The sequence below is a fragment of the Thermobia domestica genome, chromosome 10, assembly GCF_964235325.1.
Source record: "Thermobia domestica chromosome 10, izTheDome1.hap1.1, whole genome shotgun sequence".
In the NCBI taxonomy this organism is placed as follows: domain Eukaryota; kingdom Metazoa; phylum Arthropoda; class Insecta; order Zygentoma; family Lepismatidae; genus Thermobia; species Thermobia domestica.
The window spans coordinates 196,329,257-196,441,064 of NC_137463.1; the positions used below are offsets into that span (position 1 = coordinate 196,329,257).

Here is a 111,808-nt window from a genome sequence, read left to right on the forward strand (position 1 = left end):
GTAAAGCAATCCAGGTGACGTACGGATTATCTCTGCTCTAAAGATTTTAGTTTACAAAGTCCTGGGATGAGTTTGTCAGTTCTAAATACCTGAATTCTTGATTTTAATTTTGCTATGTCGAGCTACAAGAACTAATGAGACTACTACATCACTAATAAGGCTAATGCGTACTACTACATCAGAACAAATGAATGAATTGCCTAAAACATTAACGTTCTTTGACCATGCTATGACCTAGAACCTAAAAAGAAAACCTTCCTAAGCAATTAAACCAGACTGAACGACTTGGTGAAACATTTGAGTCTATTATTGCTAAGTTGCTTGAATAAAGGCCAACGGGGTAGAATCTACTAGGAGCAGGTATTAACAATTTTCTTGTTAATATGTTATGGAAAATTTCCTATTTGTACAGATATAGATGCTTCAATGGAAGCACCAGGGTTTCAATACATTCCTAAAGAATGAAGGCTGTTCACTGAGTCTTCAAACCCAGTGGCGGCTAATGTTAGTGTTGCAGCGTTGCGCAACGACCAAAATATTTCAAGAAAAAAATATTATTATCAATAGTAGTAAATAACAGAAAAAAATACTTTTTAATACTTGCGTATATACATTTTAAATAACATATTTTTTACTTCTGTAACTGTCCGTTCCGTTAATCCGTTTTTAAAAGCGAAACATAATCCGTCACAGAGTCTCTAATTTATATTGTGTTGCAGCGAGCATACAACGACCAGATTCCTTCAGCGCGGGAATTGGGGCAAATGTTAAGTCTCCTTTCCCCTATCTCAGAAGTTAAAGGGACCGGTCGTTGCAGTGCTTCTGCAACACAGCACAGTTTCCAGTGAACGAGAAGGTTTCTCACGCTAAATAAGATTTCTGAATTTTCTTTCAGTAGCAATTAACAAATTGAATTTGTTTTTATGCATTCATATTTTTAAATTACGGGATCAAACCGAAGCAAATTAATATAATGATAATTAAAAAAAGTGATTGCAGAATTACAAAATAAGAAAGAAAATATCTAGTAGAGGAGAAAACAAATGAAAGTAGACCTGCATTTACAAGTTAATTCTTACAAGGGACATCACCCAATTGTCCGGCTCCGATTTCAATGAAATTTTTATTGCTGATAGAGGACATGCATTCATTACTTGTGATGACAGAAATTTTTGCCATCGTGCATGTTTTCTATTTTTTACTAATTTTTAAAGGTTGTGATGTGGTTAATAGAGATTACTGCAGAAGTCCCTTACTACCCTTTGTAAACGGAGTATTAATGAAAGAACAACCATGTAGATACGTATAGGGCCTAGGGGGAAGTCGTATGGTACGTATGACCTTGATGGCAGCCATCTTGAAATCCGCCATTTTGAATTAAGGTCAAGTTTCTTAAATGGGAATAGGGTAATATGATACATAATTTCGGGCTAGAATTTAATCAGAAAGACAATGGTGAAGTTAGTTTTAAGATGCGCTCATTTGGTGAAAAGTTACAGGCATATTAATTGTTTATACTTACTATGTGCGTAAGTCCCTTATCTCCGCTTCTAACCCGCGTATTAATGATGATAAGTGGATAAAGGTTTCGGTAATACATATTATGCCTAGAGGGAAGTGGTACGATAAGGGTATCATTGACGGCAGCCATATTGAAATCCGCCATTTTGAATTAAGGTGAAGTTTTGAAAACTGAAAACCATAGCATGTGGCACCAATTTTAATAGTAAATTTTCCCCAAAAGCCAATGGTATGCTTATTTTTGTTCTATAGTTAACCAGTATGAATTTATGACTCTTCTAATGTGCACGAAACGTCCATATTCGATCTTTCAAACTGGCAACACTCCTAATTTTCACCGCATGTTTTAAGATTCCAACTGGCACTTTGCAATTGTTTCCATGGCTCATGTTTTCTAAATTTATTACATTTTTTTAAGAGTTGCGATTTGTCAGCTCATGAATAGTGTTGGGATAAGCATCCAGCAATCTTTCTGAATTTTGAAGACTTGCCATGTAATTATTAATTTCATAGGCAATGTAATTATTTATTTCCTATACCTGCAATTCAAAAACTCGTTTACTGACATAAATCATCGCAGAACGAAAGAACTCCAACTTTGCATTCAGGTAATACCGGAGACGTAGCTTATAATGGATAGTAGATGAGACGAGAAATAAGTTGAAAATTCACTTCAAAAAAGGAAACGAAATATGATTGTTGTGTAAATCAATGGTCTTTTGTTTTGTTTTATATTTATTTGTTTATTGTATATTTATTTATTGATTTATTTTCCATGGCAATATTTTAGCTAGTCAGACAAAAAAAGTCATTCGTTTTCTAGTGATTGTTGTCGATGTTGTTTATGTTTGTAAGATTTATAATCAGTATTGATCGGGAACTCGATTAAGTTACACCTTTTTATAAACAAGTTACCAGTTTTCATATTTTGTTCATGGTACAAATAGTGTGTTGGGAACAGTAATATTATGCCTGTTTGATATTTTCTATCATTGCTGCTGTTCCTTTAAAGTTGTAAGGTTGAATTTGTTAAAAAAAAAAAAAATACTGTTTGTCGTTTGCGCAACATGTACGCTATATTTCATGATAATTGTGAGTTCGTGTTACACAAATTTCTTATAATTTCAATTGTATTTCTTTACATCACATAGGTCCATAGGTTCCTCATGTACTCTGGGATAAAATAAATAACTACACTGCCTAGGAAATTAATAATTACATGGCAAGTCTTCAAAATTCAGAAAGATTGCTGGATGCTTATCCCAACACTATTCATGAACTGACAAATCGCAACTCTTAAAAAAAATGTAATAAATTTAGAAAACATGAGCCATGGAAACAATTGCAAAGTGCCAGTTGGAATCTTAAAACATGCGGTGAAAATTAGGAGTGTTGCCAATTTGGAAGATCGAATAATGGACGTTTCGTGCACATTAGAAGAGTCATAAATTCATACTGGTTAACTATAGAACAAAAATAAGCATACCATTGGCTTTTGGGGAAAATTTACTATTAAAATTGGTGCCACATGCTATGGTTTTCAGTTTTCAAAACTTCACCTTAATTCAAAATGGCGGATTTCAATATGGCTGCCGTCAATGATACCCTTATCGTACCACTTCCCTCTAGGCATAATATGTATTACCGAAACCTTTATCCACTTATCATCATTAATACGCGGGTTAGAAGCGGAGATAAGGGACTTACGCACATAGTAAATATAAACAATTAATATGCCTGTAACTTTTCACCAAATGAGCGCATCTTAAAACTAACTTCACCATTGTCTTTCTGATTAAATTCTAGCCCAAAATTATGTATCATATTACCCTATTCCCATTTAAGAAACTTGACCTTAATTCAAAATGGCGGATTTCAAGATGGCTGCCATCAAGGTCATACGTACCATACGACTTCCCCCTAGGCCCTATACGTATCTACATGGTTGTTCTTTCATTAATACTCCGTTTACAAAGGGTAGTGAGGGACTTCTGCAGTAATCTCTATTAACCACATCACAACCTTTAAAAAATTTTTAAAAATAGAAAACATGCACGATGGCAAAAATTTCTGTCATCACAAGTAATGAATACATGTCCCCTATCAGCAACAGAAATTTCATTAAAATCGGAGCCGGACAATTGGGTGATGTCCCTTGTTAGCTTATATTGATAATGAAGGCTTCTTTTACAGTAATTTGTGAATCAAATATTAATAAGTCAGTATGTAGAATCGCTTTCCCCCCCCCCCCTCTGTGGATAGTATTTTAGTATAAACATATTTCTTTTATAAAATAAGTATATTTTATACTCTTGATAATTTCCACATAAAACTGTATGATGGGGAACGCTACATTCAATTTGGGACTAGTTAGCAATGCTCAGAGGCGTAGCCACGATAGGGGTCCACCGGGTTCGGACCTCCCAAAAATTTCGAAACTTGACTAACATTTGTAGACTTTCTTAACAAAATATACTTGTTTAACAGAGAAACGATTGATGTAGGCTAAATATTTTATTTTACGCCTCATCATGTACTCTTCTTTTCTTATAAAAATAATAGTTTCTATCATTTTTACTAAAAATGTAGATGACAGTAAATAAAAATTACTTATCGTCTTTTCGGGTGCAGTATAAGACAGGTTCCATATTATGTAGACGTATTGGACCTCCCTCAAATACTTTGGACCCCTCCCAGTTAACATTTCTGGGTGTAGAACTGACAGTGCTGTTTGTTTTGATGTTCTTTGATTTTTGCCTTCTGTTACATGCTGATCCTTCATCTGGTGGGTTTCGTGGTTTCCTTTCCAGAACATATCACATTGGTAAACATTGTTTCGCCTTATGTGGAAGTATATTGTGTTCATCGTGCATTGCGTAACAACCAAGACGGATGATTTGGAATGTAGTTTTTTTTCTTTTACGCACATGTGTGTGTGTTGATGTATGAATATGTGACATTTGGAATTCATATACCAGTACCTATTTTATATCAGCTGTTTTGGTTTTTAATTATAAGGTTTAATTTTATTGTGTGTGCTTTAATTCTGTAAATAACCTACAAATTCTGAATGAATTCTATACCATGACTTCTGTAAATAACTTACAAAAAACATTGACCACCTTTCAACTGAGGAAAAATTTGCAATTAAGGCTTAGACAAAACAAGCAAAAGGCAATTCAGGAGAGTGTTCGAAAAAAAAATCCAGTTTAAATTTACAGGATATCTTATGGCAGTGGTGTTGTTTGCACCAGATACATTTCCTCAATTTATTTTAAATTTTCCTGGATAAACTGTGAATAAAGTGTGTTCAATGTACATTTTTTTAAAAAAATAACACTAATCTGGATCACTGTCAAGGATTGAGTTTGCTAGAATGAATCGTACAATAACCTAAAAAATATATATTTAGTGAATCTTCAAAGCTTCTGAAATTAATATTAACTGTACCTATGGCGTCAGCAAAAGACGAAAAGTTTTTTCCACATGAGAAAGAATTGACACTTTCAAAGAATTGAAAGTCCCAAGAAAGGTTATCACCATTGGTTATGCTTTCCATCGAAAAAGACCTGACAATAAGAATACCAGAGTTCAACCAGCATGTATGAGACAGATTTGCTCCAATCAAAGAGAGGAGAATGAACTTACTAATTAATTAAGGTGATTAATCGGATAAAATGTTCTGCATTTTTTATTTTTAAAAACATAATTTTATTTAATTTAACATGACACATAGCATTTGGATCTAAAGTTATGCTGATTAGTCAATGAGTCAACTTTATATCTTCTGTCTCTTATCGTTCGTACTGCAACACCCGAAACCACAATCCACCGACCGCCACTGTTCAAACCTAAGTTTTAAAGCCGTATTGTTACACAACAAAAAAAAAAAAAAAGTGAAATGAAACCTTTCAGTTTTACGTCCCGCTGTTATGCCGGTTAGGCTAAAGGAGACGGTAATTATGAGAAATGAATGAAATGAAGAAAGTGGGAGGAAACGAGAGAACCCCGAGAAAACCCACGAGCACGGTGTTTGTTCACCACAAATTCCACACGGCGCGAGCTGGGATCGAACCAGGGATCCCAAGCACTGGAGGTGAACGCTGTACCACTGAGACACCGCGTCTCCAGGGGAATAGAATTTGATAAACATACATCCTCTAAAAGATACATAGGAGCATTTGAAATTTGAGAAGAACTTAAATTAATACAGTGCAGGAGGAAATATTTTAACTTCCGTTTCCTCTCACTTTCTTCATTCCACAATTCCATTCATTTCTCATCATTACGGTCTTCTTTAGCCTTACCGGCATAAAAGTGGGACGTAACACTTGAAGATTTTATTTCATTTTAATTCCAATCTTCATCATTCATTTTTGTACAATTTTGTTCATTACCTTCCCACAGGCGTAGCGAGCATTACAAGATTGGGGGGATGAAACTTGAAATTGCCAAGTCTTGATAAAAAAAAAAAATACCAAGTCCTGATAAAAAGTTCCAAGTGTTTCGAAAATCTGTCTTACTTTCACCAACCCTGTGGAGAACTATTGCAGCAACCTTATTTTCATACTCATGAGAAGTCACTGAGAATTATGTATCGTGCTTTTTTTTTTTTTTTTTTTTTCGAAAATTAACCGATACATTCAACAAATAGGTAAGTGTGAAAATAGTAAAGCAATGCAACTGAGGATAATTGCGCAATAAAAGCCTCGATTTTTTAAAGTGTTTCTTCACACATTCTCCATTAAAGAGAATGCACCATCTGACCTGCTTTGTTTTGGCTTTTTATTTTTTCATGTTGCATTTTAAATACTTGACTTACATTTGGCAGTCCGACTATTTCGCCACCTTTTAGTAGGACGGGAGAGAATGGGGGACGTCCTGACGTCCTCATTATAATCCCCAATTAATCAATCAATCTGAACCCATGACGATATTGTGGGGAGGATCCCGAATTGAATTGTGAATGAAAAATATGAAAGTTCTTTTGTGTATATATTCACAGGGAATATTTCTGCACTCTCTGACATTCTTATAACGTACCCCTCCTTTGAATCGCCACCAATAAACAAAACTTGCCGCTAGTCTAGTGGCTCGAATGCGAACCTTTAGCGCTTGAGGTCTCGGGTTCGATTCCCGGTGGGAGAGCATTGAACGATCAAAGTGGCTCGAATTCCACTATAATCAGTAGGCCCACATCTCCTGTAGCCTACCCGGCATAATCGAGGGACGTTAAACTAAAACCCAAAAAAAATCTTATTGCTCCACCCTTTAGTTAACAGCCTCGCAAAGGTCAGTGCTGTTAACAACGGAATAATATTGTACACAAATACCTCTTTAGCTCATCTACTTCATATTTTAAGGACGTTTAGTAAAACGCTAGAGCTTGTTGGGTAGGGTGAAGAGCAAGGCTCCTGCAGAGACGGGGAGAAAGCCTAAAAGAATATCTTTATAGAATAATTTTCTACCAAAATGAATAATGTCTGTGGTTAGAGAAAAGTCAAATGCTGTATAATACATATAATATATTATAATACATGTATGAGATTTGATTCTACATTAAATTCATTATTTATTATTGAATTGAAATAGTGGAATTTATGATGAAAAGCAGGGTGCGAAGTCCTTGGGGAAGGGGAATTCCCCCACTAAGGGGAATTTTTGACAAGTTAGTTGAATAGTTAGCAGTTGGATTCACTTGGATCTTTTTCATTTCACTTCAATTGATACACTGTTCTATTGGGGAAGAGGTTTGAATATTTCGCTAATAATATTTCCACAAACTTATTCTTCTCGTTCGAAAAATGAGCATTTCAACTAGTTCGTGTCTGACCTTTAAAGATTGCTAGATCCCATATTTTTGAACGGATTGTGTTTTCTATTTTTTGATTTTTAGAATATTTTTACGGGTCTTTCGAACCCGTATTTAGAACTTAGAAGCACAATTTTAGGAAACAAAAAATCAAGTTTAATCATTCTATGGGTCACAATAGTTCAGCGAGCGATAAATTTCTGTACGTAGATTTGTGACTGTAATGTGGTACGTGGAAATTGCTTTATGCATGGCTTGTAGATTAATAGAGACCTTTAACAGTTCACAAACCAACCATCTTTCCTCAAACTGATAGTTCTAAGACTGATAAGTTGGTTCAATAGGAGTGTAACATCCCTTTCACCACCGAGACTATATGAGATATGGTTCTACAACTTAACTTGGGACCCTACACTAAATGAACTCCCAACAGAAATCAATCTCTTGATAGGATTTATTCCATAAATGTGACATTCTTTTCATTCTCGCGTGAGTATTCCCAAATAGAACATGACCTTCCAGAATACATAGTGTCTTTTCACTCGGTATGAACTCTAGTTTATTAATCATATTCTCATTAAATAGTTTCTATGATTTCTTTTTTCAACATACTGAAACATCTAATAATAAAAACAAAATATACTAATATTGTTTCATTCATCTTGTCTTTATGTTTTCACACACACCAGTATTTCATTAATAACCTTGTTTTTTTTTTTTTTTTTTAAAAAAAACGTGTGTTCAGTTCACAGTTAAGACAGAGGTACAACAGACTCTTGAAAGTGTCTCAGGTTAAGTTTGCTTCGCTCTTCTGCCCGGTGGTGACTTACCAACTTGCCACTTTCATTTCAATTACTTGTATATTTAGTTTCGAATGTAAGCTTATTTTTATATTTTATTAATGGAAAGAAATCTAGAACATCCTTATTTTTGTTCTACCTACGTAAAATCATACTTGCAGATCTATATTATTACCTAAAACAAGAATAAGAAAAAATCTAATAGAATGAAACCATATATAAAACGCTAATACTACAAGTAATGTCTGTTCCTTCGACGAAAAGAAAAAATTTACAAGTAATGGCTGTTCCTTTTACGAAAAGTAAAAACGTAAATACTACAAATCATGGCTGTTCCTTCGACGAAAAGAAAAAAAAAAGTTCCCTTGATGAAGATTCGAACATGGATCAGTTGATTGGTAGGTTAGTACGTTACTTACTACACCAGAAACTCGCGTGCTTGTTTTCTAACTATACACTTTGAACATTCAGCTTGTGATTTTTCTTCTGTCGTCTTACCATATAACAGTTTATCTGCTTTCCCTGCTTGTCACACTATTCGTGTTATTTCTTGCGTAAATTGCATTTGCATACGTAATATGTTTTGTTGTTTTACCAAGATCCACAGCTTTAAAAGTTTTTAAGGTCAATTACATTAAGCGAACTAATTTTCTCATATGTTCCATCGCTTCAAGGGGCAAAAGATGCTCTCCCGCGAAAAACATGCATAAGCTTATGTGACTGAGAATACAATACAAGGCTGGTGCAGCAACTAAGTGACGACTACCCAGATTGCAGATACTATTTTGTGATTGGGTTCGGGAGATCGTCACATGTAAATCTGAATTTATAGATGGCATGGATAATTGTTTATTGTGGAGAACAGTAAAGGATGTTTTATACCTTAATAAAAATACGTAACATTGACACCTTTGAGATGAGATTCAACAAGTATGTGCAGAAATTCCAATGTACACTTTGGTGTGAAGTACGGAAGTAGTCGTGTGACTTATACTCAGAAATGTATCGATGCTGAAGATCGCCATTTACATTTGAAACATTCAGTGAGGCTGGAAAATACATTTATTTTTAAAATTAGACTGTAGCCTTAGTTTCTTCAGAAATTTAACCTTGTAGGCTGGAAAATACATTTTTTTTATGGTAGTTAAAATTTTATATACATTTTTGACACTCCCAGTATATCATACGAAGTAAAGTGTTTTTAACATACTGTTTCATGATATCTCATAGTGCATTTAACCTTATATATGTACAATGATTGACGGACGGCCATGACCGTTTTATCGGACTTCCGATACTTATGCATAACATAGTTTGGAAGTCTAGAATGCTGTGATGATGTTACGCCTTTTTGTTAAATGTGAAACGACTGATTGTAGATTAAATCATAATCCAGTAACAATAATGCAGAGGAAAACAGAATTTTCAACCTGGTGTCGGATATAAAACGTGTTGTCTAGGATAATTTCAGATAGGCTATATTGTGAATCTAAAACTAAAGTAATTTCATTAATTATTAAAAAAATATTTTCCGTTCTACACTTTCCGGATTGTCGTAAGCCCTTTACTTTAATATATTTAAAATTAAGCACTATTTTAATATATTTAAAATTAAATGCTCAACTATAACTAAATATATCGGTTATAATTTAACGACGGAAATATTTTCTAGTTCAGTAACCTTGTATATTATCTTGACTTATCTGTTTGTAACACTGTTGTTGCATGTGGGTACGTATATCGTTTCGTGTATATTTCTTCTAGTAACGTATACTGGTTCGACGGCATGCATATTTGCGGATCCCAAACGTTTCAGCATATCCTCTGATCTGATTGGTCGATACAGATGTGATATCACAAGACATGATCTATAGCACAAAGTAAACATGAATTGTTGTCGGCTCTGGTAGCCGAGTGGCCTAACGTAACATGCTAGTAACGAAATTACTTTTGGCGAGGGTTCGAATCCTGCCTACGGACAGTTTTTTCTTACTACTTTTAAAAATGTTTATAACACTTCTTTCGTTAAAATAAGATTAAAAATAATATTCAAAAAGTGATTTAACGATCATTGTTTTAAAATTTTCATTAAACTTCTTTCATTAAAATAAGTTTGCCCTTGTACTATAAAGATCCACAGCAAATGTAGTAGTAGTAGTAGTACGTTTGCCCTTGTACTATATAGATCCACAGCTAATGTAGTAGTAGTTGTAGTAGTAGTAGGAACGGGTTAGAAGCCCCGCAGGGGCTGTTTGGATTATGTTCTCGACATCAAATTGGCAAGAATGCTGAAACGTTTGGGATCGGCAAAAATGCCGACGGCATGGGCTACCGCTGAACTTATTATTATTATTATTATTATTATTATTATTATTATTATTATTATTATTATTATTATTATTATTATTATTATTATTATTATTATTATTACTATTATTATTAAATATTCATAACAATTGATAAAAAGTGGTTGCTGCGTATTGTTTGAACTTTTGCTTTGAGACCATCAATGTGTCTCCACAGTAAATGAAATTCCATCCCATACATTTGCGCAGTTATCTTCTCGTGGATTGCATTCGTAAAATGTTAATTTTTACCAATGTCACTTCCCTGAAGAGTTGCCTCTGGTACCGATATTGGTTGTCATTCCGTACGATTCTTCGTAAAAATTCTGAGTATAGCAACGTAACCCAAAAATACAGATAGTCATTATAATTGTTATGTCGTACCGCTACCTAAATCGCAAATTTTATGTTGTGTTAACGCAAACGGTTACGGAATGTGTCCGGTTATCCCACACAATATTTTTCGCCCATCAATTTGCATCATAAAATATGTATACGATTTTGCTATTTGGTTTTAAATCCATTATTGTATTGATTGTAGAATTACAAACAATCGTTCTATAAATAATTTACTTTGCAACAGAAATGCAAATAGATAATTTTCTTCGTAGCATTTAATTTTCCCGCTAGATATTGCTCTCAATGCTCACCAGAGTAATAGAAGTTTACACATTTTCCAATCTACAATACTGTCTGTGGGTCTCATTTCGTAACGGTTGGCGTGCAAAATTGGCGGATTCAACTCAATGCAAATAACGCAAGAAGTAATTATAACTACAATAATAAGAATAGCAAAGCAAGACACAAAGTTTGCATTGCGTTGACACAAAGCGTTACGAAATGATGCCCCGAAATTCTCAGATAGCCCAAAATTGGCTGCTATGTTATTGTTTTTAACTTCGATTTACTCGCTCCGCCTACGGAAAGCGATCCATAGAGAAGAAATCTGCTTGCTTGCCATCCCATGTAGCTCGCTAGCACACTGTTACGGAGAAACGAAGAGGCCGCGGTGGCTCAGTGGTAGAGCGTTCACCTCTGATGCTTGGGGTCCCGGGTTTGATCCCAGCCCCCGTCAAGTGAATTTTGTGGTGGGTTTCCTCGGGGTACTCCCGTTTCCTCCCTCTTTCTTCATTTCACCAACTCATTCATGTCTCATCTTCACCGTCTCCTTTAGCCTAACCGGGATATACGTGGGACGTAAAACTGAAAGATTTCATTTCATTTTCAGAGAAACGAAACTTTGCATGAAGCAACTAGAGAAAGGACATCTGACCGTGTATTGACGAACATCACAGGATGAACAGTGTTGCAAGTCGAAGAGAAACCTGTGTTTTTGTAAATCGAATGACCTAAATTGGATATCATCATTAGAAGCAACAATGAAAATAAAGACAAAAGGGATGTAAACGCAGATGAGTGTTGCAAATGTTTCGAAAAATACCGTGAAACATGTTAGATGCAAATGCCGTAGCGCACACAGGGAGTGAGTTACTAATGTATTGTACACCTTAAATATTGACAAGAACTATTTACGCTGATTCCAAGTCTAGAAGGGACCGTTGAACAGTGTTGCCATTGTTGCCATCAACAGAAGAGAAAAGCTGAGTTCGGAAAAGGTACAATAACTCGGAAAATATCACTAGTGCAGTATGGTTTAAATCCTATAATGCAAGGCGGTAGAGCATGAGAAGCTGTACCGTGGTTATGTGAGATCGATAAGTCACGAGCTGACGGAGGTATCCGGTATCTTGTTAATGCTTAGAACTGAGGTTTCCAAAAGATGGCAGCGCTGCGTACCCCCAACGGCGATTGCATGTAACAAATATTTCACGTTATTTCTCGAAAAAAAATTGCAACACTGATCTGTGTTTACCATCTCCTTTGTTTTTATTTTCATTGTTGCTTCCAATAATGAAATCCAATTGCGGTCATTCGATTTACAAAAAACATAACTTTCTCTTGGGTTGGCAACACTGTTCATCCTGTGATGTGCGTCAATACACAGGCAGGTATCCTCCTTTCTCTAGTTGCTTCTTGCAAAGTTTTGTTTCTCTGTCTCTTTTGGTTTCACCGTTATCAGTTTTGGACATTCTAAATTATATTATAATGTGGAAAAGCCATTCCGTGACTTTGTCTTCAAGTCGGCACGGGTTAACGTTCTCGAAGGGAGCTACTATTTCACTAATGCGTATTTACGGTCACATAGAATACATTTAACGGGTGTGCGTATGGCAACACGAAATAGTTTTGTTGAAACATTTTTTGCGATGAATTTTAAGTGAAAAACAAAACCAATGTTCCTCCAGTGAGTAACCAAGGAGAATTGCATATTTACTATCTGGTTCCAGTAAATAATTGACACTATCTGGCAACGTCACGCTGTTCTTGCAGCTTTTAGCAGCGGACAACACGGGCTCGGAGAACATCTAACGATGCACTATGCCTCGTACCATAGCTTTTCATTCAAACATACGAGCTCTGGTAATTCCATTTAGAAACGAATTGTCCTAAAATTGATGGAACATAGTCAAAAACGCACGAAACATTAACATTGATGACAATCGAAAATCAATGTAAAACAAATAACTCCTCCACTTATCGCAAAGACCAAAAGAGGAAGATGGCTGAAATTCAGCTCGAATATAAAACAGACTATCCAGATTCTGTATTCAGAAAACAAATCGTTCTAAAATAGATGGTACATAGTCAGAAACGCACGAAACATTAACCTTAATATCAATCGAAAATGAATATAAAACAAATAATTTCTCCAATTGTTTCAGAAACAAACGAGGAAAATGGGTGAAATTCAGCACAAATATAGAACAGACAATGCAGATTCTACATTCAAAACAGAAATTGTCCTAAAATGGACGGAACATAGTAAAAAAAAAAAAAAAAAAAAAAAAAAACACTAACATTAATGTCAAGGAAAATCAATGAACAAAAGTGAAATCGTTCACATTTCTCAAAAACTATAATCAGGGTAATTGAAAGCTTATTGCTAAGACATAATGAAGAGCTTGAAAACGATGTATAGCATGTAAAGTAAACATCGGTGAAACATTGTCAAAAACCAAGTTGTTTGAGTAAAATAAATAATAATGATAAAGTATATGCATTCTTCGAATTACCCAAGGCACCCCATGCTTGATATAGCTCGCATCTGAACTTGGAATATCCAGACTCGATTTAGGAAGCAATTTGACTTTTGACCTGATCCAGTGACATAGTCTGGTCCTTATGGCAAACCGGATAGGTCCTTGCTAGGTATGTCATACCATAAGGTTCTCACTATAAAAAATTTGTAGACTTGGCAACGCTGATATTCAACGGAACCAACTGCAGGGTGACGAGACAGCGACGTGAAGCGCGATTCAATTACTCCTTTGAAAACACTTTTTTTTTTTTTTTTTTTTTTTTTTACATCGCACTTTAGATTGGACGGACATTCAAGTGAAGTGCAATTCACTACGCGACATGTACTGCCGCATTCCTTTTATCCCATTCCCTTGCTATTCATTCACACAATAAGGGTGTCCTGGTGTAGATATTTAAAAAAAGGAAAGAAAGGAATTGTGATTCGTCTGAAAGTTTTTAAGAGAAAAGAAATTTTAATACTTAACTAGACTGCGTCCGAGAAAACAAATTGCTTATTGAAGAAGTGTTTCACTTGCATTGGTTAAGTACACACAACTGCTGATAATTGAAGTGAATTGAACATGAGCAAGTGGAGCTCATTCCTCAATCGAAAAAATGCGTCTTGGTTTCGCATTCTCCTCTTCTAAATGGTTCTACTGACCTCAAAGACTTGCTTGCACATCTCCATCAGGAGGATTAACGGTAGCACGTACTTAAGAGGAACAATAACCGAAAGCCCATTTCTTCCATAGAAGACAGTAGAGCGAAACACCTGAACTTATGGAACTAATCGTACATGTATGTTTGTTAATGTTATGTATAATTTATAGAAGTATCACATACAGCTCCTTTCGTATAGCAGAAACGGAGAAATTGATTAGAAACAAAGTTCAAAAATCCTTCGCTTCAACTTTGTTATTTAAGAAGGTACCTAGTGGGTTGGTATATATTTCTCCATATTTAGATGTTTTTGGTAAGACATCTATTCATTTAAAGGTAGCTTGAATATTGATTTGAACAATTCAACCACCTTTGCAATTTACATTAAAATTGCATCTGAATCCTGACCCTAGAAATTATCTGATATTTAAAAATCACATACTAAAAAATCACATCACTTACATCACATATAAAGCTTTATAGGTTTGTATACTAGCAGTTTATTTACTCTTTTAATCACTCTTACAACAAATAATTTGTATCATTAATTGGTTACATGTCTTTAACCATTAATTGGTTAAATGTCTTTAACTCATTAAAGCAGTAATGGAAAATGCGATCTATTGTTTATTTTTTACATGAGCAATTTAATTAAGGTATATACAGAAGATCAATACTTTTCTAAGCGTAATATAGGTACATAATATATGAGTGAGTATATACATATCTAATATCTTTATTCTAGTAATAGATATTAGTTCTACATATTTATGGTGTGAAGTAGTAGTATGTTGTTCTTCCAGTACGATATCCTATAAATCTCCCTCTACCTTTGCTTTCAGCCCTTTTACCAGCAGGTACACTATATGCAGTATATATGATCTCTCCTGGAGCTCTATGGCTATGGTGGTCATGTGGAGGTATAGGTGGCGGTGCTGGCAATGGCGGTCCGTCACCTCCAAATCCATGTCCTTCAGAATGATGATGGTGTGGTCTATGGTGATGAGGGTGATGGTGAGGAGGAGGCTCATGTGGATGATTATGTTTATGGTGATGATGGTGAGGAGGAGGACGATTATTAAGATGAGGTCCAGAAGGGGGTGGAATATGTTCATCATGAGGCGAAGGAATATCTCCATCACCGTGAGGAATATGTTTGTGACGAGACGGAGGAAAATGAGCACGTCGAGGTGGAGAAATATACTCTTCGTCATCAAACGGTGCTGGTCGTGGTTGACGTGGTGATAATGGATGATGCCCATCATGACGATGGGGATGGCGATGAGGAGGGAGATGAGAAATTTCATCGTCATGATGGTGGTGATGATGTTTCGGATGATGTGAGTGCGGATGGTGTTTGTGACTATGGTGCTTACCTCCTCCATGATGACAATTGTGACCATGTTTTCCACCATGACCATGAGATCCTTTGAAACCTTTTCCATGGCCACCACCACCAGTTGGATGAACATGTGCAGGCCCTGTAGGTCCTGTTGGTAACGGACCATCATCATTAAAATGTTTCCTCTCCCCATGAGGCGAATCTATGGGGATAAGGCGATGTGGACCAAGAAAATCATCAGGATCGTCATGGTCATGATCATGAGCATGACCAAATCCAGTCGTTTGTGGACGGAAACCGCGGCGTAATCCATTCCTACCACCAGTATGTTTCCTACTGGCATTAGGACCAAATAAACTAGGAGGTCCATCCAAAAGCCCTAATGGTCCTTCATTGAAACCGGGACCACTGACAGGAGGACCACTGCCAATAAAATTATCTAACGGATCATCTGTGGCAAAATTTTTCGGGCCAAAGAAAAATTTATCCTTAGGCGGTCTTTGTGTAAATGCTGGAAGTTTGGGTTCGATTCCGTCAATTGCATCAAAATCTGGGTCAAAATTTGGACTGTTCCAGGGCCAATCAGTAGTTATGTTGCTAGTAACATTGACTCCGAAAGAAGTAAAAATTTGACCAAAAGAAGGGTTTTCTTCATCCTCACGTTTTTCTAATTTAGACCTCCCATTAGTCGGAACACTACTATTTTCAGTGTTAGTTGTTGTTGTTGTGTGGCTTGTTGTTGGAATTTTTTCAGTTGTCGTCGTCGTCGTCGTCGTCGTAGTAGTAGTAGTAGTAGTAGATGTTGTTGTGCTAGGTGTTGTTGTTGTTGTTATACTAGTTGTTGCAATATTTGTTGTTAATGTCGTATCAATTGCAAGCGGAGGATTACTGCCAGCAGTCTCGATGAAGTTTCTCTTCAGAGGGTCATCCGCAAAGACATTGGATACACTGCTGAAATCTCTGCCCTGATGGTTCTGAAAGTGAATCCTAGATGACAAGGTCTTGTGGTTTTCATCGTCATCATGCGTTGCTGAGGAATCTGATGACGGAAAAGATGGATGGTGACGATTTTCCGCATGATGAAAGAAGAAACCACTTCGTCCTGAAAAGAATAATGAGCAACAGTTGAAAACATTATAATATGCATTACATCATTTAAGGCGTAACGTTAGATTAAAAAGAAATCACCTGTTATAGAGTTACGTAAATTCAGAGAAAGTAATACTTACTAACTGTAAGATTAACTTGCTTCCAGAAGCACATAAAAATATGTGATCCAAATAGAAATTTCGTATGGTAAGAACAGTGATGAACTATTGTACCGTATTTTAAACAGTACTATTGCGGATTTCTAATCTGGTGCAATTTGAAATTACCGATTTGATATTACAATGATTTTCTGTGTTGGGAAAGAAATCATTCATAAGGCAAGGTCTACTTCTATGCGAAGTTTGATTGCTTGGATGAGGTCTGTAGATTACGTACGATAAATAATGTCCTTGTGATTGGTTTATTTTTCTTTTACGAAAACAAAGGAAAGACGAGAACAAGAAGACTGTAATTAAAGACATCACTACACCATTTGACTGCATGAAAGATAAAGTTTAGGGTGGTTAAGAAGTTTCAAACCAATTTTATGATAGAATAAATTTCTATAATTTGTATGATTGGTTATATGATAGAGAGAACGATCAAAATTTAGTTCGTACAGTACAAAGCGATTTTTAAACAAATGAAAATGAAATCTTTAAGTTTTAATTCTTACAGATGTGCCAGTTAGGTTAAAGGAGACGGACAAAGCGATTTGTATATGATATGCTATGATATATCATTTGTCTCACTCAGGGGCGGATCCAGGACCGACTTCTGGGGGGGGCGGTGGGTTGTCATACTGCTACTTTTAAGGACTCCAAACTTTGGGATGGATTTTATTTATATATATATAATAAGAAAGTTTCCTCTTCTGGGGGGAACGATCGCCCCGATCGCCCCCCCCTGGATCCGCCCCTGGTCTCACTGGTAGTGAATGCGTAAAGCTACTAGTGTTGTTTATGACCTTATGAATATACTTGATTATGTAATGAGACAATGCTTATTATGAAAATGAAATTACCAAGACGAGTGAATAAAATAATAATATTAGGTAGCAGTATCAACAATAATAAATGAGCGTCCTATTAGTTTCAAAGTCAAGTCAATTGAATCTTTCAATTCCAAAACGATTCTTGTCATGTATATCAAATTACAGAAAACAGTAAAAAATGTATGATCTGCATGTGTTGTAGAACTGGGAATACTTTAGTGTGTTAATGTGAAAAACTTGAACATCCTCAAATATTTTCAGTTCTCCAAAACGCTAGAAAATAGATCCTACCGTTTTTCTCGGTTTTCTGGGATTTGATGTAAATGGACAAGAGCCGTTTTGGAACTAGATTACACAATTGTAACCGCTTTTCATTTAGGGGTCATCCACATATATTATGTAACGCTATTTTTGACCAATTTTCACCCCATCCCTCCCCTTGTCACACTTCGTAACGTAAGGCTGAACCCCTCCCCTTTGTTACGTAATACTTTTTTTTTTGCCAACTTTGCTTATTTTGGGGGTTATTAGAATAAAAAAAAATCTCTCTTTAATGGTATAACATTTTAATCACAAAATTCTTGTATTCTTAATAATATTTGTAGTGTTTCTTCGTCAACAAATCAAAGTATTAGAAAATAATAGTACCGGATTAATATTTTAACCCCATAAAGTTGTTTAATTAACCAATCTTAATTCTTCGAAATTGTAATATGTCGTTTTCACAAGGGGATCACACTCATAGGTCACCGATGACTGGTAAGGAGCAAATAGTGCCGGAAGATGCAAGTAAAACAGGATCTAAAGAACTGACATCCACCTTTGATTTTTTCGGGATCAAGGATGCTTCGTGTATTTAAAGTTCGCCAGTGTCGACGATGCAAAGAAGTTTTCTTCCTCGTCGACTACGGATTCTAAAGGCTATACACGTGAAGGAGCAGGGACATCTCGTTTCTAAACAGGCTTTCGAGCGTCTTTGGACTTTGGGCTTTAGTTTATCCTTTTTCAAATTCTTCTTGTCCTAAATCAATTCCAGAATGCGAATAAACTCTATTTCTTCAGAAATATTCAAATCCAAAACTCAAAAAAAATCAGTACGAGATGAATATCAGACGAATTAGGTTTTTAATGTCTTATTTTGCTGTCCAAATCGTGAATCATTCCGTCGCGATAGCCACAAAACGGAATTTTATTGTATTGTAATATATGCAGGATTCATCACCAGTCATGCTGGTGCCTAGTAGTGTCTTCGAATTCCTTAAGCATGATTCAGTTAATATAGGCTGTGTGTTCACAATTTTCCGAAACAATAGAAATATTTATTTATTTATCTATAAAAAAAAGAAAAGAACTGAATAAAATTATTTGTTTAAAAGATTGCATATATCTATAAACCTGAGAATAAAAATAAAAACTACTTCAAAGAAATGCGTTGCGTATCGAAGACGTAAACCCCCTCCTCCCCCTTGTTACACTTCGTAACGCAAAGTCGAACCCCCTCCCCCCTTTGCAACGTTACGTAATATGTGGACGAGCCGTTATTTCTATTGCATCCAGGATTTGTTACTTCTAACTAAACTTGCAGTTTTCGCTATGTAAGTGTGTTCGCTGTGAATGTGTACAACCAGCTATAATATGATGCGTTTTACATTAACTATCAATACTTCACCCGTCTTAGAGTAAAAATTACGCTGCAACTTTTTAAAGTTCTACAAATATTCTTGTAATTAATTTAAATGAATAAGAAAAAATATCCTTGGTGACAAACTAATAAAATTCTACTCTATGGTTTGGAATTTTACAATTTTATTTTACTTTCGTTTTGATGATCACTACTAGTTTATTTAATCTGTGTTTTTCCTTGTGTTTACACACTTTTAAATTATGTTGTTTTTTAAAGAAAGGTAAATTGTAGACTTTCAGTCAAGCAGCTACAACATTATCCTTATTTATTGTACGATCATGGTTCTTACCTAATTCTCTTCAGAATGGAACAGTCTTTCAAATTGTATAATTTCCTTATCATGCTCCTGAGGCGGGAAATTTTGAGAGAAATTGGGATTCTTCTAATTTTTTTTTTTCAAATTTTGAGTCCCTCTGTACCCCTTGGGTTAACATATAGATCTCAAAATCAACTAAATATAGTAAAGGGCGCACTAAATGTGTGTACAAAATTTCAAGCTTCTATCCTGAATAGTAAGGGCAGAAAAAATATTTACTAATGAGCCCCATATTGTCCCAGATTACTCCAAAAGACCCTGATGTAATATAAAAATTTCCTGAGACATTCCTATTTAGCCTAGGATCATGGTTCGTACACCATTCTCTTCAGGATGGAACATATATTCAAACGGTACCATTCACATGTCTCCATTATGTATCTGAGGCGGTAAAAAAGCGAAAAAGGTTTTCTTGTTTGTTAAAAATCTCCCTTTTTACCTTTTTGCCCTTCTGAAACCCCCTGTTTTAACGCAGAGATCTGAAAAAAAAATATGAAAAATAGCAGAGGGTGCACCAAATATGTGTGCAAGATTTCAATCTTCTAGGTGCAACAGTAAGCCCGCCAAAAAATAATAAAATTAGGCATAACAAAAAATATTTTTTAAAGTTATGACGTCATCACACCCTATGTCTCGAGGCAGAAAGGCGTGAAACCATACGTAATGTGTTCCGCAAAGCCTACAGGCCTGAAGAAACCAAAGTAAAAAAGCTTTATTGGTACTTTTTTTTTCGAGTAATGAAGACAATACCCTAGTACCTAAAAAAAATTGATAATAATTTAAAAGGGTAAAGATCTCTTACTTTCAATCTCAGAAATTTCGGTCACACATGATTGTATAATTGGACAGAACACCCTTAGTAGCAGAGTGCTCCACCTTTGGTTATTATATGACAAAATTATACACAACAAAAATTTAATTTTCAGGAAGCAAGGGGTATTTAAATGCATGTGAAGAAAAAATCAGAAAGTTTAAATGATTAAAATTTGAGTTACTTTCAAAGAAAAAGTCATCTATTTAAAAAAAAATGGCCTAGAAACAAACATAGAGCAGGTGTTCAACATCCTTATTATATTCATAGGCCTCTAAACAAAATCATTTTTTGTATGTATATATTGTTTCTTAAGTAAATAACAAAGAAGTTTAGTTCCCTATGAGTTCCCACATTAAAATCTCTAAAATGTGAAATATTCAGAAAAGTACTTCACTTGCTTAGTTCCAAATAAATGTGTTTCAGAAAATCGTGTTTTATTTAAAACAATATCACGTGGCTGTATTACTATTTACTTGAGATAGCTTCTTCTAAGGGAAGTGATACAGTGAAACCTCCCTTAACGGACATCTCTCAATAACGCACACCTCTATAATATGGACAGATTTTTTTTTTTTTTTTTTGTCTCGGCAAAAATATATGTTCTATTACGGAACAAAACCCTCCGTTTTACGGACACTCTCAGATACGGACGCGAACAGTCCTTTTCGCCCCGAAACGTTTCAATAACCTCTTCATAACGGACAGGAATTATCTTCGGTTCTACGATATATTACAGTAGACAGAAAAGTATTTTCTCCACAAGGTATCTATCATGAGTCTAGACCTAGTGAACCATCAAACAGAACAGCTTCAAGCTGAACTTGAAATTCTTTTTTCTACCCGCAATAAACTGCTTTCTGGTGGAAATCCTAGAGAACCTTCAATAAGCAATAACAATCATGCATGGTCTCTCATAATATGGCCAAGAATTCTATGCGAAAGATCTTCCCTTCCTTAACAAATTTAGGTATTTTTTCCTCTGTACCTTGCATCTTTCCCGACAATTTCATACATAACAAAACAAACATTGTTTGTTGTACAATAACATTTTTAACTAGATTTTTTTTTTTAATTGACATTTTTCGTTTACTTATGACACTGGAACATATCTGGGTTGGAGTTTTCACTGCTTCCTTTTTCGCTTTCTCTAACTAGTAAGAGGATATTCCTTGTGATTGGGGGTGGGTTAATAAACATATGCACTCCCAATAACTTGCCTTTTCATCCATTCCGCCAAGGAAGATACCGCGCCAGTACACGAACACATACGTTTCTTCCGCAACTGTACTGAGGATTCTCAGAGAAAACTTCCTAATGTGTGTTATTACCCTTGTAGAGGAAAAAGCACGCCGTTTTCGCTAAACAAGAGATGTGCCGGTTAGTTGGTTTCCAACACATCTTTTGAGAAGGTTGCAGTATACGAATATAATATCACATCCCCCAGCAACAATATTATTTAACAGAAATTAATTTCTTTGCCATCCCTCCCAGTAATTCAAATACATACTAAATAGAATATTATCATATTGAATTTTACGTATTTACGCTCATACATAATGTATTTACTGTATATTACTGCATACAATTACCGATGTGAGAAATTAAATTTCTATAACCTCTCTGTAACGGACACCTCTCAATAACTGACAAAAATCCATGTCCCATTGGTGTTCGCTATTCAGAGGTTTCACTGTAGTATAGTATGACAAGCTTATATATATTTTATGCGTATTTTGCTTGTGCTATTTGTTCCTGAATACCCGGATACTCAACACGGACTTCGAAGCAGTCGCCATATTACCAGTTTCAATTAATGCAAGTGAATGCCTGCATTATATTAAGTGCTTACGAAAGAAGGCGCAGAACTTACGTCTCGTCTGTGAATATAATACTGACGATCAAATAGGTTGTCAATTCAAATGAGTCTAGTTCAAGTTTTTATTAGAAAAGAAATATAAATAAATGGACGTGCATAAACGTTGGTTATCTATCCAATGGGAAAGTCCTGCTAAGGGGAAGTGAGAAGTACTTAGTTTATTTTCTGTATCAGTGGTTGGAAAAAGAGTGTACTCCTGTGAATGTGTGTAATGCGGAGACATAGGACTTATAATACTCTGAAAGAATGAAATAATAAAATGACTCACACCATCAGCATCCAAAGGTTTAAGACTTGATTTCATAACTCAAATAGGAAGCAGAAAGCACAAGTGTGATGTTAATCAAAATTAAATTTAACCTAAGAGGGGTCAAGAGAAAGAAATGATACATACATAAAATGAATAAGATAATCGTTCAGAAGTACAAAGTTACTGTCAATTTCAGAAAAATGCCTCATAGCTTTGTATCATATTCAAATGCTGGATTCATGTATAATCTCTGGTGAAACTGACGACGCATAATGTTGCTGATACCTCAGTGTTAACACTGGAATATAATAACAGTACTAGATAAATAAGTGCAAAAAAAGACGACGAAGTGAAAATTAACACTAATTTTAAACACATCAAATAACTGAACATCATCTTGGGGTTCCGACTATTTTGGCAGTCTGTAGTCTACAAAAAAAAAAAAAAAAAGTTAGAAATTTGGTATTTTTTGGTCAATGTTGCCTGAATGTGTCAAGAGTACGGATTCACAGACCAACTTCATTTCGGGTAAAGATAACGTAAAAATGGAAAACAACGAAATTCTTGGAAATATGTGGTTTGCAGCCCAATCTGAATTAGTAGGATCTTTTCAATTTCGCCAGCCGTTTGCGTTCCATACTGGTAAAGTGCCCTATGATAAATGAAAAGGAACGTTACCAATTCAGTAGGCTGTTCCCATAAGCCTTCACCATATTAACAATACAGGATTATTCGGAAGGTGATACAGCCCCGTAGCCAGCCCCAAAATGTAGGAGGGACAATCAGAAGTTAGGGGGGCCCGATCCAATCATATTATAGTTCATTTGCAAGCCTACCGGGAAAAGTTTAGTGAGACCAGTAAAAATTTAGGGGGCCGGCCCCCGTAGAACCCCCGTAGATACGGGCCTGAGAAGATACATAATTATTATTGTTCTTTCACAACAATATGAACTTTCCGCTTGCGCACAACAATATACGTGTCCTTTTTTGCATACATAGGGTGCCTGACCAGTGTGGACCTACGGCTGGTATGATTGGAAAAAATCGATTATTTTAGATTGAAAACCACCTATTTCCAAAATCTTTTCTCTCTTTCCATATTTTCGTAATGGAGTCGACTTGTGGGCCCCGTTCAAAAACAAATATTTTTACACTGTCAGTTGATCGCAATTGTCATTAAAATCTTCAGATTACGATAGACTACTTCCTTATTGATCACAACTGTCGCAGGTCACTATCAAATAATTACTGAGTCCCAGCATTTATGACAAATAGCAGCTGATACCAAGCTATTGGGTGCTTCTGTGTAGAACACGAGCACAAGAAACCTTAGCTCAGATAGCCAAAGATTAAGCATTAACTTGAAAAAGAAAAGATTCCCTCTCAGTCTCTGATAGTGCAGACTACTAAATTGATAGTCACCAACCAACCTCTGTTTCCCCTGCTGTAATGTTCTGGCCGCACGTGAGCTGTTGGTCTTTCACTGAACTGCTTTGGGGAAGAGGTGGAATGTTTCCTTCGGAATATTACTGCCCTTTCCTCAATGGTTTCTATCCAGAGAAACGTTGCACTGAAGAAGAGAAACTGAAATAAAAAAACACACAAAATTAGCTTTATTTTCTGAGAATATATGAACTGAAAATTAAAAATAATAATTATTATTATTATAATAATACATTTTAAATTATTAGAATATAAATACCGGAACAAATACATAAACTACACACGTTGATTGCTGTGTTGCTAGGTTTAGCTTTGTGGACAATCTTTCGTCACTTGGGCACTTGGGTCACGACCAGGGTCAAACTGGTTACGTCGGCTAGTCAAGGGCCCTTAGTCCCGAAGGCTAAAACAATGGGCTCTTTAGAATTGAAAAATATCATAATAATACCAAAATAATGAGAATTTTCTTTCTAGCTTTCAGAATATTAAAATTTTAAAAAGATGGTAATTTTATTCATTATTTAATACTGGATAATTTAGGTAGAAATAGTTAATTTAGATTCATGGAGACTTCCATTTATGTGATATTTATACGATTGGTATATTTGCTTAGAATGTGGTGCTTGTATAGCTCTGTTTGAAAAATTAAAATTAACATTAGAGTAATTAGGCATCTCTTTTTCAAATATGGTAGAATGTTCCTTTGACAGAGCTAGTAATACGGAGTACTATAATAGACCATTAGAAAAAATAGAAAGCCCAAATCTCATCTACACTCACTATAAACGGGGGATAAAGGTCCTTAGTTGAGTGGTGGCTGATTCTACTGTAAGCTTTATGCAAGCAGAACACTTATTTTGGACTACTAGAAGAATCTGTTAATTTTTAAAAGTAATTTTCGTACAAAAATGATTATATATATATATAAACTTCCTATAGCTGAGCTTTCCAGATTAGAGCAAATTGGAGCAAGTGGATAGTAGAGCAAACACAAAGCTCTATTATCTATCGTACATTTTGATTACAATGGACTTGAATCCTGCAAACTACCTAATTCTTTTTATTAATTTTGTTGGATGTGACAAAGAGAAGCTTCGATTACAGAACTAAATCTCTTTAACGTTGTCTAATTGAGTAATGATAAAATATTGAAAATTTGTTTATGTCTACGATTATTTTGAAACGTTACTGTCACTTTTCCTGTGTGTATCTTTCTTCAGAGTAAACCTATAGACCACATAAAGACATAGAATATTGTGTACGCTACTAAAACAAATACGAGAGGGAAAAAAATGAAAATATTTTTCAGAGATTATACCAAAAATGTAAAATTTTAGCAGATGTCAATGGGTTTCTCTCAAAACAAGGAATTATCATTGAAGTGGACTTCACAGAGAAATAAATTTCCGTTAAAAAATAAAACGTCTGGGTAAAAATATAGTGATAGAGCTAAAGCGTGTTCACCTTTTCATCAGTTTACAGTATCCTATTTTACGAGTAATATTCTCGATTGTGCAAGCAGGTGTGTTGAGGAGACGTTTGTTCTAAACACAAGTTTGTTGATTGATTGTTCTTGGTCGGATCTAAAAGAGTACGATGAAATAGTATGAATCGAGGAGGAGATTTTTTCCCAGTGGTGTCACATCAGAGCCGGAACCAGGATTTTTTGAAGGGGGATGCACCAATAACTACCAGTACATTTGATTTTTTTTTAAATGCTTTTAGGCATTTGTGGTATGAATGAGGAGTCGCCCTGGAAATGGTAGGTGTCTGCTCTCGGTGAATCCTTTTCCTTCAAGCTCCAGGGAATTAACTTAAACTATTGATTTTGCAGAACTTCGCTTTTAAGCCCAAACGAAAACATCACAGTATAAATTTTCGTAAGGTGTTGTTATTTTCACTGGTAGCATATCGTTTTAGGTAGTGTTTAACCTTGGTGCATAATTGTGGGACGTTAAACTAAAAGAAAAGAAAGTGTATGTTTACAACGAAGAGGGTGCACGTGCATTTTTGCATCCCCCCAAATCCGGCCGTGTCTCACATACTATTTCTCGTCTATCGCATGTTAATAGAAATGAGACATAAATAGAACTAAAGCAGTTTGAAAGTTAATATAAGAATTTCATCCCTGCTTATGGAAACACAGAAGATAAATCAAAATAGAAACAACTGTGGAAAATTAAAGATGATTTACAACAAGGTTCTGAAACAATAAATAAATAAATAAATAAGGGAGAGAGAGAGAAAATGAGTGAAGTCTATTGTGATATTAAGAGAAAGTGTTCATAGTGTTTATCCTGTGCATTTCCTGCTCTATACGAACTGTCATTTTGGTCTGGAAATTCGGTAATTTATCACATTGTTCAAGTTTGTAATCCTCCTTCCATATACGAAAGTGACTTATGAGTGTTTTTTAAAACAAAATGCTTAAAAATCCGATTGAGGTCTTCATTAAATGAAAATCTACTCTTTCCCTTAATATTAATAGATGTGGAACAAGGCTTGTTTTTGAATATTGATAGTAGTAATATTATCAATGAAATTGTTATCTCAAGTGATAAGTTAAAAGAAAATGAGCGCTTTCCTGATTTTATATACCTTTCTGTTTCTCTTCACCAGTACTTTTATGCTTTTGTATTGTAAATTATATGTGTACAAATTACAGTTAACAGTAAATTACAGTTGCTACTTATTGCAATTGATACAATGTAATACAGTGGTGATTAAGAACTTTAGTTTCATCGAAGACGAAACTCAGCCTTTCAAAAGTGGTATATATAAAGAAGTCGTGAATGAATGAGTAACTGACTGACTGATTGACTTATCAACACCCAGGCCAAACCACTTAAGCTATATTGTTAAAATTTGGACAGTCCATAGGATTGTGACGTAAGATACAAGTAAGGAAGATTTTTTTAAAAAATAATTGATGAGGAAAAGGAGAAGAAAGAGGGGTTGCAATTATTACTTTAAAATGTCGATATCTCGGAATCTCTGAATGTTAAATACAATGAATTTGGTATTTGTACTTTTCATTTAAAGTAATAAATCACGCGTTTTCTGATATTTGACTTGGAGGGAAAGAAAAGGGGGTAAGAAGTAAAAACGTATGGGGATTAATATTAATATATTAAGTTGCCCATATCTCCGAATCTCTTAAGGTTAGGAACATTAAATTCTATATTTTGACTTCTCATTGAAAGTAATTAGATATACCCTACGTGTTTCAGCGTTTTTAATATTTGACCTATAAAGGAAGAAAAAATGGTGGGAGTGCTTCTTAGGGAAGCTCATACGACACGTTCGAATTTTGTGCAAAACTTCGAGGTCAGACGAATTTTAGCTGCACAGAGAGCACGCCAAGATGTCACCCTCACACTACACACACACACACACACACACAAACATACAGAAACATACTATATATATATAGGTTGTCATGGGCAGTAGTGTTGGGTATCTTATGGATACCTTGGTACGTAAAAGGGGTTCCCTTTAAGGGGAGTTGCGGTAGGTCATAGGTCGAGGGCTTGCCTATGAATGCCCCAGTCTGACACTCGTTACGCTTTTTGTCCGTGTCTCGCTTCTGAGACCCAGTCTGACCCAGTGACGCGGACAGACTCAGAGAGACCCAGAGATCAAAAGGGAACTTGACCTAGAAGCAATAGAAATATCATTTTTGCAGCATTACTAAAGAATTGCATACTTGATTAATAATGTTCATTCGTCTGTTTGATTCTCGGTGTGACATTTTTTTAAATGAAGATACCATGTTTGATTTATATTCCTTGTTTTTACAAATATAATTACATGTTTATACGTTTTCCCATACGTGAATTCTGGGTACAGCATATACAAAACATTTTTGGGGCTCGGCAGTATATTTTATATTCTAAACGACTAGTTTTATAACTCGATTAATGTTGGACGATCCTTCATAAGAGAAATGTAGTTTATCGTTTCTATGATTCTTGCATGTTTGTACTCTCATAAATTTTGTAATTATACTCCAGCGCAATGTCTGACACGCACAGACGTAAACAACAAGTGAGAAAGAAAAGCTTTGTATTTTTGAAAAATGAAATGAAATTTTTGAGTTTTATGTCCCACTGTTATGCCGGCTAGGCTAAAGGAGACGGTGATGATGACTAATGAATGAAATGGTGGAATGAAGAAAGTAGGAGAACCCCGAGGAAACCCACGCACACGATGTTTGTCCACCACAAGGTTCACTTGGTGGGAGCAGGTTTGAACCCGGGACCCCAAGCACCAGAGGTGAACGCTCTACCACTGAGCCACCGCGGCCCCCAGCTTCAGGTTTAGTGAAAAGGGAATGAGACAGGAAAGAATCATTTTGTTAGAATTGCAGCCTCATACATACTCCCCATGTGTACGATGACGAAATGAAATGAAATCTTTGACTTTTGCGTCCCACGATTATGCCAGTTTGGCTAAAGGAGACGGTGATTATGAGAAATGAATAAAATAAAGTGGGAGGAAACGGGGAAACCCCGAGGAAACCGACTCAGATGGTGTTTGCCCACCACAAAGTTCATTTGGCTCTAGCTGGAATCGAACCAGGGACCTCAAGCACCAGAGATGAACGCTCTACCACTCAGCCACCGAGACCCGTGTACGTCGACGTTTCGTCTCCGGGTCGTACCGAGTCACTCCGGTACATGGGTCTATTCGAGTCAAATTGATTCTGTCCGGGTCACCGGATCATGAGTCTGACCGGGTCAGACCGAGTCACTCCGGGTCATGGGTTTATCCTGGTCACCGGGTCTCGCGGGTCATGACTCTGACTGCCTATCATCTTTTGGTTCTTAGGTCACGAAGTCCGTGTTCCATTCTATCACTGATTCTTTGAAATGTCGACTTACAACTTCTCGGAGCGTTCTTGTGACTTGCTAGCGTCGATGACTAGTATAGATCGTTTGGAACCTATTGTTTGAAAATTTACACGGTAGAAATATTAGTTGTGGCTTGCTTATAAGAAGGGGTAGCTTTTGTGTTTTATTCATTTTAATCATCATTGGACGACCTTGAAGATTAATTATAAACCATTTGCATTGCATCAAAGTACACAAGAGAAGGCACATTTATGCTAGCCTTTGCTAGATTATTTAGAGAAAGAAACAAAGATTCTAACATTTTTAGGAAAAAAGGAACATATGTAATTGTCATAATTTTCCTAAAATGAATACATGGTATAGTTTTTCACATAGTGATGTAATCATAGAAGAATTTTAATTGAAAGATTAGAACCCTAATCAGTTCAGTGGGAATTTGGTACTATAGCCACAATATCACACGAAGAACTGGTTTAAAAACATCATGTGTTACTTTCACCTAACATCCTCTCCTTGCCTCTTATTTGATTATCTTCATTTAACTCACTGTGATATTCTATGATTTGAATGTATGAAATATTTTGATGTGAACAATGTGTTATATTAGTTTGGAAATTATTCCGTTCGGTATTTTTTTTTACAAAATTATTGAAAGATAATGTTATATTGTGACGATACTGTTGAGTCAGTCCAGATATTTTTGTACTTGAGGTTAAGATAGTCATCTTTGGAACTACTTTTGTCGGAAAGAATTATTTTTTCCTCGTATTTTTTTTTTCCTTCAATTTATGCATTAAAACTGTCACAGTCAACCTTCTCCAACGAATCTTCAAATTTGAAATTTTGCAGCAGTGCCATTATCAGGTATAAATTTTTATTGACGTTTTATAATGATTTATTGCATTTCCTCCGTTACGTTGATGTACGCAGAACATTGCGAAGACTGGTACGGAATGTTCCCCCTGCGACAAGGCTGAAAAAATTTCATTGAAAGTAAGGAATAGAAATATCCTCCCATAAAGTTCAAACCCAAGTTTGATGGCCAATAACTCTTGAGCGAAAGGTCTGTGTTCATATTCGGCTCGGGCGAAAATAATGGTAAGCGCCACTTCCGGTTGAATTGAGTTATTAAGAGGAATAGGTTGACATCTAACCAGGGCCGTAACTTGTTGGGGGCAAGGGGCAACTGGCCCCCAGGCAAGCTTCCGGCCATTTGAGGGGGGCCGTTTTAAGACAAAATTTTCTTACTCCATATACGATACGAACATGAAATTACAAATGAAACATCAAACAGGTTCATTACAGTACATATTCTAAACAAAACAGCACACAAAAGGTAAATAAAACAAAAATGAGTCGTGGGCCCAATTCAGTAAAAATGTGTACTATTAGGGGGCCCTAGAAACAATATTTATTCGTATGTCTTTGAGATTTGTCAATATTGTTCCCTTAATTAATTTGTCAAGTATGTAACGGGCCCAGGGGCGTAACTAACGGCCCCGCAGACCTTGCCGTGCGGGAGGGTTCACATGCTCCGAAGACCCATAAAGGGTAAAAGGAAGATGGAAAGAGGGGGTCCAAGAATTAGAAAAACAACTTTTTCTAGTGGGCTCAAATACGTGTATTAATGCTTGTCCCCCCCCCCCCAAAAAATCTAAGTTACAGTGCTGCTTCTAACCAAAGAATAGTATGTAGGTAGTTGAGTTTCGGAAATGTACTTGTAGATGGCAGGGGGAAACTTGTTTGGTATGTATCTTTCCATGGAACTGCATGGAAATCTTGACTTGTTTTTTCCAGTTTACTCGAAAGTTTAAAAATGTGACATACCATTAAGTTTCTGCTAGCCTCTAATTTAATGTACTAATTAGGTAACGACCTATCGACTTCCTAATTTTGGTCACGATTGGATGAGTTTCATCGTTCGAATACAACATATACCAACCGTCTGATAGCCTTTTTTTTTTTTGAAAGAAATCAAGGAAAGACGATAAATATTTTTAAAAATGTAAAGTTAAATGGAGGACGAAAATAACTATTCTAGATGCCATATTTATTCTTTACTAAACGTTGTTAATTTTGTTTGTACACATATTGCAAATAAAACGTTAAGATTCTTCATCCCGGCGAAATTAAAATACCGCTAATTTTACAGTAATTATGTGATGTCTTCAAATAGATAAAAGATAATCGAAATGTGGAACAAGAGCGCCCTAGACAATATTATTTTACATAAGAAACCGTTATCACGACTCACTTATCTGGTTTCGATTTCGAGTCATTTTGAAAATCGGCATTTATTTTCGCGTTTCTAAACAGCTGAAAACGGAAAGCCACTAGGTGACTTGTGATAACGGTACCTCACGCAAAATAATATTGTCTAGCTCTTTCCGGATTCCGGCATTTTGGGCTATTTTTTAGACTTTCAGTCAAGCAGCTACTGCATCGTCACTATTTATCCTAGGATCATGGTTCATACCTCATTCTCTTCAGAATAGAGCTGGCTTTCAAATGGTATAACTTGCGTGCTCATACCATATACCAGAAGCGGGAAAAATTATGTCAAAGGGAAAATTTCGGAGGGATTTTTTTTCTCGCACTTTGGCCCCCCATGGAACGGCCCTGTGTAAACGTAGCCATCTAAAGAAAAATCTGATAAATAGTACTTGGTATACTGAATGTGTGTGCCAAGTTTCTATCTTGAATACTAAGGGCGGGAAAAATTTTATCAAGAATTCCCACAGTGCCCCAAATTACCACAAAACACTATGATCTCAGGGAAAAAAATTCCTGAGACATCTCTAATTACCCTAGGGTCATGTTTCGCCCATCATTCTCTTCAGAATAGAACTACCTTTCACATATCTCCATCATGTATCTAAGGCGGGAAATTCCCGAAAAAAGGGATTTTTGTCTAAATTTCCCTTTTTTCAACTTTTAGCCCCTCTGGACCCCCCCCCCTGTTTTAACGCAGAAATCTAAAAAAATCTGTTAAATACTACTCGGTGGACTGGATGTTTGTGCACAATTTCAATCTTCTACGTGCAAAAATAAGCCCGCCATAAAATATATATGCCGACAATGCCCCATATTACCCTATACAGAAGTATATTTTGAAAAAATTCACTGAGACGTCCCTAATTACCCTAGAATAATAATTTGACCGTCATTCTCTTCAGAATGGAACTGACTTTCAGACGGTATGACTCACGTGTCTCCATTATGTATGTGAGGTGGGAAAATCCTGAAAAACGGGATTTTTTGGGTCTAAAAATCCCTTTTTCAACTTTTTTTCCTCTGGACCCCCGCTGTTTTAATGCAGAGATCTGGAAAAATATGATAAATACTACTAGGCGGGCTGAATGTTTATGCACAATTTCAATCTTCTAGGTGCAAAAGTAAGCCCGCCAAAAAAATATACCGACCTTCCCCATTTTTCCCTATATAGAAGTATATTTTTTTAAAAATTCCCTGAGACGTTCCTAATTACCCTAGGATAATAATTCGACCGTCATTCTCTTCAGAATGGAACTGCCTTTCAGACGGTACGACCCACGTGTCCCCATCATGTATGTGAGGCGGGAAAATCCTGAAAAACTGGATTTTTTGGGTAAAAATATCCCTTTTTTCAACCCTTTGCCCCTCTGGTTTCCCCCTGTTTTAACTCACAAATCTGAAAAAAATCTGCTACATACTACTCGATGAAGTGAATGTTTATGCAAAATTTCAATCTTCTACGTGCGTAAATAAGCCCGCCATAAAATATTGAACATAGGCTCAATAAATGAAAAAATACATTTCAGACTTATGACGTCATCACCTCCTATGTCTGGACGCAGGACGGTCTGAAACCATACGTAATGTCTTCTACAATGCCTCTGGACTGGAAAAACAAACAAAAAAAAACGGACGAAAAAGCTCAAATAGAAGAGAAATAACGCAATGTACCATGAAAAACGCGTATGGTACAAAATGTACCATAGGATCCCCAAAGGGCTAGGGCGCTCTTGTTCCATATTTCAATTATCTTTTATCTATTTGAAGATATCACATAATTACTGTAAAATTAGCGGTATTTTAATTTCGCCGGGATGAAGACTTAAAAATTATCCATAAAGTTTCACAATATAGGTAGTTTATAATTTTTAGTAACGAGTTCATCGTACTTTAGATATTAGTAAACTGAATTATTTCTGTCAATGATATTTGAAGTTGCTCTGTATCAATGCCGGATTTAGGTTTGTTGAGACCCTAAGCTGTTGAAAAGAGCCCTTTATATGTCAAATTTTCTTTTTCAGCGACAAAGTGTCGCCGTTTTTTAGGTTTGAATATATGCTATATGCTAATTTATGGACCTGATGGATATATAAATGGAAACAAGGACCTATTACAAACAGGGATGAGAAAGGGGGCTCCATTAGAAGCGGGGCTGGATAACAGGGGCTTTATTATAAGTGGGGCTGAGAAACAGATCCCTATTACACACAGACATTGATATGGCTTAAAAATATATGTCAAACCTGTCAGTAATAGGGCACACACACATATCGTAATGATACAAAACACACTGTCAACAATGCGAATAATATTGTCACTAAACATACTGCAAGAAGACGCTAGAAATATTAATTTTAGTGGAAATAATGCTAGTTTAGTCACTAGACAACATTTAAAAGGTGCTAAATTTCTATTCTAACAATGTAAATCAACCAATTGTTTTTGATAAAAAAATATCCTTAAAAATTTCTAGATCAAGCGGCATTGGTAACACTGATAAAAAGAGACAAACGACAACCGCCTCACGTTTCCGCGCATGTGTATAAAGTTTTGACGTACAATTATATCATCTCAAACAATGGTATGATTGCCCCAAACATAACATACTAATCCATCAAAACTAATGAAAACAAGGTAGTAGATCATTTTGACATACTATAGTTGCTCACATTTTTTATGTTCATGGCGGACATATCCGTAATGTCAAAAAATCGACATATTTCCTTATGTCCACCATTAGAAGGCAATTCATTTGTACACATTAAAGTATGTCCAAATTTGAAGAAATGCATTTTTGTGTCGTTTTGAGTCGTTTCGGCCTCTGTGTGCACTTGCTTCATAAAAGCCTAGTACATAACAATATAAAACACCATTCTTGTATGTGCGTTTTATCAGGACTAGCTAAGGAGAGTAATGCTCCCGGAAGTAGGAACGGAAAACACAGTTCTGATTGGTTGGCGTTAGCTATGTCTTGCCACGTTGCATTCAAATAGCAGAATTCAGACGATTGTTGTTGTTGGTCCTCGTGGTCGAGTGGCGAAGATCTCTTTTGGCGTGAGTTCAAACCCGGCCCGAGGAAAGTTTTTTTAACATTTTTTTTTACATTTTTATAACACTTTTTAAATTAAAATAATACGAAAATAATACTCAAAAATGTGATTTACTTACTTTTGTGCAGATAAGTAGTAGTAGTAGTAGTAGGAACGGGTTAGAAGCCCCGCAGGGTTCGTTTTGTTGCCCTTGTACTCCATGATATAAGGCTCGTTTTGTTGCCCTTGTACTCCATTATATAAGGCTCGTTTTGTTCCCCTTGTTCTAAATGTTATAGATTTTGTGACCAACTTAAAACAACTGACTAGGATAGCGCGTAAATCAGCTGGCTAGAGTAGCGCGCGAAAAACCGTACTTCCGGGAGTATTACTCTCCCGAGCGGGTCGTGTTTTATCTTGTTTGCTTTTTCTTGTTATTTGGAAACTACATTACAATCAGTTTTTCTTTAAATTTTTTGGGGCCCCCAAGCGAGTGGAGCCCTAAGCTATAGGTTGTTTAGCTTATACGTAAATCCAGCACTGCTCTGTATATTAGTACAGTGTCCTTTACAGTAACAAAAAAGCTTCAATTAGTCGTTTTCGTTTTGTTTCCTTTGTTAGCAATTATATTTTCACTACTTGTCGTTTTGCAAAAATACGAACATATTATCTTCTGGCAAAAACAATCGAAAGTACTGATTGATCATTATAATGTCAACAGAAAAACTCTTTGTCACCAGGTTGCAAAATCTCGAGATGATAGGAACCAAACCGAAAATCATCCATTCTTAGCCCCCCCCTAACCCGAAGAGAGCAATGGGCTTTTAGCTTCTTTGCCCTATGCATTGAAGAAAAGTTATAACTCATTAAATAATCGAGTATTTTCTGCTGTAATGAGCAATCTTGATGTCGATGACAAGTGTTAAAATTCTATCCGGTGAAGACATCTCGCCTGTAGTGGCTGTAGATGATCTAATCTGAATCTTGGTTAGTTTTCCTGACAATAAGTTTTGGGCTTGAGGATAAAAGCCCTTGCATTACATCGAATATAAATTTGGAGCATGTGGAATATTTGGCATGTTGTTTGTTTGACATTCTGATTTCACATTTTTCTTGGTTTGATATATTCTATACGTGAAGTAGAATTACTGAATTGGGTTTGGTTCACTGTTCCTAGTAACTTTTGCAACCTGTTTTTTTAAACAATGATATTTACAAGAGCGGAAGTGGGACATAGCTCCCGTCTGGTCGTCTCCTCTAACTAACAAATGACCACAGTAAACAATATTACATTTTTGATGATCCGTTTAAACAGTACGTTATTAAGGAATTAAAACACAATTTGCTCAACAAGCCCATTTTAAATTCCTTGTTTTCTCCCGACATCCTCTATACTTGTCATAGTTGTATTACTTTAGTGCTTTTACAATGAATTCTAATACGATAATTAGGCAGAGATTCCACCAAGATTTTTAGTTTGGGGTGTAAAATCAAAATTGGAAGGTGTAAGTGGTTTGCAGGGTTTGTATCGAATTTTGACTGTAAAAAAAAATTAAAAAAATAAATAAATAAATAAAATAAAGTTGGGATTCTTACAAAAATGTTGATGTGGTCACTCCCTCACCCACAAGGGAGAAGGAGCTGCCCCCAAAACATTCCAATAAGATACTAATATCGTAAAATGTCAAAAATGGAGTGAAACGGGAGTAGATAAAATTTTAGTACTTTTTCTCCAGTCTAGTACTTTTTTTTTTTTTTTTTTTGAAGGTTAGTACGAAATATTTTTGCTGGGTGGTCACACTGCTTTTCAGTGTATACAATAGCGTGATCGGGAGAACATTGTCCCATTTTTGTTAAGAAGTTCTAAGAAATAGTGGGACGTGGAGCGTGCATTTCATATCAGTTTCATGCTTTGTATCAATAATGGAGACCATCTCTTGAGTGATGTTTTGTTCAGAACTCATTGGTTTAATACGACATTCTACTTTCATAGTCTAGGTAAATTAAACTGAAAAAGAGATGAGTGGAACAAATTCGGAACAATCTGATTTTTGGTGCACACGTTCAGAATAGCATTAGAAACAATACTGGAGAGTTCAATTGATGTCAATGGTGGGAAACGTGGGAAATCACCGCCATCTTGAAAAAAAAACTATTTTTGGCCAGTTTTTCTTTCACAATACTGTTTTTTTGTGCTAAAACTATTCAAGATGCGCACCGCCATGTGCATAATTCTGATGCACAAATAGTGGGGTGCAAAATACCCCGAAATATGGCTTGGCGGTAGACCTTCGATTTGAATCCATACTCAGTGTGATATCAAAGAGCTTCTTCTGTGAAGAAGGGAAGAGATGTTCCAATCAGTTCATTTCCATTCTTTTCTAACTCATGTATGATTAATGTTCTTTTAAAATTCTTCCTTCTCACATGCAGTGGGTGGTGTAATAACACAACGAGCTCCAAACAACAGAGATTAATCTTAAATTGAGACATTCTCTATGCCACTGCACAACGAAAGCCAGTTTTTGTGCTCCACATGGTTACCAACTGTCGCCTTCTGGTTAAAATGTTAGGTGTAAATTGGGTTGCATCCGTGCAGGCGTTTATGGTAACAACAAAATCTCAACACTCAACAGTTAGGGCGTAGATATTTATGCTGTTTACTGTACATAATTTGGTAGCTTTTGGTGACTTCCTCTTTACGAAAATCTTATGACTAAACACATATAATAATAATAATAATAATAATAATAATAATAATAATAATAATAATAATAATAATAATAATAATAATAATAATAATAATAATAATTATTATTATTATTATTATTATTATTATTATTATTATTATTATTATTATTATTATTATTATTATTATTATTATTATTATTATTATTGTAAGAAAGGATAACGCTACTTGTTCACCCAGGACCACGTGCACCAAACACGCACACGCTAGTCACAAGATAAACATGGAGGCCAATGTTGAGTTGAGTTTAACATCCCGTTCAGCAGCGTGTCTAAATGAGACGTGAACCTACTGATTAACGTGGAATCCGAACCACATGAGCTCTCTCCGGGAATCGAACCCAGGTCTCCCACACCTTAGGCGCGTATGCTAACCGCTTAGCCACGAAAGAGCTATGGAAAGCAATGTGAAATACGTGTTACTAATATATGATTTATCGTAATTAGTTTGCGATTTTGAGACAATGTCGTCCCGTTCAACTCAGTAACATATTAGTAGGAAAAATTTAATTTTAACAATCTTAAGTAATAACAATTCCGCCATTTCCTCCGGATTTTGCACTTTGGAAACAGCGTTACTATGATCAATCACTATTTATGATTGTTCTGCGAAAGGTTACACAATAACACTATTAAGACGTATTAAGTGGAATTTGTTCTTTGCTGGAAATGAATGTTCTACTGGAATATAGTCAAAGTGAAAAATATATCTTATGAGAACAATTTAATTTACTAATCAATTCTTATTAACGAAGGCACAACTTATTATTCCTTATTAAAAATTGGAAACCAAATTTATATTGTGGAACTTTATGGGTACTTTAACGTTTTATTTACAGCATGTGTATAAGCACAATTACCAATTATTATTAGAGAATGAGCGTGACATCTATTGTGAAGCTTTATAGGTCTTATAACCTATTACTGTGTGTACATAAATTATTCGTTACTAGAATCTAACTACTGTTATTGTCCGTTCACTCTAGGATGGGAAATTGTTTACAAACAACAATTGTAGTGCGAGCGTCAAAACCTTGCTTCTCACCCCTACATGGTTAATTCATGGTTGCCAGGCACAGGAATCGCCGAACCGAATGTACCTACTTCTTCACAATCATAGAACAATTATTATTACTACATAAATTGCTGCTTTTGGGATGACTGAGATATTAACGTTATGACAAATCGAGTTAGTTATTATGTAATACAATCTTACATATAATGCACACTTAATTTTGCTCAAGTGTTCTTGTTCGAAAGTTTGCGAAAACCTTGTACGCCTGGCAATATTGGAAGCATGCAGTTTGTATTGAAAACAATCAACAGAGATCGCGAGGACCGTTAGGTTGGCTGGACAGCGTTGTTTTCATGATAAGGCGACAGAAACATCTTGTACTGATTGTAAACAGAGGCTGGGAATTTCGATGCGAGTATAGGTGAAAATATTCTCGCCACGTTATTGCCTGTTGGTGAAGGTTTGTTGCAAACTGCCAAGTCTAGAATTTCATACTAATTGAACGAGCTTTGAGAAGGATTAGTATGATGCAATAATTATAAATACTAACAACCATAGACTTAAAGTATTAAGAAATAAAGCATGCTGCTGTAAGAAGAATATAATACACATTGAATTACGTGTTCAAAGTACAGTATAAAGCGAATTTTAACATGTAAATGTTTTAAAGCAGTACGCATTTACCCTGTTTTGGTGCCCTTACCAGACACTGTCCAACACAAAAAAGGCATTAAAATAGGTAGATCGAGCGTGGGCATGAAACCAGTTCTGGCTGGTATTCCTTATTAAGGTTTTCCTCAGTACCACGAGGTGAATGACTAGACGATAGCTTCTGTAAGGCAGGGGGATTCAGGATGGACTTCTGGGGAAGAGCGGTGGGTTTTAGTACTGCTACTTAGAGCTACTTTTAAGAGCTCCAAACTCTGGGATGGGTTTTATTTAAATACATAAAATAAGAAAGTTTTCTCTCCGGGTGGCCCCGATCGTCCCCTGGATCCGCCACTGCTGTAAGGCCAGAATTGGGCCAAACACTGAGGCCCCAGAATTGACGGGAAATATATTACGCCAGAATGTTGCCAAAACTTCCACAAATGTTATGGTGGTGGGTTCCGATATCCCTCTTTCGTTTAAATGTGTTTAAATTCATTATGAAGTAAATGTAGAAGTGTTTATTTCATTCTCTTTCTTTCTTTCTTCTCTTCTTTCTCATCCTCGCTCTCTTTTCCCCACCTTCCTAAAATCTGAATACTATCCTCTTGTAAGATTGTTTCTCTCTAAGACCCAAGGTTTAAAGAGACCAACCTGATATAGTTAACTATTAGCAGAACTGTACCTATAAATTCACATTAGAAACAGCGCAGTAACTTAGACTTTTTCTGGGGGCAAGCATTAATACGTGTATTTGGGCCTCCTAGAAAGTTTTTTCTCATTCTAGGGCCCTCCTCTTTCTATCTTTCTCTTACTATTTATGTCCCCCGGAGCCTGTGACCCTCCCTCACGGCAAGGTCTGCGGGGCCGTTACTTCCTGGGCCCCTTACATACATGACAAATTAATTCAGGGGACAATATTGACAAATCTCAAAACCATACGAATAAATGTTATTTCTAGGGTCCCTAATAGTACACGTTGTTTACTAAAGTGGGCCCACGACTCACTTTTGTTTTATTTACCTTTTGTGCGCTGCTTTATGTAATGTAGTGAAACTGTTTGATGCTTCATTTATAATTTCATGTTCGTATCGTATATGGATTAAGAAAATTTTGCCTCAAAATGGGCCCCTTCGAACGGCGGGGAACCTCCCTGGGGGCAGTTGCCCCTCCCCTGCCCCACACAAGTTAGATGAAGTAAACTGTTTCGAAATTTACACAACTTGCAAATACCAAACCCTACTAGTGCTAAAGTTGATGAGTTAGTGCCACTGTTACCACTGCGATAAGGGGAAAAAAGGGGAAGGACTGCTAAGATTCGCTAGCCAGCTTTTGTGTCAAAACACAGCGCCAAGCTACAGTAAACGGACAATAACTCTATTCTGGAGCTATAACATTTTAACCTAATTTTCAATGTGTGTGTGTTACGAGAGGATACGCGATTAGTAGAAAGCTATCAGAAGTCTCATAGTGAGAAGAATGTGAATTATTGAAAACTTAGTGATATAAATCTATTGTTTATAAATGTATGGACGCCTTCAGCTTTAATTTCTTGAGAGCAGGCGGAGGGGAAGTGAAATTTTGGAGGCAGCTAATTTTATATGCCGAAAAATATAGTTTTACTGTACTTCACCCAAATTACGATACGACATGTCTGGGAGACAGTTTTCAGGCAAGCATACTCACCAGGAGGGGTTCAACCCGCTACACCCCTCTTACTACTACTATAGCACTACTACTATACCTGTTACTACTATAACAAATACCATTACAGTACTATCGAACTTCATTACTGCATGTTATATAAATAAATTGAGAAATTTTCACTCATCATAAATGATGTTTCCTGCTTTTACTTAATAATTTTCGGATACAAGTGTTTTAAGATGCAAAAAATCAGAGATTTGCAAGGAGGGACAATCAGGCAAGATGCATCTTTGAAATTTTAGCAAGGGGATGAAAATGAAATACTAAAACTAATTAGGCTTAACAAATAAAAATATGGAAAAAATAGTGTAAAATGTACATGAAGATAATACTGTTTTCACAGTTAGGCCTTTACCTTGAAAAAATAAAAATGTAAAAGAAAACGGGAGAACTCTGAGAAAACCCACGGAGACGATGTGGTTCACCACAAACTCACATGGCCTGGGGTCAAAATAGGGCTCTTGCATAAGAGGTGAGCGACGTACACCACACATTGGTGTGTTTTCTCTCGTTTGAGTTGCCTGACTGCAGCAAAAAGTTTTATTATATATGTATTCCAGTCAGGCATGTACGTAGGAATTTATTTCACTAGGGACACTTGATCGAAAAGGCGTAACAGCTTTTTCAGGCCAGCCACTCAGTGAGGTTTTCCTGTGTTTTCCTCATTCACACCAGGAAAATATCGGAATGGTACCTAACATATAGGTCCAAGGCCGCTTCCTTCCTTCTCCAATCCTTTTATCGGATAGTGTGATCTTCGAGAGACGTCATCCCTATGTGTGACGGGCTACATGGCCATAGATGCCGAAACCCCAGAAATCTAATTTTTAACCTTAATGCTAAGAATTTATCTCAGGAAGGGAGGCAAAGCTTTTGAAGAGGACTCAAAATTCACTCTGAGAATAAACAGTATTAAAATTTGTATAATCACCCCTAAAATTATACTAAATTTACAGAAATGTCAGAATTTCAGATAACATGGACACCTAGAACCAATCCTCTGCGTACGTTTCTGATTCCAGCTGTGTCAAGCAATTTAACGACTAAACCATGAACACAAGGATAGTGTGATCAGTTCTTCTTCTTTATAGAACGAAAGACTACATAGAAAACTAAAAAATACACGTTTGTATGTATACAGTGTGTCGCAAAACCTACCTACCAATTTTAATTGTAAATAACTACTGAATGAAAAGTAAAGTTCTTTAAGCCTTTTGTTGTATTGACTGTATTTCTATCACAGCGTTGGCTGAGGCCTTTGTCTGTCTGTCACATTCTGAAGTGAATATGTGGTACGAGGCTTTGTTGCATTGCTGACAGTACTGAATCTTGGCTGGGCTCTCCCGTTCCCTAGTCAATACACGGGCGTACTTAGGCTTCTCAAATAGGCCTATTGGCTGAAAACTAATCGAGAATAAGTTGCTGAAAGGAAGTAAAGCCAATGTAGCCTCTAAGTTTTCATATGTGATGTTTCGTTATCATATTTGTCCAGGCAAATTTTGAACTTAGGTTAAAAAAAATCAATTTTGAAAAAAAAACATGGGATTTTTTTAAATACTCCCCATTGATTCTTATTGTCGGGGTTGAAATCTGTCAAGAATGAGAGATGAGTGCATACAGTGGTAAGTGTGTAGTCCGACAAACGGAGTAGGCTTATACAAAATTAGTTATTTTTAAAAAAATCATCAAACAATAGGTTTCGGTCATCTCACTAAAATTCTCTCTCTCACTAAAGAAGTAAATCTCGTAATGCCGCGCTTTTTACTGAAATATTTATCTGTGAAACAAAATCATCTAAGGCTTCTTTTTAAATATTATTTAAAAAAAATAATTTTTAGAAATCATTCCTAGAGTAAACTACCCATTTTACATTTTACTTTTTCCCAGAGGAATTATACTATATTATAGATCTGATAATGAAAACTTGATTTGTGAAACATCTATACAAACAATTGTTAAAGCTGCTTTCCAGAATTTTTTTTTGTTTGTTTGTTTGTTTTGTTTCACTTACCAGAAAAACTTTCCTTATTCTTTGGTACATTTCTTCCTCTACAAAATCTTATATTTACAATAACCTTAAAATTTGGTAAAAGCTGTGGAGATTGCAATGAAACTATCGGTGTGAAATATTGAAGTAGGAGAGAAGAAAATACTACAGGTGACTAATTTTCGATACCTAGGTAGTGTTTTTAGTGATGATATGAAGTGCGAACATGAAATAAAAGCATGGATAGAAATAGCGGAAGAAGCCCTTAGGGGGCAGCGAAGTCTATTTTGTCGTATCGAGTGTTGTACTGTATGGGAGAGAAACATGGACCTCACGTAAAAATGATGAAAAATGATTGGAAGCATTCGAAATGTAGGTGTAGAGAAGAATGAAGAGAATTAGCTGGGTCGAGTGAAAAATGGATGAAAGAGTGTTAGAAATGGTAGAAGGAAAAAAAAACAATTTTAGATATTATTAAGAAGAGAAAGAGAAACTGGTTGGAACATTGGCTAAGAAGGAACTGTATTATGATTGACGTGCTAGACTGTATGCTGGAAGGAAAGAGAGGGAAAGGCGAAAGAGACTATTGATGGACTATATCAAAACAGAAAAATCGTACGTGAAGGAGAAGAAATTAGCGCAAAGCAGTAGAGCATGGATACTTCTCAGTTGCCGGAAGTGGTATGCCGATAATGGCAGAATACCTATGATGATGATGATTTCTTGCTATTTCTTACCGTTTTTGCTCTCTAGCTATAAAACTGAAGTCTGAAATGGTATACATTGGCAACTCTGAATTTAAATCAGGAAAATATTTCTGGATATTTAGGGTAACTGTCCCAATAATTGACAGTATAAGAACAGTGTTTGACAAATTGCAAGTTTCTTCACCCTTTAAACGAGCCTGGCTTACTGATCTCTCGTAGAGGTACGAAGGCATCCTTCCTTCATCTATATAGACCATCATAAAAATAATAGACTAATAATTATTTTTTTTTACAATATGTATACGAAAAGTTGATCATTGTATCCTCGTCGCCATAAGTGCCTTTACATCGCAGTGACGGGTATGTGACCGCACAGTACTCCAAGGAAGGGATGGTTGTGTAAGAATTTGTGATTAATTTTGAAGAGTTTTTATTTTGACTAGGGAATTAACATAGGTGAAGGGAGTAAAGACACAGATTTGAAGCATCAGTTCACTGTTATTGAAGCATCAGTGCACGAAAAGATTCGTATTCTCAGTTTTTCTATTTATTGTTTTATATGTTAAGTTAAACACCACAATATGTATCACTGATATCGCCGATCGTATTATTTTTTAAAATCGTGTTTGTAACCTATTGTCAAAACATTCATCTCCAGACATGATGTAGAGAGAAGAGAAAGAGATACGACATCTGTAATATATGTATATGTGATTCACTAAGTAACTGTAGAAATTAGTTAAAGGTCACATAAGAGAGCGAAAAGGAGGTCTAGAAGTCTGAACTTTTTAGAAACGTCCTAGATAGGTGAAAATATAGTTAAAAATTGCAAAGGGTATTATGTAATTTACCTCTCTTTTCTTATATTCTAGTATACTTTTTCTTTCACATCCAAAGATCCCTATTCAGATTTACGAGATAAAGGTGAAGAGAGAAACATTTCCATTTCAAGAATTATATAAGGAAAAAAATCTTTTGACTTAGACTAGATTCGAACTCGCAACCCTTGAATCCATGGCTCAGCGCTCTACCAATTGAGCTAACAACTTCGGTTGAAAAAGCCTGATTTCTACAACTACTGGTTGCTGAATGATGTGTATTAACCAAGTTTGCCGAGATAATTGCTTCATATAGCTATTGCAATAATAATAATAATAATAATAATAATAATAATAATAATAATAATAATAATAATAATAATAAAGCAGAAGAAGAAGATCAGAATTTAAAAAGTCGCATATGTTAAAAGTTTGACGTGCAGAGTAAGTCCTAATATGAGATTTTATTAATTATATATAATAAATGTAAGCGTGGTTTATTCGTGCGTGCTATTCAAACTGCGTAATTCACTACCTAGTCCCATAAGGGTTGTACAGTATGGTACAGTAGCCTTGCGTCCTCCAACCGTGAAGAATGTTTCGGTTTGAACCTATGCGTGTCCTAAGAGGAAGGAGGAGATTGAAAGAAAGAAAAGTGGTTTAGAAATTATGCAAACGTAGAATATCTCACGAGGTGAGGTGATATAGAGTTCAGCGTGTCTTTCAGCTACTACTCTATACAAGACATGCATATACGACTTAATGTCGAACCCGAACCACACGACTCCTGACGGGAATCGAAACCCGTATCACCTCTAGTTCTATTATGGGAGACACAGGAACATGTAAAAATAATCGAAAATGAACGATATTAATGTTAAATCCATAGCTTTTGAGTACATGAAGTATGTATGATACCCTCTATATCGTTCACATCAAAGTTTAGCATTATCGCCATGGAGGTTTAATTGGAGGGGTGAAAATTAAAAATTCCTAATTGAAAGATATGATTGTCTATTCAATAGCTTTCGGGGTCGCTGAAATGAATAATTACACTCCCGATACTATTAAAGCCCAAAACTTTACTCTTTCGTTAGCAGGAAGTTTATTCATTTACTTAACTCAGGACACTTTAAAATTAATTATATGAAACTCGATGCATATATTTCTAATTCAAAATTATTAGATACGTATTGTAGCTTAGACTTCTAAGGAGGGGAAGGGACAATTTACGCAATGATTTCCCTCACATTCGAATAAAATACTGCCCCATTATATTGCGAAAACTCATTTCGAGTGGTGTCATTGCTAACAGTTTTCCGTATTTGTTTATATCCCTACTCATTTATAACAGTATCTCACTTTTCCTGTGACGGGAGCAACACCTAAGCGAGCATTCAGTAAAGTGAATGCCATTAAAATCTATATTCATAGCACAGTGGTGCAAATAAAGTTGAGCTCTTTGGCAATCTTTAGCATGGGAAGCGAATAAAGCCACCACATTGGAAAAGTAGCTAATGAATTCCTCTCCGAAAAAGATCACCCGCACATTTATTTTACAGGTGGTATAGCTATACTTAAGTTTGTTGAAATTGCTCCAGTGGGGCGAGACACTGAAGTCATTCGTAATAAGGGGGGAAGGGACACGTAAAAGTAGTCAAATATGAACAATATTAGTATCGAAATCATAGTTTTCGTGGTCGCAGATGAATAGTGACGCTGTCAATGTTGCTTAGGAACAAGTTAAGCCTTGGTTGGCATGGAGGTCAGAGTGGGAGGGTGACAGGCAAAAAATAAATAAATAAATAAATAAAATAAAATAAAATCGAAAATATCCTATATTTGTGTCGAATATATATTTTTCGGTATCTCTGACATAAATAGTAATATTCCAGATGTGGTATATGACCAAGGTCGGCCCCATTTGCATGCGGTTTCAGAGGAGAGAACCGGTGAAGATTTCAGAACAGTTCCTTTGACTTAAGTTTCAGTACACTGAGAGTGAAGAGTGGTAACACACAAATACTGGGGAACTGTCGTTGCTCCAGGGAGGCATTACCCCCTGATCAGTCCCTAAAATTCTTACTGCTTTACAGGGACATCGGCAGGAATTTATTTCAGTGATCGAAAGCATTTTTAGGGGTAAATTGTCCAGATGGTAATGTATACGTATACTAAATTCATTTGAAATCCCTCCAGGAGCTCATGTAGCATCGTACGTTCAACGTACTTTTTCTGAGTCAAAACTTTGTCTCTCTCTCCGTCTCTCTGTCTCTGTCTCTGTCTCTCTCTCTCTCTCTCTCTCTCTCTCTCTCTCTATATATATATATATATATATATATATATATATATATATATATATATATATATATATATAACAGTAACAGGGTCGGTTGTAGACATTTCGTAACTGTAAGCAAACAATATTTAGGCGCCCCGCCTATATGATAATAAAATAATAGAATGCTGTAATGGACAAAAATTCTTCAGATAATTGTTACAATTAGAAATGTCTTCAATATATAATAATTCAGTCTTCCTGTGAGTATTAAAGGAAAATGGCGAAATTAAACCTAATTAACTGTGGATGAATCATGACCAAAGTTCCAGTTTTAATAATTTATATCTTTTTTTATTAAATAAGCACAGGAAACAACTAAAATGTATACCTAAGATGTATTTTGACAAATACAGTTGAAACAAAAGTCGAAATAGAATAAAACTAATGAGCTTCAAGTCTAACATTATCACAGGTTTGATTTTGACAAAGAGATATGCTCTTACACTTCATTAAAAGTATATTTAAATAGTGTTTTCTAGTGATACAAATATGGTAATTAGCTTAATTTCTCGTTTTCTTTGTTACTGTAAAGTTCATGTTATAAAGACACTTTTCTGGCTTTCAATTTGGCACAATCTCTTATTATTGCATCCATATCAATTTCATTCAGAATGTCATTTTCAATGGCCATCAAAGCTAGTCCATTTAATCGTTCTTGAGATATACTTGATTTCTAATAATTCTTTATTAATTTTAGTTAAACTAGTTCAATACACAACAAATGACGAAAGTGTGTGTCTTAATTTATATGTAATTTGTCCCCGATCAGTGGCAGAACTTTAAAATCAGGTTTCTCCGCAAAAATTCTTTTCAGGGCCCTTTATGCCTATAGAACAATTCAATTCTTTCATGTTTCTTTCCAACATAGACGTTCGAAATCAGGCAGTAACACTATGTAAACACAAGCAATGATGCACCCAAGATTTTTCTTTGGGGTCCGAAGAGTTTTTCGGAATAGCCTACAAAATGCAAATAATTTTGTGTATTTGCCCCCTGAAATTGTGCTAATTGGGAGATCCAGACTCTCAGACTACCTGTTCAGTGTTTCGTCCACACATATTTTAGGGGGCCACTTCCCCCGGGAGGAGATCAAAATAATACGTCTATAATATAATAATAAATAAAAGAGTACCAGCAGTGGCCCTCTGAATACTAAGTGTGCCCCCCGGAAGATTTTTTCTGAATGGAAAACTGCACCTATTAGGGATGCGCACGATACACGATTTGTGGCTGTCTCGTCTCGAAAATGTGCTGTAAAAGTGATTGCTCGACTCGAAAAATGTATATTTCTCTATTGGAAGAGCCGTGTCTCGACTCGAATTTAGTCTGGAAAATCCTGTCTCGACTCGTCTCGTGCACATCCGTAGCACCTATGTCGGTACATCCCTGAACACAAGTAACTAATAATCAAAACTCTACTTTGCATTAGAATTATTACTAATTTAAAATATAGCTCCATCTAAATTTATTAGCAGAAAATGGATTAATAATTATTGTGGAGTGGAGTGGATTTTAGTTTAGCGTCCCGTTCAGCAGCGAGGCTATATGAGACGTGGACCTACTGATTAACGTGGAATCCGAACCACATGAGCTCCCGCCGGGAATCGAACCCGGGTCTCCCACGCCAAAGGCGCGTACGCTAATAATTATTGTTATCTGTCATAATAAAACGAGCATCTGTATACGCTGCTGTGATTGAAAGTGAGAGTACTGAAAATAATACTTGTCATCCAAATGACCTTTCGTCGCTTTCGATTTTATCCTTTCAAGTTATATACTTATATGCCACGGGAAAACTAATTGTATTCAAACAAATTTTGAAATACACGAAATTTAATTCAGACCCGTAACCGAAATGACCGTATCGTTCCATTTTAATTCAACAATTAAATTACTGTAATCAGGTAAAATAAATTTACAGAGTCAAAAGAATGTCGACCTGCAAATTCTTTCGTTAACAGTGACTGATATTGACAAATCCCCACCTCAATATTTGTATGATTTTGTCCAGCACTCGAAAGAAACTTTTTCGATTCCCGGCGGGAGCTCATGTGGTTCGGATTCCACGTTAATCAGTAGGTCCACGTCTCATATAGCCTCGCTGCTGAAAGGGACGCTAAACTAAAATCAACTCAACTCGAAAGAAACTTTTTAGAGCCTTCGGTTGCCTCTTATCTTCTTTCACGTTTTGTAGCTTTCTTTTACTATAAAATGCTCACTTGGTTTTATATCGTTGGTCGAGTAATGAATGAAATGGTGGAATGAAGAAAGTGGGAGGAAACGGGAGAACCCCGAGAAAACCCACGCATACGGTGTTTGTCCACCACAAAGTTCACTTGGCGGGGGCTGGGATCGAACCCGTGACCCCAAGCACCAGAGGTGAACGCTCTACCACTGATTCGTTAACTTGGTAGACGTATATGAAGAAATCACTAACAGAAAATAGCTGATAGCTTTACGCCTAACCATCTCAGCGACCTCGAAACTATGAACTCTAAATGAACATCGGTTGTCGTTTTCGATCATTTTATATGTTACTCCCTTCCAAGGTGTCTTGCCCCTTATCCCAATGCATGAAAAGCAAATGATATTTTCGCAAACAGCCAGGGGCAGGGAAGGAGTAACAGAACGCACACAACTCGCTGTATAGCTTTAGGGCAAATACCTAAAGGCACAAGCAATAGGGCACTTGACCAAGAGCAATGTTGCGAAACATAAGACAAGATAAGCCCACGCTCAGCCTGTTCGACAAAAAATCACTGACCCTTCGAACAAGATAATATTGTCGCGCTCTCAGAGTCAAGTTTTAATTGCATTTGTGTTGAAGTACGTTTTCTTTGGTTTTTAAACATTTGATGAATTTCTTACACACTGTTGTGTATGATATTTTCTATGTGGAATATTATTGTATATTTTGTACTGTACACGTTGTGTAAATAGAACTCATCTGTATTTCTTACATTGACTTTGAAAACTTTAGCAATGCCCTCATGCGCTGTGTACGGCTTTAAAATGAACACACGAAATAGAAAAGTTGGTGAAGAGAATGTTAAGTTCCGTTCATTTCCAAAGCAGGGAGATATACAGCAATTGTAAAGCAATAGGGGTGTAATTTTGTCATCTGTGGTTGGACCCAAAAAGCCGTAGATCCACGCTGCTTATGCCCTTAGCAGAGCTGAGCTGATTTTGAGTTTAACGTCCCGTTCAGCAGCGAGGCTATATGAGACGTAGATCTACTGATTAAAGTGGAATCCGAATCACATGAGCTCCCACCGGGAATCAAACCTGGGTCTCCCACGCCAAACGCGCGTACGCTAAGCTTGTGCCCTTAGTTTTATGAATTTTACCAAATTAATGAATATCTACATATTTTAACACAGTATATGAGTTCTTTGCTATACTGCTTCTGTAATAATATTTTTGTCATTAATTTGCTTATTATGTATCTTTCTATATAAAATAACTAGTTCTGGCTGGCTGATTGATCAACGCTAGGCCAAACCGCTTAAGCTAGAAACTTGAAGTTTAGAAAGGGCATATGATTTGTAATGTAAGGTCCCACTAAAAGAAGAATATTTGGAAATTTGAAGGGAAAAGGGAGAAAGAGGAGTGGCAATTATCTTTAAATGCCCATACCTTGGAATCTTTGAGTGTTAACGACATGAAATTTGGTATATGGACTTCTCATTTAAAATAATTAGATATGTATGTAAGCGCTTTTATGATATTTGCCCTAGGAAGGAAGAAAATAGGGTAAAGTTACAATTGTTATAATTGGATGGTCATAACTCGAAAATCGTTAAGGTTATTGACATGAAAATTGGTTGAGTTGATTTTGAGTTTAACGTCCCATTCAGCAGCGAAGCTATATGAAACGTGAACCTACTGATTAACGCGGAATTCGAAATATATGAGCTTCCACCGGGAATGAAAATTGGTGTTTAGGTTTTGCAAGTAAAACAATTAAAGACATGTTTCTGCGTTTTTTTCATTTTTCCTTAGAAAAAAAAGGTTTAAATTGTAATTGGTAAAATAGAATGGCCATATTCCAAAATCCCTTAAGAGTAGAAACATCTTGATTAAATATGTATTTCAGTTTTTTGATATTACGGTTAGAAGAAAAACAGCAGGAAGACAAAGTTGGGGGTTGAAATTGTTAGAATAAGATATGCCATATCTCGAAACCACTTAAGATAAGAGATCTTAGGGATATGAGAAGTGAGAGGCCGGAGAAAGAGCAAATGCAAGCGTCTGGAGGCGGACTCCCCGCCTAGCCGAAAGCAAGTTATGCAATTAAAAAATTTGCATCAGTTAAACTTTACACGGCGGTTTCTGGGTGTTGGTTTTTGAAGCTCCAAGTTAATCACATAACTTCAATTTACATGTGTTTATTTTCTAAAATTCAGCAGTTGTTTATATGTGGGTATTTTGGACTCAAATTTTAGGTCTACATTTAAATTCATATGTTTTTTTCGTTATTTATATCTGGTATCAACTTTATTTTCTTTATCAGAAAGATAGAAGATAATTTATTAGAATATTTTCATAGTTGAGGCTTTTGTTATACAGTAATGTCAATCTTAAGCACTCTCCTTTAATATGTCACATTAGGGTGGGCCAAAATATAAAACGAACAGTAGGCGATTGTCCACAAGGTTTATTTTATTCCTTGTGATGTATACAAATAACCAACGAAATTTCAGTACAATTAAGTCATATTTACAGGTCGCTTCATTTTTGCCTTGTTTTAGTTATTGTAGGATTAAAAGTGGATCTGAAAAGGCATGGGGACGCATTCGGTCACGCTGTCCCGCGTGCCTATTTTTGTCATTTGTAATATTTTAGGAAGTAGGAGATGCCATGTATATTTTTTGAAATGAGGCTAACGGCGTCCCCCCATTCCCCCTCAGTTTTACCCCTGATTTGTTGCCAAAACTTTTAGAAAAATGTCACTATTTGTATCTCAATTTAAAAAACGCTTTCTTCAGTGGAGTGGAAACATTTTTAAGATGGTTTTCGACCAATCGAAGAATAAACTGTTTCTGTTCCTAGTCTTTTGTCAAGGCTTCATTATACTTTTGGATGAGACTGATACCTCTTTCAGCTACATTATTCACCACAGCCATTTATTTTGATAATTCACAAAATTCTTAAAAAAAAAAGCATTATCTCGGCAGCGTTGTAGTGTTTGTTTGAGGAAAGATTGAGACTTCTCTTTGCCTTTTTTCATTAGGACATCAAATATTGAGTGTTCTTGCTGTTACTAGATCCTCCAAATTAAGATCTTCGGGTTTCTTTGTCAACTTAAGTCGTAGTGGAATGTTTGGTTATGCTGGCCGCTGCAGGCTTTGGACCATCTTTTCCTTTCTTTCTTCTGATACTCTCTCATAAAAAAAAAGCTAATTCTGATAAAAGTGCAGACAAAAACGCTGCACATGCACTACTAGAAATGCAATCCTCTGAGTAAGTTTTCAAAACTGACATAAAGTTAGTCATTGAGAGGGATTTGGTTGACAAGGGGAGCTTCATTCCACTTTTTCACATAAACAAGGCTGACAAACAGCGCTAAACATGTGATAATTTACTTTCGCGTAGTCATCCTAAATTGAGACTTAAAAAAAATTCATTGTTTAAATGCCTTTCCCCATCCATCTAGCGTGATGTTTTGGGTCTCGAGCTCGAAATGACTGATTGTCGTTGCATCCACCAAGAAATATGAGAAATAAACGCAAAAGTTCCTTATAATCATCTCTAGGCTTCTTGGCTTAAGGAGCACTTGGTAAATATTTTAACATCTGATATGTTTGTGCTTCAATGGATTTCGTGCATAGCATCTGTGCATCACTGGACTCTCAAATAGGTCGTCAGTTATCTTTGTAAATCATCCTGATTTACTGATGACCACTGTTTATGAAATTGTTTGAACGATGAAGTTGATAGACCTTCTGCCGGACTAAACAAACATTTGAAGATACTAGAGAGGGGCCGTGGTGTGTCAGTAGTAGAGCGTTCACCTCTGGTGCATGGGGTCCCGGGTTCAAATTCTGCTCCCGCCAAGTGAACTTTGTGGTGGACAAACGCCGTGTGCGTTGATTTCCTCGGGGTTCTCCCGTTTCCTCCTACTTTCTTCATTCCACCATTTCATTCATTTCTCAACATCACCATCTCCTTTAGCCTAGCCGGCATAACCGTGGGACGTAAAACTCAAAAATTTCATTTTATTTTTTAAGACACTAGAGAGGACTACCTCCATAACATGATGACACCATCTAATGATCACAATGAAAGCTACGAACTTATCCGGCTATCCGGCTATTAGCACAGCAACTGTGTTAAATTACATTGTAGTCTTGACGCCTATAATATAGTATACATGAATATAATACCCATTAGGAACCTAATATTTTTCTAGTGCAGCATATATTTACCTTAAATTTACGAATGAACGAGTATATACGGAGAAGGGTATACGCTATATTTTTGAGAACGGTCCAGCGTATACCTCAGAAAACTTCTAGCGTTAGTTCATTGGTAATACTACATAAACAAAAAGATTTAAAATGGAGCGACCTGTAAATATTAAGCAACAGAGCTGAAATTAAGCAAGTAAATAGGTTATGGCTAGAGGAAAAAATAAGCCTTGTGGACTATTATTTTGAACAAGTTGAATTTTTGCATTTGATTTTGGACCACCCTAATGTTACATGTATCGTTAAAAAAAAAAAAATAATCCTATTCTTTCTAAAATTATTTATGTAGATCAAACAAGGAACAGAAAGAAGTAAAATTCGTCCTTATCCGTTTGTATTTCAGCTGCTATTTGTTCCTTTCGTTTTGTAGAAAAATCAAAGTACAGAATTGTGCAGGAAAATTGCTTTTGAGAAAGGAATTAAATGAAGATTGTTTAGAAAATTGAAAGGGAATCACTTGCGGTATCGGCATTTGTGATACTGCAACAATTGCGGTACTTCGAGTATTGACTTTTGTGGTATTGGGACATTTGCGGTACTATTTGAAATAACTTCTTATTCTCTTTGCTAAGAGAAAATATTTTCGAGTGTTCAGTTACAGGATAAGCACGCAGTATCAACTGCTACACAACGACCAAATTTTATAACATTGGTGTAGCTAGCACTTTGTTTTAGGGGAAAATAACATGACTGTTTTAGGGGACTCGGGTTTTTGCATACTAAAAGCAGACTAAAAATCTTCTTTCAGAATATGAAACCATTATTAACTCACATACATACATACAAACTTTTCTCAGAACACTAAGAACATGTAAACTCAAATATAAGGATCAATTATACAGAAAAGTGAAAAGAAAAACATTTACTAGGATACATGGTAGACACATCCGAAAGATGTAAACAAATGCTTGTTTCTGATTGGCCAAAACTGGAAAATGTAAACAAATTCTTATCTCTCATTGGTCAAATGCCTGTCCATAATATTTAAAGGAAACTTCTAGAAATGTTTATATTTTTGTTTTCTTTCATAGCTTTCATTAACACTTTTCCAAGAACTACAGATAATTATGATGGATAGATTGAGACAACTTACAATCACAATAATAAAAACAATAAACAACGTAGCCTCTATTCTGGAAGAAACAATAATTACTCCAACTTTTGAATGTGTACCATTTTCCTCAAGAATTTCTTGACATCTTTTGAGGATACATAATCAGTTAATGCTTTTTCTATTCTTCCGTCCAATTCTATGTACGCTTGTTGTCTACGTTTCCCTTCAATGTTTAAAGGTCTTCTTTGATACAGCTAGCTGCTGTACACAGCCTCATTTTTTAGATACTTCTAAACAACACACTTAGGAGTTCATTTACTTATTAATGATTTGATTCTGTAATTCCACCTTCAACAGCATTATTCGTTCTGTGCTCTTGATTCAAGTAGTTTCACATGAATATGTCAATACCAGTATTATTTAACCGGCATTATTTCTTAATCACTGTTCTGCAAGATAATCTAAAAACCTAAAGTCTTTCGTGATGTGATGCATCTTCGATAATGGAAAGCCACCCAATAGCAATATCATCTACAGGGAGAAATGGTAGGGCAAAAGAAATTCTGAGGCGGAGCCTCAACTCTGGAACTGATTTATAGTTGAGTCCTAATTCCTGAACCTTCCTCCACAAGCACTGATTAAAATGGAACTTACACCAAGTAATGTGCGTTTCCTGGAACAGTGTTCTTCGAGATGTTATTGCTTTTTGCTCGAAACGTAATTTGCTTAATTTCGGATTCCAATCATAATATTAACCTTCACCAAACTGAAAAACTCTGATATCTCTTACTATCTCTTGCTGGTAAAAGGACGAAGATCCAAGGGACAATATTTGTTTCCTTCAAGATATGTTCCCGTTCTTGAAATTTCAATATTGTCTGTACTGAAAACCCTGCTGAGAAACGCATGGTTTCTTAGATGTTTCGATTATTGTGATAGTTTCCATTAAGCAGCCCGCGTGATCTCCTCTTATATATTCATGACCTACTAAAATCAGCCAAACAGAATGAATCACATATATTAGGCTGTTGCATCTGCATACCCAACCTCTTTATTAATGTATTCATTCTAATTTAGATTAACGGGGCTGAAACGGATGATTTCGGCGCACGTTCCACGGTGTGTATCGCAAATGTCCTACTGTTTAAGGGAAAGTTTTGAACAGTACCGCAAATATCCCAGAAAAACTGGTGTTCTGGTTTTACCGCAAATGTCCTGATACCTAGAAAACTAATGAGTTCAAGCAATGACCATCCGGATTCTCTAAGATTTAAGTACAGATAAGAGGGTATATAATGGAAAAGCATTCTACCTAAAAATATTGAAGCCATTGAAGAACCTTATACACAGCAGGGAACAGTAACATCTGCATTAATTGAAGATATATATACTTGAGAAACTCGGCACTACATGATGAATTATTTACAACAGTACCAGTGTTGTCAACGGCTTGAGCGGATCGGATCACGGCTCAGTAACCACCGAGCCGAGCCGAAAAGTGAGCCAAGGAAAGAACATCATTAGAAAATTAACAGGCATCATAAAAAAATGAATTTGTTAGCAAGTGTGAACCGGAGGTTTTAATATTTTATCCCATTTAGAACATACATAAGTATAAATTAACTAAACAAGCAACTGAAAAGTTCTTCCTCCGAAAGAACATTTTACAAGCAAATGAAGAAAGTGATGAAGTGAGAAAATTAAAAGTTCTGGAAAGAAATTCTGATTGACAAACGCAACTGGATTAGGCCAACTGGGGATACAACTTAAGGAAAAAAAAGAAAAATGAAATCTTTGAGTTTTACGTCCGACGGTTATGCTAAAGGGGGTTGGTATGATGAGTAATGAATGAAGTGGGAGAACCCCGAGGAAACCCACGCACACGGTGTTTGTCCTTCACAAAGTTCACTTGAAGGTGGCTGGGATCGAACCCGGAACTCCAAGCACCAGAGGTGAACGCTCTACCACTGAGCCACCGGGGCCCTTAAGGAAAAGGAAAGAAAAGCGCACCACAGACAATAACTCTAGAGTTGTGGGGAAAGTTGTCCAAATAGACTTTTCTTTTTATTGACATTTAAAAAGAAATAAAATATATTTCCATGACGGAATAAAATTCCACTAATATAATAGACATCTAAATTAGAAATACCAAAAGACAGCTGAAAGTAAGAAGAAAACAGCAATTTCACATCAGGTTCCAAAGAGAATACACAACAGCAAGCGAGTAAGCAGACAACAGCGTTACTTCTCCTGTGGTTCTGTCCCGAGCGAGTGTCAAAGGTGACGTCATTGCACGAGTAGGACAGAAACGCGTTCAGTGATGAACTCACCAAGGCAGTTTACTCCACGGAGTCCGACACTCTATAAAGTGCCTTTTATCTATACAGGATTATGCGCGATCAACATTATAACTGTTACATTTTTCATTCTCTGTTGCAAGAAAATAATTGACATAAGAATAGGACCTGTACTTAAACGAAAAATTACATAAACGGTCTGGTAGTTTTAGATAGAACGATCCGTCAACTGGAGGTGGGGTAAGTTCTCAAACATGTAAATATACGACGTCTTATGTAGGTGCACTACGCAACCAGTTACTAGAGAACAAGCCCCGAAGTAAGACTGGTATCAAAACGAGACTACTTACAGTATTAGTCCCCTTTCAATCGACAAATAGCTATCTCAGTCTCGTCTCGATAGTTCCGAAGTAAATTGTGTGAAATTATTGCACACTAAATTCGACAGTAGATTAATAAAATATACCTCCAAAAGTTCTCCCTATTACTTCAGAATATATCCTGGATGCACCATTTTCTACTAGATAAAGTATGAATTAGCAATTCATATACAATATTCAAAAATGCATATGTCTATTTCCATTAAATATAACCATTAGATATATTTGAGATTAGTTTTCCCAGTAGAATACGTATTTGAATCGGAATGAAATAGTACGAATCCATTTCCAGCAGGAACAACTGAATAAACTTGCCGCTAACGAAGAATAAAGCCTTGGGCTTTCTTGGTATCTGGAGTGTCATTATTCACTTCAGCGACCCCAAAACTATTGAATAGACACTCATATCTTTCAATTACGAATTTTTAGGACGTCGAAAGCTTTGGATTTAACGTTAATATCGTTCATTTTCGATTATTTTTATATGTTCCTGTGTCTCCCATAATAGAACTAGAGGTGATACGGGTTTCGATTCCCGTCAGGAGTCGTGTGGTTCGGGTTCGACGTTAAGTCGTAGATGCACGTCTTGTATAGAGTAGTAGCTGAAAGACACGCTGAACTCTATATCACCTCACCTCGTGAGATATTCTACGTTTGCATAATTTCTAAACCACTTTTCTTTCTTTCAATCTCCTCCTTCCTCTTAGGACACGCATAGGTTCAAACCGAAACATTCTTCACGGTTGGAGGACGCAAGGCTACTGTACCATACTGTACAACCCTTATGGGACTAGGTAGGGAATTACGCAGTTTGAATAGCACGCACGAATAAACCACGCTTACATTTATTATATATAATTAATAAAATCTCATATTAGGACTTACTCTGCACGTCAAACTTTTAACATATGCGACTTTTTAAATTCTGATCTTCTTCTTCTGCTTTATTATTATTATTATTATTATTATTATTATTATTATTATTATTATTATTATTATTATTATTATTATTATTGCAATAGCTATATGAAGCAATTATCTCGGCAAACTTGGTTAATACACATCATTCAGCAACCAGTAGTTGTAGAAATCAGGCTTTTCCAACCGAAGTTGTTAGCTCAATTGGTAGAGCGCTGAGCCATGGATTCAAGGGTTGCGAGTTCGAATCTAGTCTAAGTCAAAAGATTTTTTTCCTTATATAATTCTTGAAATGGAAATGTTTCTCTCTTCACCTTTATCTCGTAAATCTGAATAGGGATCTTTGGATGTGAAAGAAAAAGTATACTAGAATATAAGAAAAGAGAGGTAAATTACATAATACCCTTTGCAATTTTTAACTATATTTTCACCTATCTAGGACGTTTCTAAAAAGTTCAGACTTCTAGACCTCCTTTTCGCTCTCTTATGTGACCTTTAACTAATTTCTACAGTTACTTAGTGAATCACATATACATATATTACAGATGTCGTATCTCTTTCTCTTCTCTCTACATCATGTCTGGAGATGAATGTTTTGACAATAGGTTACAAACACGATTTTAAAAAATAATACGATCGGCGATATCAGTGATACATATTGTGGTGTTTAACTTAACATATAAAACAATAAATAGAAAAACTGAGAATACGAATCTTTTCGTGCACTGATGCTTCAATAACAGTGAACTGATGCTTCAAATCTGTGTCTTTACTCCCTTCACCTATGTTAATTCCCTAGTCAAAATAAAAACTCTTCAAAATTAATCACAAATTCTTATACAACCATCCCTTCCTTGGAGTACTGCGCGGTCACATACCCGTCACTGCGATGTAAAGGCACTTATGGCGACGAGGATACCAGTAATTGACACCAAGATTTGTGAGATTCACCAGTAATTGACACCTTGTGACCCAGTAATTGACATCTCCTAATATCTTATTCTAATGAACCATATAATTTTCTACCAACTTATCACGCTGATTTATAAGTTTCCACCTGGATAAACATGTTTATTTCTTTCGCTAATACAGCTATTATAGTACTATTTTGCACTGTCCATCGATTTTCTGTTTTCTTTGGAGAACTACTACTTAGAGGCAAATATTAACAGTGGTGTGGGATTAAGAACACTTCAAAGGAAGAAAAGGTGGCAGCATTTGCTTGTACCTAGTTCTGCAGTCTTGATGCGTCGGAAAAAAGACGACAGTGTCAATTACTGGTACACTGTCAATTATTGGGACAGTTACTCTACTTCGGCTTTTTCTCCATGAGAATCAGTATTAAATCCGGAAGTTGCAATGAGTTTCAACCATTTCCGGTTGTAGTACAGTAATAAGATCATAGAAGAGGTATCATTGAGATCCTCAATCCATATTTAAAAAAAAAAACATTTCTTACTATAGCTATTTTTGCTTAATTGCGATCAACAATAAAAAACAGAAATGGTAGTTTTGTACCACTTCTGCTTGGAGATAATGATGCAGATGCAACCTATTCATGGGACCCTAAGTTCCAAACCAAAAACATTTTTTCTTTTTTTGCTTTAAGTAATTTTTTTTTTGGGGGGGGGGCTCTGTGAGGATCAATTTTGAAACCGGAAGATGCAGTGAATTTCAGCCGCTTTGGGTTCTAGTAGAGTGATAAGTGCATAGAAGGGATCTAGTCTTAAGATCCTAATCTATACCAAAAAACATTTCTCAGTATCTTCATTGTGAATAACATTGAAACCGGAAACGGTAACTTTCTACCACTTCCGGTTCGAATAGAGAAATAAAGAACGGAGATGAGAACTATTCCGGGAACGTTGAATCTACATCAGAAAGCCATTTGTAGTTATATCTTAATATTTTTGCTTTGATTCCTGTGTACGAGCATAGCCATTCTATAATTATTGCGATACTTATACTAGGAGCATAGTTTGTAATTTAATAATCAGCTTGTAGCAATAAATGCAATATTCATATACTAAATAATACTAAGAGAATTTTTTAAAGAGGTAATAGAGAGTATAAATGATATCTTGAGTAGCAACAACAAAGCTATAGTACAGAAACTTACTGCTTAGATGAAACATATAATAAACAAATAAATCAGCACTTGCTACTTCTAACCAAATTAACACAAATAACACACAGTATAGCTTAAGAGTGTTCACATATGGTGGCGTGAAGTATTTGGTGCAATCCAGGGCCGTGCCGTGGAAAATCAGCGCCCGGGGCGAGAGTATACATATATTCCAAGCATTTTTTCCTATCTTTTTCCTGAATTTTCGTCCCTTACTTCGGCGCCCGGGGCCGTCGCCCTGCTCTTCCCCCCTTGGAACAGCCTTGGTACAATCCCAGCTCCCGCCAAGTGATCTTTATGGTAGGTAAATATAGTGTGTGCATCTTTTTTCGGGGTCCTCCCGTTCCCTCCCATTTCGTAGTTCCACCATTATGAATAATATCATCATCATCATTTCCCTTAACCTCTGTGTATAATCGTTGGACAGAACACTAAAAAAGAAGTACTGTATACTGAACAAAATGTGTACTGACAAAACGAATGAAAGATCAATAAAAATACATCACAACATTCGTAATAATCTAAAATATTTATGTAAAGGGGATTCAAATGTTTTGCCCAGAATACAATACCACATAAACCCCTCAAATTAGGGAGATGAAACTCGGCATATAGACTCCTCATAGGCGGACACGTATCAGAGCGTTTTTGAAAATTCGTGTTTTAAGAGGAAAGAGGCATTTTCTCTTTCTTTTCCTCTGTATTGAAAGCTATGTTGTATGTTGTTGTGGTCATATGAATCATATGACAGGAAACTAGCTGAATACTTTGAAATACATATGCATTTTGAAACATAATTAGTACTCACATCTCGAGCTAGGTTTCGATCACAACTTCGATTAGAGGGAATGTCACAAAAGAAAATGAAAATTACATGAAATCGTTCAATTTACGTCCTGCTATTATGGGAGGAAACGGAAGCACCCGAGAAAACCCAGGGACACAATGTTATCCCTCACAAATTTACTTGACCGGGAATCAAATCAAGGACGCCACGTACCAGAGGTAAACAAGGTACAAATGAGGCACTGTGTCCACTATTCTAAAAGATCACGGGGCTCAAAAATTAACTCAAAAATAGAGTATCCCATAAGCCCCTCAAATTAGGAAGATGAAAATCTGTAGGGGGTCTATATAAACTCGTCATTACAAATAAACAGACATGTGACCCAGCATTTTCCAAAATTTTGATTTAAGGGGAAGAAAGGTGCAATTTCCATACTACTTCACCACATTGGAATAGATGTTGCCTGCTGTTTGTGATCGCATCACGGAAAACGGCTTACTCGTATGAAATGAATCTTGGTACATAGTTCTTGCCTCAGGGTTTTCATCATATCACATTGATTAACGTGCGTATCCTTAGGGAATAGAGAAGTTGAAAATTTATGCCAAATATAGAGTATTATTATAACTATATGGATTATTATAACTATATTTTCATTGAAAAGCATATTCTAAGTGGGAAAGAAGGTTCAAAAATCTTCCATAAACCTATCCTCTCCGTAAGAAGAACGAGCATTTCAATTAGACGAGTCAATATATAAATGAGTCCAATTGAAAACCTCCGTTTTTTGAAGTAGTTAAAAATTTGGGGGAAAAAAGTCAAATAAACGCTTGTAAGATAGAGAGTAGTAAACAGACTCATTCGACAGAATTTTAGTACGAAGTCTTTTGAAAATGATCTTTGAGTAAGGCATGAAATAGGATAATATAAAGCTTGTGGTTAAAAAGGTTGATTATAACTATCATGTTTGGATTCGATTGTTTAATAACAGTAGTTGACGAGCTTTTCCTTTTGTTGTGATGAAGATTCAAGTTTCATAACGTATAAAGTTAATAGTACGAGGGACGTCCAATTTATAACCGGAATCTCTTTTTTTTTCTTTCTTCGGTGTTGCTGAGCGCAACTTGGTTTTCGTATCCCATCCTGTGATAGGGTAGTCCTGATACTTTTCTGTGACAAAGAGCTGTTGAGAAGATAGTAACAGAGAACGGCGATGGACTATAACAACAAGCCTAGCAGTGTGGAGTTGGCGGCCCCAGTAAAGCAGCACTGTATCATCAAGTTCCTCCTGAAGGAAGGCATGAAACCTGCTGAAATCTTCAGAAGATTAAGTGCGCGTTATGGCAAAGGAACTCTCTCCTAGTCACAAGTGTACGAGTGGGTTCAAAATTCAAGGCAGGAAGAAAATCCGTTCTAAATTTGGCATGTACTCCACACCGAGCTGCTGTAGCCAACGAAACCAATATTCATTGCCTGGAGCAGCTCATTTTGAGTAATCGACGCATCAGCGTGGAAGATTTGAGTGCGAAAACAAACATCAGCGTGGGAAATGCGGAAACGATCATCCACAAATATCTGCACTTCTGAAAATCACAGCCAGATGGTTCCCAAGAATACTAACGTTCGATTAGAAGCAGTAAAGGAAAAATGTTTCGTATCAGCATCTACAGAGATTTTAGAGAGAAGATGAGAGCTTTCTTGAGAGCTGGGTGCATCATTACACTCCTGAGTCAAAGCGCTCCAGCATGGAGTGCTGATTCACCGTCGCCGGAAAAATTCAAGGCACAAGTTCCGCTGCAAAATGATGTTGACGGTTTTCTGGGCTAAAGACGGGGTGATATTCAGATTATCTGGCACGCGGGACAATAATCAAGGCGGCGTACTACAATAACCTCCTCTGAACCAAAGTCACAGAGGCTTTGAGAAGAAAACCACCACATCAAGATGAAGGACGGGGTCATCATCCTGTATGAAAACGTGCGTCCTTATACGGTCAAGACAAAGTCACAGCTATCACAAAACTTGGTTAGGAGATCCTAGAAAATCCCCCGTATAGTCGCGATCTGTCACCTTGCTACTTCCATCTTTTTAGTCCTCTCAAGGAACACTTGGGAGGACAAAAATCCTACACCAACAATGGGTTGTGGTGTGTGCTGAAATTTGTGAAAAATCATGCCAAAGAATTCAACACCGCAGGAACATGGACATTCCCACATCGTGTGCGTATATATGAAAAGTGCCTTGAACAAAGGACAATAATCGATTGGCATGTTGTCTTCTCTAGGTAACAGAAAAAAAGAGAAATTCAGGTTATAACTTGAACGTTCCTCATAATATTAGAACTTATAATAATGATAATATTATTAATTTTAATAATTCTATAATATTGATAACGTTTAACAGGAAAATATAGTACAAAGACAATCATAGGCATAGATTCCTTTACCAATTGATATCATAGATTCCTTAGATCTCATAGAGCTAAATAAAATGATACGAATGAGTATAAACCCTCATGCGTAGTTTTCGAAAATAAAATTAAGAACGATATTTTTTTTTGAAAATCTAAAGGAAACTAGAATGATAATGAAACGAATATTGAAGAATACCCTCAATAGGCTTTTAATTATAACTCTAGCAAGACGACAGTAAACAGTAATTATATAGTTAATGAAATAAATTCCAAAATATAATTTATTCTTAAACTTTGATTTTTTTTTGTTTAATTATAATTTATCCGAAGGTAAGATATAGATCAATCTATAAACCGCATGGAGGTTTAAAAAAAATGACTTCCGTGAAGATAAATCATCATGCGTAGGTTTTGAGAAATTGCCAATAAGATTTCTTAAAAGAGCTAGAAAGTACGACATTCGTTGTCAATAATTCAGAATATTTATTATCCTGAACAAATCGTTAATTTACTTATATATGTACTGTGTATTTAAAATTATTCATTGTTTAATAGTAAATTGTATCTATGGTTGTTCCTATTCTCCTTATACATATATACTTATAATGACAATAATAATTTACTCTGTATAAAGTAAATATTAAACTATTAGTAATAATAAGAATAAAAGATTAGCTTACGTGACTTGCAAATTTCATTCCAGCGTAGTTGCTCAGGCGGAAGATGATCGAACCAGAATCCAAACTAATATGAACCCGTCTTAAGAGTTGAAGATAACTTTATAAACTTCGCTGGAAATGGGATTTACATATTTTTGTTTCCTGTAAGGCGGAATTCCTGCCATCTCTTCAGAAGAAAATATACATCTGTTGTTGAGAGCTTCCCGGCGTCTTGGTCCTGAAGACACGGCTTCGTACAGGAACCCGGTACTTACATAACTTTTGATGTCAACAATAAAGGAAGGATTGTCGTCATATGTTACTCTGCAAAAAGCAGAATGAATAATACATATGTTTTTGTTTTCTTTTATATATGTATGTATTCTTTACTTTTTCTCTGCTGTCAATGAGGAAACCCCTTAGTTCTGGAAAGTTTGTTTATTTAATATAATATAAAAGAGAAAAAAAATTAAGCAAGTCTGCCGGAAAGATGCATGAACTAGATTTTTCCGCTACATGCTACATCAGAACAAAATGCAAATAATGTCGTGCAAATTTCCATGCCATAAAACTATAAACTATACTCAACATTTACGTAATGACTCTTTTAAAAGAAACTACATTAAATTCATCTGCGTTACATAATAAATCCTATAGTTCTCCTTCGAATCTCACTGAAAAACACGGGAGCCCTCTAACTATTATCAAAGTTTCTATGCCCATGTCTTTCTTACAAAAAGCTGACTTAAAAGGCTGAGTCCCAGCCCGGAAGAACCTAAATTAAAGAAAAAGGGGTAAATGCTTACTAATCGTGCAATTAATACTGGGTTTGATTCCAGCCAGTGTTTTATAGTAGACGATATTGTGTCCGTGTTTTTCCCGAGAGTTTCTTCTTTCCACTCAGAGCGTCACTCCACTAACTATTTCCTAATAATTCACTTCCATTAATTGTCGGTCTACTTTAGCCTAAAGAGCATAATGGGTGATATCTTAAATTATAAAGACATTACTTCACCTTCTTCTATATACATACAAATGAAAGTGACTATGTTTATAACTTAATAACTCTTGAACCACCCGAACAACCTCTATCAAATGTTCAGCAAAAATGAGGTTCGGGCCTGGGATGGCTTTTATCATTTCAGTTTGTAAGGTGCAACTTGGGGAGGGGTAGATTTATAAAAATGATCGAAAATGACCGATATTAGTGTCGAATCTATAGTTTTCGCGGTCGCTGAGACGAACAGTGACACTTCCGATGCCGTTTAAATGCAAATTCAGTCCCCTTTAGTACTCCTAAGGGAGGATGCTGACATGTAAAATACGTACTTGAAAATGACCGATATTAGTGTCGAAGCCATAGTTTTTGGGATTCTTAAGTTGATTGGTGATAGTTTTGGTGCCCTTTATGTCCAAAAATGAAACGTATTCTCCCCGTGTGAAGAACGAGCATTCTGCAAGATTTTTAATAGCATTCTTGTATGAGCCAATATTGTATATTTTATATATTGTAATCAGTTATAAAAACTCAAAAAAATGAAAATAGCTAATGTAGTTCAAAGAGTAAGTACATAATGATAGATCAAAGTCAAATAAAGCACAGACGAAACACCAAGAAACATTTTACGTATTACGAGAGTATTCAATTTGAAATATATGTCAAATTCATGCACTATCAACCATATGAATTACTAGCATAATCAACTCCTGTAATAACCATGAATCTGTTTTGCAATCTTTCCATGCTGCGCCAGATAAAGATGCTGCTTTCCTTACGGTCGATGGTGTACAGGGGCGCATTAAGGACAGACTCCTAGGGACGGGGTCAAATATTATGTTTTCTATTTAACCAGTATTTTGCAGTTCTGGTGTCTTTGACGCTCGGCGGGAAACGAACAACTTTCTCTCGTACTGGACCCGCCTATGATGGTATGGTAAAAGGCACAATCTGATCAAAACAGAAAACACAGTCCACCGTACTAAACATGCTTTTTCCCGTTTCTTAAAGCAAATAAAGTTATTATTTAACGAACAAAATTATTTTAGTTTTTCTTTTCCTGGGTTCTCACAAGAAAAGTGATTGTGCTATGTTCTACGTTTAATAGTTTAATAAGAAAACAATTTAAATATCATTTAATGCCATCTTTCCTAGTTCCATCTCGCCTCAGTGATTTATCAAAGATAAGAATTTCCACCATTTTAAGCGAGAAGGGAATTCTCATCTTGTCTAACTCCATCTCGCCTAAAATGGTGATGAGAAAATGTATGTACTCATGAGGAAATATTTGTACTACATTAATTACCATCAACACTACGAAATTGTGAAATAAACATATTTGAAAAATCTACACTATTTATTAACCTCGTTTGAGACCGTGAATACGAAAATCAATAAACTATTTTCAATGTTGGTTGTTTCTGTCATACTCGTATACACGCATATGTGCTTAAAATATAAATACTGGGCACGTCTATAAAATAAGTGTACTAAGGCCCTCGCGGGCAGAGGAAATTTGTTATTGCTATGTTGGTTACTGCCGTGTAGCTTAGCTCCTACCATTTCCAGTGAGCCCAATCATCCGTCAGTACGACCAAGACGGTAACGTCTCCCGTGAAAGATGTTAAAATCAGCCTCCAAATGCGAGATTCGCAGCGTTATCCGTTATCTCATTGTGAAGGGAAAATCTTCGTTTGTAGTTCTTAACGAGATCAAATCAGTTTATGGTAAAGGAGTTATGAATGGTACGAGTGTGTTTAACCTCCTGACGCCCAGAGAAAGTCACACACATGAAGGAGGAGGGATTTTTGGTTCATTTTTAATGGTTCAATGTTTGGGATCTCAAGATTAATAATTTGTTAACTTTAATTATTTCTGGTTTTGCGCATGCGCAGAATCGATTGTACACCGATCTCTACACTAGCAAGGGAACTTTTTCTGGTGTCTCACGAAATGTGGAACGAGATTGTGGTCAATCGATTTGTGTTAGTGAACACGAAAATCCATAGGCTGGAAAAACCCTCGATCGCAACCGTTCCGTGCTTATGGGGGGAAGAGTAGGGGCACTGCCAATACAAAAAGTTCAATTTCATGCCAATAATGAGACGAAATATGGAACGAAAAAAAATATGCTTCTACGCAATGCAATGCAACATATACTACAATGAGATATTATATTCGACAATACTCTGACAAATGAGGACAGAGGCGCAGCACTTAACGACAGAGGAGGGGAGCGAGTAAGTACAAGTAAAAGTGGCCATATAATTGACATCAGGGGAATGGTACAGTAATAATAAATACATAGTCAAGTAATCAATCACAAACTATAGACAGCCTGTAGACGACACCGTGAAGCAGAAATGGGAGAAAGAGAGCTATGGGGGGAGATTGTCCTTAGGGTCCGGACCTCCTCCCCTAGTAACGTTCGATGTGTATAGACTGCTGTATAAATGTAGGCGTTCATATATTTATGATGATGATGATGATGATATAAAAGTAAGACAATATACGTCCCCATGTGAATGCACTGCAAAGTCCAATACACCACTATACATGGAAAGATCAGTTCTGGAAGGTGGGGGCCGTTGCCCCCTTGCCTTTTTACTCTCCACCCATGTATTTGACCATGTCCATGATATACATGGTGTCCGGAATGGGATTGACGGTTTCTAAAAGTGTATAGTTTTATTATGGTCAGAGATACAGAAGAAAAAACTTGTATTTTAAAGAAGAATTCCAAAAGTTTATTTGATCTTACTTACAAGTCATTCTAACTCAATGTAACTCCACGTGAGCTCCATTTATAACTCTTACAATATCTAGCATGAACTAAATCTCTCTCCGCGTATCCTCTAACATCTGAGGTGTTACTGAAGAAATCGCATTCCTAATACGGTTCTTCAGTTCATCAAAATTACGCACCTTTTCACCAGAATACACAAGGTCTTTCACATACCTCCACAGGAAGAAGTCCAGGAGGTAACTTCAGAAGAGCGTGGAGGTCACCTATTTGGCCCATAACGGCCTCTTCAACTTTCAGGGAATTCAGTATCAAGGTATTCCCTCACTTGTAGGCTCCAATGTGGCGGGGCACCATCGAATTGGAATATCATTTGAGGTTGCAAATTTTGTAACTGGGGAACATCAAAGTGTTGAAGCAAGTCTAAGAACACATTTCCTGTTATGGTTTGCTCTATGAAAAAGAAGGGGCCTATAACTGCATTATGTGTTGAAGCACACCAAACATTCAATTTCGGACTATCTCTAGAATGTTCTATTTACGCATGCGAATTCTCAAATCACCATATTCTAACATTGTGTCTGTTAACACAGTCAGACAAGTGAAAAATTGCCTCCTCAGAGAAAACAACGTTCAATGGTAAATTATGGTCATAATCAATCCTATCAAGAATTTCAGTAGCAAATGCTGCTCTCTATAGCTTATCGTTGGGCTTAATTCCTTGCAACAATTGCTCCTTATACGCGAGCAAACGTAATCGCTTGTGTACCACATTGTGCACTATTGACTTTAGAATTGCCAATTGAATGCTCGCTGAATGAATTTACTTCCTCAGGCTGCGTGAGAAACACTCTCTTATTGCTTCCACATATTCTTCTGACACAAGAGGTTTACCACCACTGTGTTGGTACACTACATTCCTAGCTGATATAATTTGATCCTTCCACACCTGGATGCTGTTGCGTGACGGAGGATCCTTGTGGTAAACACGACGAAAGTTTCGTTGATCTTGACCAACACTTGTTGTCTCTGCAAACCACCACACGCATTGCGCCTTTTCGACTGCAGACGCCATTTGTATTTATCGGCGACACTAGCGCCGTCACCAGTAGTTGTTCAAGTATGAAAATTTGCTGAACACAACTTTTTGAGTTTTCCTTCAATATGATTTTTTTTCTTTCTTCTGTATCTCTGATCATGTTAAAACTATACACTGTTAAAAACCGCCAATCCCATTTCGGGCACCCTGTACTATTACTATGCTCTTCCCCTCATGTCCGGCTTGTATTTGTTTATACCTTCTATGGAACTTTTCCCTTACGCTATACTTCATGCTACGCACTCTCCTCCTATGTCGTTACGTGCTACGCCTCTGCCGTCACTTGTCAGAGTATTATCGAATGTAATGTCACATTGTAGCATATGTTTAACTACACTTCTACGCATGTTTTCATGGAACTCGCGCCATATTTCCTCTCATTATCCACGACGTGTTGTGTTAGCGGTGTCCCTACTCTCCCCCCCCCCCCAGAAGTACAGAACGGTTGCGATCGAGGGTTTTTCCCACTTATGGATTTTCGTGTTCACTAACACAAATCGACTGACCATAGTCTCCTTCCACATGTCTGTAATACCGGAAAAAGTTTTCTTGTAGGTATTTTGGGGATAATAATAGAAATGGAAATGTATATAGGGTCTTTAGTATTATGAAAACTGTTTAATGCTAGACATATAAATTTGGTTTCCTACGTGCATAAATTTGTTTTAACAATACTCATAGTGATTAATATCTGTAATATTACTTTGATCGTGTGCAATAAACGAAATTGTTTGGAAAAAATATATGAATACATTTTCAGTTGCAAAATGATACGTTAGTCTTTACAATTGACAACATTTGTACACTGAAAGTTTTATGATTTGCTTGTTCACGTTTCAGTATGAAGTCTTAGGAAACAAATACCACATCATACTCTGAGAATTGCTTACATGCAGGATTTCTGCACCTTAGATAGTTTTCCATCTTTAGCGCTTCGAGCAAATGCCGTGCACCTGCACATCTGGATGCTGTACATGTAAGTCGTGTTCTTTCTCGCCTGTGGCCTGCTCGATCTTCATCTTCGAGATCGCTTTCCTGAAGTAGGTCTTGTTCTGGAAAAATAATCTCCTCAGCCAGAGACATTTTGAATTCATGAAATTTTAGGATATTTTTGGATGGAAGGTTCTTCAGTTTACATTCTCGTCTGTGCCCAAACCATGCCTTTGCGGCTGCCAGATCGAAGATGTGAAAAATAGTTCGAAGTGTCCATTCTTGGTTTGGTCTTGCATCATGTAAAACGACATCATTCGATCGCAAAGATCTACTCCCCCTATACATCTATTGTAGTCTGCAACCGCTGCTGGAATAGGAATGTCAACTTTCTGTTTATCTTTTTTGCTCCATTGCTTGCAAACTTGAGCGGGATCCTTCTCGACATGTGTGGATGTCATAATAGCTGACCTAATGTCCAATTACTTCACTACTACTGCCTGTCCATCGGATCTGACGACTTCGTCAGCACTTCCTCTCCCAGTTTTCAACAAATCTTTGCTGTTCATAAGTTTAGTTTTTTGGTTTGGAAGACTCAGCCATAACAGTACCAGTGCCGTACACATGTTTCCGAAAGTCTGTCGAGGAGTGGAATTGATCTAAAGAACCGGTCAAAATAATCAGTGATATCTTGTTCATCAACATCAGTTGGACAAAATTCGTCTGCAGAATCTTCAGAAAGATCTGCATCTGAATCCTTTAAAAAAAACGAAAGATTTCATCAGCTGTCAAAGATACCTGTTTCCGAGCTGGAAAGAAAAGAAATCTTGTTATGATATCTTACAAATTTACTTTTCCACACAATAAAAATTAGCAGTTACATACGGATTTCTTCCTGATACATTTTATTTTATGGAAACCTGTATAACCGTTCTGAGCTAAAACATATTTAGTCATAACTTTGTGTATTTGCGCTTAATTATACTATTTTCTACACAATTGAAAGATTTTGAGGAGAGTATAGACCCCAGAACTAAATCCTACGTACCTTATTGCAAACTGTTAAATCTAACGAGGTAAAACAAAACAATCTGAAAAACATTCAACAATGCACCACAAAACTACTGCGTAACTTTATCCTCCCGCCAAAATTTACTAATAGAAACCCAATGTAGAGAACCCTTTACAACAGCAAAGAAACTGCCCTGCACACCACTAAACACAAAGTTTTTCAAAACCAATGTACTATACAGATTTCAGGTTATCTAATAGATATACAAGTGAAGATTCAAAACATTTTAATATTTTGTAAGTCCTAAAATAAATAAATTACCTTAATAATGCGTGTCGCGGCAGCCACTGCTGAACGACGCCATCTTAACTGCTGTCCAATTGCACAACATAAGGCGCTTCTGCTATCGCCTGTATGCCGAAGCAACATTGGAAGTGTAGAAATTACCCTACAAAAGATTTGAACTCAGCAAAGCTCGAGATATCCGCTGGAACGGAAGGGCAAGTGACGTCATATATTGTAGAGCCGGCTCTACGCAGGGTGTTAGGAGGTTATGTGGTGTCGTGAATTTAAAAACAGTCGTACTGAAGTGCACTATGAGCAAAGGAGTGGAAGACCGTCGAGTTTGACTGATTAGCACATTCCTCTGATCTGGTGCCTTCAAACTACCATCTGTTCACCTCCCTGAAGACGTACATGGGTGGGGGAAAAATTTCAACTGACGAGGAAGTGAAGGTGGAGGTGAAGAATTGAGCAAAAAGAGGTGGCGGGAGACTTCTTTGACCAAAGCATAAAAAAATAATCCATTGTCTCACTAAGTACATCGAGAAAGATAGCGACTACGTGAAAAAATAGTTTACGTATATACTGATGTCACCATGTAGAAGTTTTGTTTTAAATAAATTTCTTGAAACGTACAAAAATATAATACATTTACTTTCTGAACGTGCCTTACAAAATGATTACAGTTGGTATCGAGTAAATAAAATTTTGATTTTCATTTTACAGTATATCATCCTTAAAGAGCTTAAAGTCGGAAAGCCACTTTAGAATCTCATGAAGGTGTGATGTCTAGGCATGTTTACATACCAATGAGTGAACAGAAGAATAGACGAATGACGAACAGAGATAGCCTACATACATCAAAAATATTTTTTTCAGCATATATGAGTGATGAAGAATGTAAATCGGTAGAAACACTGAATTCTATTTTGTTGGATATCATCTATTCTCATTCAGAAGAAATAAATGACAAATTTGCCAATACGTTGATTTAAATGTAACAAGCCCTGCAAATTTTAACCTAGATCGTGCACAAATAGCGCAATACAGTGTTTTTGTACCTTTTAAGACTGATCAACTCTGCAACAACGGCGCCGACTTTCCAAAAATTTATGTGGGTGCATATCAATGGCGCGACGTGCTATATGTTTTCAGGGAATATGATTTATTTTTAGTTAAAAAAATTTATGAACACTCACATTAAAAACTGTGCTGTGATAAAATAAAATACACCGGTACTATAAGCATAAGTTGGGGCTGTCCTAGCTTAGGCGGTAACACTGCTAACTTAAACGCAAGAAAAACGGATTCAAACCCAGTTCCAAACTAAAACTCTTGTGGGTGCGCCGCACCCACAAAATTATTGGTATGGATGCTGGAGCCCCGGAGCACACACGTAGTCGGCGCGCTTGCTCTGTAGTCATTTTTGGGCACTTTATGACATTTTGGTGTTTGTTTTACCACTAGTTATGCAGTGTATTGTAGAAGTTCACGATAATTATTTTCTTATTACTAATATTATTCTAATTTTCATCGCCTTGATCTTTATCAATTTTACTGTTTCATCAAAATCGGAGAATATTTACGGAGGTTTAATAGAACATTTTCCTTTTCAAATGAAGGGAATGGGGGATAAATTAAGTGTCTTTCTATTCTGTATAATTTCTATTCAATCTAATAATCCTCTAGCATTTTCTAGCACATTTTTATCGTATCTTATCTTTAGGCAGAATAGGAATCCCTGAATTTTTTTGCCAAAAGGTATATTTAGATTTCAGGAAAATTTAATAGTAAATATTTTCCCGGGAGTCACAGTTACTTTCCGGGCCCCTTGATTTTCGTATATCATTTCAGCCTTCCTGAAATTAAATTAGCAATCGTAGATCACGAATAACTTTATTTTATTACGAGTAACTTTAGGCGATGCCTACTGGCTGTCTGCAACATCACTGGTTTGTTCAATGTACACAAATCTTTAATCCTTGTGTTTATTTGTAGTTTCCAGTAAAAAAATAGAAATAAATTTACAAGATTTATGGAAAGAAATTATAAATATAAGTAAGGTGATGTATATGGAAAGCGTGAATTAGATATAGGAGTACAGTTTAATTATTTTGTTTTTAATTTTATATCGTTGTTATCTGTAATGTTTCCTTATCGGAAATATTTTTGTTTCTGACAACAGCATATTTTAAAGTTTGCTTCTAATTTTGGTTCAGTAACATGGGAGTATAAGTGCAGTGGCGTCGCCTTGTGCAGTTCACAAGAGCACGTGAACCACCAAGTATCGCGGGCTGTTTGTTGCTCCTTAAGATATTTAATAATATTTAGAATATTATTATATTGTCGTTTCGTTTCTATTCTTCGCTTCCTTTACCCCTTGCGTATATGCATTCCATCATCACACATTGTTCACAACAGAGCAGCGAGCGTGATACGGGCTGGTCTGTGTGTAGTACAGAAGGGAAACGCGGGCAGCGGAGGGGAGGAAATGCGGTCTCCTGACGATCAAATTAATATTTGCACGAGCATCGTTGACAGCACTGTTGTTGACTTATTTCCAGTGACGTGGCGTTTTAAACAGAATCAAAGACTGAACTTCTGCGTTGGCAGCTGTGTGACTAATTTCCAGTAATCTGGCGCGTTAAACAATCAAAGAATGAACTGCAATTTAAAATAGAAGAATACAGTAGTAGTATATAACTCATTCTTTCAATCAGTTATCTACATTTCTTTTTACCTCAATTTCTTGTAATGAAAATAAACTAATGGAACAAACAAATTACGGCTTTTCGAGGTCATACCAAGGGAAATGAAGGTTTAAAACCTTCCCCAAAGATTTTTAAGTTAATGCAGAATAAAATTAAATTTTAATTTATTTTCAAGATTTTTTAATTTATTTTTAAGATTCAGATAGGTATAATCTCTGATTTTTCTTTAGGCTACGGTTTTTTCTACCAAAATAAACTAAATGTTTGTAAGAAAAGCGGATAGCTTATCAAAACATGCTGTACTTGGTAATATTGCTACAATGGTAAAATCTTATCTTTTGTATTGTGGGAAACTGAAGGAAATTTTGGAATTTTTTTTCAACGTTCATATTTATCGCATGCAAAATAGAAAAGGACGAGTATTGAGATTTGCAGTAACGTACGTTCAGCTGTAACTGGTAAGGTTTTTTTTTTTTTAAGGGGGTAACAAACATTGAGATAACAATGCAAAAGTACATGAACAAAACTTCCTAATTAAAGGTGCCTCTGCAACTATCATAATAATTTGATACATTGCATGTTTCGTGAATACTGTTAACAGTTCACTAAAGAGCATACATGGTAATTCAAATATACGAGTTGAGTTGATTTTGAGTTTAACGTCCCTTTCAGCAGCGTGGCTATATAATACGAGATCTGCTGATTAACGTGGAATCCGAACCACATGAGCTCCCTTAGAGAATAGAATCCGGGTCTCCCACGCCAAAGGCACGTACGCTAACCGCTTAGGCACGAAGGAACTCTTCAAATATACGAGATAGCAGACGTTTGCAGTCTTGATATTAATGGAGATTACATTTAGTATATTGTGAAATTGATGGTAAGTCTGTAGAAAGAGAATGGCATACAACAAAATTCGTGAAAGTCATAGCAAATAATCCGAAACTGGAAGTTTTGTTACCATATTAAAGAATATGAAAACATTTAAAGGAGTACCGTAGCTCAAAATAGTCTCAGTGCATTAGCTATAGTATCAACAGAGAAAAAAATGAAAATAAAATAAAATAAACTTGAAATGAAATGAAATGAAAAACTAAACTTCAAAAGAGTTATTAACAAGTTGATTATCCAGAAGAACATGAGAAGTAATTTCATACACGAACGAAATGGAGCATTTGTTTATAAATTGGTACTTTTGATTATGTGTAAATATATATATGGTTACTTTCATTGAATTTTATCGTTTCTCTTATTTAGAATATTGAAAGAATTCTAGAATAGAATTTTCTAACGACTGTGCACTAGAAAAAAATCATGTCACGAGACGTCACTGTATAAGTGTTACATGATTTAACCACAGACGATTTTTAAAAATTATAGTTTAGAAAACATAAAAGTAAATGTAATATAGTACACAACTAAATGCAAACTTTAAATGATAGTGTCAACCGTGTTATCACAAAATGCTAAGCTATATTTTATCCGATTTGTAAATTGTATACTGTGTTCGTAGAATTTCTACCTAAAAATACAGTATTTTCTTCTTGCATTGTATATTTCCATTTACGAAATTCAATCAATTTGGCCAATCACTTTGGAACGTTTTCTTGACGTGCCGGTTGAAACTCACAAGGTACTACATATTGAAGACACATAAGTTTCTGGTTACCATATACGATTTTTGGTCTTCTTTTTTTAACTATCCCATACGATATACGATACTAAGCATACCTATGGTTTCTGCTGTCAACTCCACAAAGGAAAAAAATGTTTTAATTAACTGCCATAATTGGCAATAATAATTCTTCATAGGTTCGGAGCTCCGTGTACTTTTAGAGGGGACATGATCCTTCTAGTTGCGAGTGTCCAACTAACAGCATATAGCCTACCTGTTCCCGTGAAAATGTGAATGAACTTTCTTCGACATGGAGCATTATACAACATAAATGTAGGATTCTGTATTTTAAAAAAGAGAAAAAGAAAAAACTGACTTGATACTACAGCAATTCAGTCAACACTTCCAAGTACAAAAGTTGAAATATTCGTATTAAGAATAATAGTAACATAATTATGTAAATTGGAATAACGGGACCTAACAGATTATGTTGTATATTACGTAATCACGGACAAATAAACATTTTATTGTCTGGTTAATCCACAGATATCAACTTTGAAATCCGGATGTCAGATTTCCTCCAAAATCCGGATTTTCCCCGATATCTGGATTTTCTCCAAAATCCTGATTTTATCCGATATCCGAATTTCGTTTGAAATCCAAATTTTCTCCGAAAGCCGTAAAGTAAAATGGCCGGTTTCGGAAAATAAAATCACTGGATACCGAATTTTTGGGCCATCCTTAGTATTCGTCAACACGTGCTTACGTGCTATTTACTGTTTTATTTAGTTACTAAAAAAAACTGAATTGTCGAACCTATTGCCGATTTGTGAATAAACAAATGAAAAAAAAGAAAAAGAAAAGAGTTGAGCATCACACGCGTCTTGTCGTTCGAAACAGCATTATACAGAGCATTACTGCAATTGTTTCCTATTAACCAGTCATAATTGCCGCAAAGATCTATCATTTCAAATTATGAATGTTTGTACTTGATTAATATTTTTCCCAGTGCATATATGGCTATGCAAATTCTATCGTCCTCACATTTTACTGCACTTTTAAAGACGCATATCAGATTATAGTATATATATATATATATATATATATATATATATATATATATATATATATATATATATATATATATATATGTGTGTGTGTGTGTGTGTGTGTAAAGATCGGCATGAGAAATACAGCTTTAAACATTCGATTTATTGATATTGGAGGGTGGAATTGCTACAATATTACTTCAAAGAAATGCTCTTTAATTTACATTAAAATAATTTGCATAACAGAAATATCAAATTGAAACGGTGTTTATTACTATTTCATTATTGGATCAAACTGCTACAAAGTTGCATGAATTAAATATTTTTGAGTTCATGAAAAAAGTTTAAGAAAAAAAAAACAGGAATATGGAACACCACTTTTCCGTGATTGAATTAGATACAATATTATATGCAAAAGCAACACCACACATGAGTAAATGAACAAAAATGTAGTATATTTAAACATATATTGAATACCTGACAGCCAAGACAATCGACCTTTCAATTTTTTTTTTCTTATAGGCAATAAAAATTAGCGATTTTGCATAGGGAGAATACACGTAAGACAACCATACAAAAAAAAAGTTCTGTACAGTGGACCCCAGCGTATGTATTCGGTGTATTTTGGTACCCAGAATCCAAATTTCGAAAAAAGTATGTGCTGTCTTATGTGCCAAAATACGCTGAAGTTTTTCGCCCCTAAAAGAATTGGCACGGTCAATCGTCCTGGGATTTCGAAATTTTAATTCTGTGTAACAAAATACTTGGAATCCACACCCTGGGGCCTGGTGCACAGAACTTTTATTTGTGTGTGAATGTGGATGTGTGGCTGCGTAATTAATTCTTTTGATTGTATTTTGAGAGTGCGTAGATCATCGTTTCCCAACCTTTTTCAACTTGCGGCACACTACATGTGTAACTTGAATTCTCGCGGCACACCCATATTATATATATATATATATATATATATATATATATATATATATATATATATATATATATATATATATATTGGTCTAGGAATTAATTCGTGCGGTTGGTACGCACACATTGAAGCTGTAGTACAAACACAAAATACATAAATACCTTAAGAAAAATATTGTCCATCGCTAGCCACCACTTTCGCCCATCTGTCAGGCAATGTACGGATTCCGTGGCGAAAGAAGTCCTCATCCTTGGAAGCGATCCAGTCAGAGACCCATGTTTCGATATCTTCTGAAGAAGTAAACCGCTGTCCAATCAAATCGTTGTTCATGCAATCGAACAAGTAGTAGTCCGAAGAAGCAACGTCTGGCGAATACGGCGGGTGGGGTAAAACTTCCCATCCGACATTTTCTAAATAGGTTTTGACCGGTTTTGCGACATGTGGGCGAGCGTTATCATGTTGAACAATAAGTTTATCATGTCTGTTCTCCCATTCTGGTCGTGTTCTGGCCGGAGCTTGCTTCAAACGCATTAATTGTCGTCGATAACGTTCTCCATTCATAGTTTCACCCGGTTGCAGCAGCTCATAGTACACCACACCCTTCATATCCCACCATATGCACAGCATAACCTTTGCACAGGTTTCACCCAGGCCTTTTTTCGTTTAGGGTTCTCGTAATGGATCCACTTCTCATCACCCGTAATAATTCGATGCAGAAACCCCTTTCTGCTGTTGGAAGCAAGAAGTTAGTTATTGGCGATGGCGAAAATAGTTTAATTATAGCACATGCCGAGTTATTAAAAAAAGAAGATGACTAAAAAGAATGGAGTGAACTAATAAAAACATACTTTCTCCAGCGATCATTTTCCAATTATTTTTAAAACCCACTTTATTTCAACAGGACTTAATCATAATGACAGGAAAAATATTACCTTTAAATCAAAATTACAACATGTGACCACGAATATATCATGGACAGACTATCAACATATAATTCAAAATCAAATCAATCAAGACCAGAATACTTCAGAAATATTTAAATTGATAAAAACTACAATTTCTATTTTGAATAAAGAAACAAAAAATTCAGAACGAAAATTTAGACAATCATCTGAGAAGAAACATCAAAAACCCATCTGGTGGAATACACTATGTCAAAAACATGTGAATCAAACTATCCAAACCTTCAAAATTTTCATATCGACACGCACACCAAAAGCTTTCTTCAAATATCAACAACAAAGAGCTCAAACAAAAAGAATCATTAATCAAACTAAACGCTCAAAATGGCAAGAATTCTGTAATACTTTATCTGATCGAACTCCACCTTATAAAATATGGAATTTCTGGAAAAAACTTCAACAATATCACTCCAAACATGATAATCAAATTTATCTGCATGATTTAGAATGGATACCTAATTTTCATTTAAAATTAACACCATGCACCGTCAATAATGATCGGCGTTTACTATCCAAATTTTTATTTTCTAATACGAATTCCGAACTGGATAAGAACTTCACCATGGCTGAATTAGAAACTGTATTAAGAAATATACGTAAAAATACTACACCGGGAATTGATGGCATTAGTTATTTGCATTATAAAAATCTACCAACTAATGGATTACAGATGTTATTAAATTACTACAACCACATTTGGAATACAGGACAAATACCATTAAACTGGAAAAAAGTGTTAATATTACCTATCCCAAAAAATGGTACAGATCCAAATGCAGCAAATAACTTCCGACCAATTTCTTTATTATCTTGTTCATACAAAATTTTCGAAAATTTAGTATTAAACAGATTAAATTGGTTTTTAGAAAACTCACAAACTTTCTCCTTCAATATAACTGGTTTTAGAAAAAATTTTTCAACATATGATGCATTAACGATATTAATACTTGATATTTATAAAGCTTTTATTTCAAGAGGAGCTCTATTGGTTACATCATTTGATATAAAAGGAGCATATGATCATGTGATAATAGATATCCTAGTGGAAAAAATGTATAAACTTCATATTCCCGGAAAGATGATTAGAATCATACATAATACTTTGATTAACAGACAGGTTTTTATAAAAGTGAAGAATTCATATTCAGCACCGAGGATTACTTCATTAGGCTTATTACAAGGGAGTAAATTAAGTCCGATTTTATTTAATATTTATATTGCTGATTTAATAAATTTAACATTGGATAATACCAGCATTACTTGTTTTGCTGACGATATCCAGATAAGATCTTATACAACACAAGTGGAACATTCAATACCAAACATGGAGAAAAATTTAGACAAAATTAATAAATGGATGAATAATAATGGACTAGAACTAAACTGGAATAAAACAAAATTCATTATTTTCTCCAGGAAAAGGAATTTACAACAACATCAATTGACCTACCATGATAATAAATTGAAATCAGAAAATCATATAAAATATTTGGGTATATTATTAGATCGGAAATTAAATTGGAAATTACAACTACAATCACTGAGTAAAGAACATATGAAATATTTAAGTTTAATTAAATGTCTATCATCAAAGCGATGGGGAATCAATCCATTCACGCTATTACCAATACTACATCAAGGATATATTTCGAAAATTTCATATGGTAGTATATTTTATAACAAGTCTGGTTTATATTATAAATGCTTAGAACAATCAATATATAATTTAACAAAAATAATATTTTCACAACCGTCATTCTGCCCAAAAATGGCATTATTAAAGGAATCAGAATATACTCCATTACCAATATTATTTTCTATGTTGGCATCAAAATTTCTATTAAAAGCATTTGGCAAAACAAAATCACCTATTATTACCAAACTTCAACAGTTAGAAATATTACTTAAGAAACGAAATCTTCCTTACACTCGTAATTATCCATGGATAATTCAGGCTTATCTAAATTTTAAAATATTAAACACGAGGGTACATAAAGTTCCATCTCTTCCATGCTTTGTCTGGAAATATAAGGTCAATACAACACAAATAGCAGTGATGAAACCGACTTATATCTCGGTATCAAACGAAGATCTAAAAGAAAAAATTTATCAACATCTATGGAAAGAATTTAAACAAAAATTTGATGAAGATGCAACATTCATATATACAGACGCATCAAAATACAATAATATCAATGTAGGAGCAGCAATATATATACCATCCAGTACAACAACACTCAAGTATAAGTTACCCATTAATACAACAATTTTTGAAGGAGAAGCATTTGCCATCCGGCAAGCATTATTATACATCAAAAAATATAAAATAGAAAAATCTGTTATCTGCTCAGATTCGTTAAGTGTGCTGACAGCATTAAACTCTATTCACTGGAACAACTCTACAACCTGGAGCATCCTGAATATTAAATATTTATATCGTAACATGACTGAAAATAATTATAAAATTTATTTCACTTTTATTAAGGCTCATGTTAATATTGAAGTAAATAGTAATATTATAGATAAAGCGGCGAAAACAGCATGTATAGAAGGACAACCAACGGATATAAAACTATCATCCAGAAATTATTTTAATCTCATCAAAGAATATCATAAGGACGAGTTAAACAAATGGTATGACAAACAACAACCACTACCTGGTGAATTTTATTGGTTAATTACTACTCCTCTTCAAAATTCAATGAAACAAAATATTAAAACATGGACTCGCCGAGAAATTATAATTTACTACCGACTTATTTTTGGAACAGCGCTATCACCTTTAAAATTATATCAAATAAGAAAAAAACCCACATATCATTGTTGGTGCGATAAAGGAATAGGAACTATTAATCATATTATTTTTGAATGTGAATTGTTTCAATCTCTACGATCCCAGCTATTAAAGCAGTTATATTTTTATCTCGGATATGCACCTTTCTCCTATAAATACATATTAGCAACTAACAACTGGCAACCAATCAAAGCACTAGTAACTTTTTTTGTAAAATCTGATATAAATATTTAAAAAAAAAATCACTACATAATATTACTAATGGATCATATGAAATACAGCGAAGTAATATGCAACAACAAAAATACTAGAAAATATTTTTATTCATCTTTTTACTAACCCAGATATAAATTACGACACAGGAAAACCTGACAAACATTGCATTCATAGTGGAAATAGATCATTAGAAACAGCAAATCAAAATGGGAAATATATTGCTTTATTGAAAGTTTATACTATTTGTGGTTTATAAATTATTTTTGGAAAATGAATAACGAATTTATTCCACATTTATAGCATATACTGGTGAAAAACCTGGTGCGCCCATAGAACACTGATAATAGTGAACAAGACAAGACAAGACAAGAACTAATAAAAAGATGAGTTGGATATGAAACATATTTTTGTTTGTTTAGACAAATGTATTTAAAGATGGTACATGGCATATGTTCTAAATGTTAATTCAAGGTCTGTGATTATAATAATAAGAGAAAAATAAAAAAGGTTTACAACTGGCGCAGTCGGTAGGACCAGTATTATACTATAACCATGTATATGAAACCATTATATGTAACGTTAAATTGTAACAATCAGTTGGTAGAATTTTTGGTAGATACAGGAGCTGCGGTATCTGCAATAGGACATACTTCATCTGTATTAAACGGAAAACCAATAGAACCATTTCAAGGACGGCTAAATAATGCGGATGGTTCACCTATTAAAACTGTAGGTAAATCTACGGTTAAAGTTCAATATTTAAAATATGTTGGAGAATTGCCCATAATGGTAGTACAAAATGATATGTTTCAACCCATATTAGGCAGAAGTTGGTTAGATGCAATGTATCCTCAATGGAGGATTCAATTATCGAACATGTTAAATAAATCGGAAGATATGAAGCAGGTTGAGATGAATAAGGATACGTCGGTGATTACATTACAGAATGAATTATAATTACAAAATGATAATTATTAGTACAATTTAATGACGTATTTAATGGTTCAATTAATGTACCTATTAAGGAGTTTAAAGTATCAATACCGCTCAGACAAAATGTTACGCCTATTTTTAGAAAAGCCTATGATGTACCTTATTCTTTAAGAGAACCAGTTAAATCAGAACTGGATAAATTGTGTAAAGCAGGAGTAATAAAGAAGGTAGAACAATCTGATTGGGAAGCAGGAGTAATAAAGAAGGTAGAACAATCTGATTGGGAAGCAGGAGTAATAAAGAAGGTAGAACAATCTGATTGGGCTATTCCAATGGTAATCGTTAAAAAGAGGAATGGTACGGTTAGACTTTGCTTAGATTTTAAACGTACACTTAATTTGATAACTGAGAAAGTTAGCTATCCGCTTTCGAAAATAGAGGATTTACTTAATAGGTTAGCCTATGCCAATTGCTTTGTATTATTGGATTTAAAGCAGGCTTACCTACAGCTAGAAGTAGAAGAAAATTCCCAAAAATACTTAGTATTTAACACGCAATGGGGATTATATCAGCAGCATAGGCTACCTTTTGGTCTTAATTGTTCTGCTCAGATTTTTCAGAAATTTATGGATACAGTAGTACAAAAAATGGAAGGAGTAGCTTGTTACTTGGATGATATTCTTATTTGGGGAGTTAACGTACAAGAGTGTTACCAGAGGACAGTGCAAGTACTAAATAAATTTCAAAGTCTAAATATACAGGTGAACAAGGATAAGAGTATCTTTTTTGTAGATTCTTTAACATATTTAGGATACGATATTTCAAAACAAGGAATATTGCCTGCAAAGGATAAATTACAACCAATATTAGACACACCGTCTCCTGTAAATGTAACCCAGTTACAGTCTTTTTTGGGGTATGTTAAACTTTTACCACAGACATCTACCATCCTTGTCATCACACATTCCCGAATTATATAGATTGTTAAAAAAAAGGTGTACAATGGGAATGGACTAGTAAACAGGAGGAGGAATTTCGCTTAGCCAAAAGCATGTTACAAAAGGCAAGACTTTTACATCCTTTTGATGAGAACGCCAAAGTAGTTCTAATGACAGATGCTTCATCAGCTGGAGTCGGTGCTGTGTTATACAATGAAATAGGTGGACAATTAAAAACTGTAGTTTGTGCATCTGCTACCTTATCCGACGCTGAAAGGAAGTATTCACAATTTGAGAAAGAAGCTTTGGCAGTAATTTTTGGTGTACGTAAGTTTCATAAGTTTTTATTTGGTAGGAGTTTCAAAATTCTAACAGATTCTCAACCGGTTAAATGGATTTTTGGTTTGAAAGCTCCTCCTGATGGTGCTTCTCCGCGTATGCAAAGGTGGTTTCTTTTGTTAGAAAATTATGACTATGACATTATTTATAGTAAAACAGTGAAAGTTGCAGATTATTCATCTAGATTCCCATTAGATGTACCAACCGAAGAAGAATTAATAGCTCCAGATTATATTAGCGAGATCTCTACAAACATATTAAATAAGGAAGAAATAGAAGAAGAGTTACAAAAGGATTCTGTGTTTATGCAAGTGAAACATTGGATGTTGAATGGTTGGCCAAAACGATTACCACCTTGTCTAGATTATAAAGAATACAGGGAATTATTTCGCAGAAGATTTCAATTAGAGCTACAAGATAATTACTTGTTTTGGAAAGGTAGATTAGTACTTCTTCCAAGAAGATTGAGGAATATTTATAAAGAAAGATTACACAGAGAGCATATAGGTAGTTTTGCTACTATAACAATGGCCAAGGAGGAAGTATGGTGGCCCGATATGAATACAGATTTATATGGATATTTGCAAGACTGTGAAGTTTGTGCAACTATAGCTAATAACCCACCTAGGGTTAATTTTTGCTCATGGCCCAAAACAGACAAACCTTTTGAAAGAATACATATTGATCATTGTCAAATTTTTGGATTTCTCTTTTTAATAATGGTAGATACTTTCTCACATTTGATTAGAGTATGGAAGGTAGATTCTACTAATACATTAGCAACATTGGTTTGTTTAGAAGAATTATTTGGTTTGTTTGGATTTCCTAGAACCATTGTGACAGATAATGGTCCTCCTTTCAAAGGTCGAGAGTTTCAGGACTATTGCAAGAACAGAGGCATTAGATTAGTAACAACTCCACCATATTCTCCAGCAAGTAATGGAAGTGCCGAGAGAGCTGTACAATCTTTTAAGAAACTACTAAAAAAGAGATATATACAAAATGGATATAGGATTACTAAACAAAATGTAGTTAATTGGTTAAACGAAATCAATTATGCCCTGTTACATACTCCAACTAGAGTAACCAACTATTCACCAGCTGCTTTAATTTTTTCGTTTAAACCTAGTACGTGGTATAATGTTTCACCGAGTATTTTTGACAGTAAAAATAAAAAGCGTGATTATTGGAACCAACTAGAGTCAGATTTGTCTGAAGGAGAAACTGTATGGGTAAGAAATTATAAAGGTAATCTACCTAAGTTTATTAAAGGTCGTTTTATACGATTGTTAGGTAGTAACATTTTGGAAGTGTTAGTAAATGGAAATATTCGTAGATATCAATGAAACCAAGTGAGAATTCCTAAAGTGATGTTGAGTAAGAAAAATAAACCAATACAAGAGCCTCCAGTTGCGACAGAAAATCAACGGAGTCAAAGGAATGACGGAGGATTTGCAGAACATACACGGCAGATTGTAAGCGACCGAAGATTACAGGATTACGAGCAAACTGGAAATAATAAAAGCTCTGTTATGTCTCAGGGGGAACCTAATGTTACTAATTATAGAAGGTCCCAAAGAATTAGAAGAGCTCCTGACAGATGGGGGTACGATTAATAATGGACGGGGGGGGGGAGTTGTTGGAAGCAAGAAGTTAGTTATTGGCGATGGCGAAAATAGTTTAATTTTAGCACATGCCGAGTTATTAAAAAAAGAAGATGACTAAAAAAAATGGAGTGAACTAATAAAAAGATGAGTTGGATATGAAACATATTTTTGTTTGTTTAGACAAATGTATTTAAAGATGGTACATGGCATATGTTCTAAATGTTAATTCAAGGTCTGTGATTATAATAATAAGAGAAAAATAAAAAAGGTTTACATCTGCTCTGTCGTTGAAGCAGCAATTCGCAAATGGTTTTTCGTCTTTCAACGTCTCTGTCTTTCAATTCATGTGGAACCCAATGTGACATCTTTTGAATCATTCCCATGGCTTTCAAGCGTTTGGAGACTGTTGTTTGATCAACGCCTAATGCTGCTGCAAGTTGTTCCTGCGTTTGACACGAATCCTGCTCGAGCAATGCTGTCAATTCTTCGTCTTGAAATTTTTTTGGCTGTCCAGCTCGCTCTTGGTCTGCCAAGCCGAAATCACCACTTCTAAACCGTGCAAACCACTTCTGACACGTTCGCTCAGCTAGAGCATGGTCACCATACACTTCCACCAAAATACGATGACTTTCAGTCGCACTTTTCTGCATGTTAAAGTAATGCAGCAGGACACCCCGCAAAAACACTTTATCAGGCACAAATTGCGCCATGTTCACTTAACTACAAACTGGTGTTGTTGACGCTTTAATCCACTGCCTTATACTACGAACGATACGCGATGACAGGGGTTTGCAACACATGTGTGGATACACGGAACTATGGGACGCTCCGTTCGTTGCGCCATCTCTTGTCCACCCGCACGAATTAATTCCTAGACCAAATATATATATATATATAATATTACTATTATTATTTGTAAATATAAAATACCGTGGTATTTTTATGTGATTACTGATCTCCTTCTTACAGAGAAGAAAGCTCGATCACTGATTTTCCCCCGTGGTAAATCATTATGCTTAGTTTTCATTCTAATTTTAAAATTAAGAAAAACAATTGCAATGAAATATCGGACTCGGGTTTTTAAAAATTTATTTTCTCTTTCCAAAACTGTATCTAGCCTTTAACTAAAAGGGAAGATCACTAAATAGCGAATAAATAAACAAATCTCCTATACTTATAAAACACAAATATAGGCAATTTGTATGCATGTTTGCTTTGTTGAATTTATTGAATGATATGTTAAAATTTCAAGCTACGAAATAGTCTGCAACAATAAAGAAGCAATAATGGCCATGACAATGATAAATACGTTTTTCAACATTAAAAATAAGTAACACAGTATGAAACTTAAAATTGTAGATTTATGGTAGAGGTTCATAATAATGTGAAATACAAATATATATTATTCCCTATGTCTTGCAATTTGGTTCCTATCGAATTAATAATTTGTTTCGATTTCCTAGCGGCACACCGGAAGCACATTCGCGGCACACCAGTGTGCCACGGCACACCGGTTGGGAAACGCTGGCGTAGATGATGATTCCGAGAATCATAAATCATTATAGCCTATCTAGAAATTGCCAACTTTCCTGTCAAACTTAGAATGAAACAATAGGTCATCCAAAACATTCCCTATTTTTTTCATCCTTTTCATTCATTCAAGAAAAATAATAAAAGTAGAAAATAAAATAAAACTATTGTATCACAAAACATTAAGTGAAAAATTTAACAGTGAAGCACGCAAAAAAGACTACTGACAACAACTTTCAGCTTACAAGATGTTTCCAATCTTATTGCTGGATGTCAAGCAAATAATGTTTTCTTTTAGATGGGAGTCCATATTAGTTTCCCCGACAACCGGCTACCACCCCGATCTAGACCCAGGTTAAGTCCAATTCCAGTAAAAATGTTTCCCAAGTCCTGCTTATGCTTAAGGTCGAAAGTGTTAAAGAAGCAAATTGACGACCAATTCCTTTTCCTTTCTTACTTCTGGTTGCAATTTTAAAAAAAAATGAAAAGTGAGTCGGTCTTTACTTTTGCACTATCATGTAGTAACTCTTATTTTCTTGCGTAAAAGGCGTGAAGCCCTACATATAGAGAACTGTATACAGTGCAAGGTTGTGACTTACACAGACAATTTTCATGGTTGCGATTTCGCACAATAAGACATACCTAACGTGAGATGTCATGTTCTTCTTAACATGAAAACTTAGGCTTTCATGTTCACGCAGATGTATGAAAGTGATATCAATAATATTGTATTAAAAATGTCGTAACTCTTTCAATGTTTAGGGTCTACTAAATAAAATAATCTTGTAGTCTCTTAGAACGAACTTTTCTAGACTTTTCTCTCAGGTATTCATAGTTTATTTATTAATTATTTTCAGTTTTAATAACTAACTACTCTATGGCCTATGGAACCCGGAGGTTCAATGCCACTTTCACAAAAGCTCTCCACTGACTTCTATCCTTAGCCAACTGGATCCAGTTTCTACTTTATATTTCTATCTCTGCAAGATCCATCTTAATATTGTCCTCCCATCTGCGCCTAGGTCTTCCTAATGGTCGTTTTCCGATTGGTCTTCCAGTCAAGACTTTGAAAGCGTTTCTACTTTCTTCCATTCTAGCTACATGACCCGCCCACCTAAGCCTCCTAGACTTAACGACCCTAACAATGTTGGGTAGACCATATAAATTATGTAGTTCCTCGTTATGAAGTTCCCGCCATTCCCCATTCCCATTCCTCTTGGGTCCGCATATTCGCCTCAGGATCTTGTTCTCAAATGCTTTCAATCTATGTTCTTCCCTCAGAGTAAGCGACCATGTTTCAGTTTTAATAAGTACAAAGAAAATATTTATCATATGCTAATGGTCTTTTACTTTCTTTTTACACAAAGAACTTATGTTTATTTTATCAATTAAAAAGAAGAATATATTCATATACCAAATATACCGTGCAAAACTAAAGTGCATAGTATCGGACATTTTGATACAAGAAAACGTCGAAATAGAACACCTTCTATCAGAAGACCAGGTGAGAAGTACAGGCACTAATATTTTATTGCACTCTTACTTGCAGTAAGATTCACGTCCAGGATTATCTGTTTTCAAAATCAAATTTGCAAATGAAAATAATATCTTTATTAGATCATTGGCGTAAAAGACTACAAACATTCTGAATATTCTTGCCACTTCATGGCTTTTTATCTGGTTTTCTTAAACCTAAAACGATTTGTTAAGGTCTCTTTATTCATAAACAGGTGGGCCAAAAGCAGGTGTACAGTGCCACCTAAATATTAATTTTAATCACAATTTTCAGTCGCACAAGTGTTTGAAATGCCCTTCATCAAAAGTGCAAGATTCTTGAAAACCTAGTCAGAAGGCTGTGATACAAATTACTATACAAACTTCGAGTTCAATTTATGTAGTAAGTATTGTACCGACGTTCTTGACATGGAAAGCCGTGTTGAATTTGTTTTGGATTGTTGACAAATGTCAGTGCAACTTTCATTTCATTGTTCTTTGTCATTGTAGTCTTAGGGCATCTAGATTTTATTGCATTAGCCATTGACGCTGTTTTATCAAATTTATCCCTGATGCGAAGAATTGTTAGTGTTGGTGCATGAGTGTTAAATTCGTTTCTCCATGACGTACAAATATGCTCAGCATTTTCACTTTTTCAATAGGTCTTAAGAATCCATTTTCTTTGCTTTGCTTTCAGGATCCAGCCGTCCTTCAAGGAATCAAAATATCTGAAAAGAAAAGATAGAAAAGAAATTAGAATCAAGTTACAGCAGTACTACGACTGTACACTACTTTTGGACCACCCTATTGTTTCAGGTCTGCCTGCTTACATATGAAACGCAAATAAATACGAGCTAAAATCCTGAATGTTAACGAGAATGGAGAAGTTTGAAGGTTAAAATTTTGCTAGTACAACAGTTGGTTCATTATCTTAAACTATCAGCTGAGAACTTTATACTTTGTACTTCAGGGAAAAGCATCTCAAAATCATATACATAGGCCTAGAATAACCTAAATTTCAGTCACTGGTGTTGAGGCATGTCATTGATTTTATTCAGAAAGATATTATTTTTGGTAAAGGAAAGTATATTTAATAAAATTGAATGTTAAGAAACTAAATGTTATCACGTAACGTAAACACGTGTGTGTGTTTATGTGTTGACATCAATGTTGTGTGTATGTAATGAATGTTTCGCTGCGGCTAGACGCTTGGTCGTCAGTTCGTAAGATATTGTAATTTGTATTTGTAATGTTTTTGAATTGTCATCAGATTGTCACATTGTAACATTGACACACATTGACTGTGATATAATCGTTGAGTTCGCAGAAATTTGTAAGTCTGAGAATTTGATCACGATGTAATTCGGGTGAAACCAACGTTTTACCAATAGCTGAGATATACAGAAAGTCGACGACAATGAATTCCAAGATGTCTGGAATATTCGTATAAAACCTTATAGTTTTTAGAGATTGGGATCAGTCTCTGGGGATCAGTCTCGAGGAGCAGTCTCGAGGATCAGTCTCAGGAAAGTAGTCTCAGAGTTCAGTTTAAGAGATCATCGTACATCGAGTATTCACGTAGTTACTCATGTCACAGTAGTTACTTCTCTGTGATTCTAAGTCCAGTATTAGATCAGGAGATCTAATAGTTCAGCAGACCATTATAGTGGATTATGGTACACAATAGTCGACCATTCTAGACTATTGGCAGCAATATAGAGATCGTCCAGAACATCGACAGCAGTTCCAGTCATCAGTTGTATAAAGGTACGTGTATCTCAGCTATGTTTGAGTTCATCGTGGTTAACTTCCTAGCTGCTTAAAGATATGTGATCTTGCGTTTATATTCAGTCGGCGATCAATCACAATAGTACACAAGCTTTAATGAAAATACAAAGTTTTAATTCAAAGTCAATTAATGTGGTTTCTTTCCGTCATCCTGTACCTACTCATTCTAGATGGTGAGTAGCAGCGATCTTCGACCGTCATTTAACATCTCATCCCCATGCTATATAGGCACGACGGTGGAAGGTTGTTATGGTAGAGATGCTGGTTTTTGTAGCGATCCTAGGGCAGTTTTATGGTGGAGATATTTTGGTTCGGTTCCCGAACAGTGCTAAAAGTAGGTCGCACCAATCTTATGGTGAAAATAGCTATGACTCGAATCCCGAAACGGAATAATTTTAGTTTTAAGAATATATTTTATTAGGTTATGGTTAAGTTCGGTTTATATTTAAGTAATTTAGTATGTTAAGAGATTGTATTATAATCGTTCACCACTTAAAGACGAGATATGGTTCGGATCTCGAATGACTAAGGCAATTGACTCAAGTAGAATAAGTAATACGTTAACCCTCACCACCCACCCTCACTTCGTAATTAAAGTTGAATTAAGTATTAAGTTAAATGAATGAAAGAACTGTGTTAACTAGAGCACAGAAAGCGAGTAAGGGAATAAATATTGATGTGAATAATTTATTTGGTGTGAGGACACCGGAAAGACAAAATACTTCTTGTAGTCACGATAAGGTCGCGAGTCCTAAAATTGTTTTGAGTAGAGAACCAGTTTTTAATTTCCCAAGTAGTCCGGTGACGAAATCTGTATCGGAAGACTTTCCTTCAATCATAACGTTAGATCCGAAATTAATAAATAGTGAAAATAAGAATTTTACGATGGCGTCTAACATTACGTTTTATGCAGATATTAATAAATTGCCTAAATTCGATCTCAAGAACGATAATGACATCGTGTCGTTTTTCGATAAATTTGACGATGCTTGTCAAATGGCAGGCATCGCCGAAAGCAAACGAAAGGAATTACTGCCCAATATTTTCAAAGGAGTAGGGAGGCAATGGATTAAGTTGTTCCTGAAACGGAGAAACACGGCAGAAATACAGTATAAAGAGTTGCAGTCTGAAATAATAGACGAGTTTACGAAATCTAATGTAACAATAGACATTGAAGATAAAATTAAGGAGCGGTTACAGCATGAAGACGAAGCTGTAATTAATTACGTTTATGACATGCTCGTTCTTTGTGAACGACTAGATTCAAAAATGAATGATATTAAGAAGATAGGTATTATAGTTGGAGGTCTACATCCATACTATATGGAAAAGGTAGGAACGCGTGAATACTCTAGCTTAGACAAATTCGTGGAGGATTTGCAGAAGATAGAAAAGAATAAGTGTAAAATAGCAAAGCGTGTGAAAAAAGAATCCGGCAAAGTTACAATCAAAGATCTTGTAAAGAAAATTAGAGAGCAAGTAGAAGATGACGAGAGTGGATCTGATTCAGATCACTTAGTTGTAAGAAAACATAAAGAAGAAAGTAAGATTAAACAAGAACCTCCGAGTATTACACAAATCGCGGAATTAGAAAAGAAAATAGACAAATTACAGTTAGCATTGTCGGCAAAAACACAAGACGAAGAGAAACAGAAGAGTAATGCGAGAAAGCAAGGGAAAAATCAGTATTATAGGAATAATAAGCAGAATAGAGGTAATTATCGAAATAATTATCGTGGAAATGGAAATAAAAATAAGAATTGGAACAGTAATAGTAACAAAAGTCAAAACAACAATAGAGGTAATAATGGTTATTACAATAAGCGAGGTAATCGAGGAAATTTTTGGAGAAACAATAGAGGACGTGGTCAGCAAGGAAACTGGCAAGGGAATTGTCAGAATTCGTGTTGTTACCAGTCTTATAATTTCGAAAACCCGAATCAGCAGAGATTTGTGCAAGTGGTACCAGCACAAGTAAATGGTACTACTTACTATCAAACACCAGGCTCGAGTAATTTAAACGGAACACATCTGTAAATGGGAGAGGCGCATTTACAGGCAATCGAAATGTCCGAATAAGAGAAATAATTGCCTCAGTTAATTTAGACAACAACATGGTATATTTACCATTAGAAATCGATGATAGACAGATCAAGGCGTTACTCGATAGTGGGTCGCAAATTTCAATAATTAACGAGAAATTAGTGCCACCGAGTGCAAAAATAATCCCACAACAAACTAAGATCAAAGGAATCACGCAGAACACGCTGGTAATTAACAAATTAGCCATAATTAAGTTCAAAATTTTAAATCAAACGTTTCATCAGGCTTTTAGAATAATAAAAGACTTCCCATATCAAATGTTGATTGGGAATGATTTTTTGCAAACACAAAATTGTAGAATTGATTATGGAACTAGTAAAATTATTGTTCAAAGATTTGGGAAACCAATTAAACATTGTAGAAACGATCAGGAAACCAGAACAGTTTCTGATAATGTTGCAATTAGTATAAAATCAAGTTTAAAGCCAAAATGGGTTCTTGGTCATAGGGTGAAGTTGTTACCAAGAACTAGGACAACTGTTGAAGTTAACCTAGTTAATTCTTGGGAGAACAATGAATTTCTATTAGAGCCAGATAAACTATTAGAGTCTCAATATAACATATTTGTACCTAGAGTAATATTGTCGAATGAAAATAGGTGTTTAGAAGTAATCAATCCGTCAAATAAGACGATCATGTTGACGAAAAATTTAAGAATTGGAGATGCAGAAGCATGCATGAATGAATCGGAATTAAGACAAGAAGGATTATCAGAGGATGAAATTGAAGAGGTGTTAGAGGCGAGAAAAAACTACGATAAATCACGGTTAAAATTTGGCAATAATACTAAACCAGAAATCAAAAAGAAATTGGAGAAATTGTGCTACGATTACGCAGATGTTTCTGCGTGGCGAGAAAATGAATTAGGAAGAGTCAAGGGAGTAGAACATAAGATAGAGTTGGAAACGGAAGTTCCGTTTCGACGTCAACAGTATCCAATACCTATAGCTATGAAAGATAAAGTTAAAGAACAGATAAACATTTTACTCGAACAAAACATCATCGAGGAAAGTAGTAGCTCGTATAACTCACCTATGTTGTTCGTAAAGAAGCCAAACGGATCGATTAGGGCCTGTTTGGACTGTAGATTGCTGAATCGGCACGTACGGTTCCATTCCGTGGCGTTGCCGCCTATCCATCAGATTCTTACAAGTATGGGTGGTCACAAATTCTTTAGTGTGTTGGACATTAAGAGTGCCTATCATACGGTATCAATTTCTAAGGATTCTAGGAAGTATACAGCATTCAATATTCCAGGCGTAGGAGCGTATCAATACTCGAAATTACCCATGGGATACATTCAATCGCCCGCTATATATACAAAAATCATGGCAATGACATTAGCTAACGTTCATCCGGAGGCGGTGTCATTTTACATGGATGATATATTTTTATATGTAAACAATCAGGAGAAAATGGTATCTGTGTTACACTCAGTTTTTCAAAGGTTAAGGAAATATGGTTTAAAGTTATCAGTAGAGAAATGTCACTTCATGGAAGAGAAGGTAATGGCTTTAGGTCACATTGTGAGTGAAGCTGGTTACGAAATCAGTCCTAAAGTGATTCAAGCAATAAAAGCTTGTAAGCCACCTACAAGCGCGAAAGAGTTGAAATCATTTCTTGGGTTGACTAATTATGTGAGGAAGTTTTGTAAAAACTACGCGGAAATGACATCTAATTTCCAACAATTATTAAGAAAAAACCATAAATTTGTGTGGACGGAAGAACACCAACTTAGTTTTGAAAAACTAAAGGAAGCGTTAATGAGTGCATCTTTATTGGCACCTTTCCGTGAAAATCTGGAAACTAGAGTGTATACGGATGCATCTACAAAATCAATTGGGGCTGTACTTATGCAGAAACAATTGAATGGAGAGTGGACACCTATAGCGTATTATAGCAGGGTATTGAGACCAAACGAAACACGAAGACATATAGTGGAACTAGAAATTTTGGCCGTAGTTAGTGCTTTTAAAGCATTTAACTATTATTTGTACAATAAAGAATTTGAGCTATACACTGATTGCAGGTGTATAAAATACCTTCAAACAACGCCAAAATTATCGCCGAAACTGTTACGGTACAGTTTAGAGATGGCACAGTATCAGTACACGCCAGTACATTGTCCAGGAGAGAAAAATCCTAGCGATGTATTATCAAGAAACACGAACATCCAACCAACTGATGAGGACATCGATTTAGATGCGTTACCAGTCAAGACAGAAGACCTTGAAGTCAACATCACGTTCGACGAAGATGTGGATGTTGCTGAGTTGCAACGGAAAGACCCTTTCTTCGGTTCAATAATGAAGGCTATAGAACATCCGGAAGAAGCAGATGAAAAATCAGAAAAACAGGCACGCTGGTATGAAATTTAGGACGGAAAACTTTTCAGAACGCAAAAGATGGCTAATGGGAAGAAATTCCTATTATGCATTCCTTTTTCTTTGAGGGAACAAGTTTTCAAAAACTTGCATTGTTCCATATACGGAGGAGGACATTATTCCTACACGAAGTGTTATAATCGAGCATTGAAATCCATCTATTTCCCAAACATGAAAAGATTTTTCCAAGAGAAGGTCAGCCAGTGCATCAGTTGCCAAATTCAGAAACGTAAAGCTGGTAGGACACCACTGCATCCGCAAACATACCCGAGTTATATGCCATTCCAGCATGTAACTATGGATGAGATTGGGCCGTTTAAAAGATCGAAAAATCACAGGAATAAATATGTTATTGTATTCGTTGACAGTGCTACTCGATACGTAATTGCAAGAGCAGTTCCTGCTATAACTTCTGAAATTATAGCAGAAGCAATTTTTGAAGAATTAATTACAAAACATGGGATTCCTGAAATTCTTGCGATGGACCGGCATAGCACACACCGGAGCCGAGTGATGGAAGAGATGGCTGAACGGTTTGGTATGCGGTTGAATTTTGCCAATACAGATGCCCATTATAATATTGGAACATCGGAGAGAGCCATCGGGTCAATTCAACAAATTATGAAGCACTATATAGACCGTGAGTTTACAAACTGGGACGAGATCTTACCTTCAATTGTGTTTACCATGAATACACAGATTCATGACGGGACAAAACACTCGCCTTACTATTTGCTTACAGGGCGTGAACCCAGAACGTTCTTGGAACAGGATCTGGACATACCTTGTGAGTATGTAGAAAACGAAGAGCGAATACGAAATGTAAAGGAAGCAAGGAAGATCGCGTATCAGAATTTGCAGAAGCGGTTCAAATCCCAAAAGAAACAAATTGAGAAGAAGTTCTCTCAACCAAACTTCGACGTGGGACAAAAAGTTTGGATTCGTGAAATGCCAAGAGCAGGCATTCCAGCTTGTTTTGGAAAGCGATATAACATCCGAGGAGTAATAGTGCAAAAGTTGAATAATAACTCATATAAAGTGAGATACGAGACTAAGAAAGGACAAGAGAAGACGGATTCAGTTGACATAAGACGTTTGAAACCATTTGTAAGTGCAAATGAGGAAGATTCGGATAGACCAGAGGAAGAGTCGGATTTAGACAGTGATGTCTAATGAAAAAAAAAACAACGCGTGGGAAAAACCAAAAAGTTTTTCAAAAGGACTACATCACGAAGAAAAAAAAAAGTTTTGCAACTATGAAAACACGAATAAGTTTTTAGTAAACAAGTTTAATATTTTTTTTTGTTAGGTATCTGTAAACAACATGTTTTTGTCAGTGAAACAGCGAGTTGGACCGCTGTTTATCAACAAAAGTCCGTGTCCCGAAATCAAAGTAAATGTTGATTTCCATCTAAAAATCCCTTAACTGGTAAAAGTATATTGTTTACAGAGCATAAAGTGACTAGGAAATTAGAGAATTTTTTTTTAAATTAGAGAGATATCTAGTAAATATATTTAATTTGTTAAAATAATCCAAGGTACACATACAAAGTAAACTAAATAAATGAAAACATAAGTATTAAATAAATAAGAGATATAGAAATAATTAAAATAAATAAGTAAATTCAGAATAGTAATTCTAAGTTTTAATTGTTACAGTTTTCATCATGTTCAAGATTGTCGTTTGTCTAGTACTATTGATTAGTATTGGGGTAGCTGAAGAAGAACATCAACAAATAACATTATCAGATATTGGACTAGCATTGACACAAAATGCTTATGCTGTTCATGCGACGAACATGGTGTTTACGACCGTTAAAATGCATTTAAATTTTCAAGGATCAGTGCCAGTACACGACAAATGTACTGACGCATACGAGATTTTAAATGATTATGCAGTAAAAGAGAGAGAGTTTAGACAGAATATAGTAAATTTATTACCCTGCCATTTTGTATATGAAAATGGTATAACGAGATGTAATAATAATTACAGGAATAAAAGATTTATATTTTCGTGGTTACTGGGATTGTCGTCCATTGGTTTATCGACGTATAATTTAATCCATAATAAACAATTGTCTCAGTCTATTGATAAGTTAAGTAAACATGAGAATGTATTAACTAATGAAATTAAAAATCTAAAAGAATCATTTAATAATGAGATAACAGTAGTCCACGGGATAGTCGTAAAAGTACAACAGGTGTTGCAAGATTTTAAAAATAAAATTCAAGAGCTATACTGTTATTTGCATCAATCCCAACGCAGGATAATGGCAAACTTGTTTGTTCATCTTGTACAGGAGAGAGTAAATAAAATAGTAAATAGCATTTTAAATAATGAGTTAACATATCATATATTATCTAATGCTGATGTTAAAAAGTTAATTAATTTTCATGATGTTTTGAAAAATACTATTTATAGGTCAGACATTGGAATGTTTTATCAAATGTCTAGCGTATATCTAGTAAAATACCATTACGAAGATAATAATGTTGATTTAATAATAAAGACTCCGATAATATATGATACTAGTATTTCAATAATGTATGACGTAACATCAATGGGCTACTTAATAAATAATACAAGAATATTTTATCAATTACCGGAAGCAGTCTATTTGGCTGAAGGTAAATTTCACTCATTGGATAAAAGTAAATGCGAATTTAAAAGTTTTCTATATTTTTGTGAGAGCATAACTATGGATTGTGAATCGAAGTGTTTAAATAATATCGTTTTACATAATTCTCTAGAAGGATGCCAGCAAAATTCGGAAAAATTTTTGGGGAATGTGATATTCAGATATACACACGCTGGTGTGATGTATTCTTCTATTGAAGAAGCGTACATGACAAAAGTGGGTGTACATCAAGAAGTTACTTCAACAAAACTAGAGCTAAATCAAATTTCATAAACTATGATAAATTTGATAACATAATAATTTCAGAGCTGGTCATTCCATCCAAACGGATAATTCAGATTCAAAATAAACATATTAAATTGATCGGTAATTGGACTGAGAGACAAATAAATTTCACCTTGCATACGCAAGAGCTAAATAGTTTAACTGAAAAATTGTTAAAATTGAAAGTCGATACTTCGATCCCAGAACTACATTTAAAAACAGACTATATCATGTATGTAATTTTTGGAGTAATAATATCATTAATTTTGACAACAATATTGTTATTAGTACTGTATTGTAAGCTCTATAGAGCAATACGGAAGTATAAAATTCAAAATCAGGAATAATAATAATAATAATAATAATAATAATAATAATAATAATAATAATAATAATGATCATAATAATAATAATCATCAAAAAGTAATAATAAAGTAAGCGTAGAATGTAAATCAATATTGTATGTGCCTTGGGTTATGAAAAAAAAAGTTTTTACATTTATGGATATGAAGAAGAATGGAGTTTATTTAAAAAAAATCTAAGTTGCGATAAAACCTGAAAAGGAATATCGGATTAACATTTAAAGCAATTGGTAATATGTAGACATACTTACCTACAGCATGAAGTAGTTGTGAGTTGAAAAGCCTTTGGTTATGTCATCCTAGATAAAACTAGGATTGGTCTAGTTGAGTCGGTGAAAACGATTAAATAGTTGAAAAAAAATGGTTACGTAGTACTAATACGGCAAAACTCTTTGTTTTGGTTGAAAAGAAGCAATAGAAAATAAGCATAGATAATAGATCATCATAGATAAACATAGATACAAGCATGTAAATAGATAATAGCTAAGTTAAATAACATCAGAATATTAGTGAAATCAGTAGCTTCAAGCTATAGAAAACAAAAGCGAAACGAAGAAGAAAAATAGAAAAGTTGTCTATTAGTAAAGTTAGATAAATAGACAAATCATAGATAAAGTAGATGCTAGTGTTATAAACTAGTTCAAGTAAGCTTACAAATCTACAATAAGAAGTCGTTAAAAGTACGGAAAAGTCGTTAAAAAGAAGTGAATAGTTTCAATAGAAAAGTAGGAAAATCATAGATAAGAGAAGAGAAATAGTTGGAAATAGAATAAAATCATAATGCATCAGATCAAAAATCATCATTAAGTTGTATGTAAACACATTATTTTTATCAAAATTCATTTTCTAAATTCACGTTTTTTTTTAGAATGAGAGAAGAATTATTGATTTATTATTATTATCAAATGATCAATTGGCGTATGGATTATTTGTATAATAATAAGTTATTGTATTCAGTTTATGAATATCTTTGATATTCATGAGGATACAATACTCCGTTTAGTAGTTTTCTGTTTTCTAAAACATACTACTTGCGGAAGTTCTGACGGAAGCCTGTTGCTTGCAGCTCGTACGGACGAGAGAGAATGCGTTGCTAGGGGGCGTGACTTACGAGAAGATGGCCGCCGTCTTAGCAACGAAACCACTCCCACTGTGGATGAGTGTCTTTCATTTTCATTGTTTTTGATGCTTTATGAATGATTTCTAAGTACAGAGAGTGTTGAAATGTTAAAATAAGATGGATTGAACATTAATAAAGATAATTACACCTACAAACAACGTTAAAACTAGTAATAACGTGTATTTAAGAGCTGAAATATGCACGAAAATGTAGGATTTTACGACTTTAAAAAAAAAGACAAGAACAGCGTCAAACGATTGAAAATGTAACAAGGATAGCATTTTTGTATCCGAATAGGTTACATAACGATTAGAACACTAGTCATTATTTAGAATATGCATCGATTATGCATTTTATGGAGAATAATGAACGATTAATGAACATTAATATTAGGCCTATGCTGAAAGTATGAATATATTGTTCAGAAGAGAGTCATAGACCGCGATATAGTTATATTAGTTTTTAAGAAAATAAGAACGCGATTTCATACTTAGTTATCTATATTTACAGGTATTATGGAAAAGAAGTTTACCGTACTTGCTATTGCTTTAACATCTCTAACAGCCTTAGTACTAGCAACGTCTATAATTATCATTTATTTAATTATTAAATTACGTAGATTTAGTAGAAAGAAAAAACTGGAAGGAAGAGTAGAGAATAAAAAGGTGTATGACGATATTAGTAACGTAGAAAACTGCGGATTATTTCCAATCTATGCAGAAATAAATAAAAACCACACTAAAAAGCACACTATTTGCACAAAACAAAATGCAGATCACTATCTCAAGCACAAAGAGAAACCACAAGGTAACTTGAACATTGTTGGTATGCACTGCACCAAAACCAAAGAGGGATGTATCACAAATCACGAAGTATCCGGTTTTGAAGCGGAAGAAACGGATAAACATTTTGTCACAAACTTGAAACACGAAAAACTGTACATTCGTCCATGCGACGTAGTGGTCCTGTGAACATTTTGCCGAAATTTTCACGAAAAATGCGGAGCACGTATTCAAAGTTAACTTTATCCATCGAAGCAACGCGGCAAACAGGATAAGACGTGGAGGATTTTCAAGATCAGTGTCACAAAACGTTGCTGACACAACATTTTCGGAAGGAAGTGCATCAAGAGTTGCTAACTCTACAGATAGCAAACTTACCATAAGTGAAGTGAATAATATTTTTAAATTTTATTTTTGTGTTCTAAAATCATGCAACGACAAGAGACGTTGTTGATTAGTGTATTAGTGGTTTATATCAACATATCTAGTGTATAATGAAGTGCATTATATTTATGGAAAGCATCAGTGCTATGGTCACTGATATTAGTGGAAACTATGCGGAGACAATAAACACTGAGTTGAACTTTGCGACTGAATTCAGTGGAAACTTTTCAGGAACGAGAACGAGAAAATATATGTATGTGCAGTTCCGAGCACAGGAAATGCAACACGATTTCAAGTAGTTATATATGTAACTCAGTAGATGGCAGGAGCTCATATTTTTATGAGGACTCTTGAAAAGTATTTTTTTTAAAAAAAACGAAAACAATGATTGTAAATAAATAATGTTTTTATGATTTCTTTTACATGTGATAAATGAATATAAAGATATATACAGGGTGATGGTTGAATATATATGATTATTTTATGTAATATAGAATATATGTAATTATTTTACGATCAATTTCAGGGATGAAATTGAGTCGAGAACGGAGTTCTCTCATTTTAAAGGAGGGGCATGTTGAGGCATGTCATTGATTTTATTCAGAAAGATATTATTTTTGGTAAAGGAAAGTATATTTAATAAAATTGAATGTTAAGAAACTAAATGTTATCACGTAACGTAAACACGTGTGTGTGTTTATGTGTTGACATCAATGTTGTGTGTATGTAATGAATGTTTCGCTGCGGCTAGACGCTTGGTCGTCAGTTCGTAAGATATTGTAATTTGTATTTGTAATGTTTTTGAATTGTCATCAGATTGTCACATTGTAACATTGACACACATTGACTGTGATATAATCGTTGAGTTCGCAGAAATTTGTAAGTCTGAGAATTTGATCACGATGTAATTCGGGTGAAACCAACGTTTTACCAATAGCTGAGATATACAGAAAGTCGATGACAATGAATTCCAAGATGTCTGGAATATTCGTATAAAACCTTATAGTTTTTAGAGATTGGGATCAGTCTCTGGGGATCAGTCTCGAGGAGCAGTCTCGAGGATCAGTCTCAGGAAAGTAGTCTCAGAGTTCAGTTTAAGAGATCATCGTACATCGAGTATTCACGTAGTTACTCATGTCACAGTAGTTACTTCTCTGTGATTCTAAGTCCAGTATTAGATCAGGAGATCTAATAGTTCAGCAGACCATTATAGTGGATTATGGTACACAATAGTCGACCATTCTAGACTATTGGCAGCAATATAGAGATCGTCCAGAACATCGACAGCAGTTCCAGTCATCAGTTGTATAAAGGTACGTGTATCTCAGCTATGTTTGAGTTCATCGTGGTTAACTTCCTAGCTGCTTAAAGATATGTGATCTTGCGTTTATATTCAGTCGGCGATCAATCACAATAGTACACAAGCTTTAATGAAAATACAAAGTTTTAATTCAAAGTCAATTAATGTGGTTTCTTTCCGTCATCCTGTACCTACTCATTCTAGATGGTGAGTAGCAGCGATCTTCGACCGTCATTTAACATCTCATCCCCATGCTATATAGGCACGACGGTGGAAGGTTGTTACTGGAGAAAATGTTCACTACTCCATGGAAAAGGTTTTAGAATAACCCAATCATAAGCCCCGTAGGTAACTCATTGATAAAACCACAGGATTTTATACAGGAATATTGGTTTTGGTCTCCACACCGGTTTTATAGTTGGTGTGTAACTTTAGTTTCGTTCTCTTCTGTACTGAAAGTACTGGGGGATCCACAGGGAGGGTAATGAGAACAACCACCTTTCCTTTCCAAGGGTATTTTTTCAAAGGTCTATACATAAAGATAGTCCACTACTTAGTTCAGATTTGATGTAAAGCTTCGTATCTCAAGCCTACCTTAATCGTCCAAAAGGCTATCCACCTTCTGCAAATAATTTCGTGAATTCGTTATTGACTGAAAGTCATCTTTTATTCGATCTTTCTTATCCAGAATGCGCCTTAAGTAACAGAACTTCTCTACGTTAGAAATGTGTTCTCTAGATAGTTATTATTCTGTTCTGATGGGTATTAATCTGTGAGATTTTAGTCCTTTATTATTATTATTATTATTATTATTATTATTATTATTAGTAGTAGTAGTAGTAGTAGTAGTAGTAGTAGTAGTAGTAGTAGTAGTAGTAGTAGTAGTAAACTTCCAATCCATGCTATGCAGAAGTATCAGAAGCCATACAGAACGGCTATGCCAATCTGTCCGTCTGTCTGTTGACAGGTATCAGAGCAAAGTCGGTATGAGATATCGAAAATCTTTTCTAAACCTTAAATGGTACAAATCAACTACTTCCGATTTGAACGATTATTGCCATAGCACGAAAACGGTAACTGGTAGTGACAAGTTGATTTCTGCAACCAATTCAGCATCTCAACAGAAGGTACCATACCATCCACAATACTATATCAAAACCAAAAACAGTTGAAATTTCATAGTACTTCCGGTTTGAATATTCATTTTCATAGGTGATAGACGGTAAGAGATGTCGAGAAGTAGTTTCTTCCAATCGATTCAGCATTCCAAGAATTGATTCAATCTTCTCCGTTAATTTCCAATTCAAACGAAAGTGGTAAGAATCAGCCTTTTCCGGTTCCAACGTTGATCGTGATAGAACCAAAACAGCTACAGATAGCGATAAGTAGTTTCTTGCTATCAACTCAGCGTCTCGGAAACATCTACCATCATCATCCACAACACTTTACCAAAACAGGAAATGGTTCAAATTTATTAGTACTTCCGGTTTGAATATAGATATTCAGATATCAAAAAGCTTTATTTTAACAATCGGTTCAGTGTCCCAGCGGAAGTGGATTCCATTTTCTCAGTTCACTCTCGCCTCAAATTGAAAATGTTAGAAATAAACAATTTCATTTTTCAATCCGAAATAATCTACTAAAATCGGAATTGCTTGTAATTTATTAGCATTGCCGGTTTCAATATGTATTTCCGTCGAGCGAAAACGGTAAGAGGCATAGAGAAACTATTAATTTTTACACAAATATTGCTTTTCAAGAATGAGTTTATTCTCCACTCTTGTTCAAACCGAAAGATGTGAAATTGCACGATTTCCGGTAGCAACACTGATCTCATAATAGAGAGGACAGAAATGGGCGTCGACAAATAGGCTATATATAAATATGTAGGTATATATAGTAGCCTAAATAATAAATATGAATTTAGTACCTTAAGAATGTTTCATCTCTCATTATATTCTACTATTTCAACCGGAAGTGATAGACATCAATTAACATTTCTGGTTTCAATATTGATCTCTGTAGAGCAGAAACAGTAAAAATAAGCGAGCAATGCGTTTCCTATGTGGATTCAGTCAAAGGAATATGTTCTACTTTTGATCTTATTTGTCTATCTCAACCAGTAGCTACAAATGTACTACTTCAAGTTTGAGTATTGTATTTGCTTAGTTTGGAAGCCTACTTTAGTTTCACACTTGTTATTCCTGACCGCCCTCTCTCTTCTTCCCTATCCATCCGCCATCTTTTATCCACAGAAGTAACAAGTAAGGTTGGAAGATAGGTTTCAGCGGGAATCTTGCTTCTTTAGCTCTTTAGGGGTATGTTAAAGTAATAAAACAGTAAAAAAAAGCCAAGATTCATAGATTACGGGAGGAATACCTCCTCCTTTTGTCGTTTCTCCAGCCTATTAAGGAAAAAATATAAATATAAAACTAAGATCGGCAAAAGAGTATCAGCTTAAATAAAAACCTGAATTTGCCCTGGAATAACCCTTTATTGACTAGTTAAAACAAAATCCGCCTTATGCAGGGAGTCGTTTTGACATATGATTAGCACGATACTAAACGCCTGACTACCTGCAGGAAACATATCAGTCGAACGCTTTAGTATGGCGCTAATCGCTCGTCATTACGACTCTGCATAAGGCCCAATATGTGTACCGTGAGGATACTCGCTCTGTAACCGCAAGCTCTCTTAAAGGCAGAGACATCCACTATTAGGCCTGCTGTCTCCTAACAAGATCCTCTAATTTCCCTAAAGAAACTTAAATTATTATGGACTCGAACAGGAACTCAAGCCTCACTCCAGCCTTTCCGAATTCCCGAGCCCTTAAAATTATCCGAGAATCTTATTAAAATTCTCATCCTGGCGAGCACCGAAAAGGTAACTGCCCAAACCACTCTCTCAGACAGAACCAGTGTCAGCATTTAAATCTAAAGAGAAATTCTCATTACGGGCTACTCTGGCCTATGTTCCTAATAATAATAATAATAATAATAATAATAATAATAATAATAATAATAATAATTATTATTATTATTATTATTATTATTATTATTATTATTATTATTATTATTATTATTATTATTATTATAATCTAGCTATCATTTACGAAGTCGCAGGCTTCATCACTTAGAAACCTGCTTAAAACTATCAGGAGCAGCTCATTCCGCCCGCTCCGTCCAAAAAATACTTAAAGTAAAAAGAAAATACTTTATTCACCTATTTCTGGACATAGAGACAACTCTCTTACCGGAGCAAGAGAGTCCCCGAAGAAATTCTTAAAATAAGTGAATCCTGGAAGAAGGGGTGGGTTGACTTATATAGTTTCAAGCCTCGCGCCAAGTGATCAGTTTTCTACACAATTACCCCTTCTTCCCTGTAAAATATAAAAAGCCAAAAAGAAAAAAATAGAAAGCGAAGATTCCCACGGCGTATAGGGGAGTCAAGTCCAGAGCTCTTTTTTTTAACTTTCTAAAACTGCTAAATTAAAAAATATGTTAGAAGCATAACAAGAATTCATTTACACAAAATTCAGAACGTTTTAAAATATATAAAAGCAAAGCAAAAATTAGCACTATATACATAAGTACCTTGGCCAAGGATTTTTAATACTACCAAAACAATACTAATATTATATTAAATACTAATGTAATTAACAACAAAATTTATACAAATCAAACAGCTATACACCAGAGGTGCTATAGCACACTGTTAAACAAAAACTGACTTATTATCAATATTATTACTTATTTTCAATTCAATTTTTGCTGCTATATTTACTAATTTCTCTATCTTCTTTTTCACGTGTTCATAATTATGATAGCTATATTAAAAAGTAGAGCGTAAATACTACTTCTCCTTTTGCAAAATTCGAATTATGCCGAATTCGGCTGACATAAATGAGGTCCAAACTACTGGAAAATTAGAAACGTGTAAAAGAAATGGCACTGGTCTGCTAGTCGAAAATGACGCCACACATCGACTGAATTGTATGTGTAACTGGAGTTCGGAAGAAAGATTGAAGTGCGAAGTTTGGTCAATATGATGTAAAACTGAATTATAATCTCCAGCTAAGATACAAGGGTTGGAACCATTAAATATAACCTTACAAGATCAGTGTTGAAAAGATATTGCCTCTCTTTTATTTTATGAGAATCCAATGGGACGTAAACGTTGCATAATTTAATTTGTTGAAGCATTCTAATAGAGATTTGTTCATTTGGGTGATCGTTAATTACCTTAAACACTAGATCACTATGATAAATGATAGCTGTATCTAGCCCATTCCTAGTAAAATGGAAATAACATGTTTGATTTTATTTATTTTAGAAAATACTGCATTTTGAAAGGGCTTCTTCTTGAGGGAACAACGCATCAATATCAGTTTTGTAAATGAAATTTCCTAATGTTTGTTGTTTAACGAGAGAAGTAGATAAATTACGGTTTTCAGTAACAAATCTAAAATAATACATAAGACAAACACAATGATTACAAAAAAAGAGTGGAAGGAAAACTGTAAACAATGCATAAACGTATGAAGTAGAGACCACAATATGACAAAGAAAATAATTATGAGTTGTCTTCAGAAGGAGTAACAGTTTTTGACTTTTCAGAGATAACACGTGTTTGTTCACCTGTAACCTGCGTGATATAGGAATTACGTAATCCCTTAGTAGCTTCGATACCCTTCTAACAGTTGTCTTTAATTTTGAAAGTTTTTGTTTCATATAGGAATACTGTAATCTTACTAGCAGAATCATTAGTAAGTGACTGCACTCAGCTAAATTGTGTTGATGGAGTCTGCTTCCAATGCACGTCTGACCTTTTTTGCCGTTGTCCATGTGAGCACTAGGATCAACTAATATTTCCTTTGCTGACATTGGGTTACCTATCTGGGTGAGTTACCCTTCCTGTGCCTCGTCGTCGCGAGTACATTGGCAGTGGGTACAACAGTGGTATCCACATGGATAAGAACTTCCGGTTCAGTAAAACGTGCTCTTTCCTTGGGTGGGTCGGGGTGAATGGCGGAATTTTGGGATTTGTTCAATGCTGAAACATCATGACAGGAAGAGAACGTACCAGATTGATCAGAAGGAAGTAGAGAAAACTCCATGTAGTCGGCAATTTTCAATTATTCTTTTCGAATGGAAGATTATGAGGTATACAAACGGGGGCTTTTGAGAGCTTTGAATCGGAAGAAGAGCTTTGAAGTTCGGTTCCTTTTAGCAGGGGCATTCTTGAACAAAATGCCTCTGCAAATTACACAAAACACAAGTTTGAATTTGACCTGAGTAACTCCAAAATGGACTCAAACTACACACTATAATAAATAAAGGGATATTTTGTTTAACTTTCATTTTAATTAATCTACGTCCAGTAAGAGTAACATTCACATAGTCCGCAGAATGCTGTTCATCTAAGATTGACTGTATTTCACCATAGTAGGAAAAAACTCGTTTTAACTGATGATTTCAAAGTTCCGTGGAGTACAAAGACACTTTAATGACAGTAATAGGGCTACTATTGTCAATGAGATCAATAGCAAGTACATGTTCACTGTCTGCATCTGTTTGACTGCGCTATTAATCGTGGGTAGAATTCGTTTACACAAGACCTTGTTGACTTATTTACTAACTTGGTATCCAGAAATTTCTGTATAAAGCCTGTTTCGATATTATGAACTTGATCAATTGATCGTAGTATGTATTCTCACGAATACAATTTGCGTAGTGTATTCATAGTACGAAAACCACCAAATACACTCACAAAAGAATATTTATACTTATATATATTAAACACAAAGATAAACTGCAATAACACGCTAAGATATTGGAGCAAAGTACATACTAATGTCATGACTTCGCCGTTTTTTTTCAATACAATCCTTCTGCTAGTTAGAGACGGTGCTATTTGCATAAGGTCTCCTAAATGTATAAACCACCAAACCATCAAGGAGAGCTACTATAGCTCACACACAAACAAAATCAACTGTTTTCTTTGAAGGCCAAGACATATTTGTGACATTATTTAAGAGAAAGCAACTCAATCCTCTTCGTGTCTCCTGGTGACAGAAGGAGTTGGCAAGATTTGGCTCCTTGAAGAATCTACATGTTACCTGAATGTTCCTTTAGACAGTTTTATTGCTGATAAGAAAAGTTGGTTTAGTTCGGTGTTCTACTATAAATAAGCAAAGAAGACATTCATATTTCAGGAGTGAAGACGAGTCTGAATTATCTTCTGTCTGAAACTCGGAAAAATAATGTGTCAACCGATACACATACAATCACAAACACAATAGTCGTAGAACTCGCTGAGCTTTAACCTTAAATTGAATCAACTTTACACTTATAAGATATTGCACAATTCTTTGAACTATTAATTGTCATTCCTTCCATTTACAGGTTGCTCCTGTTTTATAATGAAATTGATTAAAAAGTAACCCATTTTAATACAATCTGCTTAATACACTTTAATAGATCACTGAATTGTTGATTGCGCTATATTGTCCTTGCATTGGTAATGTCCATGCACACATAGCTACCCCAATACATCTTCATTATTGCAAGAAATGTGTACCATTCCAACGTTCAATAATTATACAGGGTGGAACATTTACGTTGAAACGTGGACCCCTTATACAAGATGGGTTCCTTTTAAACTAAGAGACAAAAGGCTGAGATTTTGTTTCACGCAAATATCGAAAGGGGAACATTGGCGTAATTTATGATACCACAAGGTTATCAGTGTTCTCAATCCAGAACAAAGATGTATTTTTAATGGCACTACGTCAGAATATTTCATATTTGATATATTGGTGAAAATGACATTTCCGAGAACTTTTTAAAAGAACTCTTAATTTACTTTGTTTCTATAACATTACACAACAATATTCTTTTTCGGTACAATAAGTTCTCAGAATTATATAATTTTAAGTAGTGTTGCAAACTTTAACAATTTAGACAATATCTCTGGAACGGTTTGAGATGTCGAAATGTTGTAAACAGCATTATGATCTTTACATCTATTGAAAACCATCTATGCAGTTGAGTGAGGTACTTATCTCAACAGTCTTTTTAATGTCCCTTTAACTTCGTTCGTATCCATTCAAAATACGTTATATTATGACCATAGTATTAGACATTTAAGTACTTTAGACGTGCGTTGTCCCTCTCTCTCTCACTTGGATTATTACTGTTGTAGAGACCACCAAAATTTGGTATTTGTGATACTGTTGAGTTCTCAGTTAACAACTGAATTATAAATGTAACATTGTAAGTCGTCATTTAACAAGTAGATTTGAAATGTGTATCAACTTCACTTTGTGCTATTTGAAGAAATACAACTTTATGTTGAGCTGGCAACACTGTGAACCTTGTGATATCACAAAGTATGTCAGACAATGTTGCTCTGCTGATATTTCCATGATACAAAATTTCAGTGTTTTCTGTCTATTACTTCGAAAATTACAAGGGTGTATCAAGATATATGGCCCTCCCTGTATAATTCACGGTGTTCTTTATTTAGTACCAACAGATTAGGCAACTTATAGAATCTAAACAGCAACTTTGAAAAACTGTTGTATACTCTACAGCAGTGAGTGTCTCCATTCCTCGTCCTACCGAACCCGTCCGATAACTGGTATAAGCAAAACATCGGCTCCCTCAGCCAAAATCGACACTGCTATCCTGGTCAGGTAATACCATAGATTAACGTTAGTTCCTTAATCTGTGCTACTATTTGAATCACGAGACAAGCCACGGAAAATATCGCCCGTTCAATAAGAGCAGTTTATGAATTTCAAGAAGCGTACATGCCGTATAGAACTATATTGTTCGTCGTCTATTTACATTGGGTTTAAATTTAATTTGTTCGTTACGAAAATTTAGGACAATGTACAAGTTTTAAAATAAATGAAAATAAGTAAACTAAATAACACAGAAAATATTTTAAACTTATAGAAGTTGTAAAAAAAAGTGGAGCATTTAACAAGGGGTGTACTTGCTACAACATAAAAGCCCAAAATGCAGAGGCCCCTGACGTTTCCAGGGAGGCCCTTGACCCTAGACTGTCAGTGGACCGAATTGACTTCCGTTTAGCTTTGTCTTAAAATGTAATGCATGATAATTTTGGATGCTAAATAAGATATTAAAAATAAATTGACTTTGTTCAAATGAAATAAGAAGTAAACTTTGGCTCTTTTAATTTTCAGTCCTCGGTAATTATATTTGACATGGACTGTATTACTTCTTTACTATTATTTTTCTGTCCCGTCAACAATCAGTCACTCGATACTCAAGCTGAGAGTACTTATAATAATGTTGTCTATCATTCTACCAAAGGTAAGTTGATGGGGGACGGGAATAATTGGGTATTCTCTTGCGATTGGAGCCATAAAATATAGGGTATAGTTACGCCTCTGTACATAACGTAAAGTACAGTGAAAAAATGAAATCTATCAGTAATATATGCTACGAATATTCTCAGTCAGGGCTGTAGCTTGTGGGAGGGCAGGGGGCAACTGTCTCCCAGGGAAGCTCCCCGCTGTTCGAGGGTCCCACTTTAAGACAAAATTTTCTTACTCCATATACGATACGAACATTAAATTATAAATGAAGCATCAAGCAGGTTCATTACATTACATAAAAAATAGCAGACAATAGATAAATAAAACAAAATTGAGTGTTGGGCCCATTTCAGTAAAAAATGTCTACTATTTGGGACCCTAGAAATAATATTTATTCGTATTGTTTTGAAATTTTTCTATATTGTCCCTTAATTAATTTGTCATGTATGGAACGGGCCCAGAGGCGTGCGGAAGGGTCCACAGGCTTCGGGGAGCCCACAAAGAGTAAGAGAAAGATGGAAAGAAGGGGACTATTTTCGAATTTTGCGGGAGGGCCCACAGGTTCCGGGAGCCCACAAAGACTAAGAGAAAGATAGAAAGAAGGGGCCTATTTTCGAATTTTGCAGGAGGGCCCAAAACAACTTTTTCTATGGACCCAAATATTAATCCTTGCCCCCTCAGAAAAAATGTTACGGCGCTGTTCCCAGTAGAGTAAAAGATACGGATGACTCATAAAATTGAATGCTTATGAGGAATTCATGAAATGATACTAGTATAGCTTCATTTTTGATTATGCTTGGGCCGATGGAGCCTTTTCCCGAAGCTCCAAATGATATCTCTAAGTGAGAATATGAAGGGACCCAGAAAAATCACACCACACTCGAAAAATCACTCACATGGCCTAGAAATGAACCAGGGCCATCAACGGTGAGAAATCTACCAATGATCCACCGAGTCCCCATTATTCAGTTGCATTTAATCTCATGATATCACAAGTTAACATGTAACTAGATTTATGAAATATTTCCATCTACAGATGCATGTAAGCTATTTACTGTCTTTTATATGGCCACTTTTAAGAATTTTAGGTCCTGGGTTCGTTTCCCGATAGAGACACTCGGTCGGAAAAGTGTAACAGCTTTTTCAGGTCAGAAACCTTGAATGAGGTTTTTCTCATACCAGGCAAATACTAAGATGGTTACATACAGGTTGCAAGCCGCTTCCTTCCTTCCCTTTCCTCAGATAGTGTGATCGAAGAGGGACGTCATCCCTCATACGCAGGGCCGTCGCATGGGTTGTAAGCGCCCGGAGCGAGAGTTCCAAGGCACTCCCCTCCCCTTAGTGTGTTATGAGAAACAATCGGAGTTTATTCTGTACTCCTAGATTTAAATATGGAATGTAAGATAAAAGAAGTTGGTATTATGTCATTTTTTAAAATTGATTGGCTTTTGTAATTAAAACATAAAAGTTAATGAAAATATGGTTTTGAATTATTGAAATCGAGTGCCATTCTTGTTTATTTTGAACTTGATACACATCAACATAGTAATAGCATAGAATATACAAATAACGATACAAATATTAAATTCCAAGATAAAAAAAAAATCTCGCAGAGGGCTGGAGAGAGTTCCAATTGAATAATCCTAGACGATGTTTTACATTACCGGTAATTTTCAAGCTCAATACTCTATCAGGAGTGCCTCAAGGGTCTAATTTAGGTCCCCTGTTCTTTCTTCTTGTTGTTAATAATATTCATCTGTGTATTAAAACTTCTCTTTTTTTCCGACAGTCACAAATTATACTCCAAAGTAAGTTCAATTGATAATTATTTGAAACTTCAATAGGATCTCCAAAGAGTTCAAATATTGTATAATAAGAATAAATTTATCTTCAATGTGTCCAATGTCTCTAAATACTCTGATGCAATAGAAAATATGCAGTTTAAATTTTTGGAAATGCTTGCATACAAGAAAACAGGTTTCTACCCAAAGTATGTCCCCTATGAAGACATAGTAACGAATTTTTAAACATTAGAAACAAGGAGATGGGTGTTTGATCCGTTGCTCTTATATAAATTATTAAACTGTAAAATTGACTGTCCAGAATTAGTTTCAGAAGTCCCGATATTACGTGTCCCAATAGATAAGACTAGAACAGCAAACGTTGGGATATTCTACTGTAGAAAAGCAAGAACTAACATATTACCTAAGTCTCCTCTGTGGAGAATGTGTGTTTCATATAACGAAATAATTAGATTTCATGTAGTAGATGTATTTATAATGTCCAAAAACAAGTTCAAAACAAATGTCAGGGAATAACTTCTGCATAAGTAAACTACATATATTAGTGTATGTAAAATAGTGTATGTTACATAATTATGTACACGACACTATAACTGGGCATTAAGCCTATTTTGTTGTCCTTATGAAATAAATAAGTTTCACTTAGCGTGGCCTGATCATTATTAAAATATCTGAATTAACATTAATTTAAAAAAAAAATCACCAACATGGTCTGAATTCCTTGAATTTTGTTGATTTGTCGTCCCGGCGCCCCCTCTGGTCGCGGCACCCGGGGCAATCGCCCCGCCCACGCGACGGCCCTGCTCATACGTGACGGGTTAACATGACCATAGATGCCGAAAGCCCAAAAATCTAATTCCCAATGCTTAAAAATTTGAGGTGACAAATCTAAAGTATTTCCGATTCTTAGGTCTAAACCCTGTTATGTAATAAGATTCACGCTAGAGCATAACGTGTATTGTTGAAAATTGCGTTATTTCTACACTCTATAATTCCATGCCCCACCCTTATACTCTATTTTAAATGTATTTTAATTTTTC

The 111,808-nt window shown here is 35.4% G+C and overlaps 1 protein-coding gene across 1 annotated transcript; it reads right to left on the minus strand.

Moving 5' to 3' along the window:
* Positions 1 to 14,900: 14,900 nt before the first annotated feature.
* LOC145662143 (uncharacterized) lies at positions 14,901 to 63,560 on the minus strand. The gene is made up of 3 exons (XM_081727476.1): positions 63,339 to 63,560; positions 24,075 to 24,228; positions 14,901 to 16,723 (listed from the first exon to the last, which is right to left on the minus strand). Exons 1-3 carry the CDS (start codon positions 63,354 to 63,356, stop codon positions 15,048 to 15,050), a joined length of 1,848 nt encoding a protein of 615 aa, XP_081583602.1. The 5' UTR covers positions 63,357 to 63,560; the 3' UTR covers positions 14,901 to 15,047.
* Between the last annotated feature and the right edge of the window lie 48,248 nt (positions 63,561 to 111,808).

Bases quoted from the DNA above. Each gene is read 5' to 3' on its own strand.
- LOC145662143 (XM_081727476.1), bottom strand. The intron at 16,724-24,074 runs GTTGGTTGGTGA...TATTCTTTTCAG, and splicing joins TTACAGCAGGGGAAACAGAG to GACGAAGTGGTTTCTTCTTT.